Source organism: Hirundo rustica, chromosome 3, assembly GCF_015227805.2.
Source record: "Hirundo rustica isolate bHirRus1 chromosome 3, bHirRus1.pri.v3, whole genome shotgun sequence".
NCBI lineage: Eukaryota > Metazoa > Chordata > Aves > Passeriformes > Hirundinidae > Hirundo > Hirundo rustica.
The window spans coordinates 76,580,243-76,724,421 of record NC_053452.1 but is presented as its reverse complement, the minus strand read 5'-3'; the positions used below and the strand labels follow the sequence as shown (position 1 = coordinate 76,724,421).

The window sequence follows — 144,179 nt, the reverse complement described above, 5'->3', positions numbered from 1 at the left end:
TGGAAATAAACTCAGTGAATAACAGTCTACCTTTCTTCCCTGAAGTAATTGGTTTTGACTGGGTAAAGTCATTTGTACTTGAAAATTTCATAGCAGGCAGAGTCTTTCAAAAACATTACTTACAGTTGTATATGAAATGAAAATTTGCAGCAACAGAAATACATTCAAAGTGATTTTTCTGAGAGTCTATTTAAGGAACTAAAATCTGGGTTTAGCATGAGTTATTTGTACATGAATTATTCTGTGACTCCTGCTGTCCTTCCTTTCAGTATACATTCCATGCCCTTTTTCATTATGAACACTTTATGTTCATGTAGTAGTCAATATAACTTGGAAACCTTGACATATAACCATACTTATATGTCACACACACACCTAATTACCAAAACCATTGATGACTAATGCCATGCATCTCCCTCATTAACTGTTATCCTAGGATGTCTGACAGAAAAGTTGAATGGGAGAGCAGAAGCAATCACAAATTTCTCTTAATTCTTCTCCAGATATCCAGAAGTCACCTTCTGGCTAATCACATCATTTTGAAATAGAAATCTGAGATTTTGTTACTGAAAGTGTTTTGAAAGAAACTTGCTTCAAAATGAGAGAAAGAATTAGCCCTCTACCCACCTCAGGATGGAAAACCAAAAATCAAAGAGAATAATGGAAGGAAGTAACAGTTTTCCCTTATGCATTCTTTCCTTTTTCCATGCAACCTTCATAACCAGACCAAACATTTCACCCAGCTACCTTATTCATCATCTGACTCTATCACTCCATAATTTCACCCTTTCTTTTCACACTTTTATCTCACATTTAATCTGCCTTATCTATTAGAAATCTTACCATGCTAGCAATACTTTTTCAGAATGGAAAAAACCTCTTTGTGTTTATCCCATCAGAAATCACATTTAACCTGCTAAAAATCTGAGTCTCCTCTGGCTTAGAGAGAGAGAGAATTAGAACCACGTATCCTTCTTTTTATGGCTCTATTTTTCTACACATCCTTATAACAATGTTTTCCTCCTACTGAACACTTTAAAGTAACCTTCTACATTTGTTTGGGAGCACGGGCATGTGTAATTGTACAAAGGATGTTTTATTACCACCATGGTGTATTTTTCATTAACCTTTCACCTTTGAGAAAAGGCCTTTTTTCCACCTTAAAAACAGTTTAAGAGATACAGGTCATACACTCATAGGTGCAACAAATTATTACTAATTGTAGTTTTATTTTGAGAATATTGTATGAAGACAAAGAAATTAAAATCCACGCATGACACAGGCTCAGGTAGATGGTTTGTTGAACAAAAGTGAGCTGGCACACCCATCCCCTCTGCTGTATGTGTTTGTCATGCTATTTAAATTGGATAACCATGCTGTACAAAAGCTGCCAAATCAGCAGCAAATTTCCCCACCTAGCAAAACATGGAGGGAGAAAGTTTCTGCACGTAATGTGGTTCTGGTCAGTAGGAGACAGCTAAGTCCAGTGCTGTCAAAACTAAGGAAGATTTTATGCACATTCTCTATAGGCAGCCATTTGTGTGGGGTGTTTGGGGATTACAATATTCAGGTCTGGTATTCTGAGTTATAATTAGCTTGAGTTTGAACATCTAATACTTCTGTGTCTCTACTTCATCTCAACCAAGCTGTCAGGCTGTTCTAGCCTCCTCAGTGTGTTGATGTTGCCAGCAGTTTTTCTTACTTCTTCATAATTCTATTAACTGTCTGTAAAAATTGTGAGATTTGGAATATTATTTTATTTTTAAAAATCATCCTTTTTTCTCTGAGAGTAGGAGTTTACACCACAAAACAGCATTGAAGATGAAAGAGGAAGCAGAGTGTCTGGTTAGAAACAAGTAGTTTGCAGAGTTGCAATACTGTGCCTTGCCAAACTCCATTCCTAACACCAGAGGGAGCTGAGCAAAGGCATAAATTCTGAAAACCCCCTCCTTGAGAGAAGGCTGAATGGACCCCTGAGGCTAATTCTGCCATCCATACAGATACAAAACAAAACAAAACAAACAAAACAAACAAACAAACATTGGCATAAGGAGACAATCCACTTCCTCCTGTTTGAGGATAAATTAAAAAATAGCTTCACAATGTTTGCCCAAAAGTTTTCTTCCTTTCTGTTTTTTTACTGAGAACTTTATAAAAGTCTTTATTTTTTTGACATAGCGTCCATTTTTAAAAACTAAAGCTTTTATACATCTGCTTCTTGGGTGGTATTAGTAGTCTGCAATTTATATTAGTTTCTTACATAGTTATATTTTGCAAACTCAAACTACTGCATTGTCTTTAGTTTTGCTTTAATTCTTAAAGAAAAACAAAGGATCTGCTGATGTATCAAGCTTACATATACACAGTCTGTAATTATTTCAGTGCTTGTCATCAGCATAAATGATGTCATGGAGTATCTCTACCAGCAGATGGAAAACCTCAGTCCTTTCCAGGCACCTAACTGCAAAAAAGGTAGATACTCCCACTGTATTCAGAACAAGTTTAACAAGTAGTTTGAGCCAGTAGTTGGGTACTACCCTATATGAACTTTAACATCCAATAGTTCTGTTTGGCTTTTTAAATTATTTATTTATTCAAAACTCTCTTTTTTATTTTTCCATGTTTTCTATTCACTTAAGCACTCTGTCATTGCTCATTGTGGTAACCTGCTAGATGGAGAACTTCCCATTTTTGACTTCATTTGTGATTACTGTGCTGCAATAACTTTACTTAAACATTTACCTTTTATTTTCTACTCTGACATTTATATACATCACACCTCATTTGCTGCCCAGGAGTCCAATTAATTTTAAAAACTGCATTTTCCACTGCATTCATCTCTTGCTGATCATTTCTGTGCAATAAGTTCAGGTCTGTTTGAAACACTACCTACTTGATTTTAAGCAAGCTAAGCCTGCAGTAATAATTACTGATGTCTCTGTTGTGCTTCTGAATGTGAAAATGGTCATCATTCATTTGCATGTGCAATTTTCCATTCTGCATATGCCATCTGCAGGTGAAGGTTTCAGAGGCCACCGTGGTCATTTCACATGCAAATTAGATGTTGACGACACTTGCATGTTTTTCATGCAATTACTCACTTAAGACACCCAAAAATCAAGAGCTAAAATTGTTTTTTATAATAAAAGCAATTATCAAATTCATCAGCCTGACAAATTTCTAATAAATATGTAACAGTGTGAAATCTTGTGTCATATTTTCATTGTGTTTAACAGTTATGCCAAAGCTGCTGCTGGACAAGTGAATAATGCAAAACTTTGGAGCAAATCTGTGGATGGATTAGGGCATTTGAAGAAATAGTAGCTGATGAATGGACAGCTTTGATGCAAAGTTTGGCTTTGGGAAAGAAGTTGAGGTTCCATCATGAAAAATACAAAATGAGAAAGAACACATGTTCAGGTTTGGTTTTTTTTTGGGGGGGGGGGGGGGGGGGGGGGGGTGTGGGGGGGAAGGGGCGGGGCAGAAATGTAACTTGTTTCCAGTTCTAGAAGAACAAATCTTATGTTGTTAAATCCATTGCAGAAGATGTTGATCAGCTAGTCTTTAACATGTGGCTGTCAGGCCACTGAAATTTCACTGTTTAAGCTGCCCATATGTCAAGTTTAAGTTTCACACATATACCAATAACATTGATACTAAAATCCACCAGTGGGTGAGGTGAAATAAGGGGTTTTATCCTCACTCAGAAGAATTACTTAAATTTCTATTCAGAAAAGAATGTCTTCATCAGGACCTGCAAAAGCAGCAAGTGTGAAAAGAAAGGATAAATAGAAATGCCCTTGCACTTTGCTGAAGGAATGGGAATTTCTCTTAGATGAACCCAGTGAAGAACTAAACCTCTTTCATTAAAATCCAAGGCTAATTTGGAATTTGTTTGATTTCATTCATTTGAAACACCCTCATCAAACTTATTCCATTTGGGAGTGTGAGAATTCCTGTCTTACAGATAAGTCTTTTGTAAAGCATTTCATATTGAGCATTTTTATTTCAGTCAAATTATAATGCACATTTCAGCATCCTCTTTTCCATAATAATAGTCACTGACTTTCTGGAACTTCATGACTCTTCTTTTGTTGAGGGATAATATGGTGCATGTTTTTGCTAACGTCAAATTTATCCTTGTCAGAGTGTTTTAATTTTTTCTGTTTCAAAAGAAATTAATTTTTTTCTGTGGTCACGGATAGCCTCCAAGCTACCCAGTAAGGTTCACTAGCACAGACGTAACCTAAGCAGATGCGTCTCTAGAAAATTGAATTATGTTCCTAAGTTATTGAGTAGTAGTTCTTTAATAGCAGTCTAAGGTCAAGAGAGAGACAAGGTTCATAAGGAGAAGCAGTACTTTCGATCAAAACACTTAATGCATTTTTGTAAAAAATATATATATTTGGGGTTCAGAAGGCCCTAAAATAAGCATCTTTGAATGACTGGTTTTTAAAAAAGAAAAAAATAAAAACTATAAAAGTAATAACAATTATTAAGATTTTTTTTTAAGAAAGCTATAATAGTTTCTCTATTTATATTCTGTCCTTGTATATTCTCCTCTGTTACACAGTACTCATTTTTTGTGATATATTGGAACTTGTGTTTAGTTTGCCAAGAAATATGACTGCAAAATAGAGGCATGGAACTAGATCAGTCAAGGTCACCAGGTCCAATCATCATTTTGTCAGGTAAATCCTTTCTTAAATGTATTCTGCTCAAAACAGATTATGCTCCTTGTTTCCCCTTTTCCAATCACAAAAGTGTGGTTTAAAAACACCCTGCCCTAAACCTTAGAAACTTCCTCCTAAATTCTACCTCAAACTGATTGATTGGTCATTTGTCTTGCAGCAGCACAGCTGGAAAAGCTTTTAGCTTTCCCAGGTTTGTGGCTGACCTTCTTACGTACTTTTCCAGAGCAATCATATCTGGTAGGATTTTGCTCACCTAAATAATCCATATTTTCATGTTTGTCTTTTTGGAAAAAATAAATTAATTTCCCTGATTGTCTCACAGCCTGTGTTTGCTGTACTTTAACATAACCTTTTTTAAACATGGTGATTCAGAACTGGGTATGCTACTGCTGCCTCTATTGGCATATTACCTATCTGCCCTGAATTGCTATCTTTCAACTTTGGCTGTCTTTTATTTTCCTGACCATATCGCATCAATGACTCACAGTCATCTTGTGATTACTAACGCACTCAATGTATTATACATTTGTCATGTGTTGTTTGTTCATCCTGTTCATTCTCTGAGTCTTTTCCCAGAAAGAGAAGAATGTCCAGATATGTGTCATTCTTTAGTAGCACTTTTTTTTTTTTTTTTTTTTCCCCCACCCTTAGTTCTGTGGTATGTGTTGCTGCATATTTTTTATTTGCTGTCTTAATTTTTCCATTTGAATGAAAAGGTGAGGACATTGGTGGTGGTTGATAGTCCCTGAGCAGCTAAATCCAATGTCTAAGACCAACCACATGGATTTTTGTCCTTCACAAAGGTTGTCCCTAGAGCAAAGGGTCAAAGAAGTATACTTATTGAACATTATCTTATCCTAATATTCTGTGATGGCTGTTAAGGTAATTGGGCAACAAAAGAACTTGTCACCAAAATCTTGAAAATTAGACAGAGATCTAGTGTGGGAGAATGGATTGTAAGAGAATAGAGATGGCACTGCAGGCAGTCTTGCCCCTGATGAGTTGCAGCTGTACTAATTACAAAGAGTGGAAACAGCTTTGCCCTTAATAGGTCACAGCTATGTCCAATAAGGATGTGTGTTATAAAAGAGTGGGTTGGTCCTTTCCAAATTAGCAGGGTTTGGTGTTGGGTGGGGTTTCCTGTGGGAAGTTTGCAGGGAAAAGGTATGAAAGTTTTACTGTAGGATAATAAAGGGCTGATGCTTGCCACCATCTTTGGCATCAGTAATTTGGGCCTACTGTCCATCAGGGGAAAGGTGTGAGAGTTTTTAGGTAATAAGGGGCTGGCACTTGCCTCAGTTGTCTGCTGTCAATTGATGCCCTGTGTGAGGAGAGAGGACAGACAATCTAGCATGAAATAAATACTGTTACAGCCCCCGTGACAGCTATAAGCTGCTCACAAAAGCCTTTAACAATACAGAAAATAATTTTCAGTATTTCATACCACCCATGAAGACTTCATACCTTGTACCCCAATGCAGCTATACTGCCTTGGTACTGTCAAGAGGAGAGGAGTGCATAAAAAACTACAATCAAATAATTCTGAAACATTCTGAGAGCATCTTCAGTCTCTTCAGTGAGAGCTGATATAGTTGGTTGTACTCAGGGAGGTAGATCAATGATTTTTAGCATGAGTGAGGAATGCAGAAAGACAACCCTGTTATCCACATAGAAGAATGGCAGACAGAGGAGCCAAATTCTCTGAGCTTCTGGAAATTTAACTAAGGAAAAAAAAAATATATTAGTTTCCTATTTTTTATAATCTAAACATCTCTCTTCAAGGGACAAAAAAGCAAGTAAAATGTTCAGATTATTAACAATTCTGGGAACATGAACTTTGATATTGGTAATGAGGATATCTATGCATAGATTTCTTAATATATTTTTATCCAATGATTTTAAATTTGCTTATTGGAATAAAGAAGGGATTCACTCAGAACCTCAAAACAAGTTAAAATATACAAAAGAGTAAAAAAAAAAAAAAACCAATTATATGCAAACCTGAGATGAGATTATCTTAAAAATAATGGGGGGGGGGGTGGGGGGGTGGAGAGAGCACTTTAAAATGCCTTGATGGGTTTATTTAAAATATTGGGTGAATTATGCAGCCTGTTTTCTTGTTTTGTTAATGAAGCATCAGGACCTAAAATATATTTAGAGTTTCATGAATATGCAATGAATTACTAAATATTTGCAAAGAGGCTTGGCAGTGTGAACTTTCTTGAAAACTTACCAGCCTGAACACTTAAAAATACTTTGAATCAGCAAGAAGTCAAACATAGGAGAAGATCAGCTGCTCTCTTTCCTCGAAGAAATTTCTAGTGGCTTTTGGTTTCTGGTCAGAGAATGCAGAAGAGCAGCCACTATGGATGAAATCTTGACCTCATTCAGATAATGTCTTGATCAAATAACAGATGGAGCTGTTCAAAGGTTCCCCATGTAGGCTGATAGAACCAAATTGGAGTAATTATTATAAGACACAGTTGGTTGTTTTGCAGCTGTCACCCAAAACAGAGCCTTTAGTACACTTGGAGAGTTTGAAAACATTTTTCAGCTCTGTTAACCACCAATTTATTTATAAAAGACTAGTCATAAGTAGAACAAGACTAACTGCAAAACACTGTAAAATGGAAGCAATTTTGCCAGACTGAAAATAGGAAGAAAAACAAATCAGCTTGGAGCTCTCCCTTTACTTGGAATTACGATCATAGAATCAAAGAATGGCTTGAGTTGGATGGGACCTTAAAGATCACCTGGTTCCAACTCCACTGCTATGGGCAAGGAACCTTCTACAAGAACAGGCAGCTCAGAGCCCTATACAGCCTGGTTATAGCAGTGTCCTCTCACACCTCCAGGCGCGCAGGCTAGCTCAGTTCTGCACTGCTACTACGAGGATCGGTCAGGGTTACGGGCAGGGCGAGTAACCTCCTCCCGGTGGGCTCTTGGTTCCCCACACCAGCGAGTGGACCCGATGGAGTTGCTACTGCGGTGACGGAAAAAGGGTCGTCTCTCTTTAGGCAGGGTAGAAGGTAGTTTATTAAGGGGGGTCCGGCAAGGAGCTCCACCTCAGACCACTGCTGCCCAGAGAGAGCAGAGATCAAAGCTTGACAGCCACTTATAAATGGGGGAGGGCTGACAATAGGTCAGCCAACCAGGGAACACAGGGGTGGTAACAGAGGTGTCAACCTTTGAACCATTAACAAATCACAGAAGGGTAGGAGGGGATTCCCCGGGCACCAGCCTATCACTCGACACCTCTCCTGGATCTTTCCAGAATCCAGGGAAGGGTCTCGAAGTGACAGACAGGGCGACCACAAGGAGAGAGGGGGGATTGACAGCGACAGGTGCAGGGAAGGAATGACTGATAGAAAACGTCCGGTTAAACAACCAACTTATAAGGGGGGAAAACTATTATAAAACACAGGGGGGTACAGTGGACTAAACCATTACAAAAATAACTCAAAAATCTTACAAAAATAACTTAATAACTTAATAAAACAACTCTCACACCACTACACCTGGTCTTGAACATTTCCAGGAATGGAATATCCACAGCTTCGCTGGGCAAACACTTCCCACGCCTCACCACAGTAAAAGTAAAGAAACTGTTCTTACTATCTAATCTAAATCTACCCTATTTCTATTTAAAGTAATTACAACCTTGGCCTGTCACTAATTTCACCTGCAAAATGTCCCTCTACAGCTTCTCTGTGGGACCAAGTTTCAAATTCCATCAGTCGGTCTTCACAGGAAAGGTACTCCAGCCCTTGAAACTTCAGGTTCTCGAAACAAAGTCAACCAAAGATGCTTTTTGCCCCATCACTGGTGGAGCTCACGGCAGCACTGACGCCTGTGTTCCCCTTGGCATGCCTTTTATACCTGCAGTCTGCTTAGAGCTCTGGGCTTTGCAGTTTTCTGGACTGAAACCCGACACATAACACTGACCGTAACCACAGGCAGAGCAAGAAACCATTCTAGGGCTGATGTTGGTGTCAAGCAGAAATGTGTGGAGGGAGCCATGTTGTGGCTGACCTGTGTGCTCCTTGGCATGCCTTTCACAGCTGCAGAGACCCTGGAGCTCTGGGCTTCATGGTTTTCTGAACCCTAACCCTAAGTGTAAACCTAACCTTAGAAGGAACAGGAAAAATAGCCTTGGGATCTGAGGCTGGTGCCAAGAAGAAATGTGTTTTCTCACTTGCTTTCAAAAATGGTCAGAAATTTATCTGGCCTCACTGTCTCCCCTTAGTATAACTGTAATCAATGACTTTCAACAGTATGTATTTTTAAATCGTTGGAACTATATTTCAATTGTGCTGCTGTAGCAGAGTTTTAAATAGGTCTCTGAGTCATATCAGGGCTCTGTGTGGTTGCTCTCCTGGAAAGAAGCAGGAAAGCTGCATTGGGTACACTTCTGCTCCTGAAGTGTGCAAGCTGCCTTTTTATTCCATGCTCTTGACAGTAGCTGTTCATGCTGAAGTCATAGGCTGCAAATTGCAAGAGCTAAAAGGCAGGTATTCCTCCTACTTCATTGTGCTGTTGGAAGGGTGGCATCAGTCTTTTAGGAGAGCTGGAGCAGGGAACAAAAATCCTGTCATCAGTCCCAGCATAATTCCTCTGGGCAGTGCAGCAGGGCTGGAGATGTGATGCCACAGAGAACAGTGGGATTGCTTAAATGACTTGGTTACAATCAGAAAGCTGCCAAAATAAGCTGCTCAAATGGCTTCAGACTGCACTATAGATCCAAGACCAGTGTCCATTATTAGAGAAGAGGTAGCATATATGCCTTGTTTGTCTTGTGATGTCAAGTGCTTCATGATCTCAGGGTTTTTCCTCTTGTGGCCAAGGGAAAAAGAAAAAAAAAATTGCATGGCTTACTGCAAATTTCTAATTTAATTTTTCTTTTCAAATTTTAAGATTCTTTGGGTTAGCAAATGTGAAGATATTAGGAGTAAACAAAAAATTTGGAAGCAGCATGTCTAGGCCCAAATCTGTTAAAACATACTCTTGTCATTTCCACCATTCAAAATTAAAAAGGACATACAACTTAAGACAAGAAACCCAGCTGAAGTCACAGGTACCCACTCTATCACAAAACCTATGTTTTCAAGCACATATTAAAAGTACAGAGATGAATCCCTAGCAAGTTTAAGGGATTAATGCAAAACCTGCTGAGTGTCACTGTTCACACCTGAACTTGATCTTTGGTAGCCCACTGAGGTTTGTACTGTTAAATTAGAGCAGTTTTTGTAGAAAATAGCAAACATATGGTGAAAAAAATCAACATACAGTGACTGGTAATTAATTAAAACTTTATTTATTCTCAAGTGTGCTGTGCTGACTCTAGAGGTGTCAGTCAGGATTTTAGGGTACCTACTAAGCAGTTGCACAATCTATAATCAAAGGATATTCTTTTATGCATAGAGAAAATACACAGAACAATCTGACTGAAAAAGTTTAAAAATTATGAGGATGGTATTATAAGTTATGGTTGCAGTCTTTTGCAGGTTGTATTACACCTTATCAGACAAGCATAATTTCTAATAGCAAAAAATGTATTGCATGCAAATCCCCTTAGAAGATGATAGATGATAGATAGCTGGTTTCTCTTGCATTCAAAGAGGATTTCAGGTTGTTCTTATTTGAGTTACTACGAGTTAGGTTTCTTGACACACAGGAAATCCTGACAGAAGCCAATATTAGAGGCATTCACGTGAAACTTTTAGTGCTTTCTTCTTCTGAACAGCCAGGGCAAATGGTTCTTTTTGCATTTTCAGAGACATTTTAATTGTATTTAGAGCCAGCTCAGGTCTCCTGAATTCAGAAGATCCAGTGGAGGAGAAAATACCATACACTTTTAGACTGAATGAATTATCAGCATAGACCCTGATCCGTTAAAAGTTCAGTGACACTGATTCTTGTTTTAAATCACAGTGAGCTGTGATTGTTCAGTGTAATTGGCCCCAGGTGTCTGAGGCACAAGACTGCCCTTTAGTATGAAGCATTTCCATCTCGTTAGCACCAGAGCAATGCTAGAAAGCTGTGTAATTCTGTAACAGCTTGATTCTATGTACAATGGGACAAAGAGAATGCTAAATCTTAGAAACTTATAGACATTCAGGAATTGTGGTAGTGGCTTTTAAAAGGAATACATTTCAGATTGATAATATTTGCAGGAAGTACCTATTTTCAATCTTCTTTTCCTTAGGACAGTTTATCAGCATAAATTGCTGTGTCACAAGATTCATCCAGTTTACATGCTCATCATCTAGAGGAATCCAGGAAAGATTGTGCCTGCTGCCCCCAGAACCATGAACGAGAAGGAAATATTAGACCTCCGCTTTTAACAGCGTGAAACAAAATGTTTTTTCAAGTTCTGAAATGCCTAATGTAACTTTAAAATATTCTCCCGTATGAATCCATAAGCACTGTAAATATTTCAACTAGCATTCCAAGTACAACAAACCAGCATAATTTACTCAGGTTAAGTAAGGTTTATTTGCAACTCTGAGGGCCAGTTGCTGACAGACAGAACATCAAAGGATTTACTTGAAAAACAGCATTTGAATATATGCAGATTTCCCCTAATAATAGGAATAAATACAGTCGCTTTACCACAGGAGCACTCCCTTCTTGTTTTCAGCTATGTCATAAATCTTTCTATGGTACAGAAGCTCATTAATCAGAAAAAACCCAATAACCTCTATGAGCACAGCCACTCCCCCTTGAACAGCTAAGTTCAGATATGATCAACAGTAAAACGAATGGTCTTCCCCTAGAAACGGTGATGCACTAAAATAATCAATAGAACATCAGGGTGGTATGATGATGGCATGCTTGTAAGTTGTTGTTTGTACCAATCACACCTGAGATTTAATTGCATCAGTTTAAAGATAGGAGGAATCTCACTGTCACTAAGGATGAAAAACGTGGTAATCACTAGCTGACAGCAGATCCACACCAGATGTCTGCTGTCATAGCGCTGCTGCTCTCATTGAGGCATGTATTCATTTGGAAAATCTTACATTTGTTGTTCTAGCTCCCTGTTTCTGATTACCCTCTCCCTTAAAACATGCTTTGGGGTAAAGCAGGTATTACAAACAATACAGCTAGACTGTGTTCTCCTCGGGTAATCTGACCTGTGCCTTTAGGATTTCTGCCAGGGTCATGAGATCCAGTCTCTGAGGCAGCTTGGTTTGTGATCAACTGTCCAATGCACTGAGCTCCACTGTGCCAGCCTGGCAGAGCTCCCACCTGGGATGAGAAGCAATGCCTAGGAATAGTAATCTTGGAAACTCCATCTACACCAAAGTCAGATGTGGCTTCAGACTCTGAACAGCGTGATGAATTGCTGCACAGTTTTTCCCAGGTTCTGGGTGTTTCCTGGTGCCTTTCATCAACTTTCCCCTTGTCCTTTGACGACAGAGCCTGTATGTTTCGTTATAAGGTAAAGTAGCACTTCCATAAGGCAGCATCTACACAAGAAATTATTCCTCCTTGTGGTGTGGTATATTATAGTAGTCAATTACATTGTAGCATTTGGGGACCATTAGGAAAGACATATGTCCCTCTTATATCTAATTCAATGCTTTGATTTCCAAAAAGTGCCAAAATCCTGCTTCACCCAGGGAAATTAAAAGAACTATGACCTGCAGGGGGGGAAAAAAAAAAAAAAAAAAAAAAATTAGGGGAAACAGAAAACCAAAAACCCAAACTAAACGTGAAAAGGAAATTGTACATTAGGTTTTTACACACAGTTTAAGCAGGGCGAATATACATAATGGGTTACTTTCTTTCATTAGAGGCATCTTATAGGAATGTCATGTATCAAACAAATTAAGAAAAATACATGCAAATGTGGCTAAAAATTAAAGTGCTAGACGGAGTGAATCAGTGAGGAAAAATAATCCAGAATAATGGGCAAATATTGCACTTGAGTCTGAAGATAATATAGGGCATTTTGCCAAGCATAAAGAATGCATCTTAAAAATGTGCAGATTAGTAAGATTTCTGTCCAAACTGGAATAATTATCTGACAAGAGCAGGACAGGCCAGAGTGAAATATTTATAGCTATTTAATGTTATCAATCAACAAAACCAATAAAAATGACTGCTTCCCAGAAGGTGGCACTAAATCTAATGAGTTCTAATTCACCTCAGCATCCTTCTCCAGTCTTCATAAAAATTGGTAGATTTTCATCTACCAATGAGGAAATTGGAACGTTTCCTCATTCTCTTTTAGAAGGTCTCAACTGGAGATCCTAAAGAGTGAGAGAACAAAATAGGGGCCAACAGAAAAATTTCAAGTATCACAAAATGCTGCCATTGAAAACAGTCTGGGTAGAAAGAATGAGCCTTTTACTCTCATAAATATTGGGTAAGAAAATTGTACAACACTACAGAAACTTGGCTGTATCATCTTTGCTTTAGAAGCCATAGATCATGTTTTGCTGCCTGTACCTCTAGTTAGTCCCTTCAATCTACTTTCCTTGAAAAGCTTTGCAATTCAGACTAATATTCACCCTTTATATTTTAAAAATTGTAGGCAAAATACTAACATGGCAGCTGACAAAGCCCCATGAATGTGGTTAGTGTGAGATATATGGTGCAGCCCCGTGGAAGCACAGTGTGATAGATGGATGCTGTGCCGGCTTACCAGCCATCCTGATTTGTATGCAGCAATATTCTATCCTCATTCTGAGACTCACACATTATGCCAGGGATTATGATTGTTCTGAGACTCCTGATCCCTAGGAGAGGCATGCAGAAAAATATCTAAAAGTGCTACAGTGAGGCAAAGTTGTAAAGGGACAGCTGGAGGGACGAGACATTGACAACAAAACAGGGAAAAAGACAATCCCAAAGGCCTTGGAGAGATAATTGAATGACAACATATGTCCCTAGCATTCCTGATATTATGCTATTCTTTTTTCCTTGTCTATTATTATGTCACTGCAAATAATAACCCTGTCTTTAATAATATAGAAAAGATATGTACTATAACTATTTTAAAGTTTTATAAATCATTCTACCTTCATCATTTGTCTACTGCATCCTTGAAAGTCTGTTAAAGAGTGAAAAATCCTGTTAGCTGACATGATCTGTTGTAAAGAAATCTTGTTTTTTCCTTTTTGGTTGTTTAAATTTTAAAGTATTTGTTTCTAAAAAGCTATCTCTATGGCTGTCCCATTAATATGAAAATATTTAAATTTTAAAATCAATTTACAAATAACTCTTCTGTACTCTATGCATTAGTTCATTAATAATAGATTTCCATGTGATGCTTCCTTATTGCTTTTTTAATGGAAGAAATTTAGCAAGTTGCTCTCCTAATTGTGACTTGATTATGTTCCAGTTTTTACAATAGACTTTCCTAAGACGAACTGAAACACAATTAGCCCTCTTCAATTTCAGATCCCCTGAAAATGTATATCTAACTGGTACAGCAGGACTGCTGCTTGTGTATTCACACAAGAAGCTGAAAGCAGTCCAGCAGAGAAATTGTGAATTTGGAAGGCTATGTTTATTAGAAGTGAATGCAGTAGCATAGCCAAGCATACCTGCAAAGAGTAATATTTCAATCACAAAATAGGTAAGTGAAAAACATTTTTTCAAGTTACTTTGATAGAGAAACAAAAATCTCAAAAGAGAATAAGTTCAATTAGCAGAGGAGCCTGAAATTCATATCTTTGCAAAAATTAGATAAGGCTAATTTCAAGGAGAATACAGCTGCACAGATATACATAGATTCTGACCAAAATTGTTGCTAAAAGTATTAAAATTGTAAATCAGAATTTCTCAAAGGCCAGAAAATTATGGAAATAAGGTTTCTGATGGAAATAAGGTTTTCTGTGGAAACCAGTGTATATATTATTCAAAGTGTTTTCCTGAAGGAACCTGGTTCATGAACCTCCTCTCCTCTTCACAAGATCAAGGAGGGATTCAGATATACAGTGCAGTGCAATCTAATGCTTAAAAGGAAAGATTAGGCCATCCCTGCAGAAAATTGTACTCTACTGTATCGGCCAACATGCAGAGGGACAGAAACATGTAGCTGGCAGCTTGGCAGCAGTTTGTCATATGGCAAGGGAATGTCTAGCAGCGTGATCAAAGAACTGCTCAGCTTCTGAGAGAGAGTGGTTTTGAACTATTCTCAGCTCATCTCCTCTTTAGATTATCTTTACTCCCCTCTCGTGTTTCTTCTCTCTCTCCCTTTCCTCCCCTTGTCTAATCTCCTCCTTTCACTTTTTATTAATCTATCCTATCCCTTCCTATCTTCCCTGTGTCCAGTCAGTTAAAGCTATTTTCTAGAATTTTTCCTCATTAGTCAGAGATGATTGTAAACATGGGAACTCAGCTGCAGAGTCTGGACCCACAACACCCCAGAAAAGGCAGGAGTAACAACAGATGCAGGAATATTCTTGTCGTCAAGAATATCCTCCTAAACATCTGAATCCCCAGGATGGAGCATGCCTGGACATTTGGGGAGGCGGGGACAGGTTTATGGCTCAGGAGGCAACTAAGAAGCAGAAATAACAGTACCTTCAGAGGGCAGAAAAAATGAGTTTTATCAAGTCATACATAATCAAGTTAAAAATACTTCAAAAGCTTTATAGTTTATTTGAATTTAGAGAAATTTTCATAAAATCAACAAAAAAGAAAAAAATATCATCTTCTTTTTACCTCAGAAATCAACCGGACAAATGTTAAGTTCTTGCTCCATAGAACAGAGACTTAATGAGATACCTTTAGGAAGATTTTTAAAATGTCTAAAATAATATTAGTCCTGTCCTCTGAAAATTTCTGGATTATTTCAGCTAAAACTCTCCCAAATAAAGAAACATACAAACCAGCCCACATATAACATGAACACATATATTAAAAAATATTGATATTTTAAAATATATAAATATATTGATATATTTAAATATAAATATATTGATGTATATTAAAATTTTGATATTTAAAATATCATCAAATATTTTAAAATATTTGATGATCTTTTCAGACAATAGGAGTCATACAGTAGAAATTACTGGGAAACTTATCATTAACAGAAGTACTACTTTGTCAATAGTGTTGAAGAGGAAAATGACCCATTACTAAAACATGCAATAATTACAAAAACTCTGTCTGAAATATCTGCCTGTCTTGCAGGAAATTGTTTAACCTGTACAAGTAGCAAATAGCTTTTTTTTATTAGCTAAGCTGTTTTTAAATATTGATCAATAAAGACCTTTCTTCTGTTGATGATAAGTTGTTTATTACGCTGATGATTCTCAAGCTCTAGCACAAAAAAAAAAAAAAAAAAAGTTGCAATAGGGCTTTGTATGGTCCAAATAACAAAAAAATTGCAAAGAATAAAATATCAGTGTATCTTAAATGGTCTATTTGCCAATGATACTTCATTCTTTAATAAGTGTCAGGATGATAATTTTTATTTTATGCAGATTTTTTTTCATAGCAACAAAGGTATTAATGTAACTCACCACAAGAAAAATGCAGTTTGTTTCAACCAAACCACTGGAAGAGCCCAGCAGAGGTTGGTAACACATACTTTATGGGTTTGATTGGCTGTGGTTTCATAGCTCTGATCAATAAACTAATTGAGCTGTGTCAAATTGGTCTTCTGGGCTTTTACTCCTATTAGAAGTAATTCATACTCAGTGAATACAGGCACAATGATGAGGCTTCTGTGAACAGCCTAAATGTACTGCACATCTTCTCTCTCTTTTCCCCTCATAGCTCATTCTGTTAGGATAAATACAGTTTCCACATTTCTTAGGTCTTGACTTGATTGTAGTGAAACTCTCTTTTTAACCTCACAACAGCTTTAAAGATGCTGCTCTGCTCTACTAGTGTTCATCACTTACTTTTCTGATCTGAGCTAATCACTGCCTTTCTGCAGCAGTGCCACATTTTTAACTTTCATTTATCAGGCCTTGTAATATCTTAGTCTTGTGTTGCTTTCACTGTATGTTATTTTTCCATGCTACGCATGTGAAATCCAAATGTGAGGATCAATAATCTTTGTATCTTGATTAAAAGCTCGAGGGAAGGTAATCAGGTACATGACTTCTATTTATTTACTTATTTGTGTATTTTTCTGGTGACTTTCAATTGCACTAAGATGTCTCTGAATTGCATTTTGAATATTTTACAGGAGTCTCTTCTGCTCTAGGACTACTGGGACCTTTCAGCTTCACTACTGACTTAACAGTGTCTCCAGAGCCTTATTTCAAAACATATTCCAGCAGGCATACACAGACTGCCAACTTCCAGAAGAATTAAAAGTAAATCCAACAGTGTCAGAGAAGGAATTCCTACATTTAGTGCTGTACCTACAACAGTCCAGCATCTGTCTGGTCTAACAGGTCCTTTTTTTATCCCACCTACAGATGCTTCTCATATTGCCATTTATAAATGAACAGGTAAGTTTCTCCAGAGATTTGCAGTCCTGAGTGTAGTAGTGAGGAGCTTCCTTGAGAACCATATTTGCAGAGGGATCAGGACCTAGGTTTGTACCTCCCTTTCCTCTGGTCTTCTGCAGTTTTGCATTAGATGTACACGGAGATATTTTCATGCCAAAGAACCTTGTGCAGTAGTGCAACAAAGAGGTATGGGCAGATCCTCCTTAAGTAATGAAAATAACAGCAAGATGAAACTAGACTTTAAGAAAGTGTTCCACTAGCATTTACTCTCTTAACAGGAAAAGGTTTTGTCCTTCTCATCAGCTAAGTCTTTAAAATGTGTTATTAAAATTAACACTAAACTATTTATGCTGCCATAATTAAATGATCTGTATGTTCTACTGCTCCAAGTTGTGCAAACATTTATATAATATCATGACTCTTTCTTAGAGATACAGGTATTATGGAAAGAAACTTTGTGTTTGCAAAGTTCCCTTGGAGCTGGTGGTTGAAAAAGGTATGAGGTGTTGTGACTTTCTGGGCAGCAAGAACAGTTCTTCAAATTGTTTTCTTTGGATTTTGGGTTTTGTGAGGTTTTTTTGAGAAGGGTGACCATCTTTTGTACTTTGTATGCCTAAGATATAAAGTTTCTAAAAGTTTTTTTTAAAGTCAGAGGTAGGAGGTAAAATTACATTTGTTACTACTTTTTTTATTTCTCAACTACACTTTTTTTGGAGAGATAAATGTAACATTTAGCAAATTCACCCTGCGTTTTACTGCTCTGCCCACAGTTAGTGATTACTCCACTAAAAAGTTAACCAGAGATTTTGCCTGTCAGTACTACTACCTTTCCTGTCAACAAATAATAACCTTTAATCTGCTTTTAGAAGTGATTTAAACCTGCACTAACTGAAACACTGACTACCTAGGAAGGTTATGGTGGGAAGACCCCTGCGTTATGCTCTGGCAGATGCACATTTACCATGAACAGAGGATGTGGAGAAAACCCATCAGCTGTTATTACTTCTTTAGAAACATCCCATAATTCTTGCAAAGAACAGATAGGTTGTCCTGCAATTGACCTAGTTGATGGGAGAGAGTTCACAGGACATTTAACACAACAAACTTCTTACACTTGACCATCAAGGCATGTAAGCAGAAGCAAGGAGAATATGGGAACGAATTCCTGAGGAAAAGTTTGAACTTAGAGTAAACTAAACCCTGTGTGTGCCACTCACTGAGATTTCTCTACAGAGGAGACGGTCTTGTGGACTAGCTGGCTGTGCTACGCTTATTGGTGTGTCGTCTTAGTATTTGCCAACACTTAAGAGGATATCAGCACAACAAAGAGACCCAATGCATCTCTTCCTGTATGAGCTCAGGGGCCTATCTAATACTGTATTATCGTCCACCCTGTTTCTTCCCCTGGACTGGGAGAGATAGGATACTTGATGGGATAGCTAAGAATCAGCTGCAAATGTTTTGTTATCTATTAAAGACTCAAGTCAACTGATAATTAATGCATCAAAGAATTTTAAAGTAGTAAATTGCATATAAAATAATTCTTGGAAGAATAAAATTATGAGGCAAAAAATAGATCGTTACATATTTTGTATGTAAAAAATCATGTTTTGTTTCCCCAAAGAAAATGGTATTGCAGCATTCATTTACATGGCAATGTCTCCCATAAGTTTAGGATTAGGACCAGTCTCCACCCTCCAGCTCAATAAATCCATAATGAAAACCAACTTTATGCCCAAAATATTAGTAAAGTCATAATTCTTTCCCTTCTACATGTCTTCATTCTTTATTAATACACAAAACTTTTCCCCTAAAAATTGGTAGAAGACCAATAATGAATAAATCATTCAAATAAGCCTTTTAGCAGAGCTGTATGTTAATGTTAATCATCAAGGTCTGACATTCCCTCAGGAAGAAAGTCAGTATTTAAAGTTATTTGCTTTGGGAAGTGTTTGGGCAACAGGCATTCTTGTTGCTTCAAAACGACAGCAGGGAGTCTGAAGCATACTGTTAACACCCTCTTGAATAGATGTGACTACATTTTCAACCTATTGAAATTCCTACTGCGTTGCTTTGTGTTTAATCACACTCTTTATTGGCATTTATTCATTGTAACTGTACTTTATTCATTTATTCACTTAAGTGTTTATACAAAATTGAATATCTAAAACTGTGGCAACATCTTTTATGAGCAATAAATAAAAATTAATCCTGCTTGCATTGCATGTGCACGTCTATTCAACAGATGCCCTGTTATTGTTTGATAGATGCCTGTGCCAGAAAAAGAGCTAGAAGCATGTTCTGTTTAGTTTAGAAATAATTGGTTCTTAAAACATTTTCAGTTTTCTATTTATCAGATACATGAACATATGTTTATACATACACTCATTTTATAGTAAGACCGTCATTTGTACTTTGTGTAGTAAAAATTCTGATTATTTGCCACAGTCAGAATTTTGATTAAAAGGAAGCATGACAGATCAGAGTCTTCACTGTTAAAAGCCACTCTATTTTCATTTTCATAGATAAAGACTGGGGCCAGTACAGGCTGACTGAGAGTATTGCCAGTATTTCTCATAATTACATTAAAAAAAGAGTTAAGTCCTTAATATTAAATTACTTTTGTTTTCTTTGTAATATTTTTTCCCCATTTTTTGCCAGGAAATAAAATCAGAAACATTTCCAGCCTTTGACCACCACTGTGCAACCAAACCATAGCACTAAGTGCCACTTCCAGTTGTTTCTTGAACTGCAAAGATAGTAACTCTGTGCTGCCCATTCCAATGCTTTATAAAAAATTCTTCCTCATGTCCAGCCTGAATCTCCCCTGGTACAGCTTGTGGACATTTCCTCTTGTCCTGTTGCTTGTTGTCTTTGAGTAGAGGTTGACCCCCATAAGCAGTCAGAATTATATTTGCTCTCAGATGAGGGAGATTTGGTCCAGTACTAGCAGGACTAAATATTCCCAAAAGGCAAGTCTTGCAGCAGAAAGCCTTTTGTTCTGCAAGCCAATGTCTCAAACTGGGCATTGTAAAGAGAGAACATGTTACATCTTCAGTAACGAGACCCATGAATAATTTCTCTGCATGTAACTCCAGAGCTTTTTCTCTAATTTCATCTGGAAGGATGTGTCTGGGAAGTGTTTCTAGCCCAAATATTTCCTCTTTGTACCTGCAACACTCAGGGCCCTCATCAGAACTGAGCTGCTACAGGTACAGTGTTTATCTCACATTTTTAATGCTGATCCTAAAAGAATTTTTTGGGGAAAAACTAGATTCAAGAATCTAGAATAGGGGTTTTGGTCAAACAACTGCTTCTTCAGGCACCTAATTTTGAAATTCCCCACACGATAATCACATAAAGGCAATCCTTTTTGTCAACAAAACCCCTATGGCACTTAATTACTTGATTCTTGGCCACAAAACACAGTATGACTTACGAGTACCTTTACTCTTCCTTAGCTGTGGAATTCTGCTCCAGAGGACATGCTCTAACCACATGGCATAAACCCACAGGAGAAGACACTCCTGACCACTCAAAAGTTAATATATCCACTTTACACTGACCTTGAGCCAGAAAGACTACACTTAAATTAGTAGACAATAAAAATCTGAGCATTGGCTTGGAGTAAATATTTAACATACTTACAGAAAAAATGACACAATCACCAAAGATTAATATTATTTCACATCATACCCTGCAGCTTGATAGCAAAGATGGGATGGCAAATGGGGGTTGAAACTTCTGCCTGCTCTGTGGGTGGTTTAAACCTTTACACAAACTTCAGTATGTAAACCTGGGAAACAATCAATGAGTGCAGAGTGTCTATCCAGATTGGATTTAGGCATCTTTGTATCACAAAGAGGGCTTGAAGACAGGTTCTTTACTTCAGCAACTCCTCCGAAGTTTATCTTAGAAGTTTTGTACACCGAGTTTCATGAATCCTGTTTTGAACTACCTTTCTGGTCCTTGAAGTATCTCTCTATTGTGTGGAAATTGTACTTACCTAACTTGTGGCTGGGGATGCTGATAAGTAGAACTAAAGAGGCAGCTTGCCTCACTGCTGCACTAAACCAGAATTCCCTGTGTGAGTCCAAGCCCAAAAGATTGTCATTAAGCAGGAAAAAAAAAAAAATCCTCTTAAAAACAGTATTACATGCAATAGTTTCATACCGATGGAACTATGTCTGAGAATTATAAATTACTCAAAAATAATGATGATAACAAATTAAATGGCATCTAGAAGCATGTTTTAGGGCCAGTAGGAACCACTAAAGTGATCTGGTCAGACTTGCTGCCTAGTGCAGGCCAAATTTATCCAATAATTCCTGCAATGCACAAAAGTATTCTTTGCTATGGTGCAAGTTATTGTAGCTTTGGTTAGAAAGTTAGCTGAGCAAGAATGCAGCACTTAAGAAAACATCCAACGCCTAAATACTTCCAGCTTGAATAATTCTTTTTCCAATAATAATATATAGATATTAAAAAAAAATTAGTGTTCACATTCCTACTAATAGGGAAATAAAGAAACAACAACAATAGTTTTCTGAATTAATAAAAATTGTGTGTTGCACAAGAGGCTGTATGAGTCCTGTATCAGCCAAATACATATTTCTTTGGTTTTTTCTTTTATTCTTCTATACATCACTGAGAATTTAAAGTAGGTTAATTCTGGAGGTTGAAAGGGTTTTCCTAGTGATTCACAACAACATAACTTTGGACATATTCCAAAACCATGACGATTAATAGATATATTTCACTATTTTAGTCATACATTGAGCTAATTCAATGTCTAAAATATGCTCTAAAACACTGACACAAACAATGCACTATAAGGTGAACCTTTTATGATTAATATAACACTTGCTGATAACTAAGTAGTAAAAGTAAGTGACATCTTGAAATTCAATTTATATCCTATTAAAAAAGGAAGGAAAAACCTCCACCTTAGTACATGGCACATATCTTTGCCAAATGAAGTTTTATTCTGCTGACATTTATACTAAAACAAGTAAAGAAAATTATAATAAGATAATCAAATAGTGATAATAAAATGGATCAAAATCTTATTGAAAATATATACACAAAATACATACGTTAGCTGAATATGTAATAATAATGGAGTGAATTTTATCTTAGCACTTCAGTGTCTCTCAAAAGATCCAGCACACAGGTCTCTGTCACAAAGAGACAGTCCAGAGATTGTTTCAGATGAGAGTTTGGTCTATCACACTAATGTGATGTGAGGTTACATGTCCAAGGGAACAAAAATAACTGTCACAGAAAATTGCCGAGGTCATTTGACTCCCTCCTGGAATTTGTTTCAATAAGTTGAGAGTGAATGAAGTATCAAAAACTCAGAGATGACTTAAGAAAATCTAATTACATTCAAGAAACTGTTGACCCCTCTGTTACCAAAGTTTAATGATAGATTCCCATCTACCCTGTGCAAGCTTCCTCATCAGCATTCTGAGGTAGAAAAGAAGGAAGCTTCTATTGAACGACTCCTCTGTCACTCTTGCTTCAGTCCAGCACATATAATTTAATATAGAAGAAAAAATAACTGATGCTAGCCACAGAGCCACTTAGCTTTGATTACCCTACCCATGGAGAGGTTTAGAGTTTGAACTACAAATGTTTTGAGTCTCAATCTCTGGTCTCCCTGATCAGCAAAACTACCGCCCTCCTCCATCACCATCCTTGGCTTTTGACAGGTTATTATTAACAATGGTAGCTTCAAAGCTGTCATCGAGTGTATTTCTGGTAATTTCAAACAAAGCAAAAAGTCCTTTGTATCACTGTCTCCTGAGCAGAGGGATACCCAATCAGCTAGTCAAAAATGCAAAGGAAGGAATGTAAAGTTTTAGACAAACTTGAAAAAATTTAAACCTGATGATATTTTTGTATAGAAATTCCTCCTGATTTGGCTGTCAAGCAGAGTAGAGCAGAACTTAATTGTTTCCGTGTGAAGTAATGCAGTTCTAAGGTGAACCTTCATTTAGTGCATTATTCTCCTGTGATGATCTTCTGTCAAGTAAAGGGATTTGATTAGTAACAGAAAACAGTACAATGAGCAGAAAATCCAGGGGAGAGCTCACAAAGAACAGATAATGTTCACTGAATGTGGATAACAGCCTTCTTTCTTTGACCAAAACACCAGTTAGCATTTCTGAAATGTGCCAGAAAGCATTCTTCAACTATCGGCAGCCAGGAACCTAGGCTACTTTCATTAGCGCTTCATTTGTGATGTGAATGTTTTTTTGTTAAAATATGTTAAATGGGGAGAAACAAGAGTTATTTTCAATCCTCAAAACCCCCCAAGAAATTGCAAAACTATCCCTCCAGTCCCTCCTCTGAACAGATTTAAGAGATGCTTGCTGAATAACTGTCCTCAGACTTCCAAGTCTCCACTTAGATTGACAACCTCTTCATAGGGACTTAAAATACGTTTATTTCTCAATAATCACTGCCTCCTTTAAAACATGTGTTATTACTATCAAGCATACCAAAAGAATACCATTTTATACATTTATGTGAAATATGTAATTCTTAATGTTCTTGTGTGCCTTCTGCAATACTCATTCATTACACAAGAGCACCAAATGTTGCATATGATGTATATTCTTACAGTATAAGATGGTTTACAGTCAATGCCATCAGCTGGAAAATGTTTGATCCCTGCCCAAAGGTTTGCTAGGGATTATGCAATCCTCAGGAGTTTTACAGGCTTGCCAGATTTGAAATACAGAGACATTTTACACAGTGGTTTGTGGTGCCTGCTGAGTGGTTTTCTGCAGGTTGCACCAATTCGCCACACTAATCAACTGATGGCAATAAGCAAGAATCATTTAATTACTATTAAAGACCACTTTCTTCCTCTGGATATGAATGAGCAACTGCAACTTTAAAATGAAGTACTAACCTGAACCTAGGATCTAATTTTATGTAGTTTGGATTTACTCTATTGCCTAGTGGTTTCACAGCTAGTACAAGGACCTAGATCATGTTTTCAGGTGTCTCTTTATGGTTCCAGCTATACTGCTTTATCAAAACTCTCTATGAGCATCCTCATGGCCTTATCCCCCAAATGCAGATGTTTTCACTTACTGGAATACCCTCAGCATACTGGAAGGCCAATATCAGAATAGAAAACTACTACATTCCACATGTAGCCCAGACAAGGCTATGAGTGGGAAGATTGCTGCTGTTGCTGATCCTTCAAATCATGGTCTTCACAGGGGTAACACATCAGAACACTACACATGCTGCTCAGTTTTCCTCTTCTAAAATGTTGCCGTGCTAGTGGAGGTCACTATAAACTCTTAAACACTGTGGTTGAATTGAAAAGGTGGAGCCAGAGTCCGCCCATGCTGTGACAAACAGGAAACCACACAGATGTACCTGCATGGCTTACACTTCTCCCTGCAAGGGGCCCAGCAAAGATCCTCCTTCTCTTGGTCTCATGGTCCAACCTGCATTTAACTAATAATATATAGCAAAGCTTGGGCCAACAATTATCCAGTTAACTGAATCAGACCTTAGAGTCATGAATTTAGGCCAAATAAAATAAAATAAAATAAAATAAAATTATATATATATATGTGTGTGTGTGTGTATATATATATATATATATATAAAAATATATATATATATATATATAAAGAGCCAATCTACTTGGTGAGATGTAAATTCCACCTTGCAACTACTGTAGTGGGAGTTTCATTCTTGGAAATTCATAGGAAATTATTCAACATTAGAAATTAAAATATTGGAGAACTCATTCTACTTTTAAGATTACAAGCTATATTTGATTTCTTGACAGATAGAACCCCAAAGAGCTCTGAAACTGTATCTTTACCATGATTAGTACGTCAGGCTCAGGAACACACATTTTGTTCCTCACCATTGGTAGCAGCCATGTCCTAGCCTAGTTGTAGCCTGGTATCCAAAGACTAGATTCACCTAATCTGATTTTAAATTCTCAAATGTGATAAACAGTAGTCAAGTACATTCAGTATCCTCATGGCTAGTGACAGGCTATGAGTTTTTAGTAACTGCAAGGACTCAGAAGGAGGTTTTTCTGACTCTTCCTGTCTGCTCTTGCCTTTACCAGTGAAAAGCTTTATTCCAGTTTACACAGTTGAGACTGCAATTGCCTAATGACCAGGTGGACATCGCCTAATTTATTTTAGCCTTAACGTTGCATAATTTTGTGTTACAGCACCTATTGCTATTGATATAATGTTGATACATGTCGTGTAAATAATAGATATTGGTTAGAGGTAGCAATTTCTGGTAGGTTCCAGAAAAACCTGGTGCTGTAGGCAATACAAGTGCAGGAGTGGCCACAGAAATGTGATCCAAGCACAGAAGCTTCAGGGCTCTGCACAGCTTCCTTGTTAGCCACTTCTGAGCACTAAATGAAACTGCTGAAGCTCAACAAAACTGATTTCAGGAGTCACCAAGAGCACAAGTGGTGTCTGGCATATACATTATACACCATATTGAATTAAATTTAGAAGTAATTTGAAATTGCAACTAAAGAAGAAAGACCTAAGTGAAGGATTTCTGGGAAAGCCACAGTAGGCCCAAATTTACACTTGGCTGAGGAGGAAGAAACTATCAACATTCCTCTTGTCATGGCAAAAGACTTGAGTGTTCAAGTAACCTATTGAAATAAAGGGGAAAATGGCATACAGTGACTGGGGGGTGGGGGGGGGGGGGGAAAGTTAAAGAGTAAAACACAACTTAAAAGAAAGAATTTTTCTACTTGACCAATGTTGTGTATATACAAAGTTCTCTAGCAAATGTAAGTATTGGGACACTAATAATGCCTACAATGATGATATTTTAAAATATATTTAGGCAACAAAAATCATGCCTATAGGGATTTTCTCAGGAAATATGAAACCCATGAGTCAGGGTTAGCATATTGTTAATGATATCCTCAGTGAAATCCTCAAAATAATTTGCTTACCTGTTGGGGAGGATGAAGCCAGAAAGCCCTATAAATATGATTGCTTAGATTCTGAGAATGTGAAACCTGTAAGTGAGATAGAATTGAAAGTAAGTTTTGATGTTTGAGATGTATTAGATACTGGATGTCTGGGAAAACAGTTATGTGACCATCTGAAGGTCACCTGCAGCCAGACCCAGAGGTCAGATGGAATGTTCTGTCTCACCCCTCAATGTATGGTTCATCCCACACCTGTGACCCTCCCCTGAAGTATCAGGGATCTGTAACCCCATTGGGCCAAGTCCTGTTCCAGCCCACCTTGAAGACCCCTGATAAGGGGTCCCAAGGGGGCTGGACGCTCTCTTTGCCTGGCACCCTTCCCTGAGGACTTTCCTCTCTTGGAATTTCCTCTCCCTATCTCTCCCTTCCCCCACCTTCCCAGGCCTTGACATGAGCTGCAGCCTGGCAGCTCAGAGCAAGGCCTCACATCCCTTACAATAAACCTCATCTTCTAAAACCTAACTTCAGAGATCTCTCGTCTACATTCATCCACACTGTCCTGGAGTCCACAGCAGAGAAGTTATTTCTACACTTACCTACATTTTTAAGGATTCAAAAAAAAAAAATCTGTCTCCAAGTATGTGAAAGTTGGCAGCTTGAATTTATATTTTTGACAGGGCTGTCAGGAAGAAACATCAAACTAAAGGCTTTGAAGCATTCAGAAAAACAGTGGGAAAGCTATTGAAACATCTTATCATGACCGAAACACCTGATCATGAGTAGGTTCACCCCACACTAGAATGGATAGTGCAGAAAAAAACACTCAAGCTCAAGCTATAGTTAGTCAGGAAAATCAAGACTATGAAGAGAATTTTGAGGGACAGGATATATGTTCTTCTTTTATTTTCTTAAGAACCTGTAAGTACAACTAAAAAAAAATTATGAACAAATGCAGCAATATCCTTAAGAAACTCTTCCAAATGTCACAAAATTTTCTCAGCCAGGCTGACTTCAATACCTTGAGAGACTTATTGTCAGGTTTTCTGTCCTGATTCACCACCTACTTAGGTGTGTCAAACAGAAGTTTAAAAGGCAACTTGATCACAATTCATAAGAACCCAGAGGAAAAGATTCAGATATTCGAGACACTTTAATCTGACAGACAACATCATAAAAAGATTCAGTTTCTGGGTAAGTTGAAGACAAAAAAATGTAAAAATTAGGAAGAAGAGACAGATTTTTAGGAAGAGCAGCAATTAATCATTGTTGCAGCTTGCCAAGGCAAGTGGCAAATTTATCATAACTGAGTCTTTAATTCAAGATTGAATGATTTTCCAAAGGATGGGAGGCAAACCATAAAGTTTGGTGCTAGATAGCAAAAAGGAAAAGAACTTCCTGAGGGAGAATATTTTCTGTCCTGTGATATGCACACATCCAAGCTAGGTCCATGGCTTCTTTAGGCTGCCTTTCATGATGAACAAGAGATGGACACATACCACACAAAGCACAGCATCTATTCATTGAACTCAGCATGGAGCACTTATCTTATGGCCATGTGGTGTGCCTTCATTTTTTGTTTTGTTTTTCCCCCCAAAAAATAATTATGGGTAATTATTATGAATCCCTTTTTTAACATTATATATCTGTACTGTTCCTTAGTATGTATAAACTCAAATGCTTCCTAGATTTCTGTTCTATCATAAATTGAATAAAAAACTGATCAAAGGTTAAGGAAAAACTACTGTATAGTGTGAAAATTGTTTATATTCAAGAATATACAATGACATTCCTGTTTTTTTACTTCTGCCGACATTTGCTTGTATTTCCTTTCAATGTCATTATTTCCAAATATATGAAAGTTTAAATGTTGCAGAGACTACACTTGTTATCAAGGGTAATATAAATTACAAGAATAGATTTTATAATGGACTTTTTTCCCCCAGAATTAAATATAAATAAATATACACATATAGAAGTAAAAGAACGTGAGCCACTAGTTTTGAAATGTTTGTATTATTTCGTATCAACCAAAAATTTACATCTGAATTGTAAGTTCCTAAAATTCAGTGAAGCTTAGAAGATAATTAGGAAACCTTGACAGAGAACAAGTCACTCTATATTGAACACTCCCTCAGGGTTATTTTAGTCAATTACAAGTAGTCATAATTGAGATGGTAGCAACTGAAAAAAGGGGAAGAGGAGATGAGATGGGAGCACCACTTCTCTTCCAAATGTATCAGTTAGTTTTGCAAGAGAAATTTCCTTTCTCTACACACTTTGCCTCTCTTACATCCCTAGATTATCACAACTACAACAGTAATTCTAGAAATTAATACCTTTTTTTTTTCTTTTAATATTCTGACTCATCTTGTGGTTTGAGGTTTAGTAGTACTTCCTAAGTTTTTGGAACATTTTTCCTGAGGAGAGTGAATTAAGCTGGAATATTGACATCCAGTGTGACTGATCAGGTTCTGAACGCACAAATGGAGCTCTGGAGTTTTTCAATTATCAAAATACATTAACTACTGTATGGATTTTATTGAAGTTGATCTTGGTTGAAGAAAATTTAATCACTGTCCAACTTGTTCTTCAATCTCACACACTCAAAAAAAGTGAAAACTTTTCCAACTGTATGTCCTATAAGTTTCAATCTGTTATATGGAAGTAGATTTTGTCCCTATTGTTTGTCTAATGATACATAAAGTATACGAGTGATTCTATGTACTTAATTTGAACCAACATAAGCAATTCAAAATATTGTCCTATTGTCTCTGCAAATTTGCAAACAACGTTTAAACAATATTTTACCATTATCTGTCATGGAAACCTTTGTCCTTATGTCTACTCGAGGTGGAGGTTTCCTAAGCTCCAAGTGCTCTTTTTCACCACATCTCTTGCATCTCCTGAGGTCAACACAAAAGCAGCCTTTCAAATCCCTCTGTGGCCTACTAACTTTGGCTTTTCTACGTACACAAACTTTTCACGGTTGCTTCCCACTCTGTTGCATATTTTGCCAACATCAAAGGAACCTGAGCCTTTCCATATGTCCCAGCTGTCTACCTCACATAATTATAGGATTTGGAGCTGATGCATTGTTGTTATTACTAGCTCCTAGCTGGAACCATACTGGTGGACCATGATCCTATTGTCCTACATACTGTAAAATGTGAGAACAAATGATGGTTTGTGATTCAAAGCGCCTTACTGTCCTTCCAGGCAAGTGAGAGAAGCAAAGAATCCAAGAGAACAGTGCAAAAGAAAGAGTCAGTCCATAATTAATCTTTAACAGTTGCAACTGATACTGAAAACCACTCTTGAGAGAATAGAGGATTAACTCACACATGGGCACAAAGACTTTTAGAGTTTAATATGTCCCTTCAAGGACACTGTAAAATGAGTTACTATGGAGGTAAATGTTTGTACTTCTCTCAGTTAGTTTGTTCACATATATACAGTTCAGTCTGTTCTACTGGAAAATATCTCTCCCCAGCACAGGAAGGGTTGCAACTGATCTGTAAGGTCCCTCCCAGCCCAAACCATTATATTTCACTTTATGTTTCAAATAGCAAAAAATGTCCATTTTTCTAACTGTAGGCTCTGCCCAGCCAGACTGGGCTCTCACATAAAAAGGCTGTATTTCTATTCCCTTCAGTGCTAGAAGTAAAAATGGTCAGAGCAGCTGGGGCCTTATTTTCTTCCAGTAACGCACTCAATAACATTTTCTCTATTCTGCTGCCAGTTCAAACTTGAAATTCAGCTATGCCTACATTGCAGACTTCTGTGGGCATAGCCCTGTGATCCAGAAAATGTCTTAGAGAAGCTCCTGTTATATGCATATTCACATTTTAAAAAGAAAAGCCAAACAAAACAACACACAAAAAATTAGATCTTTTAGCTGTTAAATTTGGTCAGCTGCTTAGCTTGTTTAATTAAGAGGTAATCAAAGAAATATGCAATACATAACTTTTCAAAGAGAAGCTTCATCCTTGTTTAGGAAGAGTTACTGCTACGGCACACTACTGTAGGAATAACTTTAAATCATACTTAGTGTAGACATGCCCCTTAGTGAACAATACTGTTGATGATACACAGAACAGACAGAGTTTGCAGCATAATTGTATTGACTTGGTAGCACTGGGTGATTTTCAAATAAATTGGTAGAATCTTCCAAAGCCACCAGATTTAACACTGAACTAATATAGAAACAAATCTGTTGAAGTGTTTGTGCTCCCTTTTTCCTGGATTAAGCTTCCTTTTAATGTACCACTACTGAAATATATATATATATATATATATATATATATATATATATATATATATATATATGAAGTATCAACAATATAATACTAGTGCATAAGATAAGAATCAAGGCAGGAAAGAGGCAGGAGAAATCTATAATTAGATTTTTCTCAGTGCATCCATCTTCATTTATCCAAGAGGCCAAACTCATTATTATTTACTCAAGAATCTCCTTGGAGGGTAGAACCGTAAAGATTTACTGCATATTATGAGAAACTGTGAGTATATTGAAATTCCTTTGTTCAATTATTTGTCCTTTTTACACTTAATTAAAATGGGAAGAAAGTTATACCAGTGTCTATATGTTTGGTTTCTGATTATATCTTCCCTCTCCTAAGTTATTCCTGTAATAGAAAAGAGGTAACTTGTCATTGTTGACGTGGCCACAGCACTCAAGAGTGCTCCTTTAAAAACTTCAGAGGGCTCCAAGCATCAGGACCTTGTTACTTAAAAGTCTTTCATACCTTTTCTATGTTGCAATCCCATGAGTAGCTCCACACAACTCTGACTCTTTCTCTCTTTCTTCTACCTTCCTTCTTAATTTTCAGATCGCTGCTTCCTGTCCCCAGCACAGCCGCCTTACCCTGCCTGTCCCTCGCGTGACCTCCTGTCCCTTCCTCCTCACAGCACAGCTAGCAGACTCCAACTGACTTCTCTCCCAGCTAATTCACTCTTTTATCACCCCCATGGCTGTGAGGGCAAGGCTGTTCCCACCCTTTGATAATTAACACTGCTGCAATATATGCCTTCAGCACTGTCTCTCTGTCTTCCCACAGTAACTGTATTTCATTTCTTCTCTCACACTTTTTTCACCAGCTGATATAAGCTTTCCTGTAAAGTTCTTTGTGTTTGGTAAGATAAGATGACCAAATTTATTAAGAAATTCAGGACAGAAAGTCGTAACTAGAATAGTTGTACTTTTCATAGCCATTCTTTGAGCTCAGTGGAGTTTGAGGCTTAGATGCGACATGATCCCTTTAAAGACAGTGGTACCGGAGACCAGTCTGGATTCAAGAATTAGGTCCTTGCTTTGTCTTGGCCTGTTAGAGCAAAACACTTTCTCAGGATCAGTCCTATGAGTCATAGTGAAAAGGCATTTAATTTTAAATTTTAAATCTGATTATCCTGTATAATGTGAAACTGCTGTTTAGCAAACAGCTTTATTTAACAAAAATGATGCTATGCACATACACACAAAATAACACAAACCCAACCCAAAAGCACCCTATTTCACAACAGATTACTTATTCCTACTTGATCTTTGTTTATCCTTGATAAAACATATAGAGCAAACAAAATTTTCATTGAATTAAAGAAAGCTGTACTATGACCTATTATCTACATTTCCATATAGAAAATATTTGAATAAGTGATTTCTTTTATTCTCTCTAAAATAAGTACATTGACAGTATAAATATTCCTAAAAAGAGAGACTTAAACTACTCAGATGTCAGAGTGTATTCTGAGAGCATACAGTTCTTTCTCAGATTCAAATATTAACAATATTTTGTGTTATTTGTTTAACTTAATCAAACCCAAAGCCTCAGCCTCAGTTCAATTCTCACTGTACAACACAGTTCTTGTCCCAATTTGTAATCCTACTCCTTGTCCACTACTTTGGAAACTTCATCAAGTCCCTGTGCTCATCAAGGTCATTAAGGCTGATTGCATAGCTCCAGGTACTGGCATTAGGCAATCCAGCTGCAGAAACACGTCCAAGTCTAAGGCAAGCCCTAACTAATGAATGTCAAGAACAGCAAGCCAAAGGATGATAGATTTTTAAATGATGCACTTAACCCCCAAGCCAACAATCAATTACAAATAGTTAGATGCACATGGGAAAGCCATAAGCATGGGTTCTGGGTCCTTTAAAATAAATATATAAATAAATATAAATAACCTTTAAAATAAAAAGAGGAGTCCTATCCTTGAAAACACTGATTGGACTAACATTATGGAAACAACATCAATGGAAGAGCACATATTTAGGTATAGCATGTAAGAATTTCAGTAAGCGACTAAATATTCTTTCTTTAAAAAGCCTCACGTAAATATTCAGATCATGTTAGATAAAAAAATAAATCCTTTTTCTTTTTTTACACTATCTTGATACATATCTCCTTTTGCAGTTGGGGAACTGATTGAGAATGGAATTGTTTCTTTTGTTTTATTTTTGTAATATTGTTGTTTCTTTTGACCCTGACAGAATCATGCTTTTTTACTATTAAAGTATCTATTAATATCCACATTTTCCATTATGTGGATAAAACCTGTTACTGTGCTTTCAGAAAATATTTTAGAACCTTCAGATAGAAGGCAGCATAAGAGTATTTCCAGTCTAAGGTGGCAAGCTCAGCAGCCAGTGCTTGCAAAGACAATTTATATAGCAACAGTATAATCACAAAGGGCTTACATTTTATCTTCAATGAGAAAAAAATATTTACTACAATTACAAAGGTTTTATAGGAGAGATGAAACCTGATATCTAAAAACAAACCAGTTCACCACAATGACTTTGAAATGTAAAGGTTAATATTTGTATTCTTTGTAAGAAAATTCTGCTATAATTTAAAAACAGGTAAATCCTTGTACATAAACATTAATCCTTGCACAAATACATAAAGAGTGTGCAAGAATCTGAAGCAAGCCCTGTAGTTGCCTGAAGAACTGACCGATTTTTAACAAAATAATTTTGGTGCAAAAAAATTCTGTAGGCATACACGAGCTTGCTTTAATGCAAACTAGATTTGTAGTCAAAGATAGGAGAGCTAAAGCCATTCATCTGAGGAAAGACGGGACCTCAACGGTTCATTTCCTATTCTGAATCTCAGTGAAAATAATGTTTACACTCATTTCTTAGGAATGGCTCTAACTACCAGGTTACTATTACATTGTCTCTACCGAAGTCATTCATCAGCAAGTGAGAAACAACAAAAAAAATTAACTACGTTAAAAACTACATGTTTTGCATGGTACTACAACTATCCTATATTAACTATTTAGAAAATATAAACGAATTTCTTTGCCACTCATGCTAGATAAGATGATGTCATTATCTAGACAGAGCCCAAATCTTTCCCACTACCCAATTTCCTTCTTCTCTCTACCTCCATTTCTCTTAATCACCAAGACCCTGTGCTGGAGAAGGCAAAGAGGAGGGCTGGAGGGAAAAACACAGGCAAAATAGCAAAATCTGCAAGTTAGAGGGGTGCTTAGATCTAATCCCAGGACTGAGACCAAAGAAGAAAAAAGCACTGGAAGATTAATTTTTTGAGTTTCTTTGCAAGCAGTAATGGTTCAAAATGAAACATTAGGTTCTTCTCCTAATGACCTTAGTGACATCCAGAACTAGACCTGTAATTTCCCTCTCTTTTCTTTTTGTATTTGGTAGCTTGGTTGAGCCTACAGTGACACAAGACATCCTCTAGCCATGGGCTCTAAGCTGCCTTCCAATACACATTTTTTGCCAACAGCTGCAGGGAAACAGAGACAGGTCCCTGACCTTCTCTCAATAATCTTATGAAAAAGATGCATATTTTAGTACATTTTCTTGCTCCCTGGGAGTAATTTTTCTTGTTCCCAGGGCGTTCTCACTAGAATAGCTGCACTCAGAAATACCTTCATGCCAACAGCAAGCTCACAGTGGTTTGAGCCAATTCCCATCGTGGTTATAGAAATCTTTGCATTAAATTTTGGGTCAGGCTTCTCATTCTGAATAAACCTGCTAGAAGACTGGACCTACTCTCTAAGTGACTCAAGCCGTTACAGCAAATCAGCAGTTTGTGGAGCTACGTGGAAATCTACCCAGTCTCTCTCTTTCCTGGCTTCACAAGTGGGAGCTGTTGATACCTGCACAGCTCCTGGTACAAGGCAGAGCAGAAGAGCACAGTAAGTTAATCTGCAAGCCATCCAGAAGCGTCTAGGACAGAGACAGTGACACCAGGGAACCATATGTCTGCACTGAACATCCAGTAAATTGTTTACTTGGAGGGTTGATGAGAAACGTGCAAATGAACCTCTGAAGGAGCTACTTGTCAGGTAAGGATACTAATGTTCTCTAATAAAAAGCAGTATGTTCTCATCATTGCAGTATCTTTTCCCCAAATGTACTTGCAGCAGTTTATCAACATTATATAATGCAGGGAGAGTTCAGGGCAAGGATAAAGAGTTGATAGCTAGCTTTTGGTGTGCTTGTTTATTTGACTCACTTGATTCATAGAGTCTCCTCTTTACACAATGTACTTTGAGCTGTTTTTTCTTTTATTTTTCATGATCAGTATTACTCTTGATACTAAATAAACGTCCAAGAAATCCTTTAGGTTTCAGAAGCAGGCTTGAAAGACTGCTTTTAAGAGCTAATCAAGTGTATGGTTTGTTTCTCATACAGTCAATGATTATTGTATTCTGTGTTTTCCTCTTGTTTACCCCGTTTTTTCCCTACCGTTACCGTTTTTCCCCTCCTGCTGTGTGGGGAAAAAAAAGAAAAACACACACACACACAAAAGAAAAGAAAAAAAAAAAAAAAAAAAAAAGGGGGGGGGGGGGAAAGAAAGAAAGAAAGAAAGAAAGAAGCATGTTAGGAAAGCTCTAGCAGTGCGTTTTCTGCGGTTTTTTAGGTGTTGCGGGGGGGAGTGAGGGAGCGGGGCTGGGGACCTTCTGCCCTTCAGAGGAGCAGGTCGCCCTTCCCGGGGGCTGGTGGGGGGCGGGGAAGAGGGAAGAAGGGGGAATCGTGTGAATGCCCCGCGGGGGCAGCATCACGCCTGCCGTGGCCCCGGGAAGCTCCGGGGACACCCTGCGGCGGAGAGCGCGGGGAGGGGACCGCGGGGGAACGGCGGCTCCGCGGCCCGGGGAGCGGAGGGGCTGAGGAATGGCGGGATGAGGGGATGAAGGATAACGAGTAGAGGGATGGAGGGGTGAAGGACGGATGGATGGGAGGATGCGGGATGCAGGGATGAGGGATGGAGGGGTGGAGGGAGAAGGGGTAGAAGAATGAGAAAATAAAGGCTGAGGGACGAAGGGATGGAAGCGCCGAAGGACAGAGGGCTGCCAGAGCTAGCGCCCGAGCTTCCCAGCTGCTCCCCCTGCGCTGCGCGCCCCCGCGCCGCTCCCGGTCCCCCCTCCTCCCCTCTCCGCCGCTGCGCGTGCCCGCGCCCGGGGCTGACTCTCCCTCGCATCCTCCTCCGGCGGCGGCGACGGCGGCAGCGCCGGGGATGGGCAGCGAGAGCGCGCCCAGGAGCAGCCCGGGCCCCGCCGCTCGCCACTGCTCCCGCGCCCGCTGCTGCTCCTGCCCCGCAGCCCCCCGCGCACCGGGGGCAGCGCCGCCGCCGAGCCATCCGCAGCCCCCGCCTCGGACGGGTGAGTCACCGGGCCCGGCGCCCTCGCCCCGAAAAGCACCTGCCCTGCATCCCCCCCGTTCCCGCTCCCGCGCCTCCCATCCCGGAGCGGCCCCGGGGGCGAGCGCCGGGGGAGCGTGGGGCCCGCGGGGGGAGCTCGGCGCTCCCCCCCCCCTCCCGCCCCCGCCCCGGGGGACCCGCGGGTCCCGGCCCGCGCTCGCCCCGCTTCCGGAGGGTCCGCGGGGTAGCAGGGATGTCCCCGCGGCTCCGCCGGGATGCGAGGAAAGGGCTCCCGCCCTGCTGCCCCTCCCGGGCACCGCTGCCCGTTCCCACGGGGATCTCGCACGAGCGTACGCGGACACCCGGGCAGCGCCGCTCCCAGGGCACCCTGAGCCCGCACCCCCGGGCGCACGGGGCGGCTCGGGGAGGGGGCAGCGCCTTAACTTTTGCAAGGCACCTTTTGGAGATGGGGAGGGAGGACCCAGCTCAGCAGAATTGGCGGGTTCCCCGGAGTCGCCCCGGAGGCAGGTGGCGGAGGGTCCCGGTCCCCCCCGGAGCCGCCGGGTGACGCCAAGCGCGGCCCTTCCCGCGGGGCTCGGGGGGCGGCTTCGGGCAGGGCTCAGCGCTCAGATGGACTTTTCTAACACTCCTTCCACCAACATAATAAATAAATAAATAAAGTGACTGGGGGCGGGGGCTAGAAGTGTGCTTGCTCTGCTTTCGCTGTCCAGAGCCGCGAGTGCAAACGACGGGATGCTGTCTCTGAAAAGGGTTTTCTGGTTTTTCTGTGTCACGATGCGCACGGCTGGTGGCAGCTAGTATAGTAACTATCTGTATCCCAATAGTTCCCTGGCGAAGGGTTGTTATGGCAGCGGCGCTCCCCGCTTCTTTTATTTTTTAATCTCTGGCACAGGGTAATGTTAAAGACCTGGAAAGTGCCTTAATGGAAAAAAAAAAAAAAAAATATATATATATACACATATATATATGTGTATATATATATGTATATAAAAAGCAGCCTCTTGCCTCTTTGCCAAGTAGACAACAAGTACAAATATAAGATTCACACTAAATCTTCACTACCTTCTCCAGAAGCTGGTGCTGTGATAACGCTAATGACTGGAGGAGGCTGGGGGAAAATGTCTTTCCCCTCACACCTAATTCCTGCTTTTTGCTAAATTTTGTTGGAATTTTTCCTTGACTGTGGCTTGTGCTTTTTTTTGTGTGATTCAGTGGTACTTTTTCATAGTGTTGTTTCTTACTTCCAGAGGATTCCTTAGTCCTGCGTTGCACTGGGTAAAAGGATTCAAGTGGTCTTACATACAAGTAAAACACATCATTTGCAAAATCTGGTAATTCTGTAGATTTTACTTTTCTGTACCAGTGACAGGATGATAGTTTTCTTCTTGTAATGCAGAGAGGCATCTCTATGAGACTCATCTGAATGGTTTCAGCACATCTTACCTGCCACAGCTGGTGGCAGACTGAAACAATGAGATTTAAAGGTTATTATGAAAGTAAGTTTCTCTGTCACCTTTAATGGTCAGCCTATTCTCAGTCAAAACACATATAGCTCTATGGGAAACACTCTGATTCTGATTTCAGTTTAGTCAGCTTTTTGGACACAATGTTTAAACCCTGAAACCATTGAGGAGGATGGATGTTAAAAACACATAAAATTGGTAGCGGGCTATACTACTCTGACATTTTTACTCTACACTTTTGCAGACAACCCTTTGTTGTTTTTGACCAGAGTTTGCTTGGGTAGAGCTTGAGTAGTAAATGATAAGAACAGAGGATTTTGTCCTGGTAGCACCTGCATTTTTATTTCCGCCAGACTATTTGAAGACTGATATTGATATTGTAGAATGAAATGCTATTGAATTGTGATATCTTGTTTCCAATTGTACATTTTGAAATGTTTGGCTTATCAGTAGGAAAGCAACACAAATGTGTAAATGTTTATTTAAGGATGAAAAAATGCTGTCCCAGTGTGATTCCTGTGTAGAAACAGGTTAAATAACTGAATTAAATAATGTAGCGTAAGTGATCCGTAATTAATTTTCACTGCTTATAATGGAAACAGGCACTCTTATCTTCAAGTTGGAATTTAGGGATGCTGGAAGGGAGATGAAGAACAGCAAAATACATATATTTAATGGCAGACTAAACTCTTGATAAACGTCAGATATTTCTGAGGGATTGAAAGCACATTTCTTAGTATAACTTTGGTGATGATTCTGATCCCAGCTAAATCAGTATGAGGTTCTCCCCAGGCACTGCTGCGAGCAGAATCAAAGACAACCCTGCTATCCATTTTTGAGAATGGGGACATGAAAAGATCATTGTATTTTTCTCCATTATCATAGCAGGAAGGGTTTATTTTGTATCTCATATGGAATATTCCACACTTTACCCTCCTAAGCGGTAGTCAGGCCTACAGTTCTTACCTGCCCAGACAGTTCAGCTGAGATAATTCTTGTGAGAAAGAAAAATACGTATTTTGCCAGGGGCACCTGTATTATGACCAAATAATAGTCATGTTTACTGGAAAAATGTTTGACTTCAATATTTTCATATCTGATACCACTGAAATTTCATATTAGGGAGTGGGAATAAAACATTTCTTAAAATGGCATTATTTGCTTTCAGGTTCTGATACGAAAGGACTAGATTCATTTAATCAAGATGAAGGGTAAATGTTTCTATCTTTAGTGATTAAAAATATCTTCAGTGGTTTAAAAATAACCTTAAGTCATAATGAAGAAAAGACAAATTTGGACACTCTGAAAAGGGTTACAAATAAAGTTATTTGATACAAATGAACAAACAGATTGCACTTATTTAACGCCAGACATAGGTAAAATGGAGCAAAAAAATAAAGCTGGCCAAAACAAGTCATCATGGGAAAAGGCACAATATAAATCCTGAAAGACTTGCAAAAATTTCCCAAGGGACTCCAACATAACTGTTTGACTCCCTTATGGGAGTCAAATGGAAAAAGCTCCATTGCCTTCAGTAAACATGAATAGTGTGAGTGTATGCTAGCACAAGAGACAGGTAATTCAACTAAATACCACAAGAATTCAGAGTAATAGTTACTGAAATCAGGTTAGAAATGTATGGGCTTTCTTCAGTTAGAAATAAGTCCTGACTTCACTGAAAATGAGTTGGAGGCTTGCTATCTATTTCTCAGGGCCAAAGCGTCAACCTGAGAATAATATTTCAAGTGACTTTTGAAAAACATGGCACATTATAGTTAATCTGGTTTAAATTATGTGACAATCTATTAAAATTATGTTACCTTTGCCAAGCTCGAGTTACTGATTAATTATTAGTAACCATCTTCCCTTTCTTTTTTTAATTGTCAGTTTTTCATAAAGGGCAAGAAATACAAAACAGTCTTCCTGCAAGACTGCACTCATAAGCTGAATAATTCAAAGACTGTACTGTCATAGTACAATCAAATTTTTAATATGATGTTGTCAAAGTCATAAAAAAAGAAAATCAAATGTGACATCATAGAAGACAATATATATAGCTGAAATGACATCTGAATGTTTTAATTTCCCCACATTATATTTAGTGGTTAATGAAGATGGACTTTTCTTTCTTTCCTCTGAGGAAATTCCTAATACAACATATTTAATGTTCAGAAAAAAACCCTATTTTATTTTCATAAAAACATAAGCAAATTTTGTGAGGATAAGTTCTGAACATAAAGGAGATGCAATTGTTTAGGAGATAATGTAAAGCCTTCACTGTGAAAGAGAACTGAGAAAATTTGTGGCTGATGAGAAAAAATTTTTGTCAGACAAATTTTCTAGAATATGGTAGGTGTCATCTCAACAAAGGACATTTTATTAACTGTTCCTAACTATGGATGAACCTCTGTCTAAAAAAAAGAGACAGTCACCCTTGCCCTCAAAAAATATAGTAATTTCTTTCAGCAGAAATAAACATTTTTTTCTGCTATTTTTCTTCCTAAATTAAGTATATTCAATGCAAATGAAAAGTACAAAGTACCAGCTTAGCAGGAGTGGAAAATGAAACTGTTTTCACCCAGCCTTCGTGGAGCACAGGGAGCAACAGTGCGGTGTGGTGATCCCAGAATGATCTGCCATCTCAGCCTGGTTTGCCTAGCTTCTTGACATTGAAAAAATATTTGTCCACTGAGATCTTCCAGGTGGCTAAGGACCAATTTGCTCCAAGTGATCAGTGCACTGAGGAAATTTGTCTGGAACAGGATTTTACTTGAAAACCTCAGACTTTGTCTTCCTCAAAGACACCAGCCCCGGTTGTGACTCCATGAGGACCTGACTGGATCCTGCAAGGAGCTCAGCATCAGTGCTTTCAGAAGTTCCAAGTGCCTGCTTGGGATCCTCTAAGAAATGGAGTGAAATACCAGTTCATCTCACACAGGCCACAAACCAGCTTTCAAATCTCAATGATTTTCCGTCACTACTGCATGTTGGCTGTATTTGAACGAGTGAACTAGATGTGAAAGACTCCAAAAATGTGATTATCAGTCCTCTGAGTCATTTAGTTCTTCAATGATAGCTTACTGGAAATACTTATTTGTATTTCAGAAACTGGGGCAGAGAGAAATGAATTGACAACACACGAATATTTTTATTTTGTTCTAAAAAGTGTTTTCACAGATTTTGTTTTGTTTTGTTTTTTTTTATTTTTTAGAGAGACTGTAAATGCCAGATATTTTATTCTGGAATACATATGTAATCTGTGAGCAAAGTCTTACAGATTTGTATTCCTTTACCACATAATGCTACATTTTTGATCTGACAGTAAGAAATTATTTAACCATACATTCCCGTACCTGGCTAAATTGAAATATTCTAACCCTAATATTTGAAGTGCTGGGTTTTTCGCCCCATATCTGCCACTAGAAGATCAAATAAATCCATAAATATAAACCCAAGTGTAGATTAAATAAACATCTGTTATTTATCATGGATTTTTATGTAAGATGACTTATTTTGTCTAATCTAAGCCTAGTTCTCTTTTGGGAAAAAAAAAAAAAAAAAACAAAAACAACAGCTTAAAATAATTGTAATAATTTTATGATTCAGTCCAAACCTACTATGTAAATAATGCTACTGAATTAAGGAAAGCCATCAACACTGAAAATTAATATTTAATTAATAATCCATCTGTTCAAGTGTCTCTTGTCTTTTCTATAGATATCTTCTTCCTCTTAGTTTATCCAGGACAGCTACTACAGGAATTTCAAGCTGAGAAAGTGTGTTAAGGCTGAAACTGCAGGAAAGCCTGTTTGCCCATTCCAGTGTTAGAATAGAAGTGAGAGGCAGGGATCCATAAGGTCTAAACTTTAAAGGTCATGATGATGTCAAACATATGCTTTCTTCAAAATTATTTTTCTCATTGAGGCAATGAGTACGGGCATTTAAAATATGGAATATGGGGGGGGGGGGAGGGGGGGTGGCAATTTGTATTTGTCAAGAGCTTTTATTTTTAAAACTAAGCAGCATTAACTCCCTGAATATTCAAAGACTTTCTTCAAATGAGTCACCACTTTTTGTGAAGTCAGGTACCAACAGCAGTACCCAGGGCAGATTACTAACCAAGGACAGATGGACGCAGGTGGCAAGGAGAGCATGCCAGACACCACGGGGTGAAGCAGGCTCACAAAGCAACAAAACCAGTTTTCTCTGTTTATCAGCACGACATTTCAAATTTCACATATCTCCTTTTGAAATAAAAGACAGATTTAGAAGTCCTCAAAAAACAGTTTCTTCACCAAAACGTTTTGGATAGAATAAAAGGTATTGTATGTATATTGTAATACACATACCAGAATATCAGAAGTATTTTTCTTTTTTGAGGTTTTTCTTTCAAACTAAACCCAACAAAATTATTTCAGTTTTGGGAATCAAAATGAGTGGAACTCATATTCTTACAGGATAGGATTTCAGTAAAGTTTCTACAATGGCTTAAACTAAAGAAACACCTTCCTTGAAACTAAGGTTGTGGTGAATGAAGGCATCAATTCTAAAATTATTTGTGTAGTTGCAAGCACGAGGAATGTGTGCATTTCAACTGATTGTGTACATCAAGTTACTCATGGCAAGTACTTTAAATTTATCAGAATCGAGTCTTTGCTGTTTGTCAAAGCAGTGAAAGTCTTGTCTTACAGAGAGAGGGTAGGACTTTTGGTAGAATTTGATCTGGAATCCTCCATCAAGTTTGTTTTTCAATGGAAATAGTTCTTGCTTTGAAATTAGAATTGGCATTAGTGTGGGTCAGTAAAAGAAGACCACAGATTTAACTTGAAAAACAGAAAAACATAAAGCTTTGCAATTCAGAATTTGTAACGGGAAATATTTTACAGCCACTACTGCTGAGTATTGCATTTAAATGGAATGAGAGGACACCCAACTACACTTAGAAAGCAATCAAATTATTGCCTGTATGTTTTATTTGGAATAAAATTTATCAGCAAAGGCTATCAACCTAGGCTATACTGATTTTATGATTTATTTAAGCTGACAATAGAAGATTTTCACAAACTAGATGCTTAAGACTGTTATTCAGCAGTTCTAAATACCCGTAGTTTAAAGGCCAGTGTTTAAGCATAATGAAATAAGATTGCTCTGACACAAATGCTAATTAGTTTCTTGCAACTACCAGACTTTAAAAAAGAGTTTTTAAGCAACCTCATTTAGATGAATGGAGAAAGAATATGCAGTCGTATCCAACAAATGGCTTTTGGGAACATAACAAGCTTGCTAATTCTAGAACTTGCAATAGTTAGGAGGCTTTCCAGTGAGAACACAAACAACATTCACCTCAACCAGCTACACTGAGATGTAGTGATGTCCTACATTCAGTATTAGGACTGGCATTAGAGTTGGAAGGTAGGAGTTTAGGGAAGGGATTGAACTTCACTGCCTGGACGGTCTCCATGGCTTCCCTACAGATGCTTACCAGCCACCCTTTCTGGGCAGCATGCCTGGTGAGCAAAGGAACGACCAGCTGCCTCCCCACCAGAGCTTCCTGGGGAACACAGACAAAATTTCCAATTATTTCACCTCACTGAGCCTCAATACTGTGTACATAGCTTCCTGACCTGCTGAACTTCCAGCACAGGCCTGCATGCCCACCTGCAGCAAGCAGACAGTATTTGCAAACTAAAGAATATTTAGGATGAAAGAGATGAGAAATGTTAAAATTACATTTAAAATATTTTGGCAGTTAAAATGCATATAGCTAGAAGTGAGTTTCCACAAGGCCCCCTTGAAGTGAAACGTCTTCTTTCCACAGACATCCTAGGGAAAGCAAGTGCAAATAGATGGGAACATCTGTATTTTTAAAGCAATCATAAGAACAACAAGAACAAAATTAACAACCATAATTACATCTGGTTTATAGATCTTTCCAGTCAATAGGCGTTTAAGCCTTGCATGGCAAGTGGTGCCAATATTCAATGGAAGGGAACCCCAAACTGCTTGCACTGGAGTGAAACACAGCAGCGCTGCTATGAAACTCAAGGCTGAGAATTTTTATACAGTTGATAAAATCCAGCATGAGCTTGAAAATAATTTAATTTCATGCAATCAATGAAATAAATAGAAAGATGGCTGTTATTTGTGTGTACATGCAAACTACAGTATGAATGAATCAACTCAATACAAAGACAGAAGTAGAGTCTGTTATGTTATTAATGAAGCACTCAGCCATTTGAAAACCTCATTTCGTTTATGGAAATTTTACAGTTTAACCAGTTCTTCAAAAGAACAAAAACATAAATTGAATGTTTAAGAAGTGGACCTTTTTTCAGTCAGTAATTCTACTTTAGGTCAACTTAGCGGTAGATAAATTTAAAAGATTGATTATGATAAAACCAAACTAATTTCTAACTTCTTTATAATGGAAAAGACACTGCAATGGAAAGGTATTTCAGAGGAGAAACCTTATGACTATACCTCTTTCAAAACATTTTTTCTTGCAATTTTCACAATTCTAAGTTTTTTGAGGGTTTTTATGGTGTAAAAATACCAGATTGTCTTTCATTCCTCCCCCCCCAAAAAAATTCATGCATCTATAGAGAAACAGGAATTAGATCATGGCCTACTAGAAGTTACTGGGAAAACCTTCAACTTTGTGCATTAAGTAATTTAATCTGATGAACAGAATCACTGTCTTAACCATATAATTAGTCTGTATATATATGTGTGTGCATGTGCTATATGCATATATATAATTCTTGCATTTATATATATACACACACACTTATAAAGGAATATGCATATATATAAAGTATATATATGCTCATACACACAGTTATATACTTCTGTTCTTCCTGGTCTGCAATAGCAGCTAATCTCCACAGGCATCTTAACTGACTAAAATCTTCCTCCCTGAAACTCAGCAGTTTTGGTGGTTTTTTTTCCCAGTAGAGAAATTTGCTCTGGTGGATTTATGAAGTGACTTTTTTTCCTTGAACCCTTTTGGATTGGCCTAATTTGTAATTCTTTTTGCTCACATTACTATGCAGATATTTGTTCCTTTCACTGGGTTGTTATGGAATAAGTAATTTTGATGATTGTGCCCTGTTTTTGTCAGTGCTTAATGCCATGTAATGGTTATGGATTCTCTATGGTTTTCAGGTAAGAAGAAAAAAATAACTCCAGAATTATCCCTCCCTGGAGGTCAGAGAAGCGCAGGTACAAATGGGAGCCAAGGCTCTAAGTTCCCAATCCCCAGCACCAGGCATACCTCCTCATATAGTACAAAATTAGTTTAGAACAGATTTTCCCCAAAATATGTGCAATAATTTTGATGCTGTGAAGGGGAGATAATGTGAGATAACAGACTATTTTACCAGCAATGAGTAAATGCTACTATAGACTTATGAAGATAGTCTCTGATCAGTCTAGGTAGCTATCTACTGGTACGTATACATTTGAATGTATACAAAATTATCTGTATATATATGGTATGTATATGTTTTAAAGCTTTCTATAAACTATTGCTTCAAAATAATGTTTTCCTCCTGATTCATTACCACCTGTTTTCCTTTCTACTTTGTTCCCACTTAGTCATTACTTAACATTTCCTTAACTTCTGTTAAACTTTCTCTGTGCATTTTGTTCCTCATATTTATTTCACTTCTTAATTTCCATCTTGTCCTTTGTATAATTTCTCCAATTATTCCTTCTCACTTAATTATTGAAAAGTTATTTTATTTGCCCTAAAGAGAAAAAGAAATGGGGGAAATTTGAAGCTTTCAGTAGCAATGATCTGTGATGAACAAGAGCAAAATCCACACAGAGACTTACAGCTCTGTAAAGGTTTTTAGGCAGCAGAAAATGTGACTTGGATGCTTTTGTCTGTATTAGCAACCAATTCAGCACAATAGAGCAGAGCAGTAGATCAAAGCATCTGGTGTGGAGGTTCTCATATTTAAGCATGATCAATATATTTTACCACAGACTAGATCCAGTTTGTTGTCTCAGACAAAATACTTTTACCCTGAAAGTTAGTTTGAGGCTATTCAAAGGACTAATTAGTTCAGATTCTTTTGTCCCCACCACAGGTTACACTGCATTTGGTACAGACTGTAAGCAGAGCTTCCAGTTTACTTTGCTTCAAGAAAAATCTAATCCATGCATGCCAAGGCTGCTTCCAAACCTGACCAATGTATGGCAATTGGGATTGACTGCAAACCAACACGGTGTCTCCCAGTCAAATGGCAGTCTCCTAGGTTCCCAGCAGCAAACTCCACCAGCTGGTCCTGAAATTGCACATTCCTAACAGTTCTTAGCCTTAAAATTTTTATTTGCTTCTGTCCCCAGAAGAACCTTAAGTCTTCTGAAGAGTGAACAAGTCTGAGAACTGTAAATATGTTATTGTCTGGCCCATGGGCCAAGTACTGTAATCAGTTACTCATTCCTTGGGCAGCTGTGTGAGGCTAAAGAGTCATTCACCACTACTGTGTGGGCAAATAAATACTTATTTCTCTCATTCTGATCATGGTTACTGCAGGTGTGGCCAATGTTTTATCTCAGTACAGTCTCTAGAAGTAGTAGGTTGCAGTGTCACAACTACAGCAGGGAATCAGCAGAATTGAACTCAGACTGTCAGTATTTTGGCTAGCAAATCAAATCACAATATCATTAGGAAAACACCAGCGTGCCTCTTTTCCTTTTATTTTAAAAGAAAGCTTGATTCCATTTCTTTTTCTCCTCCCTCCAGTTTCTAAATATAAGTTTACTTTTCTAACAAAATCTCAAGCCTGAACAGATAGATGCATCTCTTTTTAATCTTGTATATGGTGCTTAACTTCTGGCTGGGTAAAATTTAAAACAGACTTTGTGATTAACACTCTCCTGTGTATCAAAGTTCCTTTTCAGTGCCATGACATTACATAGTTCTCTGAGTTTCCCACTGCCCAGTCTGTACCACTTACCTCCTTGAAGGATGGCCATACACCTCATAAACACTAAAATATGGATGCTTCATCCAACAGGGGGACAAGACACCAAAAGTGATGTAGTGAATTGTTCTGCTTTTAGAACCATAACACTTTTGATGCAACCATCAAGCATTGCAATGCCTAACTGAGAGGTACTTTGTTTATGAAGACTTTCTCTACCCTGAGTTAGGCTTCCTGCACAAACCACAGGAGACAGATGGCTAAGAGGGGCAACCAGAGAAATCATCAAGCAGAAGGAAAAATAGCTTCAAGAAAATATGGTGGGATAGTAATATATGTAAGACCTACACTCTCCTTTCAGCACTGGGGAGGTCTCTACTGTCCCCTGAAAATAAACATATAAGACCAACCTGCCTTTTTCCCCAAAATTATTAGAACATGCTGTTAATTGATGCCCAAATATCCAGTAATTAAAGCACTTACCACTGAGGTGGATAACCTTTTAAACACATTAACACACTCCTGAGTTGAGAAAAAATTTCACTCACAGGCACTTTCGGGTCAGAAATGTGCCCTAGCTACTCACTGAATGGTTATTGTGGGATGAAGTTAGTGACTTTCTTCCCTTGAAACCTTGCCAATTTGGATAATTGATTAAATAGCTAATGGAGCAGGAACTTAAAGCTGACCCCCTTTCTTCACAGAACAGCAGACTAACATTGGTCCATGGAGTGAATTGCTTGCTATTTGGCTGAATAAATATTTAAAAGCAAACTGAATAGTTCCAAGAGAGGAAAATTAAAAAGTTGTCTTGTCAAATAACAAATACTTTCTGGTTAATGGGAACCTCTTGGGACAATTTTATATTCTCTGTAGATCAGATGAAGTGTGCTTGTCAGTTTCCTGAGAGGGAATTTAATTTTTCTGCTGTTTCAGAAAGTCTTGCTTCTATTTGATTTTGGGTTTTGGGTGGTTTTTTTTTTTTCCTCCCATGCATATGGCATCAGCTCTGGCATGCATGTTCTCAGAAAACATAGTGGTTCTCTCTGTGGGGTGACACTGCTACCTCTTAAAATCAAGTTTGGGGTACGAGAACCTTGGCAAGGTCAGGGCTTGAGGGAGCTGGTGCATGAGCACCACGAGCTTGGACTGAGCTGAGCTGTCTGGAGGCTGGAAAGTGTCGGTGGGATCTGAATGCTTAACTTGGTATTGTGCAAAGTGGCTACTGAATCCCGTGATAGAGTTGGCAGTCCATTTTAGGGCATTAAAATCAACACTTAGAAATACAGGAAGGTACTAATAATGGAAACATTTTATAAATTTAACATTTTAGAGCAAGATCTTGGTTTGGGAAACTAAAGATCTCTCACATAGGAGATACAGTGTAGTGAGTGAGAATATAGCTTTCCATCGCTTCATATTTCACCACTTTGTCTCCATTTATTGTCAGAAGGTATTCAAGTGGCAAAAGCATAAAATAATTTAATGTTCAAAGGAGTAAAATAATGTTTTAGTTCAGGAAATTAGGCTTCAGATGAAAGTTAATATCACTTTCCATAAATAGTCAGTTTTGACAGACTATTTACTCAAAAAGATCTTTAATTTGCCAGTCTTTTACCAGTTGTTATTCCTGTTGAAGACTTTTAAGTCTTCATGGGTCCTGTATCCTTGAAAGCAACTCTGGATTAACTCGATAACTCAACTTTATCTAGTATATCTTTTACATTTTATTTTACATAGGTTTCTGTAACAATAAAACTGATTGGCTGATATCCTTTAAAATTTAATTTATTCAAGTTCAGCTAGGCATTCATACTTCCAAATGCTCCTTGAGCAATTTCCAAATTACAGATACAATTCCAGAGAAAACTCTCTTTGTGGTAAGTCTTCTGTGATATGGAAAATGGAAGAAAACTAACACTTGACATTTATTATTCCCTGTTCAAAATGAAACCTTTCTGCAGGATTAAGTTGACAAGAGCACTAGAATTTCCCAAATATTTATTTTGTCATTGTCTGCAAAAATATCTGCAATCTGTTGATGGTAGGCAGGCAGGAAGCTGCTTCACTTTTTAACCTTTTACAACTTCCTCTAACCCAAAGCAATGTATTTTCACATACACAAAAAAAAAATCTAAGTCTTCACAGGTTGGAAAATATTTTTCTGATTATAATGTATAGCTTCATTGTAACATGTGTAGTTCCTTTTGGATGAGTACTTTGCAATTCTCAGATAGACCAATTTTGCCTTGCATTCTTCCTGGACTTACAGTCCAGTGACTGTAATATATCTACTCCACAATACATTAATCTTTCAAATTATTCTTGGGTTTATGTCTCTGTGAGTTCTGCAAAGTCTATCTCTTCTTTCTGAAGCACAGATATGCCAGAATGGTATGACCCTGCTAGAGTCAAATCCTCAGCTGTGGATTGGGTGCACATGTGTGGGAAAGCCAACTTTAAATATTTGCATTTTGAAATCCCAAAGTTTTCTTTAAAGTCATCGAGTTAAGATAGAGGTGTGCCTCTGACAGTTAAGTATTTAAATAATTTTAAATGCAGCCTAACCTTCCATGTGAAGACACCTGAATTTTAGGTTTAAGTATTTTAATCCCCCTTTTTTTTCCCTCCTTTTTCTTACAAGTAATCTGCACCTTTCTTTCTCATCTTCTGTACCTGTCCATCTTTTCTAACAGTATTTTATCACTCAGGGTCATGATCTTAGTTGTAATATTATATATAATTGACCCAAAGCTGTGAGCCTGGAGAGATTCAAAATGCACTCATGAGTGTTTTTTTTCCCTCAGATTACTTTAGCCACCAAGAAGTCAGCTAACTTTCAAGAGTTTTTCTGTAGTTAAGAAAGAGAAACCCATTCCAAGAGGGCAATTCACTGCACATTCTGGACCTGTCTCTTAGAATCTCTTCCTCTATAAAGGAGAGAGTCTATAGAACACTACAGAGGGGCTTCTGTGAGTACCGTGGAGAATATGTGCCATGAAGACTTCTTTTTAAAATATGACTGCATTATTTAAGACTATAAATTATAATTTTACAGTTTTCAATGTGGTGGATGAGGGTTATGTGTAGAGAGCAGGAAAGGATCCAGATGAGCTTGCTGTGTTACCCCTGCAGTTGGGAAAGCAGAGGACTGTGGCACACAGATATTTGAGCTGCCAGCACAGAAGCCATTGTGCAGCAGCACAGCTGTGTTCATGCAGCACTGCACACTGAGTAAAGAAACACTGCTGAAACCAGCCTAATTCACTGGCAGAATACAAAAATTCATACAATTTTTTTTAATAGCAAACAGACTAGAAAAGTCCACATATTTAGCAAGTTTCTTCCAGATTACCACGTTTTTTCCATTTCTAACTTGGTTTTGGACAGACCGTCACAATCTTAGAGATATCTCATACAAGCCATTTGCTGCTACTGAGTGCATGCTCTCCTGAGAAGCATTGCAATCATTCCTTCACCCTCCAATTCCTGCATGTATGCACATCAGTATTAAAGAACATGTTAAGCAGGAAAAAAAGTGAGATCATGATATTCAGTTCTGGAGTAGTAATTCAATTTAACTAAATTATGGAAAAGTCCTTCCGTTATTTTTTGTCCATGAATTCAAGCTGCATGCTAGTAGACAAGCATATGTCATTAATTACTCCTAAACCAAAAGGATACACAACTTAAATTTTGCAATAAATGCTCACAATGCCCTTCCAAATAAGATTTTCTGAAGCTTTTCATGATATATCAATACTTCTTTTAGAACTGCAAGACTATGGAGGACAAAACTGTGATTTTTCTGAAAGCCTGAAAAGCAAGTCTGGCTTTCTGTACAGTTATTCTCATTTTACCAGCTGAATAGATGTCATTTAAGTTAGACCCTGTAATATCAGTGCTACATAGGGTTTTGCAAGAGAAGGTATTTTGATGTATAGAATCAAATTTGTGTTTGCCTAGAAAAATGTCATTTTATTTTGGTTTACTACTCTTTGTCACAAGTATAACTGTGTTGTTTCACCTAAAAGTACTTCTAGGTTGGGAAATGACAATGTGTGTGTAAGGAAATCCTAAACCAATAAACACAGGGCTCAGCAAATTTTATGACTGTCATTCTCAGCAGAGGTGGGCTGGGAGCTGACCTGCTCTGAGGGAATTTCTAGTGCCCCTCTCTGAGAATTGTTAAGACAGCATGAGCATTTGTACTTCTTCTACTTCCTTAAGCTGCCTCTGTACCTAGAGAAAAGCATGGAAACAGCAGGTTTGAGATCCAGCTCTGCCTTCTTGGAGCAGAAAGCTGAATTAATTTCTTTCACATACACATTGGTTTCTTATTGGACTTTTAAAAGTAACAAGGCACACAAAATAAGGGAATGAAAACTGCTTTTATAGCAGCAATATCTTTACATTTACTACTAAAAATTCACGGCATAGTTTTCCTACCACTCAGGGGCACATGAGAGGGCTAGTGATGCCTAATCTCATTATTCTGTGATATATGCTATGATATTTTTTCTCTTAATTCCCCAACTTAGAAAATTATAGCATTGCATGAGAATCTCAAATGTCATTAGACAAGGGGAAAAAAAAAAAAAAAAAAAAAGACAGAGAGAGAGAAAGCTAGAAATATACACACAGTAATAGTACACTATTTATGCAAAATCCTTTCCAGCTCTTAAGCGTATTATTGTCTTCTCAGTTCTGTTAGCAAACAGATACTATTCAAAGTATTTAGGTTTCACTAGATGTTTTAGCCTGAAACAAATTATGGGCATGTACTAATGTGAGAAATTGAACTTCTGGATCAGAGAAATTATAACTTCCAGGTGACAGGATGAGGGCAGGTAGAAGTTAATCAAGATAATCATGTCTGTAACCAGAGGATGATGAAGGATGATGTGTTTACAAACCCTTACTTTCTAGATATTACCTTCAAAAGGTGTCCCATTAAAAAAAATAAGTAAAAATAAATAAAAAAGAAGCAAAACAAAAAATTAAAATCCATTAAAAAATTAAAATCTTTTTTCAAAGCATTCCATGTGTCTTTCTTTTTGATCTGCATAATTTTTGAGCACACCTCATAGTCTCATCTTGAGCTACCATTTTTGAGCTCTTTTTTCAGTTCTACAAAAACAATCTAAACTGCTGGGGTAATTCAGGTGGAGCCTGGAGAGTGAAAATAAGTTTGAGTAAGTCCACTGAAGTTGGATAAAATTATGCTTCAAAAATGAGATAGAATTTTTTTCTACTTTACACATACTCTTTATGTAATTTGACAGTTTTTTTAATAATTTTATTTTTCTTGACCCTTTTCAGAACTATGAAGTTGTGCAGAAAAAAAGGCATTTTTTTGGCTTATAGAAGTTTTACTTGTAATAAAAAGAAGGAGCAGTAGGAATAAAATCAGTCCACTTCTACACAGAATAGTTTTCATAGGCAACACATTAGGAAAATATATTTTTTATATATAATTTAAACTATCTAAACCTTGGTGAATCCTAATCTAAATTTATTTCCCATACTTGGATGATCATATACTTAGCAGGTAGTACTATTGACATCAGTGTGCCTACTCACCAGTAGGAATTTAAATCAGGGTGAGTAATCAGCATGGATATATCTAATGTTATGATTTTAATCTTTCACAAAGAAGTAGTCCCCTTGACTGTTTGTCTTGCTTCATAACTGAAGACAAGCCTTTTCCTTGAACCTTTGGTTAGTCTGTGTGTTTTTTGGTTATGGGGTAGGGCGTGGGGAACTGGTGATGATGACTCATGATTTGATGCCATGAGCTGCAGCTTTCCCAGAACAGCTGCTTTTTCTGATAAACGTAATTCTCTACACTAGGCCTTTGATTTTCTGCACATTTTACTTGCTCATTAGGTCTTGCTCTTTAGATATTACTGCTTCACTCATCTCCCCTATTCTACTGTATGTTCCAAGATGGTCAAATATTTTCATCTGTGTTTTCTATTTTTCTCTAGCAGAAATTGCTGACGGTTTTATAAACATGAGTGAATGCAGGTTTAGATTATACCTTAAGAAAACAGTGGGAGAAAGGTGTGACTGTAACAGAAATAGCTGGGTAGGGAGTAGCATACTAGAGGTGTGTCCTTTTCTACTGCAGTTTTGAGAGCTAAATTAGTAGTACAAAGAGTTAAAGGTCTGCTGCACCATGAGCACATGCCACTTCTTGGAAACTGTTCCTCTGACTATCACTTTCCCTTAGAAAATACTCAGGTTCTTGGCTGTGTCTGCCAACATTCATTCTGAGCCCTCCATATGGACAGAGAAGGCATTGTTTAATATCATCTGCATCTGATGCTTATCCACTTTCACGGGAGAGGTTCTTGTCCAAATTTGAGAAAGAAAAAAGGTAGTAGTAATTCTATCACTTATGCCTCATGTTTACTAAGTAATTTCTTTTATCATTAATCACAAAAGATTGTATCTGCATTTTAGCTTTGTGTGTTTTTTATGTTTTAGGAACTGGTAACTACATAAGCATCTGTATTTCTTCATGTGTTATCAACATGATTCTGTAACAGATTAAATATATTTTCCTCTTTATAACTTTAGAAATTAATGCATTTTCCTATTTTCCTTGATAATACTCAAAAAATAATAATTTTCATTTTGCATTTTAATCCCAGACTGCATTCTAAACCATAGTATTCTAAATTATGACATCAGTAATTTAATGGATATGTAAAATATGGCATTTTGTTTCTAAAATTTTCAGAAAAACTTTTGGTTTGCCTTAGGTCCTTGAATTTTAGGTCACACTGTGTTTCATTTTGGTTTGGGTTTTTCTTCTTACAGTCTTATTAAAAAAAGGGGTCTAGTTCACAGACTTTTTTTTTTTTTTTTTTTTTTTTTTTTTTTAATGGATTTTGGAAATGGAAACCCTCAATTCAATTTTTTTAATTGATACATAACTACTATGTAGTGATACATAACTACTTTGTAGATCAACAATGTATCCTCTACATGACTTAGGGATTATCGTCCCCTTGTCCTATGCAGATAAATATTGATTTCTAGATAGATTTCACTCTTTTACTTTTGGTACGAGACTGAGAAAGTCCTTGAAGAATTTTGAGCATTGGGTTACCACCCTTAAGAGGTAGCTCTTATGTGACTGAATGAGATTGAGAAGAATAATACTGGAGCACAGGCTTCAGAGAATATTTAATTTGGATATGTATTTTGTAAAGTTTATCATCTGGATTGCTAGTTGAGGTTTGCTGTTAACATAGTTTTACATGCTCTAGACCCTGGAATGTAGTATTAAAGGAAACGTTATTTTGCTTCGTAGTCTTCCTGTTGTTTCAGATTAGTAGTCTTCCATTTAGGGAGCCTCACAAACACCTAGAACAAGTATCAGGCCTCCAGGAACACCTTCACAGCATCACTCCCACTGCTCTGTATGACCCATTTGCCTTGTGCAAGGTCAGAACATCACAGATGCATTGGAGCATCCAGAGAAATAAACAGTCCGGGGTGTTCTAAGGGTTTGCTCCTCCCTGCTGCTGTGAAGCTGGAAATGCTGGGCTGCAGCAGGCAGCACAGCTCCCTGGGTACCCTCCAGGCTTGTCTGCAAACTCTCATCAGCTGGGGAGCTGTCACAGGGAACTTACCACAAGGATAAAGGGAAACGTTTTAACCTCACAGTCCTTCACTGATACTATGGAAGGCTTCTAAAATAGTCTTGGAAAATCTGGAAAAACAGATCTCCTTCACAGAGACCACAGAGTAAACCCTGCTTTCAAAGGAAATCAAAGGAGTTCTGTAACACCTGTCCTCTGAGAAATCCTGCACACCTGCTGAACAAAATTGCTTTCAAAACTATTTTCTAGTTAAGGAAGAGTACTATTTTCCCCCAAGTAAAAGAAACCTCATTCCAAAATATTCCACCATTGGCATACTTGTTTAAAAGGATGTTTAAAAGACCTCAAGTATTGCATGCAATGTAATTTGATTTCTGTCTGTTATGGCCACAGTAGTGTTATCAGTCCATTCTCCAGAACTTGCCAGTTCTTGGTAAAAGCAATAACATTCAGTCCTTGGAATTGAACTTTATTTTTATGTCTGTGTCAAGATGAGTAAATTGGACTAAAATATAGGTTTTCTTTATTTAGATTTGTAGTGATGCTAAATGAAACTGAATTATGCTGATTATACATATATTTATTTTAATAATGTGAAACTGCATGCATATTATTAGATCTTTAATGTTAATTTTAGAAAATTGCTTCAGTATGGTCAGCATGATCTATATTTTTATCAACAGTTCAAATTTAATCTGATTTTGATTATTACTATCTCTTTACAGCAACAATCTTTTTTTATTTATTTAAGAAAATAATTAAACACAGTTCAGCATATCTTTTTGGAGGCAGTATAAAAAGCTCTTGCTGTGATACTAAATGTGAGACATCTTTTTTCTGGGTGAAATTATTGCACTAATGATTAAAAATCTATTTTTTTATTCCACATTTAGAATTTTATTATCTATACAAATAGCATCATAAAAAAAAAAAAAACAAAAAAACACCCCAGTTTCTTAACAAGTTCCTCTGGAGTGAAGAAAACTTATTCTGCTGTTCACACAGGCTGTTTTCCTAAAGACATTTAAACTCCATTGATTGATACAGAAGAAGAGTAAATAGAATTTTAATGTTTAAAAGAATGAATATTTTCTTACTCTTTATCTGAGATTTGGGGGAGTAAATATGTGTTAGCTTGGCTTTTTTCAAGACACAGAATTTGTAGTGAATAAAAACAGGTTTAAGATGAAGCTTTTAATATCTCTGTAATTAACACTGGACTCCTCAAATTTTACTGTAGTTGAATTATTTTGAACACGCCTTCATTGCCATCTCCTCAAGGAGGGAGCATTTCTTTGTGAACCCAGCCTCATTAAGTTTTGGGTTGGTTTGTGTGTTTTTTAACAAGATTGAGAGAAACTTTGTTAATGAATGATAATTTATGTCCAAGAGGATTTGCCTTTTTATGATTAAAGATTTTTATCTTTAGAAAGAAATTATAGTAACCTATCATTCAGAGTGGGTGATTTAATGGTCTTCTGAAGTTGTGCTAAGATGTAGGGAATAAAGCTTTCTTTTAAAGACTAGAAATAACAGCAGCATGTGCTAAACTGAAAGTGTTCATCCAGAGAAGGGTCTTAAAGTAAATAAAGACAGAAAATTTAATAAAATTCTTTTATACTAAGTAAAGACAGACAAGGACAAAGAAATGTTGAAGACTGCAACAGCCGCTGCAGATAAATTGTTGAAAACAAAATGGCTGCATTACAAAAACTTTTTCTCAGTGTGTTTCCAGTTAGGGAAATAGAAATTACCTTTAAAATTAGCAAAAAAAGGAAGCATATCTGTAAAAAGTAAAGATTTTAGTATAAATTTTAAGGGACTGACGATTCACTAAGGCAGGTGCAAAACACATGGTTTATGTGGCCTGATTTTCAATTACTGAGGTGCAAATTTCCCCCAAATTCAATTCAAAGCCTCCTCATGAAGGTAGTCACATATTAAGTACTTGAAAAGACTGAGCTGAACTTTGCTAAAAATAAAAAATAAACTGGTATGACTTGCAGCAAAAGTGGTTTAAATCCATGACATTTATGGCAGTATGGCTGCCTCATTCTACAAGGAAAATCACTTTACCTTTCCCCTTCCCACTTCTGTGAACAGGATGATAATCCTATTTTTCCCCCCAGACATGAATGCGATGACACTTACTTCAAATATTAAAAAATGAATACAAAACTACCTTGCTTTGTATGTATTCCTTATTTTTCTTTCTCAAAGGGAAAAGTTGAATTAGTTTTACACTAAAAATGGGTTGTTCATCTTCAAGAAAACATGGAAGTGCTCACTGTCAGGCAATAGGACTACATACATTTCCCACTTAGATACCCCTCTTTCATGTCTTCAGATATGGACTACTGCCAGTTAAAAATGATCTCTTGGCATGCACAGAGTTTGATTAGCTAATTAGTTACTCCACATCAAACCTGTGGGGACCTGCAGTGTATGGAGTCCAGCCATGGACCTCAAAGGACCTTCCAAATTCAAGAATCCAAAAAAATTTTCATTGCTCCAGAAAATTTAATAAACATTGTCTCTTCAAATATATTCAAAGATATCTGTTTATGCTCTAGTTTAGGTATTATCATCTTCAGGCATCAGGTATACTGAAAGTTGTAATTCTTGTGTCCTGCTCATGAGCATGAAGAAAATGTTAGAATGGCTGAAGAAAGAAGAGCCAGAGGGAAATGTCCAAACAAGGGATTGTATTTGACCCCATGAGTTTTTATCCTTGAGGTCCTTGCAGCAGCACATAATTCTATATGACTAAACGTGTCCAAAATTCATGAATGATAAAAACAATTTCCACTAGCTCTATTTAAAGGCAAATATGACGGATGAAGAATTGTTTCTTTTAAATCCTAAATGAGCAACCAAACTAGCTAGAGGTGGTGGCTGTATTTGGGTACTGAATTAAGCAAATTGTGATTTCTAACTTTTAAATTACTAGCAAAGGCACAAATTTTTTCATGATTTTCATTTGAGTCATGCTAGTCTTCTTATTATCAGAACTGTCTGCATAATGTCTCTTCTGCAGTTAAGACATTTTCAGTCTTCCTTTTTCTGTATCTTTTTTAATAGCATAATCTCAAAAACAGAGGAAATATCACATCATGTCTCTGGACCCACCTTCTTCTATAGTTTGATATTCAGCTTCATTATCTCCTACCTTCAAAGGGTCAATGCTGCAGCCTGTAACCAGTCTTTCAGCTTGGGAAATCTGAGGTGCTGTTACAGCGTTCAGTTTTGTTCTGTTTTGTTGCCCTCAGTTGTCACTAGGTAAAGCTTTTCCCATTCCTGAGAAGCACAGAGCCTCCTGTGAATAGTTCCCTTACAAAAGCGCCCTTTGTCTAAGGTCTTCTCACTCAGCAGAACCAGCAGTATAATAAAAATGTCAGTTTAAGTTTTAGTAGGAAATGCTTGACTTTTTTAACAAGAGAGGAGCACTCAGTGTTGAAGTAGTCAAGAAAGAAAATGTCTTTTCATGAGCACTGGAATTAGAGGGCATGGACACTGAGGGAGAGAGCAAAGGGTGGGAAACTGGTTTTCTTCCAAAATGAGAAAAAGCTACATTTGAGGATACAATTGAATGATTTGGCATTACTTTGAAGAAGTAATACGCCATATCCTTTTTAAATGGATAAAACCTAAGTGTATAATAATCCTATGTGAAAATGCGTAAATGTTTGAACTATCAATGGATGAATTTACAAATATTTTAAATGGAGAAAACAAGCGACAACACAATTGCCATCTGAGTTTAAAACTACAAGGCAAATTATTTTCAATGAAGTAGCATCAGAAAAAAGAAATGAGGAAACTTTTAAAAAATTAACATCTTGTCAGCACAGTGACTTCACTCCCTGCTTAATAGAAAAGCCTGCTATCAGTTTTATTTCCTTTGAGGATAGCAAAGAAGCTATTACAGGGTAAAATCCCTCGTGCCTATGAGAAAAGAGCTGAAAATAGATTGAAAAATGTGGGGGGAAAGCAGGTATAATCAAAACCAGTTACTCTGCAAGAATATTTCATTTTTTTTATATCCCAGCAAATGATACATTTTGCACATTTTTCTGTTTACCTAAATAAGATGCTTATAGTATTTTATGTAAACACAGAAAGGAAAGAAACTGGATTATGGGTGGTTTGAAGAGAACACCAATAATTGCTGTGTAAGGCATACTTAAGCAAAGACATCCAAACCCAATAAAAAGGGGCATTCTGATAAATACTAGTAATGTCTAATTAACAGAGAATCATAGTTGAATCTGTGACATACCGCAAAGGCTAAATATTGTTTTGTGTGCCTAGAAACGTGTGTGGGAGGCAAGAAAAATAAGAGCTGCTGATCACAGAGGCACAGTGAAACTTGTCAATAACAACCTCACAAAGGGCACAACTTTCATCATCTTTGTATCCAATGGTTGCATAATGTAGGATGATTAATGTAAGGCACGTCTTCTGGGTATGGGGGTTTGTGCTTACGATAGGTAGAAGTGGCTGTCAAGTGACTGCTAATATTTATCTTGTTCTAAGACATGATTTTTCTTTCCCTTTTCATGAGCAAGTCTGTCATAGCTGTGCACTCCCAAATATTGAAAACCTGTGTGATGGCTAGATTTGAGAACAAGATCAAAACACATCTCAAGGGGTGGTCAGCACCAAAAGGGAACTTGGGTCTGTGTTGCCTGGGAGGCAGAGATGTCTGTCTCAGCTACTGATTAGGGCTTTTTACAGCAAGAATAAGACCAGAGTGTTGAAGGGTTATTTAGCAGGGAATGATAAGGGGAAGGATTTGGGATGTCATGGAAAGGCACATATTTCGAGAATGCCAAACACATTGTTCCCAACTAAGCTTTCTCACTTCTTCCTCCAGGGCTTTCTACGTGAGGAAGTCAAATATAACAGCTGACTTAATATTGATTTTTTGTATTATTACCTTGGCTGCTTCCTTTGGCTGCTTTCTCCATCTCTTGCATTTTCACTGCAAAGTTCACAATGCAGCAGGAAACAAAGCATAGAGGAATGTATGGAACAAAAATTGATTGAAGAAATATTGGCAATGAAAAATGGAACAAGTCAAACTAGCATAAATACAAGAATAAGAAGGGAAAATTAGCCAGACAGCTGAAGTCTTATCACCTGCTATTGAGTAAAAAACTTACTTTGATTGGAAGTGGCCAAGAAACCACCACAATCCCTCAGAGATGGTCACTCCTTTCCAAAGAAGAAAGTATGAAAATACCACGAATTATTTCCACTTTTTAACTTTTACTAATTCTTTGCAAGTGCTCCTAAGTTTCAAGTTAACACATGGTGGCGTTCTGCTTTAGTCTGTTATAGCAGTAAGGCAGCACACTCTTTTGGTTAACAAGTACAGTGTGATCTGAATACATCATCTTTGACCCAAATTACAATTGCACAATTTCTCTGAGCAAATGGAAACACTGCTGTATGTAATAGAATCATAGAATTGTGTAGGCTGGAAGACCTCTAGGATCAAGTCTAGCCATGAACCCATCGCTTCCAAGTGCAACACTAAATCATGGCCCTAAATGTCAACATTTGCATGTCTTTGAAATGCCTTCAGAAACTGACTCTACCACTTCCCCAGGAAGCCTGTTCCAATGCATAACAACCCTTTCCATGAAGAAATTTTCATGATACCTAATCTAAGTTTCCCCTGGCACAACATGCTTGTTGAACCTGATCTCCTGGTTGTCCCCCAAATGCCACGTGATGGCACTGAATATCATCTTTGTGTGAAGAGAAGCCCCTCAAATAAGCCAGCAAAAATACACAGTTTAAAAGATGTGAACAGCCCAAAATAACTCTTTAACAACAAACACCTACTCCAAAACACCCTGAAATTTTCTTTTTCCATACTTTATAGAAGTCATCCCCAATTCTCTTGAAATGGAAGCAATCACATTGTATACAGAATATTATAAGAGATATTCCCATTCATAAATATCTCTATACTACATTGTGAAACTTTTGGTGATTAGCACATATTTTTATGTTAATAAAATATTTTTTTTTTCCTATAGCATAAAGATAAACAAAAACTAACCCAAAAATAGGATTTTTATGACTTAGTTTCCAGTGTCTTCTCTAGCAGAATGATTCCAAAGATCCGGTTTTGCCACCACAAGGACAGGGAGCAAGCGTGGTAGCTTCCATGTATTTTAACAGCTTAAGATTTCAGTTTTAGAAGAACTTGAATTCCATGTTAGATATGTGACAAAAGGAAGAATATGTACTCTTCAAAACCTGGAGAAGCTATTGTTTGAGATAGAGTGAAAAAAAACTAACACTTGCCAACAATCTTTTTCTCCTTCCTGTTGCAAGGTGAATTTTCTGACAGATTCATCTGCACTGCTTGCCTAATAATAGCAATTTTCTGTGTAATTTGGAGCATAAAAAGAGGTGGGTAAGCCTTTGAGGAAAGACAGCTAAGCATGCAAATACTGCTTGTAATTGGTACATAAATTTAAATGGTCTAGTTGCATATGTATTTCCTACTTAATGGCAATATGTAGAAACTTGATATTTGTTCTGCTTCCCAACTTTCTAGGCCCTTATCAGTGATCCTTCAATGTGCTTGATTTTACATAGGTTTTACAAGACCCTACACCCAGAACTGGTTGTTAGAAATTAGACATATTTCATCCATCTGTCTTTTGCACAAAAAATAATAACTAAAAAGCAGGAGCAATATGTATGTATGGAATGATACTTGGCAGATAATTCACAGTTTTCTCTTGCGTTGTTTCAAATTTATGTTTGAGCTGCTCAGACTGAGCTTTGTCTGAGCTGTCTTCTGCACAAAGTTGTTTTGAAGATATAGATGACATCTTCTTCTTCTTCTTCAAAATACAAGTTCAAGGTTACTTTCTTCCATAATTTTCCTTCACCCCTAGCATAAAACAAGCCTAACTGGTTCACATACTCAGATTTCAAGTTTCTTCAGAGTTCTATTTTCATCAATAAAATATATTTCATTAGTCTCCATTGAACTCATCAGCATCTTCCAAAACAAGCTAATCTTTTTTTTGATGCTAGCTTCACTTTGTTCTTACTTTCTGGAATCCCATATCCTTCCATTCCATCCTTCCATTTAATTAATTGATTAATTCTTCTCTGTCCTTTTTGTCTGTCTCTTCCCTGCTCTTTCATATTTCTTCTAATTCTCAGATCATCTTCATATTTACTTCTTAATTCTGTCAATACTATTTCCAGTTTATCCAGATCACTGAACTCTGGTAAGTCCCAAATCAGAAATGATAGTGAATCCTAGAACACTGATGACTAGTTACATCCTGACAAGGTAAAAGTTGGTAGCACTATTTCTGAGGCAGAGACTCGCAGGTTCCAGCTCCATTTCTGGGCTACACAGGTAAAGCACTTTCTGTAGAATTTTGCAAGGAAAAGCAATGCTTTGGTGAAGCTGAACCCCAAAAAAGATATACCTGTCTGTTAGCCAGATCTGCAGAAAAAGTACTAAATCAGGATGCCGTAAATATGTACGGTGGCAGTGCTGATGACCACCTTTATTACTATTTTTTACAGGTAGCAGCAGTTACATATTTAGTCCCCATTGTTATAATTCTCGACCGTGATTGTCCCACTCAGCTTGCGTGCAGGTTTTAAGTTGAGACATTATCAGTTGATAAGTACATGTTCCACTAACATCCCAGTATTATCCACTGCCTCCACATGCAATCATGAATATAATTGTATGCATGAATACTGGCAATGACATTAAATTGTGTAAAAACTGGATAGCTTAGAAAGATAACAGACTGCCTGTTGTTTTATTTTACTGCTTTTCACAGCTATTGTCATTCTAGGAGTTTGGGCTCTGCTAGTGTTCACAGTTCTTTTGTAGCATACTGTGGCTGAACCATTCCATGTGGTTTCCACTTGATTTAAAAAATACCTCCATGTATTAATTGTGGCATAGATTTTAGTTTTCTGAACAAATAGTATAATGTCTCTTAGAAAGACAGAATCTCATTTTAATATTGAGAAATGTGTAGGAGAAACGAAGAAGATACATATACAGGACTAATAAGACAACTCTTTATTCATAAACTTAATAACAAAACACAAAATATGTTTTACTATTATATATTTGTAAAAATTCACTGCAAGCCCTTTTATTCTCATCTTTATTAGGCCTCTTAACTTTTCCTAAAAAAGAAATAACCTCCTTCAGATCATCATATTAAGGGTTTTTACATAATTTTTCTGATTGAATAAATTTTACCTAAATGGGAGGAATGAAAATTTCTGTTTATGAAAACTTACCAGGCAGAATTTTATTTCTTGAGATAGAAATATTTTCTGATAGAAATGGGGGAAAAAAATTGTTAATTGCTTTTTAAAGTGGGAGAAATATGATAGCAAATTTCCTGATGGAATAATCTAACCCAAAGATGATAGACAAATAAACATGTGAGATTATTAAGATGGTGTCAGATGTTATATAGACATTACAAAAGATGCTATCACAGGAAGATTTTGAAGGTGTATGTTATAAAACATACCGTGGTGCAGATAGATTTTTCTGGGATTTGTCCTCTGAGACTCATGTTGTTAAAACTGTTATAAATCAGCTGAGAAACAGGAGAAAATTGAAACAAACTTGTTTTCTTTCATTCAACTGAGAATGCAGTTAAGTATAAAGGAAGATCAGAGAAGACGAAAGCCACGTAAGGAGAAGAACAGCAGTATATTTCCAATTTTTTTTTTCTTTTTTTGTTTTAAGGTAGAATAGTTTTGACTTTTCCTGTTACATATTTTCTCAATTAGCCATTTTTGCGTTTGCTCTTTGGCAGTGAATTCTGCAGCACTGAGAAGTTTTCAACATCTTTGTTCAATCTTAGTGCCCGCAGCAACATTATTTAATTAAACCATGGGACCCATCTGCTATACTGTAGAAAATGATAGGTCCTTCACTGTCATCATTTGATTTACCTGTAACTTAGTGATGAAATGAGGAAAAACTTCAGTCTTAGAGGAAAACATCTGCCTACACAAAATGTATTTCACAGTACAAGAAGGTGTGCAAAGGAGCCTTAATTTGCCTTTATACATCTCATTGATATATTTTTTTAAACACAGGACATAAAAAGAGAATACTTTTTTCCTGTAGTATACTATAACACACAAAGGTTTATTTTTATATCCTTTCAGAAGAGCAGGTATTTCAGATACAGTTTTGACATACTATAATAAATATCTATTAAAATATAAAGGGAAAGCGAAGAAGAAAAAAATGTTAATCTCTTAGGGTAGTCATAACATTTTTCATGAAAAATAGTTGTAAAAACCTGATTGATCCATTATCCTCTCCTTTGTGCTTTAAAGATAATTGTAAGTTGCAACGAAAAAACCAAAACAAAGTCCCATGAGAAGCTGTTTGCCATCTGAAAAAGAAGACAAATGAGAGCAATATGTATTAATGAACACTGATCCACTCATCGCTGCATGTAGGTCTTTTCTCTGAATTTGCTAACATCTGCTGAAACCTTTCATTTTCAGTTTCACTAATATGCAAATATTGAGCCTTATGGCCATTCCAGATGTTTTAGCCTGGGCGCATGGTTGTGATTGCTGTAAAGCGCATCTCCAGATACTTTCAAGACTCTTTACGATACTGACTACCAGGAAAGACATTGTTATTGCTATGAGAAACATTATATGCTCTGAAATATAAAATACATAGTAATGGCAGTAATACAACTTAAGTATAAAAATGCCATAAAGCATGAAGTAAGAATTTTATGATGAAATTTTACAATTTATAGAGTACAAATAAAATAAAGTTAAAACAGGAATCAATATCTCCTTTATATTCCCTTTTTCAGATTTGCTTGCAGCTCACTACAGATATCATTAACTACTGAACAATTCTACATTGTATTGGAAACTTAGCAAAGGTATTTCTTTTAATAATTTTCTGTAATATATTAAAATAAACCAGACAACAAATCCTTTATTTTCCTTTCCACCTATTGGGTTTTTTTCACCAGCAATCTGATTTTCCTGTTGGGGCCTGTGTGCTGCCAGTCCTTGTATTTTCCTATTCAGAAGCTTCCTGTACAAGCAAGTATTACTCCCGAAACACAGGCCATCAGAAACCCCTTTTGCTAAAAGTCAATCCTGGTCACACTTGCAGATCACAGCAACAGTATGTGGCAAGAGAAACAATCTCTGTGGTAGTAGCCTAGTGAGCTGTGGGGGATTTCAACCTCTTCCAGCTGACAAACAACTGGTGCAGTTTACAGAGGGTTATTTCCAGTCTCACCAGCTACTGAATTGGATTCTAAGTTGCACTGCATTTTTTTGTGACAAAGACCTGGGGTATCTAAACTGAAGACCCAGAATGAAAAGAGTGATTGATGATTTTGTTCTACTGGCAAAGGAAGACCTTTCCAAGGACAGTAAATCTTGTTAAATAGCAAACAGTGGTTTTGCTAGGGCCAGTCTGAGATTGAGAAATTGACTCGTCCAGGAAGCAAGGTCCAAAACAAGTTGAGTGCCATCCTGCTTTTCAAGTGTGAATTAGATTTTCTTAACCTTTCCTTCTGCAACATAAACATTTAGACAAACAGTCAGACAAGCATTATATGTTGTAAAACAAAACATTACACAGTAGACAAATCTTCCCCTGGGGAGAGGAATGAAACAATAAACATGTAACAAGCATTAGTCACATTGCTTAATACACTACTGGAAAGAACTCAAATATTCATTGCGAGTACACTATAAAGAGACATATGAAGTGTAATAAGTGTGTGATATAACTTGTCAGATAATTTATTGCACTCTGGATCAGCCTGAGTTGGAATAAATTTCAAGAGTTGTTCCACGTACAGTTGAGAAAAGCAAAGCACCAAAATCTTGTCAAAAAATAATTTTTCATTTGTCTTCCTAAATGCAGGTATGAAAAACATTCCTGATTTTTTTTTTTTTAATGTAATTCTTTAGTAGCTCCTAAAATTGGTGAATTGTCAAAGGCCATCTAGATTGACAAACTGTAGAGAAATATCCTGAATAAGAGGATACTGTCCTCCTCATCACCATCATCTGACTGTTTCCTAGCAACCTTTCAGTATCATCTCAGTTTATTTCCATTTCCACAGGGACTGAGACAGCAGCAGTTGACAACTGCAGCATGTAGATACAGACTAGGAACAGAGAGCAGCCAGTGGAAGTTGAACAGAAGGAAATTGAAGTTACTGCTGTGCTCAGCAGAAAGTTTTTGGAAATACTTGGAGGTCCCCTCAAATTTAGAATATTCCATGATTCTATTATTCTATACATAGGTTAAACTTCTGCCTCTGGTTGAAAGTTCATATTTACAGTCATTCACTTACAGTCTATAGTTTATAAGCACTATTTTTTAGAACAGAATAGACATTTCAGTTGGAAACACAGATTAGTTCTTCATGCATATGAAGTGGAGAGAGAAAAAGAAAAAAACAAAACAAAACAAAAAACAAACAAACAAAAAACCCACCCCTATCCTGAATTGTCCACATCAAGAAAATAGATGGTCTCAGATATGGAATATGCAAGACAAGCATATTGAAAATTCATCAGCAGTCAGAGATGCACTCTGGGGTCTATAACTGTGCTCTGCTGCAAGAATTCAATTTTCTGACATAGCCATAATTTGTGATGAAAATAGCAGGTTTGCAGTAGGTTCTAAATAGAAACAGTTTTCTAAATGTCATGATTTTGGTGAGGGGAGTTGTTATTCATTTGTTTGTCTATTTATTTTGCTTGCATGGAATATTTCTCTGTTTGTCATGATATCTTACCCCCTGGCATGGGATTTTCAAACTGCATTAGATGGAAGTCAGCTCTATCACAATTTCTTCTTTAGACCAGTCAGTGGTGAAAGGTGAAGCAAACCACATCTTACCAAGAGTGAATCCAAACTGTCCTAGTTTTCTACTTTTCCTGTCACTTACTCGTATGTTGCCCTCTTGAATAGAACTTAACTTCTATTATGGGTTCTGCAGTTACTGCAGTTACTGCAAGTTGTTCAGTATCTTATTGTCATATTGTGTAGGAATAACTGAGACCATGACCTGTGGCCAGAACCAGACAGCAGTTCCATGTGGACTCTTCCAAAGCGTGCAGCTGAGCCTGCTTCTCTGAGCATTTCTGCACACTGTGCAGCACGCAGGGAATACAGACCTACTCTTTCTACTGCAGAGTAAAGGGGCAGCCCTCTGTTTCCTAGGTCAGAATTGCAGAATTGTACATGGGGACTCCAATGCCCATTTGATTCAGCTCATTAGTCTTTATTGAGTGGTTAAGGAGACCTGGCAGAGTTGCCATTGCTGAGGAAGAATCTGGATGTATCATGCAGCTGCAGTGCTTCTTTTCACTTCTGAGTTCCATAAGCTGTATTCAGTTAATTACTCAATATTGTGGTGCTGATGGTGCTATGGTGGTGACACAAGAGTTTGTACAGGCTAGGCCTAAACTTTTCGGAGGCTATGGAAAAGAAAGGTCGGCAAATACACTGTCTGCCAGGTAAGATGCACACACTAATAAGACAACTTGAAAGTGGAGGGGTATGGGAGGAATCAACTCATTAAAACGTTTGGAGATGCATTATAGGAATTTCAACAGATACATGTAATGATTCTTACAGAGTAAATTATTTACTCTCTTATATAGAGTAAATTATGCAAACTTCTGCCAGACAGTGTCTAACCTTACACAGACTTCAGTGGTTCCAGGATATAATCAAGTCATCTCAAGCGCCACAAAATTAATGCTTCTCTTTGAAAAGTAGCAAATCAAGCTTTGAGTAGGTAAAATGTTACACCTCTCACTTGTAATGCATGAATTGAGGCACAGATTTTAGACTTAAGTTTCTTTCCATTAGAGTTAAATCACTATTTATCTGTATATGTTATTTATATCAAAAGTGCAATTCTGAGAATGAGGTTTTTTATAAAACTGTAGGCTAAAGTAAACAACCTTCAACTTCTCTTGCAACCCAGTCAATTCTGGTTTTATTTCTCTCTTTGGCTTTGCAGAAAACTTTGAACAGCCTTTTGTACAGAATCACTGAATCCTTTAGATGGAAAGGGGCCTCTTGGAAACACACAATTCCCTTGCTCAAATTCACTTCCCTTTACTACAGCTGTTGTCACTTTCTGCCCTCTGCTCCAAGCACTGCAAGATCATCATCCATAGCCATCTCTTCTTAGCATTCTTCTGTTGTAAAGGTCTGTGACTCAGCCACAGGCAGCCATTGACCCCATATCCAATTTAGAGCCTTTCCTGAGAGCCAGGAGGGAATGGTGCTGGAACAGGCTGATGCCTGCTGTCCCCTGGGTAAAGGCAGGCAGTATTAACTGCATTGGATGGACAAACCACTGTACCATTTCTCAGTGGCTGTGGAAGGGTTGGAGGCGGAGCGGGGCAAGGGAAGCTCTGGGTGCAGCGCTGGAGTCTGGGGGCCAGCAGAGGCAAAGGGAACTTCTGTCTTCTTGGTGCCCAGCTCAGAGCCCAAAAGGTCTGAGCTGACTGACAGGATGATGTGCAGACCAGCAGCCTTCTCAGGGCCAGGGTGCTGGGGGCCATGGTGCAGGGGTTCAGTGCCCACAGGGATGGGGGCAGCCCCACAGCACCCAGGACAGCCAAGACAAGCAGGGTGGTGATGGCAACAGGCCCTGATGACAGACTGATGAACACCAAAAACTGAGTAACAACTCAGGGCCAGGGACAATCCAGGAAATCAAAATAATTGGTCAAGAACAGGGTTGGAGACCCTGCAGCACCTCTGGAGGGTGCTTAACTGGGATTCTGGGCTGTGGGTAGGTTTAGGGTAGCTAGGCAAGGACAGTCAGGTCCACAATGCCTTCCCGGCCCTGGAAAGGTCTCTTTTCAGTACCCAGTCTACTTTAGGATGTGTTGTGAATAAGAAAACATAAATGATTACTGCAAAGTAAAAAAACATTCACTCAAGCTGAAAATAATTGAGCAATACCATTTCATTTTTTGATAACTAAAATAAATAGCTGAGAAAACATAAACTTTCATAACACAACATAAAAACCATATGAAAATGGTTTGTTCTGGCAAAGTAAGTGATGTCACTGAAACTGCAAGGTGATCTCATTAGCAGCATGATATTTTACACGCTTTGCACAATAATTGCTTAAACACTCCCAATTTTATTTTGAAAGCTCAAACATATCTCACTTAAAGTCCACTGGATTTTGTTCTGATACTGTATTCCCTAGGAAGCGAAATTATTTGTTTATTTATTAAGGCGAACAATGATCTATCTGAATGTAAGAACTGAAGTGTATGTAGTTGAGGTTCAAGTGGGGGGACATTAGTCCACTCACTAAATTTTAGTACAGACACTTGAATTGCTCCAAAGATAAAAATTAACTTTTTTTTTTCAGTTGGAAACTGCCAGAAACTACATTTTAAGAATGAAAAAAAAAAAAAAGTTGATTTTTTTGTTTTAATATCTCATTTTAAAACATCGATAAAATTACTCTTAAAATGACCCACTACTTGCTTACTTAAGATTATAATCTGAGACTGCATTTTAAGTACTGCTATAGATATTATGATTCATTGTTGCAGCTTTTTCACCATGTCACCTTAGAGAATAAGCTCCAAAGGAGTAAAAGGATGAAAAAATTTCAAGGCGAGAGAAAAAAAGTGAATCAGTATGTTTTTTGGTCTGAGCATTGGGAGAGTTCAGCACATCCTGACTTTCAGCTACAGTCAAGAAAAGAAATTTATTGTAAATGATATGCCATTAACCTTTGAAAATAACTTTTCCTTTATAGGAGTTGTATTCTACCAGTAGCTTATTATACTATCAGTTCCTCTGAATAACAGAGATTGTGTAACTGTCTCTTAAAAATTAATTTCTTTTGCTCATAATGAGAGCATCCCTGGTCTCCAAAAGGATACACTGTACTTGAATGAATTCAGCCCGGAAGTATTGCCTTCTTCCAGTGCTGTTTTTAGTGAGTAAATAATAAAAAAAGTATTTGAGCTTTTAAAAATTAAAGTGTTCTCATCTGTTTGACTTCTGCAAGATATAATTAACTGAATTCCTAGATTGAGCAATTTCCTTTCTTCATTTCTTCGCTGTTTGCAGGTTGGTATCCCTGTAAATTTCTTGTGAGCCCCATAATGATGTACTCCACAATAATCATTAATTGTGGGCTTAAGTAAGCTATGCTGTACGTATCATTCGTCTCTGTATTTTCATCTTCAACTCCATAGGTTATATTTTTAAATATCCTAAGAGGAAAAAGAAATAAAAAATGTGAGCTCATGGTACGGTGTTAACACAACTTGCCTGTTTCCAACACAAATTCATTAGCCTTCCATCACCCTCTCTTTTCTGTTTCCATTTTCAAATCTACTTCATACTTTGTGGTCTTATGTGTCCTTTTCTTCCTTTTCTCTTCATACCTTGTTTTCTCTCTTCTTGGCTTACTTTCTTTGTCTCTCTCCAGGGTATCTAGTGGGAATATTTATTAGCAGTAGAATTTGGACTTCCTCAGCTAATTTTGCTGTAAGCTTGACAGACATAAATGGAAATGCCCTTGTACATGATCACACGAGTAGTCAAACTTCATTGTAGCAGTTCTAGCCGGTGTTTTAATGTATCAATCTCCAGTTTATTTGAGGAAAACCGAATGACAGTTAAATAGAAACTTGGGATTCTGACAGTTCAGGCCTAATTTAAAATACTCCTGTATGTTAACAGAGATTTGAGTTTTTCTTCCATTTATTGTGGATTGATTGCATCTTGTAGGTCCTTTTCTTATCTTTAGTTAAGGATAAAACAACTGTATACTCCACAGGTTACAACTGTGTTTGACCTGTCAAAAAATCCCATGTTCTCAAATGTGGCTATAATACTCCCATGAGAAGATTTCTTGTGGATGTCAAGACAGGCATTAAACCAAGATATTATGCAGACTTTTAAGAAAGGTATTTTTTAAAATTATATAGGAAAAAAATCAAAACAATATATTAGTCAATTATTTAATTTGTAGATATCTAGATATGGGATATTTGCTTTATTTTGCTTCATTTTTGACTCTTTGACACACTCTTCCCAACATGAATTTTAAACACATGGATTACAAAGCCAGTGTTGGATACTGACAGTCTTAATTTTAAAAGCCAGTGGTTAAAGGGTAATTAAATCAAAAATGTTGTCACCTTGATGTCCGGTATACAGTACAGTATTTTCAATTTTGAGTGAGAATGGAATTCAGCCACAGGAACTGTCCTGGAATAACTTACTATCTGCAATACTTTGACCTTAGAAATATTTAAGCCTGTCTTAAAGGTGATATGAGAGCCTGGAACCTGAACTACAATCATTTTTCCTTCAAACACTACATTGTGTTAGTTGATGTGATCACCTTTCATAAAGTGAGCCCAGTTTTATTCTCCTTGATTCTTTACTCAGTTTCTGCAGTTTCACACAATAACAGAAAAAAAAAAAAAAGAAGATAAAAAAGCCCAAGGCAGTAATGACACTTCTATAGAGTAGCCCACTAATGCCACCATTTACATTTTAGTGTGGGTAATAGGGGACATTGGGATTGCTGCCCTAAAGAAAAATATTTTGAAGATAAGAACACAAACTGCAAAGCATGTAAGCAAAGAATTTTTTTGTCATTTTTTCTTTACTTTTATGTTGCTTATCAAGATTATAAATTCCAACACCCATGGCAGGGAAATAGGATTCAACAATAAGAATTATAATTTATTGAGAATACATTAAAAAACCCATGACAGTCTGCAAAGGTATGAAGAGCTTCCCCCAAACTACAGACCAGCTCTAATGAAAATACATCTTCTTTCCAGCTTAGTTTGCAAGCTGCTAGAGATTCCTTGTCATTCTCTAGTCTAAGAACCACTCCTAAAAAATTACTTATTCTGGCTAAACCTATGGAAAATGGTATAGTATGAGAAGGAAAAATTCAAATGGAAGTGATTAGTGAGGTCTCCTGATTTCTGGTGACATATTTTAAGAAATGGTCATCCTTTTTTATTTGCTCCAGAATTTTTCTGCATTAGTAGCAGAAGTGAATGCATATTATCTTCTTGGTCATGGCACCCTGTGGCTCAGCATATCAATCGAAACTGAAATGTGTGGTTTCTCTGTGAGTGTCATAGATTGTGAGCAGTGCCTGCTCCGAGGGCAATGCCCTTTCACTTTAGTTATCAACAAGCAGTAGGCCAATACTTATAGGAAGAGAGTAACATCTTAAAAAAACACTGTTGGCCAGTTAGAGCCTTGACTCCATACTGGTAAAATGAAATTAAAATAAGGCTCACCCACCTGTTGCAATGGCTCATTATTAATACAGAGAAGTCAGTGTAGCATCACAACAGTAAAAGACCCTTCCCATGAATGATAAGCAGAAGATATTGGGCATTTAAGACCAAAATTACCCAGAAAAGGAGAAGTGGTGTGCGTCTCACTTGCACAAAACCATAAAACAGACAATTTGAGTAGTAAGCCTAACAGAGGAATGTGAAGAAACAAGCAGCTTTCAGACAGACATCCTTTGTCACCAGTGGGTTTCCTGTATCCTTGAGCATCTCAGATGAACTGCTATTTTAGAGGGTACTGCTGCCAACTGCTTTCATAAGCTATCATATCACATATGTATATTAATTGCCAAAGGTGTTAAATAAATCTTTCTGCGTCTTGGCTTTGTTACATGACAGCCTACGCAGAATGTGTTTTTGCTTTGTTATAGCCTGCTATACTTCAAGTGAAATAATATACTGGATTTGTGCCATTGAGTTACACCCTGTGCATCCTTCTTACGCCAGCAGATTTTTGCATTGCTGACAGTAGGGACAGACCATAATCATATATTTCCCCTTTCCATTTTAGTAGAGAAAAATTAATATATCTGATTAAAATATCTTCACAGACTGACAGGGACAGCAGTAACAGTACAAGGAAGATTCTCATTGTGCTTGAAAATTACCTGAGGGGTTTCAGATAGTCTTTTAATTAATTTATAATAACTTCTGAGTATAAATGACAATACAAAATCAAATTATTGAAACAAAATGCCTGAATTACATTTGAATTTTATTCGGTAATTCCACAGGCCTACTAAATTGGGATTGCCTCGTCATATGGTAAAGATTCAAGAAATTTCCAACATAGAATAAATGACTGGGGTGGCACTTTGCACATTAGAGTACTCAAGGCATTTATCTATTGTAACATATGTATTACTACAGGCCTAATTCTAAAGAATGTGTTCTTGCCCTTGTTTCATCATCACTTATACATTTGAAAGATACCCAAATTACCATCTTGAATGCATTTGCTCTCAGATCTTTACATCCATTTTGGACACACTGAAGGTGTTTTTATAGTGGTACCAGTATAATTATACACTTAAAGCAAATAGCGAAAATGTTACATGTGCAAATTTATTTTAAAATTAGATTTCTGGCAAGTACATGAGAAAGGATTCAGAGTATGTTAAAATATCTGAAAATAATTGCAACTAAGTTTAATCAGTTATGTGAAATGTGAAGTCAACCCAAGGTCACCTTAAAAAGGAAAAGAACTATTTCAGCAGCCATTGCAGAGAACCAGATGGCATGACTGGGAGGTTAAAAACAAGAAAGACAGAATTCTTCAAAGCTGTGTAAATTTGTTAATGCATGAAACCAGAATCAAATGAAAGATTCACTGATTATTTACAAATTAAATTCTCTAATTTTGTCATTGATGAAGATTTGAATGGAGATAAGGAGCTCAAAACACATACAATATTTTCCTATTCATACGAATAAAAGGTCCATATATTTTCTTTAAATATTTTTATATTGTTCAAAGACATTTCCTTTTCTTCAGGCTCCCCCTACTCATTTCAGAGTGTAGAGAAGATCAGGCAGGCTACATGTCTGCTCCTGCCAGCCTCTCTACAGAGATCTTCAAGGTTATTTCTATTTTATGTCCCTTTAGCCTACATTTTAATAGAGATGAGAAAATATTCATCTAATAATTAGGCATGTATAATTTATACTAGTCTATCAAGTTTATCCTTCAGACTATCAGTTCCCCTTGTGTTCATCCCATCATCTCACATATGTACTCCAGATGATAACTTTACATATCTTTAAACTATTACTGATTTTGCTGTTGTTTAAGTCACTTGTCTTTCATGGTACTGTGGTACCATTGCATCTGTAATTTAGCTACTATTTTATTAATGAAAAGTCATAATCACAAGCATCTAAAAGTCAAATGCTTGTGAGTGGCATCTAACAGAGTACTGGACCTGAGGCCAAGTATTGCTTTGGAAGCAAGCATAGCCATACTAGATAAATAGGCACTGCTTGAGAAAAGCATGGCCAACAGAAGCAAGGTTCTTAACTATTTCATCTGATTATAATCAGATGTAGGAGGACAATTTTCAAGGACTCTATGATAAACATGGAGCATAAACAGGGACATAGAGTAACCTTCTTCTCTTTGAGATAAGTAAAATTGGCATAAATAAAAGCTCAGAAATTAGTTGGAATGTGGCTGCATGTGTGTGAACGTGTGGGTGAAAGAGAAAAATACCTGTGATAGGAATTTACAGAAAATGGCTTCTCCAGGGAAAAATATTTGGATCACTTCTACAGGGGTGAGATTAAAATAATGGCTTATCATTTAAGAGTCCTGTGCTATGAGTAGCATTATGACTCCATTAATTAGAAACATTTACATTCTCTGATAGGATTATATTCCTTTTGAACACTGGAACCTTAAAAACCAGGTATCTTAACCCAAGAAAGGCTCCTTCCATAGCAGTTTAGGTACCCTGTGGGGCAATTAGCTATTATGAAGAGTTAAAATCACAGGATCAAGGATAGAAGAGTCCTCAGAACCTTTCTCGCCCAACCCACTGTTTCCCAGGGCTTTACCCAGCTGGACCTGGGGAACCTCCAAGGATGGAGACAGCACAATCTCCCCACAAAACCTATTCCTCTGTTTATATTTAGTCTGAACATTTTGTGTTTCAAGCTGTGCCCACTGTCTCTCACACTTCCATTGTTAGCAGCTGTGAGGGCCAACTCCAGTTTCTCAATGACCACGAGTAGCTAATAGTGGGCTGCTGTTCTGTCTCCCCAAAGCTGCCTCTTTTCCTGTGGAACTCACTCAACCTCTCCTCAGAGGACAAGTGCTCTATCTCACTGAACATTTTAGTTGCCCTTGCTGTGCTCTCTCCAAGTTATTGATGCCTTTCCTGGACTTCAGGGGTCGAGGATGAGAATTTTCTCCACCAGGACACAGACAAAAGTGCTGAGGAGAAGGGGTCCCCATTTAGACACTTAGACCCTGTGATGATCACTAGCCTTCATGTAGAGTATGACAGATTAAATGCCAGCCCCTCAGTCTAACCCTCCCACCATCATTCTATCCTTAAATTTTCTGCTCAGTCATAATGCGTTACTTGCATACAGAAACATTGTGAGGGATAGTCAAAAGCCCTGCTAAAACCCATGCTAATGACATCCACTGCTTTATCCTTGTCCACAGTTCCTTTCACTTTACTATAGAAGGCAATAAAGTCAGTCACATGGTTTACTCCCTACCTCCATGGACCAGAAGTTAACATGCACTACTGCCCAGATTAGATGATTTTATACTATAAAAATAAGATTTAAAAAATCCTTAAGTCTTTCATATCTCTAGGAATTTTTATTTATGATATCCATTGTAAACACAGAATTGTTTCCATCACCAACCGTTTGAACACTGTCTATGAGTCCTTACAGCAAATTAAAGAGGTTTCACGTGACAAAATCATGGCATTGCTGTCAAAAAAAGATGGCTTCTGACAGACAGGATGATAATTACAATATCAGATATCCTGCTGTTTTAGGTTGGCTCCTCAGTACAGCTCAACTTGGCAGAGTTAACATTAACACAAAAGCTGATTAGTTATGGTTAGATATTTTTTGTCGAGTTTACCATTTAATCTCCCACTAGAAAAATTGATAAATCTTCAGTTGCCTTATATGGAAAATGGGTTATAACATGAGAACAATCTAGAAAATCCAGCTTGTCTCATTTGGTTTTGAGATGCTGGAGAAGAGCAGCTTATACTGGGAATTGGGTTGTTCTGAAAGAAGAGAGAAAATTTCGCTTAGAAAAATAATGTTCAGAATTTAGAAACTAATTTCCAGACCTAGAATACTTCATTGGCCCTAGCCAAATAGGACTTCTACAATACAATACAATAAAAGGGCAGAAAATGAGCCAGGGCATTTATCTGAGGAGTTCCTAATAGTTCAAACTCAGACCTAATTTGTAGCACTTATTAACAAAAAAAACCAATAACCCCAAAAATGTTAACTAACTAACAAACAAATCTCACTTTTAAATTTAAAAGTGTCTCCTAAATAACTTGCAATAAATTACGTTTCTAACAATGCTGCATACAGATAATGCCAGTGCAGTAGGTATTATCGTCAAGAAAACATTATGTATTTTGGCATTCTCTTTCCTCCTGGGAACCTCTCTTTCTGCAGCCTGTTAGATACTTCAAACTGGCAAGGAAGCCCCTTCAGACTATACAACTTTAACATAGCTTATTTTCTTCATATCCAGCCACTTATAAGTGCTGACGCATTTGCCAATCTTCAGGGGCTGTTTCCATATTAAGGCTTGCATCTAGTTAAAAGATCCACCATCTTCTTCATAAGATCATTTTATATTCTTTTAAATCATTTTTACATATACAGCCAAGTGGTTAATAAGACTCAAAACCTTGTATTGTCTCTATGCATGAATGGCTTCTAGTTCCCAGTTTCAAGTAGTAGTCTGAAAACCCAAATTCTAGCTGTTACTCAGAATGAATCATGGGACTCAAAGCCCCCCCCTCACAAGCAAATACTCAAGAAGGCAATATATCCATTGGGAGGAAGTAAAGAGACTGACCTATAACGTAATAATAAGCCAGGAGTATGCAGTAGGAGAGGACTAATGGATGCCATGTTATTTATAGCTACAGCAAAACTCACTGCCTACGTTTTACAGATGGACACATTCAAAGTGGAAATTGGAGACGTTTCTACCAGTGAGAGAAAATAGCCACTGGATCACTTTATGAAGGAAAGTAGTAGATTTTCTGTCCATCATACAACATTTTAAAATCAATAATGGGTTTCTTTCCAGATATGTACTGTATTAAACCATAAAATATTGAATTTCATGTGGATGTCATTGGGTGGGGTGTTACTGCCTATGTCACATTACAGGTCAGACTAAATGAACGCAGTGTTCTCCTCTGGCCTTAAAAGCTTGAAGTGATCAATGGCTGTTTCAGGGCTACATCCATGGAAAAAAAAGGAAATATTACTTATGGCTGAAAGGAAAAGGAGACGTCATGTGACCTGATAGGCCTAGTCAGTCAATACCAACCTATGGAGACTCCTGATACTCCTAAGGCAAAAAAGTAATCAAATATATCTGAGCTGTGCCTTTTAAAAATTCAGTAATTTATCATTTTTGCTCTCCTGCCTAGAATGTAATGAGTTCTGTTAAGATGTCATTTAATTTCATGGAAAGATGCAAGTACTCAAATGAGAGTGGCATTCTAATGTATATAAACAATGCGTGTCCTTCCTTACATTTTCATCACTACTCTATTTTATCCCTTTTCTGACCTGAATACCTCCTTTCCATCTGAATACTATTTCTCATGTTCTCTCCCTGCTTCCCCTGTCCTGCTTTGGACTAATGAATCATTTACACCTTTGCATTTATTTGTGCTTAAGGAAAAGATATCTGAAAAAATGGAAGAAAAGACTGATGATTGAATGATATAACTCAGCAGGAATAAAAGTACATTAGAAATTCATTATTCTTTTTTTTTAAATAAAGATTTTGTATATATTGTGACACAGATAAGTACTTTTTTTTTAAAGAACAAAATTAAGAACAAGGACCTTGTTCAGACAGAAAAATTCTGGAAAGACCACAGTCTGAGCTTGTATATTAACAGAGAGTCACAGAATTGCAGAATGGTTCGGGCTGGAAAGCACTTCTAAAGATCATCTGGTCCAACCCACGTGCTAAAGTAGGTTGCACAGGATCATGTCCAGGCAGGTTTTGAATAATTCCAGAGAAGGGAACTCTACAGCTTCTCTTGGCAACTCTGTCAACCTCGAAATAAAGGAGTTTTTTGTCATATTCAGATGGAAGTTCCTGTGTCTCAATTTGTGCCCATTGTCTCTTGTCTTGTCACTGTCGTGAAAATGTGCTGTCTTAATTCTTTTGTGCTATTCATTATGTGCTATCTTAATTAACTTAGCTCTAAATTAACCTTCAGAATTCCTGTGCAGTCTGTCTAGAAGGTCACTAGAATAATAACAAACTCTCTTGTCTTCTTTGGCTCTTCTATGTACACTAGGCTGTGCAGTGAGAAATGGCTGAACTGTCTTTGAGACATTCACTGCAAAACAATTGTCAGAAATATGTATTACATGGGGTTCAAGGAAAGTACGTGTTTTAAAAATATGAATAAATTCTGGATACTACTTACGAGGAACCTTCATTTTGTTTTCATGATGAAAATCAATTTCACCTATTGAGTGCAGAGCACTGTGACAAGATGCTATTGGATGATGGATTATGTATAGATAGATACAGATAGATAGATATCGATATATAAATGGTTTCATGATCCTGAGAGAAAAGGAGACAGGGGGATGGAAGGAATATCTCATAGCTGTCTGTGACATCATGTTGTTGGATGGGGAAGACTCTTCCTGTCCCAATCTCATTCAAATATTTTGTTTCAAAAATTGACTGTCTGAGCTACACCTTTAAGTGGTTGCCTTTTCATGTTTTGTACCTAACAAAAAATTTTCTCTAACAGCTGAGTAAAAGTATCTTGTACATGCATGGTAATTATGTGAAAGGGATTCGTTTCTTATCATGATATACAGTTATAACAATACCACCAAAATCATATCCATCTTAAAAGAACTGTCAATCCAACCATGATTTATAGAAATGCAGGTAAAATACTACAGCCTTATTCTGTGTCATTATATCAGCGATGTGTAGATTAAATGATTCTTAATAATATGCTTTCCTGTCGTACAGGATGACAGCTTTTCTTCTAAGGATTACAAAGCATTGTATCACTCTGAGCTGTTACCCTCTACGTAGAGTGATATGCCTTTAAACTGCCAGAGTAAGATGTAGCTCATCTTTTGTACACCAAAAGAATTGGTGAAACTCCATGAAAAGTTGAACATTTAATTGTAAATTCCAAAATATGTACTTAAAAAAAAAAAAAAAAAAGCTACATAAAAATGTTTGTTCTGGTTGATTATGAACCCATATAGTTAAAATTCTGAAGGACTAAATTAAAAAAATAAACTTGGGAATATTACCTGATCAATTATTCTGAGTTTCCTCTAAGTTTCATAGGCAATTGTAATGTTACTTAGCATCTGTAATAAGGATTTGGGAAGAAAAATAGAATCAAAGAGATATCTTCTGAGAGCTGTTGTTATCAAGTGTATAGAGAAATTTAAAACCTGAAATTTGTGCAACTTGCTGAATGTGTAAAAAAGATCAAAACAAATTCCTCTTGGAAGAAAAAAAAATTGAAGAAAACATCTTCAGAGATAAGAATACTTAGTAGTAAGGATATATTTAAAATGTTTTGCAACCAAAATGAACAATAGTTGTTCAATTATTTGAATATATTTTGATGCCCAGTTTTAAAAAGCACCTTCAGATGTGGTCATATTTCTAGAAGTAGTACCTAAAGCCTAATTAGAAAACATTGTCTCACTAGGAACAAGAGCACTAACATCAACAGTAGCATCAGCTTAAACCTTATAATTTACTATATTTAAAAAGTTTATTACATTTAAAAGCTTAATAAAATATAGTTATATAATTTTATAGAGGTATAAAAGCTTAAAACTTGAAACTCAAGCATCATTTATAAATCTTAAAAGCCTTATAAGCTTGAAACTTAAAGTGCTTTCAGTCCTGAGTGCTTGTTTATGAAGACCCTGGTACTCAAAGGCAAAAACAGCATATGCATCCTAGCGCGGTAGGGTGGCCATCTGTAGAGGTTCCCTGCTCCAACAAGCAAGCTCTGGGATGGGAAGCATTAGAGAGACAGCATCCATGTTAGCCAAGTGCCTGAGTAACCATCACTGTAAATCAGGAAAGGAAAACCACCTTGGGGTATTCTCTGCTATTTAAAGCATCATAGTTAGACCACTAAATAAAGGAGAGAGGTGAGTCACATAGATGTTTGATGACTTGCCACAGATTCCTCTATAATTTCTGTCAAAAACTAAGCTCAAGCCTTTCTCAGTACTGACCTTACTTTGTCAAAATGAACATAACAAAATTCTTCTCATCTGCTTCAGATGCTTTGTTGCCATTGCCTTTGTACTCAGGGATTCAGAGCGATTGTACTGAAAGGTTGAGCTGAACTTTTCATGCCCTTTTCTATTGAGTGGAAATATTAACATTTTGCTGAACTTCTGAAATTATAGCCCTGAAAATGAAGGACTAGAATGTAGGACACTAAGGCTACATCAGCATTAGCAAAACAAGCAAGTCATTATCATAATCTTACACTGGTTAGTTTTTAGGATGTTCCGTGCCTTAATTTTCTCAGGAGTTAAGAAGCATTGAAACATAATTTGGAGTCTGGCAAAACACACAGAGTCAATTCAGCCAGCACTATTGATAAATCTGCCCCACTTCAGGAGAAATAAATTTGTCCATGGCCATGTGGCATAAGTCATCTCAGGCTCTGGCTTGGGTTTTGATCTATAAGCATGACCTTAAATTCGTTGCCATTAGCCATCTTTCTTTAATCAAATACTTGAACTGGGCCTTCAGTATCTGACCTTAGCTCTCTTCAATCCTGGGTTAAAGTTCATTTACACAGATTTACACAGGAGGAATCTGGCCATGTTCATGGCTTTGACCAGAAGCTTCATCACAGATTTCAGAGCACTTCTTGGGGGTAAAAAAAAAATCATTGAATGTGTTGCTTCACCAATTTTCCTTCTGAAAATGTGTAATTTTCTTATGGAAAAAATACTAAATCTAAATCTGCTCCAAAGAGCTTCCTGTTTTGTTTCAAGAGCAAAATGTTTTTTACCTCTGAATTATAGTTTTTTTCTTCTCTCTTTACATATTTACACCAGTTTTATTATGAACAGGAAGTAAAAATTTATTTTGCATGGTTTAGATTTTTCAGACATGGATTACAAAATTCTAAACATCACTGATCAGTCATGGCTCATAACTTTGAAAAATGATACAAAATACATAAAGTCTTGACTAATGTTATTGTAGGACTTAGCATTTATACACACCCAACAGTCAGAAGCTGGCTTTCAAAGTTGTTGCAACACTGCCATATCCTAACATAAGACTTTGGTGAAGCCATAGATGTATGCCTACATATGCACTGCCAGATATTATTGTAACATAAGAAATACTAGTCCAGTCCATCAGCTGATTTCATTAATCTGCTCTACTAAATTTAAAGCTCATTCCTGTAGACATCCCTGGTGCTGAGACAGTATGTAAGGACAGCATGTTTATCTCCCAGTACTAGCAACAGACAGCATCCAAAACAAAGTAGTGCATTCAGCATAGCTCAGCATAGCAGAGAACAGCACAGAAACAAGACCCTTATGAACTTTCATATCTTCATGACTTTTAGCTCTGACACTTCCCAATCCAAATATTGTGGAATTTATACAGGGCTAAAGACCTCAGAAAATACCAAAAAATGGAGAATTATGGACACATTATGCTATCTCACATTCAAACTCAAATTGTGTCTTCACATTAAAATAGTACTTACCTGCTTTGGTTTCATATTCACGCCTTTTATTAGTACACACATTTAGAAAGAGTCTATCTCAAGCATAAAAGAGATAAGTTCAGAAATTGAAGTTCTTAAACATATTTATTATTTTAACACTGCTAGAAATTTACCATGTCTTCTGAAGCAAATGAAGATTTGCTTTAGAGTATCCTAAAAGTAATTCTGTAGGCTGTGTCAATTAGTAATTGGGGGAAAATGAGGAGAATTCAACTTACACATCAGAACAAGCCAAAGATTTCAATGAGACTGAGATGAAATAATAAATAATTCATCAGTCATGGCAGTAACTTAATTCACATCATATTCATACAACTAGAGCAGTCCACAGCCTCAGAAGTATTGAGCTCAAAGTTTTACAGATGCAGAGCTTATATTATACTTATTTAGAACTTAAATTCTGTTTATTTCTCAGGCAGCTAATTCATTTGAAATTTACTGGTAATATTGCAATAGAAAGTTGTGGCTGATAATTATATGCTGAAATGGATTATTTTAATAAAAATTTATTTGTCAAAATAAATTATACAAAACACTGTATAAATTAATCCAGATCAGTTACTCTTACAGCTGTTGGCTCTGAACTGAAAAAGAACTTCAATAACAATAAAAAGAACAGCACTGACTATAGAATACACAGCACACACACTGCGATTTAATTTTAAAGGATGAGTGGTTTCTCTCTCTGTTGGTTACCCTTTGGCATATTCAACTAATGCACTTCCCTCTCTGCCTGACCCTTTCACTGTTCAAGCTTTTTCTCCTCATGCAGAATAAAAACTGCAAGGCTTTCTGAATAGTTAAGTGAGCCTGTTTGAAAAGAAGTCAAAAATAATTCCCAAAAATACACATTATAAAGGAGCTGTATTTATTTTAAATTAGAAACACATATTTTGTATTCTAAGCCAAATGGAATTAATTTCTGATATTTCATCCAATACACAGAATTTAGTAGGCATTTCACCTAAAGAACTCCAATTTTGGTCCCAAATGAAGCTGTCTAAAGGAGAGGTCTTCTTCACCCCTCACCTTTAGTACCAGGTGTTTACCAATATAAAGGAAAAAAAAAAAAAAAAAAAAAAAAAAAAAAAAAAAAAAAAAAAAAAAAAAAAGACATAAACCAGCATGGCTCTGATGTTTTTATATCAACTAAGCAGACTTTTGAGTGGTTACATGAGATATAATATAGTGAGAACAGTCCTGAGATTATCAGACAAGCATTATATATTGTGTCATACAATAAAAAGGGAATAAAAAACAAGACTTGCCTTAATTATTACCATTGCTACTTAGAAACATTATAAAAAGTCTTGAGACTTCATGTTTTCATGTTGTGAGGCTCAAACAAGCCTCTGTGAGATCTGGAGAAAACACCTAATTGAGAAAATCACATATATTATTTCAAATATATATATATATAGCTTTTAAAATCTTTCTCTAAGCCCTATAGCACTGTTAAAGAGGCAAGAGATCACCGAGTAGAGTTCCTAGAAATCTGCTATAGAACATTAATTCCTCATTCATCTGAAAGTGCTTTAAATTACAAAGGCTATTTTTGCAAACTTACTCTTATGAATGAATAGCCTGAATAAGTAAAGGACATAAACGTGAATAATATAAAAATACAAATGTGAATCTAAGATGAAGGTTTGGCCCCTTATTTAATAAGCATTAAGTTAAATGAAGCCACAAAAAGGAAAAGAAGATCATTTGGGAGTCAAAATGCAGCAACAGATTGATGACACGTGGCAGCAAAATAGAGATGTTAAAAGGTGAAAAAGGAAGCCTATCTTTTCCACTTGAGTTGCAAAAGCAATATAGACAGGAATTAACCACATGCAAATTGACCAAGAGACCGATATCAAATTCGTACAACTCAGATTAAATTGAACCTCTTTCTGGATATACCTTTACTTGATTTTACTAAACTCATTATGGAGGCACTTGGGAAAATTTACACTCGATAATTAAGTGCTCAGTAAATTGCTCTGTCCCTGTGACATGTTATGGTCAAGAATTTGACTTAAAGAGGAAACATAATTTTGGAACTTTCAAAAAAATGAAACTTGCTCATGAGTTATTTAACAGTGTTATTTCAATTAATAGGTCTTACTTGCTGGAACCAAAATTTGGGGGCAGGTACATAGAAGGGCTGGTTCAGAGACCAAGCACTCACTCCGCACTTGGGATTCACTGAGCAGGTGAATAAATTCATCCTCATTATAGCAGCAAAGCAGAGTTGATTGCAGAGTCCAGATGGGTATGAAAATGTTTGTTTGCCTTCACAAGCTCAGGCTTTTGACCTGAAAGAGCACAGGACTGTGACCCTTATTCTTTTAGGAAATAGGACTGCCCTAGATAAAGTCCTTTCTATGTGTACTTTTTTAGGTTACTGTCCTGTAAAAAATAAAATTAAGCTAAATTATTTGAAATTAAATATTAGAGTTGTAAAAATTCTATACACTGAAAACTACTCATACTACATAACTACAATAACTTAAAATAACTACATTGTAAGATCTGTGTATTCTTGTAATGCTTTGCTTTTAAACAAGAATGCTTAAGTCAAACATTATTTCAGGCACTATTTCATCTTCATCCTATAGGCAGTCACTTGTGCCTGTTCTTAGGGGACAATTTTATTGCATTCCCAGCAAACGATTTCTGTGAAAAACCTCAATAATCAGTCTGACAATGAAGCACAGCTCCAAGTCACCACACAGAGCTGTCCAGAGTATCTGTATGACAGCACACTTTAACTACAGGAAGAAATATGCTTGGAAATAAATTGTATCTGCTCCAGGAGCAATTTTCTTTGACACACCTTTCTTCTTAAAACATGAAAATTAAATAATGCTGTGTCTTTACACCTTTTCTTTGTTTCTGTTTTTGTCATACAAATTAAAAATCTACAAGTGCTTGTCACTATTTATTGTCACTCCTTCAGTTCTAGCTCCCCTTTGCCCTTCCCAAGGTTTGTGCTCTTTCTCACTGCCATTAAGATTATGGATATATATGTACATGTCCATTTTACTAGCCAATCCTTCGGGTGCAGATTGTACTGGTATTTCTGTTGGCACACTCTGCAGGCACGTCAACTGCTTCAAGGTGGGTACTTTACCCTCAAGTTCTTCTCATTTCTCCCATGACCCTCTCTTGCCTTGATAATCTCCTTTTACATGGCTCTAAAACACCTACAGGGCTTCTACTCTTTCCTTTAAATCCCTTTTGGTCAGCCTATTTTTCTGTGATGTCTGCAAGAATCTCATCAGTCATTTATCTACTTAGGTACGTTGTATCTATGTAGATAGCATAATAAATAATCCTGACTTGGATCTATTCTTCCAAACATTAGCATAGTTGTGATAAAATATGATCCTGTTATGCAGGGAACTACTCTACTTTTACTGTACTGTCCTTCTGCCTTCATTCCTCAGTCTTATATTCATTATGTTACATGTAGCATAATTTGGTAGATTTTCTTTGGGTAAGGATCTTTCTGGCACAGTACAAATATTTGATCATTATTGAGAATCAAGTTACAATATTAATTATGTTTTTGCAATCGGAAATACAAACATTTATTTTTAACTTACGAGGGCAAAAACACATTTTCACATTCACTTCATTTTGAATTCCTTTAATTATAAATATCATGCTAAGGATGTATTTCAAAATACTTTTCACTCATTAAATAGTTTAATAATATTTGTTGAGTATTTGGAGAAAGTAACATCTAATATTTTCAGTCTAGAGAATAGATCGCAAATAAAAAAAGCAAGTGTATTCAGGCTTTGAACTATACAAAAAAGAATTATCAAATACTCTATTAATAGGTTTAAAATCAGGTAGGGATTTACTCCTAAAGATAAATATTTTCTGCTAATCGTGTAATAAATGTACACACTGACAATCACTGAAACACACGCATGAGAACAAAAGCATGCATAAAAGCATGCATAAAAGCATGATCAATATAAATCACAAAAAATGTGATTCAAATATCAAATGTACTTCGCATAATGAAAAAAGGTACCATCCTAAAAGTGGGAAAAAAGGGAACTAAGAAAAAAAAATGACATAATTACAAGGTCATCTAGCAGAGTTGCTGGTATAGTAGCATTTTATCTGGGAAATGGCATATGATCTTACAAACGAAGACACAAATTATGGCACTTCAGAGGCCACAGTGAGAATGTTAGCATCTAATTCCAAGAAAACCATTCAAAATCTAAAAGCACTTTTGAAGTACTGCTTCATCTCATGGAGAAATTTCCCTTTTGGGATCACAAAATTAAAATGTCTGTGCCTGCACATATTCCAAAATGTGTTAGGAATAAAATTTTAAGGAGTAATTTTCATTTTCGTAAAGTATGTGTTTGGTCACACAATAAATGTGTCTTTCCTTACTCTTTGCCTACCTTTTATTAGCCTGGATTATCACTGGAGCGTCTCTATGAATATCTCTGTTTCAGAAGGACAGGACCTGCCCCCTCCTCCCCTGCATCGCCATGTTATCCCCAATGACTTTGAGGGAAGAAATGTGGGAAGAAAGGGACTGAGATATTTTGGACCATCATGTCAGCAGCAGCCCCTGTCAAAATATCAGAACCCCATGCACAAACTGAAAGTGAGGAAGCTATGTAGAGTCTGAGATAATTTGTGTATGACAGTACACACTGATGTCTCATCTTCCTCTTTACTTTAAAGATATTCATAGAAGGAAAAGATGACTGTTAGAGATCTTAAAAACAAGAGTTGAACAGCATATATAATTAAAGTCTTCTGTATAGGGCAGTTGTTTGCAAATGTTTCTCTGAAGCTGTATTGTGTTTCTCCATTCTGAGCTGGAACTTTCTGAAAACCTTATGTTTAAAAAGCCTTCTGTTCATGTTATATTATTCCACACCCTCTCATGTTGTTCTTTTTTTAAAACCAAACTATATTGTTGTTGTGATATTCCAGTATCATGTGGCCTAAACAGTGTACCTGTATTGGACAGTACTTCTTTCTTTCAGATTTGTGCCTGTCACTTTACTTTTGTGAAGCATGATCCCAAATTCTCCTGGGCAGCTGGGCTAATACAAAACCATCAGACATAAGGGTTTATGTTACACCGATGGCAGTGAGACATGGCCATCTATTCTAGCAAACTGACACAAAAATGCAAATCTTTTTGCCTGAACATCAGACTTGGAAGAAGACATATCATGTTTTAAAATTACAGCAGGTCAGTATTTTAGAAACCACCACTCAGAGAAAAATCTCATATGGTGACTTACACAGACCAATAAAATCTGTGTTTCTTTATCTTGGTTTGTTTCAATGCTTTCAACAGAAACATACAGTATTTCTGTAATATTTTGTATGTGACATATAAGTACTTTAAGCCCTCATAAAAAGCATGTTTTTCTTTACACAGCTTAGAAAAAAAATCAGTTCTTCGTATGATGACTAAATCTTAATAATTTTTTTAATATATTTTGCTGTCAAAATATCTTCATTATTTCTAACATTTATGCACATTATCCTTAATTGCTTCATGGATTTTTTTTTTAATCCCAATGTATATAATTGGGAAAATTTTCAACTTAAAAAAATATATGTCACCACCTTTAACTCTTTAATGTGATACAAAATTAATTTCAGTCTCATAGAAGTGATACCTTTTGTCATTTTACAATTGATTACACTTCTATAATTTATATATATATATATATATATATATATGTAAAATCCATTAATTCCATATATATAAAATTTCTGATAAAACATATATAGTCTTGTATTTGAATATAATTCCAGAATCACAGTTTTAGTGTGACTTCTGAAGATAGTTTAATATCTGGCTTTTTGTGTAACTTGCGAAGAATTGCAGTCTCACTCGTAGAATGAAACTAAGCAGTGCTCTGATTTGTGTATTTTATGATTTCATATTCCAAGGGGATGCATTCCCCAATTAGAAATTTTTAACATCTTCCACAGCCAATTTAATTTGCACGTTTCTCATTACTTTAGGATAGTCACAGTAGTTTCTTAATTATGCAGACTGTGGTGAAAGCATGTAGTTGTTAATGGAGACTGTTTAAAAATAGATCAATTCTGATATCAAAATACATTGAAAAGAATAATGGAGATTTTCCAGTTCTGAAAGCAGAAACACAAAGAAGGGAAATTTAACAGCAATGTTAATGCATGTATACGTGTATATATGTAACTTTTTTTGTTATGATATGACATGGCCTTTCTCCTTCTTGTCTTGAACATGGCCACCACAACAGCTGCTCTTTGCTGATGATGTTTAATTGCACAGCTCTTTGAGCTGTTACTCTTAGACTCCTGATATCTAAGGGACAGTGAGGACTGCCACACTCCCATACCAATTTTTTTCCATTCCACTTTGAATAGGTTGTGTGCTTCTGCCCCATGCTATCATGTCTCATGAGATTCCATGAGGACCTCTTTTAAGAGTAACAAATGTCAAGTCATGGATTGGAATAAAAAGGGAGACAAATGTGTAACAAGGAAGGGGAAGGAAGCAGGGAGTTAGAGAATAATTAGAAAATAATTATGTGGTTTGAACACAGAGACAGATTGGAGAACTTCCAAAGGGTAGAAGGAGGAAGGAAGACAGAGAGGAAATATTCACAAGGTAAAAGAAAAATTAGATTTTTGACTAAAAAGATAATTTAAAAATGTTTATTAGTGGTATGGGGACTCATGACCCAGCACAACAAACATAAATGGAAACATGCATCCACTCCAAGTTAAAACAGTTCATAAAAGCTTTATAAGCTTTGTTTTAATAAGAATATATATTAATACACATAGTGTGTACAGATTTTAAAAGTAGATTTTCCATGGTGTACCGTAAGTGCCTTTCATTTCAAATATAATATTTTTTTTTCAGCAGAGAATATAACCAGGAAAAAAAAAATCAGTTGGCTAGGTATAAAACTGGTCCCATTGACAAAGGTAATTATAGGACCAAATTGAGGTCTTTTTATATTAAATAATTTTTGAATGGAAAATCAAGTAAAATAAAAGTTAACATTTATAGTTTCTGTAATATGTTTCTTTACTTCCAAATCTTTACTTAAACTGGAAAAGACTACCTTGTTTGCTGCTTGGCTGGGCTTTTTGGATTAAATAAATTAGATTAAAAATTAAGTCTAAGGATAGTGCTGCTGTATTGTCAGTCACTTGAGCATTATTAACTTGCTTTTTAAAATGTTTTAGTAGCATATCCAGAACTCTGTATTCCTTGATCAAATAATAAATTGAATTAATGGAATTAATCTTGTTCTGGGATTCAATCCATTAAAAAGCTTTTGGTGTTTTTTTTTGGTTTTTTTTTCCTTTCTGCTAAGACTTTTCGTTTGAGGATTTTTATAGAATTTATAAATTATACAGGTAAACAAGAAGAGAGCTATATTAATACTGTGTGCAGTTCATTTTCCCTTGGTTGAGTGCTGAATCATTATATTTTATTTGTTAGTGTTATGGGACATCAGTGAATGTACTCATCTTTGCACACGAAAAAAATATGAAAAAACAAACAATTTAAGTCACTAACTGTGAGCAGAAACTGACTCACTCTTTTTTTTTTTTTTTTTATTATTATTTTTTTTTCCCCTTTAAGTAGGTGATACTAAAGTATTTGCAAAGTCTGTGACACATTTGAACATTTGGGTATTAAACACAGTGCTCCAGAAAATTTGTCTGCTACAGTCCTCTCTGATTTCAGTTCAATGTACTACTCTGTCCTGGTTTAGGGACAAATTTGGGAGAAAACCCCTGAATGGGATCCCTCCGGGAAGCAAACCCAAGTGGCCCCTCCCTCCAACCGGTCCGGTAAAAAACTTCTTCAGAGAAAAGCGGAAAAAACTACTTTACTTAACAAACAAAGTGACCAGAAGTATAAAGAATGAATAACATGAAACAATAAAACCTCTCATTCTGGAGTGAGATGGCAAATTGAGAAAGTCCTTGCTGTGGGCGTAGCTCGGCTCTCTCTCAGTGTCTCCTCAGTCCCAGTCTCTCCGGCACTGCTGGAAAATGCCGAGGTCCAGGCCCCGGTGGGCCGCAGGTGCAGCCCCCAGTGCTCCCCTGGGTTTTCAGTCCAGAGCAGGTTTAAACAGTTCTAAGGAAAAGGAAAAAAAAACAGTCCAGGTAACTTCTCTGCCCTAGCTAGCTGAAACTAACTAAAAGAAGAAAAAATTTCTGTCCTGCAGTCTCTCCAAGCCTCCGCCGAACACCCGGTCTGCAGAAGAATGTGGAGGAGTCAGGCAGTTTTCTCAAAACAAACTCCGCGCTTCTCCTTGCTCTTAGAACCAGCCTTAAAGGCACAGAACTCAGTATACAGCACAAACAGAACAGATGACAGGGGATACAAGCATCATAGAGTCACTCTAGGACGTACTCTCACTTAAAGCCTTCCGTAGATTACAGTTGCCTAGACCATGCAAGATCACCCCACTAAACTGGCAGTGTCATTCAGTAAGAATCTGAGTAATTGAGGTAGTAATGGACCTTGCAACATTTCTAGTCCGATATCCAGCTCAAAGTAGTCTCGGATTTGAGGTCAGACCAGGTGGTCAGGTTTGTGTCCAGCTGAGTCTTGTAAACCTCCAAGGACAGAGACTTCTTGACATCTCTGAGCAGCTTGACTGTCTTCAAAATGAAAATTTTTCTTTATTTCTTTATGTCCATCATGTCTTGTTCTCTCTCCACTAGAGAGGATCATGGCTTAGTTTTCTCAAGGACCACCTTGTAGGTTTGAAGAGCATATAAGTGTCCCCAAAGCCACCTCTTCTCCAGGCTCAAAAGAACCAGTCCCTCAGCTTCTCCTCACAGGGCATGCTCCAGGCCCCCAAGCATCTTGGTGATCCTTGACTGAATTGACTCCATTTATCAGCCTTGTACTGGGGGACCCAGTACCTTGCCACAGGGTCTAGGTGTCACCTGAGCACTGAATAGTGGGGTTAGTAATTTCCCCTGATCTACTGGCTGGACCCCCAGATGCTGCTGACCTTTCCTGCCAGGGCACAGTGATGGCTTACATTCAGCTTCCTGTCTGCCAAGATCTTCATTCAGTTCCTTTTCAGCAGACCTGTTCCCCAGTCATGACAAGGGGTCTTCTTCCCAGGTGCAGGACTTGGCATTTGTTGTTGAATTTTGCAACCTTTCTTCTGGCCCACTCCTCCAGCCCGTTTAAATCACTCTGAATCATAGCCCTGGCCATTAGCCATTACCTACTTAGTTGGTCACCAAGGCAAAAAAAATTGTCACCAAGAAACATCTTAGTTATCTAAAGACAAAAGCCTATGCTACATGGTCATGCACAAGCCAGCCTAGCAGACAGAACTGGGGACCTCATGAAAGCTAAGCTGTTCTTAGTCCAAATGAACATTTTAATCCAAATTTTTATTGAAATGGTAATTTTTGTTGCCCTAATGTGACCCTCACTGCTCATTTAGTGCAACTTTGGCATTTTCTTTGCTTCTGAATAGGACTTCTTTAAAAGAACATATGATCTAAACCACCTGTGTTGAAAGCAGTACCAAGTTTGTTTGAATTTTCAAATAATACCCTTTTCACTCTTTCCTGATACACTAAATCCCACTCATAGTCTTTTTTTAAGTGCCAGAAATCCCAGAGCCAGGATTATCTTTAGCAGACAGGTACATTCATAGACATGCTGTGCTTTTTCTCTTCACTGTAGTATACAGGAATTTTTGTATAATCAAAAAGAGAAAAAAGTAAACACATCCCTCCTGGCATTCTTCCCCTCCAGATGTAGCAGCCAAACTCCATAATTCATATGGCAAACTCAGGAGTGCCCTTTTGGCGGTTGGTACTAAGACCTTTCCACCAATTCACACACCAGATAATTTCTTCAGTATTTCATTTATATATTAATATATAAAGATGGACACATTTCATTTCAGGTCAACAAAAGGGTTTCTTTCCAATTGGATGGCAGTGTGTCAGTGGTCACTAGGGTGAGAGGTCGTTAATCTGTCCTCACACAATGGCTGATGAGTCAGTCACAACTAAGAGTGAGCAAGGTTCAATACTTTCCACAGCCTCATGCACTGAATTTAGGCTGAATTAATACCTTGTATATATCCTGACCCAAAAGCTACTTAGCATTATTGGAATGCATGATCCTTACATTTTCCCTGCCCAGCGTGATAGAGACAACTGTGGAAAAAGAGAAAAGGGATGTAGGCTGGGGACAGTCACTACAGCAGTCAGCACAGCCAACACTTTCTCCCAGCTCTGGTTTAACATTAATATGCTACTGAATTTGAAATTTAAAATCTAGTTGTGTTGTCTCTATCACCTGTATTCAATTATTGCCTTTTCTATTTTTATTGTTTTTGAATGTTAGTCAGCCTACTGAACTTTTACCAGATCATCTTGGAATGAGATCACTGGGCTACTGATCCCCAAACCCCTCTATTATTCCAGTAACATTTCCCTGCATGACTATAAATCATGGCCACATCCATGGCTGGTTTTCATCCTCAGTCACTGAATAGCTATAGATTTCTTGTACCTTTTTGATCTTTCTCATAAATCAATGACTTCAGGACTCTCTATCACTTTGTTTCCATTTCATGGTCTTGCTCAGTCTTCATCAATATCCCCTGAAGCCTTCCTGTCTAAGAAGTGTTCTTCCACAAATGCTACAGAGAGGCATTGTATTTTATTTTTTTTCTATCTGATGATGCCTTTACAGAAAAGTCCGTGTTATCTTATTTAAGTTTATTTATTGCTATCTTAGTATGAAAAGAGAAAATTCTAAATACTGAATTGGAACATGTTTCCTTAGTCCTCTAGAAATCCTGGTAGATTGTGTTCTCTTCACTGTGGATCACAGCTTTGTTCTCTTTTCAAAGTAAACACTTTATCTTCTTTGTTTGTTGGCTGGTCAAACGTTAATAGCAATAGGGGCACATTGCCACAGTAAGCAAAGTTATCCAGATTGAGAGCTGAGATAGCAGAATTGATTTTGCCATGAACATTCTAGCCTGAATCTTCCAATAGCTCTACAGCAGATCCTAGAGGCCCAAGAAAAACATCTAATGCTACCTCACAAAACTCAAAGAAACATCAGATTTTTTTTCCATTTGAATTTGGAGTGGCTGGAATTTTCCATTTTTTCTTTTCATTTCATATATTTACATTTTTTTTTTATTAATTGAACTAAAAAAAATAAATTAAAGCTCAAGTGAAAAATTTCAAGTGTGTCTATCATCTTTAGAGGATCCAGCTTCATATAAATCTTCTCTGTGATTAAAAAAGAAGACCGTGTCAAGATTCTGAATAGAAATCAGAACAACTAGTTCTCTATTTTGTTCAAAACACCATTCCTCTTAATATGAATCTCCTGGTCATAGCAATGTTTTTTCTAAATCTTCTTGCATTTTGTTAATTTTGGTTTTTTATGTTTAGAAGACATTGTATAGGAAATTCTAAGACTGTTCCTGCTGCAACTTTGAGCAGATGACAGAAAGTGCACCTCATTAGTTCATAGTGACAACAGGACAATCTCAGGCACTCAAACACAGTAAAGCTAAATTTTATGCAGTGAAAATTTTATGCGCAAAATTAAATAGAAATGCAATGTGTTAAGTTGTTGTCATTCTTCTACCAAATGTAATGATTTTACAATAATTTCTTCCTCGTTTAAAGTGTCATCCTTGTACTCCTCTTTTAAAGCTGTTTGCTGCTATCCATTTTATATATGTCATGAGTATCTTTTCACCTTTGTCACAAGCTCCGTGCCTCACAGTCACCTGAGTTCCTCTCAAGCAGAACAGTTTCTCATAAAATCACAAGGGACCTCTATGCAGTTGATGAGAAGTTCAACAGCGCTTTTAAGTGTTTGAAATAACAGCCTTAATATTGCTCATTTTTATGCTTAAAATTGATAAATTTTAGTGAAAATTTTAAAAAATCAAATATCCTTTATATCTGTTAATGTCTTTTTCCTTATGTTTGGTGCTGTATTTTTATCTTCTTTGTGTTTCCTCACTGCTTCATGTTTTGTAGCATATCAGACACAAGAATGGTCATATGCCTGATACCTGACTATTTTTATGCTCAAATTTGCAAGAATATTTACTGGAAACTTTCCAAAATCACAAGGGCAACAAATAATCTTCATAAAACAGAACAGATTGCACCTTTGTCTTCATTATGTCATTGTTTCTTTAGAAATTTACAGGTTCAGATGCTAAGAAAAAGATGGAGCTTTTTTCACTGAGACCAATATCTGCTGCTTGTTTCCCACCTTGTTAAAATTATCATAAATATGTCGTCTTTTTATGACCCAGTACTTTGGGTTTATATGCGCAAATATTTTATTGCCTGTGGGTCTTTGTTTTCCTACTTCGTTTTAATAAGGAAATTGCAGGCTCAAATGTAATTCCAGAATTGTAGCAATCAAAAAATTCTATTAATTCTGTTCTTAGCTGATGAACTTGTATTGAGCTCATATCCATCAAGCTGGGCTAAGTAGTGAGAACTGAACAAGAGTTCTCACCATTCAGCCCTTGAGGTCTCAGCTCTCTCAAGGCAGGATAGACACAATGGTGGAACTGAAAAAGAAATGTAAGATTGTCATCTCATGCCTGATGATAAGGCACATTGCAGAGGCACGACACAACCCCCAGAGTCCTAGAGTCCTGAGTGGTTGCTGCTGGTCAGTGTAAAAAGGAGGGAAGTGGGCTTCACATGCAGTCTGAGATTCCTTTATTCACGTCACATAACTCAAATACAGTGCAGAGGTGAAGACCAGGAACAAAGGCAAGACCGTGGGTTTTAAGGGACAGAATCAGGGTGGAGTTTGTGGTCCATGGGCCAATAGGGAGAAGACCAAGGAGGGACACAAGGGCAAGTTTACAAAACATAAATCCAATGGGAAGGCTAATGTGATGAGATTTATATAAGCAGGCCAATGGGTCCTCAAGGAATAGGGGATTCCGCAAGGGGCAGTCCAGACGGGCTGGCATCAGGAAGGATTGTCAGGGAGCATTGGGGAACAGGGGTGGGTATCAGAGAAGACAGACAACCCAGGTTAAACCACTACCCCCAGGGGAGAATAAGAATAAATCATAGGGTATTAAAACACAAAATTACACACAGCAACATAAGATTATATGATTCCAAGGATCTAGTTTCCACAGATATTTTTAGGAGCGTATTTTTTACTTCAGAAAAGTTGCACCAGTCTCTTTTCTATAAAAAAATAGTGTAGCCAAGTAAAAGCATATCAGAGTCCCTCCAAAGCTGCTATTGCCCTGTTTTTAAACTCCAGTGTTCCAACTTGGAAATCCAATACAGTCTCTTTCCTTTACCTGCAGACTGAAGATACAGATAGCTATAGATAAACCTACCTGGGAGGAAGAAAAATAATTACATGCTATGATAAAGAGCAGAAGAGTTGCCTCAGAGGCACAAAAAGATATAGAGTAACATGATGATGTCAAGTCAATGCTTTCTGAAAGCAAAGTAAGAAAAAGTTACTCAGTCTACTTGGGGCACAATGAATTCACCTTTTTTGGAAAGTTGTGCAACACTTGAATTTACTTCAGACTATTTCTTTCTTGATTTTAATCACACTTCCTACAAATGTTAATTCACATAAAAAAAGCAGTTATTCACCCACCAAAAAAAAAAAAAAAAAAAAAAAAAAGGATTGAGGAATGTTACTTGGATTGGAAAGCCAAAACACAGAGCTGGGAAGTGTCAGTCAAGGTTTGTCACTATCTATGTCACCCTCTTGTGAATGTGTGTGCTATATCTTTAATTGCACCATCCCATACTGATTTTCCAAAAGCACCTTGCCTCACTGATCACAAAAGATTGAAAATTCTCAGTGAATGAAAACAAACAAACAAACAAACAAAGAACACCAAACACTCAGCTATTCAAAAGGCACTTATACTGAGGGAGAGATAAAGACTTTTTGGCCAATAGAACAATACTGATAAAAAAGTAAGTTATTTTCACTATAGACATGAAGCAGGGGAACTTAAAGGTTGACATCAAAATGTATAAATACTGGTAAGTTTTTGACATGGAAGTTGATTGGAAGAACCCTATTTTCTTAAGCAATTTTTAGAATATTTAAGTATTTAAATGCCAACAAACTTTAAAAGGATAAAGCTGTTTGACTTCTACTTACTTTATTAGGAGCTGCCCAGCTGAATTCTTCATCAACAGCACAAGTTTTCCTCCATATTGCATTTTATAATAGAGATTATAATGCACAGTTTGAAACAAATGATAATGCAGCCCAGTTCTACCAGATAAACTATAAAGTAAGTAAATGTCCTTAGTTGTATTTGATTACCGGTCAGTAGAGCTACTGGAGGGAAAAAAAAGTTGTGCTAATTGTAGTGCCAGGAAGATAGCAATAGAAGGATAAGAATATTGTGGATGGTCAGGTAGTTCTAGCATGTGGAGCATAGCTGGAAGATCATTAGGAACAGGAAACCACATTGCTCCTGCTCAGCCTCGGTCTGCAGGGTTTTTCTCTGATTACAATTCATTGTCTTTCCTTATGATTATTCACCATCTGGAAGAGTCTTTAGTTGACCAAAACCAGGAGACAAGAGGCAAGACCTGAGGAGGAATGTCAAGTACATAGCTCACATATTCCAGAAGTTAGATAAATCAAAAGCAGTCAGTACCATCACTCAGGATTTTTAACCATGTTCTGAGAACAAAAAGGAGAAGTAAAGCATTGGCCTAAAAGTCAACTTCCAAATACTCAAGGCCATGTAATTTATGATAGCCAGAGTAAAAAGCACAAAGACCGTCTCTCTTGTGCATAGTATTTTCTACTAAAATAATCAAGTTGAAGGCTGATTAGAATAAACAAAGACAAGATGAATCCACTTTCTATTGTTATAGCCATTCCATAAACTGGTGATTTCTAAGTTATTAGATGCTATGTCATCCAATAAAGCTCAGTTCTATCTGTAACTAATTAGCAGCTTAAGCTCCACAATAGACAGGTCTGGTCAAATAAATTAATGAGTGCCTCTCATAAAATCTGACTACTTTGCCTCTTATTTACAGAGCAAAACTCCAAAAACAGAAAGTCCATTGAAGGCATTTACATTACTTTTCCACCTAGCAAACCAGTATGGTATGTTTCACAAAGTAGATCTAAATGAAAGAAAGAAGAATCTTCAGAGGAAAGACAGTCATGTGGTGAGATTAATGCAAATAATTTGAAGTATAAAGTGCATAAATCTCATTGGGTTGTCTGCACTTTAAAACTCTTTCAGAGAAACACAGAAACTTTTTCCCTGCGTGTCACTCCATTGTTTATGTCCAGTAATTTCAGCTTTTTAAGGCTTTGACAAATAGCTATTTTATACTTTAAATTGAAATATATGGGTAATCTTTTTTGTGCAATTCATAGGCAACTAATCTGCAAGAAAACAATTTTATTTCTGCCTTTCCTATCTCATTCTAAGATTTCTTATGTGTGCGTGTCTAAAATAACTCTCGGTTTTTATTAATTTCTACTTGACCAGTTGGTTTGACTTTATTTTTCCTGAAAAAAGTTTTACCTGCTTTATTTATTCTGTGGGTTTGTTTGGTTTTTCTGTCAAGCAGCATAGCTTGTTCAGCTTTATTTTGATAAATTGCTAAATAAGTATAGATTTGAACTACAAATCTAATTACAGAAGAAGGATAAAGAACAGACCACTTAACAAAAACAATTACAGAAACAGATTATTAAAATGGAAAGAAAAATTGACCTAGGTATGTCATGATTTTACTGAAGCTTGACGTTCAAAGCAGCTAAGCTTTGATCCAGCAAAGGCATGCTCAGAGGCTTTGTTAACTCACTAAAATCAAGGGGGCTCTTTGCAATGCAAAAGAGCAAGCAGGTGCATCCATCTTTAGCATAAATGTGCCAATAATCAAAAGCGTGCACGAAAGCCCACAGTCTGTTTAACAGTTTTTAGAGAAAGCAATGGAAATTACGTTAATCTGAATTCCATATTGTTCTTGACTTATATTGTATTTGTTAAATAAAAAAAAAAAAAAGAAAAGACTGAGTCTGAAATAAAAAAAATATGGAACTAAAGAGAAGGGGTATGATATTGAAGAGAGAATCACCTTCACATTGTGCTTCCACGCAAGAATTGCTCAACACAATATGGCTTTTGATTTTTTTCTTTTTTTCAACCATTGTCATTACACAGAAATTCATGCAAAGCTAATTTAAGTCAGGCAAAACATTTATTCTTGCAAGCTTTAAATCACTGAGAGAAAATAACGGATCCAGTTCCAAGAGAAAGAGCCTTTTATATTATTAAGAACTTTGGTGAAAATAGGACAACAGTTGTCACAGGGTTGATTCTGACCATGCTTAGTCTCTTCAGTGATTTTTTTTTTTTTTTTTTTTCCTCATCTATCAGTTCTCAGTAGCATAATGGTACTAGGTAGTTTAGTAGATAAGACAAAAGATTTTCTCACTCAAGTCTGTGGGAAAATACACACTGATGCTAGTGAAATTAGGCTTTGTTTTGGTTTTTAACTTTCTCTTAACATCTGGCCCAAGTGTAAAGGGATCTTGGTTTAGTTAATGAGACTTGAGTGGTGGGACTACAAAGAGTTCCAAACCAGCATTTCATGCATCTGCCGAATACTTTAGATGGTTAATTTGCAGCTTAAGAGTATACCATGAATACTGGTGAGTTTAAATCTATGAAGAGATTATCCATAATCTAACTAACTATAAACTAACAGATTAAGTATAAACAACAGAAGAGATTTTTCTATCACAAGCTTACTACATTTTTTTTAAACATATTTCATGATTTTATTTAAAATCAAACATTCTGTCTCTGATAGAGCTGGTAGACACAGAGAAGTGCTATTTATCGGTGGAATTGCAAACCTGAATCATAGAGATGTTTACTGCTAGTTCTTTTAACTGATGTCTTCATTATTTTGCAATTTTAAAAGTGAAGTGAGTTGATGATTTTGTAAAGTATTTTAACTTAAATGTAAAGTGTTTTTTATATTTATTTGATTTCTTTCACTATTCCTTTTCCCATCTTCTCTCACCAGATGAATATTAAATATCAATCAAGTTCATTGCCCAAAAGATTTTGGGCAAAGAACCCTTTGGTGTGGGTGTGGGGTTTTTGGGGTTTTTTTTTTGTTTCTTTTTAATGGTTTGTTTTTTGTTTTAATGGTGGATAATCTCCCTTACACATTCTATTCCTGTATTTGAATTTGGATTAGTCTATAAGGCAATAGTGCCTTCCTTGGTAGTACAGTGTCAGTAGGACAACAGTACAGGTTCTTTTTCAATTTTCATAGTGGTTGGATATTCTAATTCCTGTGTAAAGGGTAAAAAAAAAAAAACATTTTTCAATGCAACTGTTTTGATTAGGTAAATGTTCCATTCTGCACTCAGCTGTAACACTCTTTTGGTGACATAAATCACTCCTATGTGAAGGACACACCAACTAAAGGACAAAAATGAGCTGGTTAGAACTGCCCATTTGCAACGTTAAGGACATTTCACTTCAGAGAAAAATTCTATACAAATGGATTTAAATATTTTATAATTCTCTGGAAGATGAGTCTTCCGCATATAAAATCTATGCTACATCACTTAATCTTCTTAAGTGGATGAGGGGGAAATGCAGCAAAAAGTCACTTATCTTGTGCTAGTTCTAAAATTGCCAACTCATGTGTGTCAGTTTCTGGAATAGTAAGTGGAAAGAGTGAGCAGGGAATAGCTCCAAGGTATATAGTTTGCCTAATACATACAGATGGAAATTCTAGGGCCAGCACAGGTCAGGCTTGTACTATCTAACACTGCAGAAATACAGTAAAAAAATAAAGTTGCTATATATTCCCAAGACAAGAGTTCTCAAATTTAAAATATTTTTTTACCCTAAATCTCAGCTTGTCTTCACTCTTTGTCTGTTTTTTCCCCCTAAGGACCTGTAACCTTGGATACTTGTCAGCCTGCTAGTAAAAATCCTGATCATGTAATCCTTATTCAAACAAACCTGTTGTTGATTTTTATTAAGTCTGTTCTGCTCCCTCATATTTACCTACACATAGCTACAGTGTCTCCAAAGGACACAGGATACAGACTTATATTCTGGGGAAAATACAACTCTTGATTTGGGAATGGATTTGGGAATGGATTCGGGAAGTTTTCAATCAAGCAGAACTTCCAGAAGAAAATCTATATTTTTTATTTTAATCTATTGGCCAAGCTACAATGTTATCACTCCACATTAAACCGCCAAAGGTAATGTTCATTGTTTTTAGATTGAGGTACCAAAAATTTTGTACTCATATGTAGGTGTGAGGAATCATGTGAATGTGTCTTAGTCTTGCCTTTTTCAAACCAAATATGGAGCACTTGACTCCAAATTGCATCAGTACAATATTCTCTAAATAACTATCCAAAGATGATCATTATCTTAAATCCTGTGAAATGCTTTTGCATGTGCTTACCCCTCTACATGTGAATAACAGTTCAGTAGAATTATCAACACACATTAATGTAAATTACTTTTATACCTCCTTTAGAAAGTTAGTACAAAAAGGAATACCAACATTGTTAAAATATTTTGAATTTTGGAGAAACAGAGTGATTCTAGTTTAATACAAAATGTTTGGATTATATTGCAAATTATATTAAAATCTATTTTGTGTCTTGAAACAGGTCAATTAAGAAAGTATAAAATGCCCTTTTCATGAGTGGAATAGTTTTATATCATAGCTAATTAGATAAGAACATAAGAAATAGTTCAAGAAAATTATATTGTCAACTAGAAACTAGCAAAAAATCACTTCTAGGAAAAAAAAATGTCACCAGGATGAGATTAAATTGGGTCAATGAAAAAGAGGCAGAAAAACTGACAAAAACAAAAAACAAAACAAAACAAAACAACCCAAGCAAACAAAAAAAATTAAAATTAAGATAACCCATGAGTAACAAGCACCAAAAAAAAAAAAAAAAACAAAACAAAAAAACACCAACAACCTGAGATACAGTCAATGCCATTTCATCTAGAAAGATAAAGGAAGTTATCTGATGTTTTAAAAGTAACAGAGAAAAACTTGTGGTGAAAATGGCTTTCTCAACTCTTTTGATAAACAAAGTGGATTGAATGTCAAACAACTTAACAATGCAGGAAGAGAAACTACTTGAGGCTGAAGCAGCAGATTTGTATAATAAAAAGACTAGACATTCGCTATCATAATTTTTTAATTAATTTTATATATGAGCTGAACTTACAGTAAGCAAAAGGAAAAAAATTAAATAGTTGTGAAACATTTTAGTTCATAATAAAGACAATTATGTAGTATTTCATACCTTTTTGTATTAGAACACCAGTAAATCTTAATCCATTTATCAATTACATTTAGATACTTACTGGCATTTTTGTTCACATGTGAACCAAGAAAGAAATGATCAGCAAGCAGCACTTTAATGTAGGAACACTTTGAGGTTTCGAGAGACTAGTTCTGTTCAAGAAAATATCATGCTGCCTGATTCCCATGAGGATGACTTACCTAGTGTAAACATCAATAACAAATAGGCTTTCTTGGATGAAGCTGGAGAATGTTTAAAAAGGCTTGTAAGATTTGCAAAGTTCTTTCCCAAAGAGAAGAGAGCTTTGCCATCAGATCAGAAGCAGCTGGGGACCTTGTAATATGGAACCAAAGTAGCCATGTTGGTTGTATATATGAGTTGTCAGAGAAGGGAGACAACCAAGACAGGAACTCTGGAAAATCCCATTTTCATTATTAAGGATCGCATATATCTTAGTGTCCATGACCATCCAAATACTTTGTCTGTGTTCAATTATAGGGTCATGAGTAATTCTGCTTAGTATAAATGTGAACATTCTGGAGATTCAAATGGAAAAAATAATAATATCTGAATCTAAATTCAAGGTAGCATCCAAGCTTCACAGGTGAAGCTTCTATATTGAAGATGAGTGTTTTAAGGCAACTATAATTATTCTGGCTTTATGCCTCCTCAACACAGGAGGAATTTACTTCTTATCTTTTCAATTATCTTCAGGTCAAACATGATATTTACTGACTACCTACAACTGAGCATATTGGCAGGATTCCTCTAGAACACTCCTTCTTAGGTGAGTGTTGTAACAAAAAAGCTATGCACTGATAAGATGTGGAAAAAACACAAGCCTTTTGGCCTCCATCTCCGTCATATTCTTGGCTGACAAAACATAGAAGGGGGAAAAAAAGAAGTTGTTTCAGCAGGGGAGAAAACAAGAAATTGTTTCAGCAATATCTTTCCGCAGTGAGTTTGTTAGTTTGTTGGCTAGGTCACTATCCTGGAAAATACCTGCTCCTACTTGGATTTGATGTCCTCAAAGGTCTTTTCCAACCTTACCAATTCTGAGTGCTGTACTCTACAGTCATGTATTCTTCACATCCTAGGAAAGAGAGGTCACTTAACACATTATTTGGTAGCCAAGGTCACGCGCTGGGCTTCAGGACCCATATCCCAGTTTAAGAGATATCACATCTACCATCTGAAGATTTCTATTTGTAAGCAAGATGGAACTGTAGGTTGACCCTGCACTGGACTTTCATAAGCATCAAATTGTTTCAGCTGCTGCTAAGTGCAAATCCCTTTTGTACACATCTAGATATCCCATTCATTCGAGGGAACAGGGGCACCCGATTTTATATTGCAAATCCAGCTCCAAGTGCTCCCCTTCCCAGTAGCACAGTCCACTCCTCAGCGCAAACAGGATGCACTTGGCTCCAAGTGTGGAAGTCTAAAGGCATTGCAGCATTAAACTGTATCTGCCTGAACCCTTTTCTAATTCTTAAGACAAGTGAGCACTGTATTCTCCCATTTTTAAATTTCTTTTCACTAGGAAAGAATTAAAACATTTCCACAAGATTTGGATTATAAGAAGAGGCAGAAAAGCCAGAAAAAAGTGGCTACTCTTATGCCTGCATAAATTACTAGAAGATGCATATGAGTTCAGAGCAGAGGAAATTACTCCTAACACTTGTGCAGGAAGTATTTCAAAGTGTGTTTAAGATGATTTCACCTTGGAGATGAATGTTAAAAGTGAAATGAGTGGTTGCAGGATGGAAAGACAATTTTTGAGTGTTATCTGGGATGGAATCTTTCAGTTCAGGAAAGAATTGTTGTATGCCAGGGCAATCTTAGGGCTATTTTCACTCATACATCATACTTGTAATTTGATGGAGAAAAGATGATAGAATAATGGATAAGGAAATTATTTAACTCACATGCAATTCAATTATTGAGACATAATTCATACAAACAACATCCCTGTTATTGGCTATACATGCCTTTTGGCTTCTACTTGTGAAGTATAAATGCATTTTATAAACCCCTCCCCCCCCCCACCTGTGTTTTAAGCAGATATATCCTATAGAAAAGGTCTCTTCTTTTAAAGTATTAAGGTGACAGCATCTTCATTGTGATAGTCACACTGCAAAAGGAGAAAGAGATGACAATGCTGGCCTCAGTGGCAACCAAGACAGCATCCACTTGAGTTCTAACACCTAAGAGGATAAGTGCAAAGTTAGTTGTCTACTCAAAAAGATAATAAGTAATGTAATTAGATTTAAAGATTTCAGATTATTCATTCAGAGTATCCAGCAAGCACCAAGCAAACAGAAATCAGCCAGAGAGATTGAAGACCATGCTGGAAAATATTTGCTATATAGAACAGCGGTAATGTACGCTGCAAAGAAAGGGAATAAAATTAGGATCAGCAATAAAAACATTGACTTGTTTGTGGACACAGGAATACTCTGTGTTTTTCTTATGCAAATGTTCCATCCCTTCCCACCATTAGACTGGATTGCCATGAGGCAGTGCTTGCAGATTGTTCAGGTAATCCAAACATTAAAAAACCAGTGATGCCTTAACTTACAAGAGAAAATTTTCAGTTCCTCCTTTTCCATTGCTTTTATTGCCAGGATAAAGACATGTGGTTCCTTCAGATGAGTTTACACTGCTTCAGATGAGCTTCTTTTAATGCTGCTAAAGCCCTCATCTGCCCTCTTCGGTTTTTAACTAGGCTGCTTGCCACACTTCTCTGCTCATACAAAATACAGCTGCCAAAATAGCCATGTCAGTGGATATGACAGGCTTGCTTCTGTTCTGAAGCTCTATCTCCTTCTCCTGTTTCCTACTACATCAGAGTCAGCCTTTGTGTTTTTGCCATTGTACTCACCTTGGAACATGTCCACCTTTACTCATTTAGCTGCTGTGGCAGCAAACACCTTTCAAGCTCCCTCTAGGTTGCCCTTTAGAGCTACAATAGGCTCCCCAAGTTGATCTTGCCATTAACAACTGAGGAAAGAAGAGTTTAAAAATAATAAAAAAAAGAAAGAGAGCACTCTGGTATGAATTCACTAGCAAATAGGATGACACATATAGATCAGATACTTTAAGCTTTCTAAAGTAGCACTGAGATCTGCATACTTAAGTGCATGATCTTCCTTCCTCTATTTTTGTCTTATCTTTCTTCTCCTCTTTTGCTGCCATCATTTACTGTATCTTGGCTCAGGCAAAATATTTCTTGTGGCAAGTTTTCCACCAACAAGGGAATGTTCCTAATGCAAACTCAATGAAATTTTTGTTTTGATGGAGACCTCCAGGAACTTGACAGAAAATATGTTATTACTGTAATATTTTGGAAACTACGAGTGTTACATTGACCATTTAAATTACATCTTTATAAAGAAGTGGTCTTTGTGGCCATATAGTTTTGCAAAATATTTAAAAAGTTTGAGCTACCTGATGACCCAAATCAACTCAGTTCAAGATAGGCTCTGTCCATCATCTGTTAAGCAAGACATCACTCCTGACAGAAAAATGCATGTCGAATTCCACTGAATAATAAAAAGTATTCTATATTTAAAAAGTGCTTCAAATTTTCAATTTGAGCAAAAATGACAAATTTTCTTGTGATATATATCATAGTTTAGAGCCATCAGGATATAACAACTTCCATCTGCAGTCTTAACTTTACTATTTTCCACACATGTTTTATAGTACAGCTGTCATTTACATGTATTTAAATATTTCTCAGATAATGCATTACACTCTAACAGGTTTTTTTCTATTCATAGTAGCTAAAATTTAAAAATAAGTCTTTAAAACAACAGCAAAAATATTTTAAAGCTGAAAACCCAGTTTTGCAGATGCAAGACCCTTACATCTAATTATTCCATATATGATCTCTAAGAGCATTGAGCCTGCTCACTCAGTCCCCAAGCTCACATTTGCAGGAGGAAATTCAAAAACTGTTGAACAAATGCATATGTTAAGCAACCTGACCTTGACTCTGTACTCTGTACATTATGCTAGTGATGTCTTTTTAAACTGTTGTTTCAGCTGAGTTAATGAGTACAATGCCTAGACAAGATCAGACTGAGAGCTCAGGAGAATGCAGGTGACTCAGAGCTAATGCGATATCAGAGGGAGAAAAAAAATAAATAAATAAAGAACAAAGACACACACTCACTTTTGATTTCCCTGAGGGGGTAAAGAGAAACACTGAAAAAAAGTCTACTAGAAGAGAGGTAGTGGGAAAAAAATGCCTTTAGTAAGTGAAGGGAGTTAAGAGGTTTTGTGCTGCAATTCATTTTCAATATTTTGTGTAAAAAACTGCTCAGAGCATCCAGGAGAGCCTCTCACTGGGAAATTTCACTGTAGCAAGTAGCTGCTAATTCCATCTTAAATTAGTACGTGTTCCTGAAGTACATCTTTGGCCTTTTAAGAACACATCTATTGAATGCTTTAAGCCAAGTGTTCTTCAGCTGCTTGAAGGTAAGGGTGTGCAAAATGGTGGTTATCCCCTGGAGCTGTATTCCAAGGCCTGCTGTGTGTTTGGCACAGGCCTACTTGTATCCTTAGCACAACCAGACTGTTTTAAGGCAAGCTAAAACACTCAGCTGAAATCCTTACCCTACACATCAGCAAGTTGAGAATATCGAAAAGGCTGTGACCCAGCTTTGCAGGAGAATTTGGTGTACTACAGAGAAAACCAGAGGCTAATTAAGAGACATTTTACTTGGAAAGTCTTGGAATGATAGCAAACTAAGAGAAATCTTCTAGTGTATGAACCAGATAAAAATCAATTTTTTCACATTTTTTACCTTTAAAAAGCAAGAATCTCTTCTATTTAGGTCTGAAAATATCCAAACTACAACTGAAATATTTAATGGATTTGAAATAGCTAGGAAAGGCAGGGAAAGGCTATGAGTACAAAATAAGAAACCTCTTGTTTTGAGTGTTTGGTTGCTTATCCTGAAGGTCAGACATGAGAGGTAAGACAAACATGTCGGAAAGTTGGACAGAAGGAATGCAAAATAGAATAAACATATTGTGCCTTTTTGATATCCAATTGCATTTCTTCCTCCTGCTTCTTCAAATCACATCTGACACTTATACAGTTAGATTAATCTGATAGATTGAAAATGTATTCCAGAGTTGTAAATGTATTTGGCACATTAAATATATAATCATATTGGTCAAAAATATCTGCATCTTGTCCTTCTAGCGACATTCAAACTTTTTTTATCAGTAAGTCATAAATAAAGGGGGGTGTTTTGTTTGCACTCTTACTTTGCTCAAAATGTTATTTAACATAGTTGCTACATGGTTTAGATCTGTCATTTTTCAGTTGTCATGCCCAGTGGCTGTGATGTCCATAGCATTCAATAATATGAAATTTTACTTTTTGCATCCCTGTGTTATTTTCTGTGAATTTAAGACCAGTGATACTGACAAATGTTTCAATTCTCTTCAAGCCTGATAGAAGAGATTATGATTCTGTCCTGTTTTTCTTCATCACAGTAAAACTTCTTTATATTTTTGCAGGTTACTAACACCCTTTTAAATTACAAAGATTAAATTATAATTTCAAATAATAAATATGATAAATAAATAAATAAATAAATAAACAGCAATCTTTATTCCATATTTTCTAATTATTTTATTGTGTTATTTTCTTTACCACAACACTTTCATAAACCATTTTTGGATCTGTGCTTATTGTGGACAGATTTTATTTTCTCTTAGGGTTTTTTTTTGGTTTTTTTAATTCATTTCATCTTTTTAATGGCATGATGGAATTGATATTCTGAGCTGGTGCTTGCAGTTTTCAAATAAAAAGCTCTTCACAGTCTGCAACATCCTAGGTAGTGACACTGCCCTTTAGATTTTTATTTTGAAAGAAGGTAGAGAAGACATGTACAGACAAGAGTTCCATATTCACTGGTTTGTGTTCTGTTTATAACACTTCAAGATCTATAGTTCAACTCAGTCTATAGTCAAGGTACAGTAGGTTTCTGATGTCACTGCATTTTATACTACTGTTCATGAGAATATATCTTATGTAAAATCCATAGAGCAGGATTAAATGTAGGTAGGAAAGCGTAATAATCCCCTGGTTTTGTTGTCTTGTTACATATTTTATGTGAAAGCACTAGAATTTTCTCCATGCAAAATAAAATATTTTTTTTATAACCAGAAAGGATACATGCACCCTCTCCTAGTTTATGCTGACAAATTAATCAGGTGGGAAGTTCCACTTGCTTAGCTGCCTCAGATATTCAAAGTTGAAGACCTTTGTCAGCACAACCCAAGCCAAAGTAACAATATGAGAAGTAAGGCCAATAATCATAAGAAAGTGTCTTCATTAAAAAGACCATTATCCTCTTTCTGTTGAACTATGTAGGAATTTTTGGAAGATTATTATTGGCAATTACTTGTTGATTCAAAATAACAGTACTTGTTCATCACAGGTATAACTCTGTAATTTCTCTGAACAATTCATCAGCACCAGTTACAATGCAATTGGTAGCTATGTAGCCTTTTTCTTATAACTACTGCCTGGAAGGGTTTCCTTAATATTCTGTCTGGTATACTGAGATCTAGCTGTGTGGGTCAGACCTGCGCTTCAGGAACTCATCACCTGCGAAACAAATCATGTCTGCTGCCCATGAGTCTATTCACTAGCTCAGTCAGAAGCAGAAAGTTGTGAGGTTTTTTCCATTCTCCAGAATCTGCATGTTAAGCCTGAAGACAATGAGCTCTGTGCTGATTTGGGGGGTTTAAAACCATTAAATTGTGGTAAATATATTTTACCTGGAAGACACTCTACTTAATTTTCTGTGGAACTGGCAGGTACAAGCAATGGAAGCAGACCTGGACATCATTGTTGTCTACTGCTTTTGAGAGTAATTTGGGCATTAATTACATTTAAAAGACCAGAGGAGGACTTTAGATTTGTTGCTCAATACATTTCCGTCAGGGTAGTTATTGGATACAGGGCTATAAAAAGTAAAGATTTTTGTATGATAAAATAGCTGGGCAAAAATATCATAGCTTAGTAATAGCAAAAGAATGCTAATCATTCATCACACTCTGCAATCCTATCTGAATTCTCTCAGAAGATATAAATACTAAATAATTAAGGCTCACAACCTCTCAACAAGTTGACTCTCATTATTTCCATTTTATAGGAAAACTGCAGGGCACAAAAATTAAATACTTTGTTTAAGGTCACAGAGTAAGTCTTCTGAAGATGTGCAAATAGATTCAAATTCTGCTGATCCCCGTTTTCGTTTTTTAACCGGATAACAGGTTTTTTTCTGCAACATTTCTCTCACTCATTAAACATCTCTTGCATAGTTTAAATTAGGAGCATCATTAAGAAGTGCAGTTAATTACTTTCTCTCCTTTTTAAAACTATTTGCTGATTTCTACATTGAATAGAGTCAAGCAGGTCTTCTCATGTGTTTATAATGGTAAAATATATAAACACAAATATGAAAATAATCACACTGCTTCTCCATGTTTCCATGGTATAAACAGCCAATAACACCCACAGCAACTTTATTAAGACAAAGATAAGCAAATAATTGGGGTTTAATTGGATTCTGTTTTCAAACATATCACAGCCCTAAAAGACTAGTATTTACACTCTCTTTTATTTCTTCTTTATAGGCAAGCCTGATGTTATGAAAATTAAGTCAGTGTTTGAACCAACAAAACTTCTGCATTTTTCTAGTGAAATGGGAGGGTAGTTTTTCACAGTATGTTGTAAAATAATTTCTAAAATCTCATTTTCAAAAACAAGTACAAGGCATGGAGAGGGCAGAATTCAAAGGTAGGAATGCTAATTGCTTAATATAATACCCAGAATCTTTAGTAAATTCCCCCTGGTGTATTATTTGAATTTTTAAGTCCTGACATAAAAGTTAAACATTTGATCAACAGGCACTTATGGAAATATTTCATAATAGAGCTTAGACTCAAAGTGTCATTGAAGAAGACTTAGGCAACAGCTTCATGTTCTTAAGTTCAAATGTTTGGACATCTGTGGGACATTCTACCATCTCAGCTGCTGTGTAGGCTTTCTGTCTTTGGAGACCTTTTCATCCAAGTCATCAGTGAGGTCTCCAGCATAAAAATCCACACATTGGATCCTTGGCTCTGAGGAAACCAGAGACTTTTCTACTGTGATTGAGCTACCAAAAGCCTGGGGACATCTCATTACCTTCCTAGGATTCTCAAATCAAAACCTGTTCTCCCTACAGTAGTCTCACCCCTTCATGATTTTTGGAGCATGACTGAACTTCACATAAATCAGCAGGGAAAGAGAGAGAGGAAGGATACCTAATTGACATGTAGCTGAAAGTACTGACTTATGGTGCCACAAGATGTCCTTAAAATGTCTTTTGTTTCATTTTAAAACAGATATTTGCCCATTCTGCAATCTGTAACATGAAGCTGATGTATTCTAGGATGCATCACAGATGGAAGATTTTGTCTCCACAGCCACAATGTTCTGGTGAGAATCACATTCTTTTACAGGAGTCAAGTATTTAAGTCTCACCTGTGATACACAAAGTCCTTAATTATGAATTCCTCCTTAGCTGTTAGGTTTCTTTCCTGGAAGATTAGAAACCAAATCAAACACAAAAGGTATTTGGATTTGATTCTCCTGTTTTCTAGAACAGCATTTAAGAGATGGTCCTTACCTTCCCCACCTGCCAATCCAGAAAGAACTGACCCTACTTCATCCCTGTGACTCCAAAAGAGGATTAATAACTCTACATCCCTAGAGTAAATAAGAAATAAGCATCTAGTCTCCCTAAAAGACAGCTACTTACTGAGTAGCCCCTCTCTTTTAATATGAAAATAGATCATACAACCAAATTAGAAAATATGCCTAACTTTTATAATATTGAAGTCCCTATTAAAATGTCTAGGTTATTTTTTAAAACACTGATGGATTTTTAACACATATGGATATCAGATGATTTTTAAAAGTGTGACTTTATTCCTTCCACAAATTGGATGCTAGTGCATTTCACCAAGCTTACTGTTTTGACTCGGGATTTTGTAGAATTCTGCAACACACAGCTCAAGCTTAAATTACACTTGTTCTCAAAACCATTAGTATGTACTAAATGAGGAATTTAATGTGGCCATTATCATTAGACTCACATAGCAAAAGTTAACAATATTTTTCTGTGTAAAAGAGTGAATTTCATTAAGATTCTTTATACTTATTAAATTGATAGTCCAAAATTAAGTGATTTATTTATATTCCATGTAAAACAGTTATAAAATATTCTGTAAGATGTTTTAATAAGTTAAATTTATATATAATTCCTTGAAGAGAAATGGAAACATTGATGGTTAATATTTCATTTTCTCATTGTCAGAACACCTTTTTTTTGCTCTTTATTTTTTAGTTCCCATGCAGAAGGGATTCTGAAAGAAAATAGAGATATGAGTCTTCATTCATCCATATTATTCTTATAACTAAGTTTATAAAAAAATATTGTGAGCTTACTAAGAGCATAATAAAGTTATAATACAGAAAAAATTAATTATCTGTGATCACTGCTGTAATTCATTAAAAAGATAGCTCTGAATGGGAGATCATGTTTTGGTGAAATAATCTGGGAGAAGAAAACTGAAGAAAGAATTTGGGGTAACTTTTGCCTCAGAGAGAATGGGGTCCACCACAACAGAAATTTTTTAAACTTTTAAATCTTCTCAAAAATAACTTTTGTTAGTGAATTTTAATAGCAACTTGCTACAATGGCATAACTATACAGTTATGTATACTATACAGACAATGCAGTAAGAAAGAAGTTAACATGCCATACAGAACTCCATAAATACTTTTTTTGATTTTTTTCTAATGTGTAACAGCTGTAGTCTAATTCTTCTTATTGATTTCTTTGGGTTTAGATCAATGCCAGCTAAAAAAGCATTTGAAGTATGTCTGAAAGTAATGAAAAGATGAACAGAAACTTCTAATTGTACTCTACTACCAAGTCTCTAAACATATGGTATACAAAGGGAGAGAAAACATAATAATAATAATAGCTGTACACCATATCAGCTTGGGGTATATTTGCTTAGTCTGCTTTTCCTCTGTGCCCATCAGTTTTATCTTTCTTCATACCAGCTTCAGACTAAAAACTGCTTTTTCCAGGCTTTGAAGTCATACCAGAATAGAAACTGTATTTTCTCAACTTGAAATACTTGGTGTCAGTAAAAAAAAAGTGCATGACAACCTTTCAAACAGGAAATCCTTTACACACAAGACCCACGCAGTGTATTACTATTACCTGTACCTGTGCCTCCTGTGAGCAAAGCTCTGACCCCATTGCCCTTTTGTGTAAAGCAGCAGCGGTGCTAACAAATTGTGATTCATAAGCACTGGCACAATGTCTGTGCTGTGTAAGATCTTTGCTGCATAGTGGATCTGACCATACTCAAGAAGTGAGCCAGCTCCGCTCCGCTTGCTTTTCAGGGCATCAGCGCAGTCAGCCTCCCCAAAGCCAAGCTGAAAGGTTGGATACATCAGCTCAGGTAAATTACAGCTGGTGCTCCCATATCTGAACTAAAATGATTTATTTTGGTCTTATTTGGAAAGCAAACACATTGCGGCTATGTTCTCACGATCTGTACCTACCACAGATGCAAGTCAGAGTTTCTTCTGCAATTACTACCACCTGCTTTGTGCACTTGACATGACACTGAGATTAGGAAGTAATCTGAGAGATCACTTTTTGATTTTTGCTTTTCCAGTCTGCTGAATCTCATCTGCGCTGATTTGCAAGCCCAAAGCTGTCACAGATCCAAATTATTCACTTAACAGAGGATTCAGTCAGTACAAGAGAAACAGTTACATGATATTAGTTACACGATAATTTCTGTACCTACTTTCAGAATGCTGTACAAAGAAGGTGAGTCTCTTTAATTCCATTTTTTGTTTGAGGAAACTAAATCAAGGAATAAGATCAGATTTGCCAGTATCCCCATCAGCTCTTTCAACATTCAAGAAGACCAGGTAAAATGTCATCAACACTCAGACTTACAATAGGTTGCTCTCATTTCTAATTTCTGTCAGAAGTGCCATCACAGCTTCTGTTTTATGGTAGTCTAAAGTACAGTTGTATATTAAAAGAATTAAATTATATTTTTAAAGTGTAAAGAAGTTTACAGTGAAATAAACCTCTTCTTTTTGATGTAGAGGGAGACTATTTTTTGTAACAGAAATCTTTCATTTATAGCAAAATTTAATAACAGAGCAGTCTTTCATGCTTTCCACAGTTTCTTTAAAAAACAGGTTTGTTTACAGGTAACATATCTGGCTATGCCAGGATTTCCAAACCCAGGCAATTGCAGTAACAGTCAGCAATCCTTTGAGAGCAATGCTAATACTGACATCTTGATTAAGGAGTAAGACTGACAATCTGAGGGAAAAAGAAGGGACTAGAATGTGAGTGGGAACTCCACATGGGAAGACTTGGGAAGATCAATGTCCTATTCAGAACAGACAGCTTTGATGGTTCAGGATGTTGTTTTTACTCAAGAACAGAATCTAGATCTGAGAGCTCTGTAAGGATCTTTTTTTTTTTTTTTTTTTTTTTTTCCTTCTTTAACAGAATAAGAAAAGAGACACTTTTAGCTACTTATAGCATAAGTAGCTCTGAAATCTTTTTTTAGATTCCAGTATCTTTCCCCAGCAGAATAAAAGTTTCATGCATTTCTTGCACAAAATAAATGTATTCTTCATATTTTTTTTACATTTTAGGAGCGAGGACAGTGCTGGCAGACCACAGTCATTGCTTTCTTCATCAAATATGCAGACAGCAATGTGTATACCATTCTTGAGGAGAGGGAGGAAGTTTTCATCTCCCTATTGTTCTGACTGGTAGAGAAGTCAACAGAGGATAGGAGTGTAAAATTCATGGATCATTTTAGGAGAAAAACAAAAAGAATTAAACACGATGTGCAGAAAATACTTTTCACTGCACATGCAAACTAACATAGCCCTGACATGCAGTAAAAAAGACAGGAGCATCTAATCAGTGACAAATTTCTCCAAATTAGAGCAGTTACTATACAGTAATAGAGCTAGAGTTGTTCAGACCATATTTATTCTACACCTCTGCTGAGTTCCAAATCACAGAGTATCACTCAAACATTTTTCTTCGCTGGGTCTATTCAATTGCTAAACCAGTTCCTAATGAAGCATTGCAGCCAAGTGTACCCAGCACAATTTTTGCTCCTGACAAAATAGTCTGCAGTCATGGTTCAGACCCATGTGGCATCAAAAGAAGAAAAAAATTAGGAAAGGTAAAAAAGAGCATTTGTTCAAGACTGTTTCAAACCTTCCATGTTAAGAGCTCTCTTCCTTTAGAGAGCAAGCAGTGAGTTCTTTATACTCTGTTGGGAATAGTAAAACTCAGGAGCTGCTTTCCTACAGTCTCCTAATAGGATTTTTTGCAATCAGTACCATATTTTTTTCATTTTAGTTTTTGGGGTAGATCACATTACTTTTTCAATTTGCAGTACAGCTGTGATTTCTAGAAATGTATTTCCTTGGGAAAATGGAAGTTGTGTGTATTCCAATTGCTGCAGAACCCAGGAACCTCAGGCTTCCTAGATTTAGGTTTACCATGAAATTGAATCAAAAACAATGGTGAAAATATTTTTTATAGTTTTATGGTCTGGGATTTTTTGTGTGTGTGTATGAATTCATATGCACATATGCAAGCATACAGGAAAGATACTAAAAGGCAGAAATTATACTGAGTCTGCTCTTTCTTTATCATCCTTCAGTGTTGTAAGGTCCCAGGAGTGAGGTGCACTGAAGTCTAGAAATTTTCATCCATGTTTAACTGCTCCTCAGCAGCTGTCTAAGCCAGAGCATCTCACAACATAGGTGTAATTTCCTGCCATGTTTAGCTGTTCAGATCTATGTTCTATAATGTGTCTGGGAAGTTGAACAAGCTAGGATTATTTAGAGATGTTGTTCAGCTGTCTGATTGCAATAATGCTACTTCCCTCATCACAGACATTTTGATTGGAAATCTGCAGTGAGAACCACAAAGGACAATGTTGGTGTAATTAGGATGCTAAAATGACAGTGGCAGAATGTTAGTTGAGCTGTGGGAATGACATTCAAATCGTGGGTTTCATACTCTGTATTTACCACCGAAGTACACCTTCAGACTTATGATGCACAATAGCAAATATCTGCCACCCTTATTACAGAGAAAGTGGGGCTTATTATTCAGGGAGTAACAGCTTTCAAAGGAAAAGGCAAAGCACTGATCAGTGAAGATCAGGAAAGACCCTATTTGTGCTTCCCCTATCTTTTTGCTCTTAGAAAAAAGTCTGTTACCCTATCCCAAACAGCTGTTTAGAATTATTCTCCTTAGGAGACTTTTCCATTAAAGTTAAAGGGAGAGGGCTATGAAATGCCTTCACTGAAATGTTTATTTATTAAGCTGCCCTTGTTCTGCTTTATCTAAGTGATTTTCTTCCCTGGCAGCTAAAGAAGGAATTACTTTTGTGTTGTGCTCAGTTTGATAGTAGTTATACTCTATATCATTCTGTGGTTTTGTTTATTATGCTACTTTTTGTTGTGCCATCACAATCTGACCCGTTTGGAGTGTAGCTATCTCGATAGCTTAGTGGTCATATTTATACTGTGGCCAATCAAAAGAGAAGGTTTGAGAACAGTGATTCCCAATCACATACACATACCGAAAGCTTACAAATATATATATAAACATATTAAAAGTGAGGTCCAGTATGGAACCTCACTAAAGATCGGAACAAGATTAAGTAGATGCTGGGCCAGATGCAGGCTCTGGATCAGGCATGTTGAGGAACATGGGAAAAAGCAGCTTGATTCAGAGCGTCATCACTGGTCACAGTGCTGTCGCCTGCAGCCAGTCTTCCAGAAGATCTGAGAAGCAAGACAGTGAGGAAACTGGGTTTGGCGGCAGACAGAGCTGAACACAGAGAGAAGAACACAATGCCTCTTATTTCAGTTGAGGTATTTGCATGGCAATCTACACAAAGCCTGCAATCACAGGTATAGAAAGTGTGTGCAAAATAAAGGGTTATAACCAAATTCATGAGATTTTTAATTCATATTCATTAACTGGGTAACGATTACACCTGAAAGTGTCAGTGATTAGATCCTGCATTTTTAATTTGGAGTGTCTGCTGCTGGGGTAACGAGGTCTAACTCTAGTAATGAATGAGTAGAGTGAGGCTGGTATGAAATGCATGTAAGATTAAGAGCCTACACAAAATGTCAGGGATGTAATGCACCCTTCACCATGACAGTAACTGTAGCATCTTTAGTGGAAACACTCGTATGCATGGAAATTAATACTGCATAATAAATAACATAGGAAAAACACAATTCTTCAATTTTGATTCAATAATACAGAATAAATAGCACAGTAGCACATACATATATTATATCTTGGGAACAAAAAAATAGCTATCAAGAAACTGCCTCTGTTCTGCCACCTTTACTCTGGATGAGTTTGGAGATCCTGTCTCTCCTGCATACTCTTGAAGTCTTAAGGCTTCCAGTTCTTTAATATTCCTTGTCTGACCACTGATAATCTTTCCCCTTTCTCAGAGGAACTGTGTACAAAGGAAAAAAAAAAAAAATGCAATGCTTCCAAGTCCTTTTCTCCCAGACTTCTCATAAATCTTTATTCCACTAATTTCCATGTATGAAGTAATTATTGTTGGAGTAAAATGCTGGGCCTTATTAAGAACACTCAAAGTTCTGCTAATGTGTCTTAAAATATGTAAATGCACAGTAAATTAAAAAAAAAAACCAAACCAACAAACAAACAAAAAACCTCTAAATGATGACAAAGGATAGGAAAAGTGTTATTTGGAAACTTCAGTGAAGTGGTTTATACAATTGCTGGAGCTGACAGATTTCCCTAGTTGTTTCTAATTCTGAGAAATTGAAAGGTCGTGACATTGCTCCAAAAAGAAAAGGAGTAAAGATGAAACCAGGGTCAGAAGAATTATGAAAAGGGAACAGTAGAAGGGAAAAAATAATAGAGAGGCGGTTAAGAGAGAGGGTCAATCCATGAGTAGGACCATGATATCTGAGGTTACAGCAATAGGGAGACTCAGAAGCATTGTACATGTGCATTTTCAGGCACAAGCTCTTTAAGGTAGGTCCTCTGAGGTGCCCTTACCTGAAATCTTAGCGGACACTGGTACTCCTGTGAGCGCTTGTTGCTAGAGCAACAGTTGCTGGATTGTCTCCTGATGGAAACTACTAATTACTCAGGCTGTGTCTATATCAAGGTGAGATACATTTCTTCCCCTCTTACTTTCTTTTAGAAGCTAATTCAGTCTTACAGCTCATGAGCAGGATGTGATGCTGTTGTCACATCCCATCCTAACAACTTGTGAGCGCGTGTATCTCTCCGCCAAACTTGACAGCAGAAGAAATCTTCCAGCCATTAAGAGAACCTTAATGATAGCTGGGATGATTTTTTTGTCCTCTGCAAGTTTTTGTGATATCGAAATCTTCCCCTTTTGTTCAGAGCAAAATTGAAATCTTTCAAACTAATCTCCCCCTAATGAGGTACACTGACATTAAAGCATCTTTGGGCTTCCCTGAAAATCTGTTTCAAATATGACAAAAAACATCCCTGAGAAAATGTTAGCAAACTCAACTTTCCCGAGGTAGATTTTTGTGTTGACAAATAGAAAACCGGAAAAAAAATTAAACATTTTGCGGTTGAGTCTCTTTGAACTTTCATAAATCAAAACATAGTTATATGCACAATGCATTAAAAAATCATTTGAGAAGCACTTTATGAAGAGAGAATAGCAAACAAAGGACGCAATTCATCTTGTCCAATAAAAATAAGAAAATCATTTCTACCATAATTTATAGTTTCTGTCCAGTAAATCTGAGTTTGTCCTCCACTGGGAGAGAATAGGTTATACACTGTAGGATTTTGGAAAATAATTTTTAAAGATTTTACTCTTCAGTTCAAATAACTATAGCAGTGGAAAGGTTTCTATTGTTCTTAAACTTTGTAAATCAATCTATTCCAAAGCTAAATTCTGATCCATATTTTCCTGCATGCTGCTATCTCATTTTCTTTATATGCAGCACGTAAATAGAACATTGATGTAAAATCCAAAAGGGAAAATAAATCTAGCTAGAGTAATCATATTATCAACACATCAGCTCTGCAAAATTCTGTTGTGCTTGCTTGCATAAAATGACAATTTAAAGTATCTTTCCAGAAGTGCCATGGAGATTATTGGATTTTATTCTCTATTTAGGATTAAAAAAATCTTAGACAACGTATTTGAAGTCTCCTAGTGAAATACTTACAGTTCAGTTCAGCATTATATGTCCCGTTTCAGAGAGGTTGAAGTGTAATTTATTTCATTTTACTTTCATCAGCAAGTCAAGTTCATCCACCCAAAACCAGCTTTTCTGGATGCACACATTTCATTTGTTATCATTTTAAATAGCATGGAGTGCAGTCAAATTCCAATATCTGTCTATCGCACACAAGTACTTTTAAGCAATCTTTTACTTTCTATTTAAATGCTTACACCATAAACATTGAATAAATGCTTGCTTGGCATTCAAACAAACAGCTTAAAGTAGAAAAACTGCTTTTAAACTGTAGGGAATTTTATAACTATTTGATGGGTATCTGAAAACTCTATTTTTTCAGGTAATATTAAATTATTTGGAATCTATAAAAAACTATTCTGCTCATGTAGTTACACCTCTAAAAATCCAAAGTAATCCAATTTAAAAAAAATACTCCTCTGATCTTCATAGTCTTTCTCTACATTTGTTGTACCAAATTCTATATTTTAGTCTTCCCTTTTGGCATTGCAGAGCACAATTTCCAAACAGTAAATAACAAAACCAGATGCTAAGCTGTTGAACATGACATAGGATCTTGAATAACAAAAAATAAGGAGATGATATGTAGAAAAAGCCTTTAAAATACTTTATTCTAACATGTTCTTAGAATTTTTTATTATTTTTTTAAACATGCTCATAAATCTTAGACATCTGTATTGGCAACTAATAATAATCTACTAGAAATAGCCGGTTGAAAACAATTATGTTTGTCTTATTAATAATCTAAACCTTAAAGAACAGAAGTCTTGAAAGAAACTGGCTGTTAATAAAAAGGAAGTTGATAATTGCTAATCCTGAAAATGCAAAAAGGGACAGAATACAAATTAAACTTAAATTGGAATTTAAGAATCATTTATCTTTAAAGCTTTCTGCGCATCTCAGCTGTATCAATAAACATGCTTGTTTGTTTAATGGGGAGTAAATTCACCCGATTCCCACATGACATGTTTCATTAGAAATCTAGTCTGAGCAACTGCTTTCTGTTTCTTGATAGATTTTTTTCCAGAAATCTAAAGGCAGATTTCCCATCTCCAGGAATTTATACAGATGTTTCCTGCATCTCATGCCGTAAATAACCTTCAGGACTGCAGGATTCAGCCTGCTGCTGTGGTTCCTGCTGAAATAATTGTTTCAGAGCAATACGTTCTTTCCTGTCCTCTCTGACAAAAGAGTTAAGGCACATAAGTAAGAAAGAGATTTTTTTTCCCCTATCATAAGATAGGAGATTTTTTTTCCCCTATCATTTCCCAGACATAATATGTCTCTGCTTTCTGCCTCCTTTTCCCATCCAGCTGTCCCCGGCTCAGTACCCCAGTGAATTCAGTGCTCTGCTTCCCTCCTTTCTATTTGCCAGGATGGCAGTAGTGGTGGCTCCATTGCCTTCTGCACCCACCAGCTGTCACATTGCAGCACATCTCATAAGGACAAGACAACAGTGCAGCACTTCTCGTTGGGACACAGCCTCCATCCAGGGCCAGCAGATCAGGCACTGGTGTCTAAACATTCGTAAGTTCATCCTCTGTGTGTGTGTAGAGAGGTAAGGGTATGGATACAAAGAAATATAAAGGGTAATTTATAAATCACATTTCAGAGAACCCAAGGAATTAAGTGTGCTACAAATACCACATAAATAGCATGTGTATATATACATATATATATATATATACACACATATATATATATGTGCATAGGAGTAGGTATTTATGAAATGTTGCACATGTGAAAGCTGAGAAACACTTCAAAAAGGTGATTAAATCATTCCTGAAATTGCAGACTGTGTGTGGCTATATGTGTGTGTATAAGGGAGGGTGTTTGTTATTTGCATGTTGTTCCAATTTTTAGGTTACTTGTGCTCTGACTTACATCTCTCTTGCTGTCTCCTGAGTTGCCTTAGGATTTTTATTTCTAAGTTGACTTTAAGGAACACAAAGGAATAGCTTTTGAGCTCTCTTTTTTTCTCTCCTTACATGTTGCTGCAATCCACTGAAAGAACAAAATCCTAAACCATACTGAAATTAATAGGTTTTCCAGTGTTTCTGTGAGCAAGATTTCATCTCTTTTTGTTTCTCAGCAAATCCAGCTTTGCTGGTAGAATTTCAGCTACAGTTCTGCAAAAGGGTTGCAGTTTTTCTTATTTTAAAGATCAAGGGGTCATTGACTTTATTCTGATTAAAGCTTCCATTTTTCTGTACTAATTCACCTCAATCAAGAAGATTTGGATATGTTTTCAGAGTTGAAACAAAGATACACTAAAAATATATCTGATCTGAATAAATGTGATACGACTACCTTCTGGTGAAGTTTGTTTGAAGTAAAATATTCTACCAACAGATTCAACTGTTTCGATGCAAATTTAAGAAATAGTTGTCAAATACTTGTTCAAATTTTCATGATATTGTGAAAATTGCTTATCTTTCCCGTACTTGATTTCTATCCCTCTTTTACTCCACATAAAGAAGTTTCAGTAATAATTTTCTGACTATGCTGGGAATAAAATTTTATGCTTGCTAAAGTCCCAAGATTCTTTAGAGAGAGGCATTTCCAAAGTGAATGCATTGTTATTACTAGAGCAGCATTTCTTTTGCTTCTATGGTACTCTTAATTGGTAGATTTGAAAGTATTTTATCAAAGGAAAGTAGTCTCACACTACAGGTATCTATGAGACAGAAAATGTTTAGTGCCTAAGTCAAATTAAATTCTACTCAACTAAACTCAGGTTAGGCTGATAAAAGAGCCAGGAAGTTCTCTACCTCTTTGTTCTATGTCCTGTGTATGAGATTTGTCAGGGCATCAGCAGGCTCTAATTGCCCTGGTAAAACAGTGCTGTCCAGCAGACCAATGTGCTTGTCAGTGAAATAAAGATTTCCTAGCATTATTATTATTGCTTTTGATTAAACTTTCTTTAGGAGGACTTTAGGAGGACAATAGACATATATTCTAGCAGAAATCCATTTAATTTGGCTGGGAAGAGTCTTTGTTGTACTCTAACATTTGTTTTGTGTGTAACATTTGACCACAACTGACCACAGAGATCAAAGGCTGCCCACCCTCAACAACCACAACATGCTGACCATTAGAAGGTCTGGCTGTTAGCCCAAAGGCTTTGTTACAGTTCCTGGAGCACCTACCTAATGCAGAAAATCTGTTGGCCACCTACAAATGCAACACACCACAAACAGTGAAAGAGGCTGCCCAGGACAGGACTGGGATGTGTCTTCTTCCCTTCACCAAGATGCATCTAGTGCTCTAAAGGACTGTATCCTTCTTGGGATTCAGAGTTGGGAATCTGCCCTTGACAGCAGGGATCTAGCCTCTTCCTTTTATGAATAAATTAGGAAATTAAACCTTTTGAAACAGAGCCAGAACATTATTCACCCAGAATAAAGACCAGTTTTTGTGGTCTTGCCAACAATGGAGATTTAAATCCCCCCCTTCCACCTTCTCTTTACACTGAGGTAAACTGCATGGGAAAGAAAGCTGACTCTATCTTCTACTGCTGCAGATGTGCCCCTGGGTGTAAATCATTAGGGAGTCAATAGGCAGGAGACAGAAAGGGGTCAAAAGAAAATAGTATTTTCTTGATTAGCAAATAGGCCTCCAATGAGGAGAAAAGGATTGCTGACCTCTACTCCTAAAGCTCTTCACACACTGTAAAATTGACAGACATTGTTGTCTAGGAGCTAGAAGACCTTTAAGGAAATTGAAATATCGAGGTCTGAATCACTTTAGGCTGAGGAAAGATTCATATCTAATAGCTCATAGCTTCAATTTCTGCGCAAAGGGACTTCATACTATGCCTGTTTCCTTTAAATTCAAACAAAAAGCAGCTGTTACCAGTGCATGTAAGATGGAGTCTGCTCCTGTAGGCACATCTATATCCTTAGGGCTGAGAGCTGGGGTAATAGCTAGTTTATCGATTTTGAGTGGCCCTTCCTCATGAAGAATGAGCCCCTCCTGGGGATGTGCTGGCCCCAGGCAGCTAAGAGTGCAGGAGTCTGAAAGGCAGAGGGTCAGAGAGAGTTTAAGTATGACCAGCACTAAAAGACAAATGAAGAGGTTTGCAGGGTTGCAGCATGTCCCCTGATCCCTTCTGGTTTGGGGCTTCTTTGGACTTGACGTAGGCTAATCAACCAGAGATTTAGGTTCCTCTTAACATTTTTGTCATCAAATTAGTCCTACCCACATTTGCGAAACTGAATTAACTCCATAGATTCTCAGTCTGTTTGAAAAGGCAACTGCTTGCCTTTTTTTTTTTTTTTCTCATCAATGTCCTTAAAGTAAAGGAATACAGAATTAAGTGCTGTTGACCTCATATCTAGACCTTTTTTTAATCTTATTTTGTTTATTTCCCTTGCTCCTTTTCTTTCTCCTTGTGTTTCCTCCTACCTATCTCTGCAGACTTTCTTTAGAAAGTTACTTGCTGAGTAATATTGCAGTATAATATCTTCCTTGCATTGTAGGAACAAGGAAATCTCTTTCTTTCCACTTTTTAAATGCCTAGATTTAATAGGCAGTAAAGTTGTACAAGAGAAAGACTGTGGGCTGCAGACCTTAAGATGGGAAAAAGACTACTTGGAAAATTGTATTTCTAAGTAAATAATTTCACATTGAATTGTTACTGTAGTGGCAAAACATTCATTAATTCACTATGGAATTTCTTCTCTATTAAGAGTACAATAATGTATTACACTAAAATCCAGTAATTGAACATTAGAATCAAGTGCAAATTGAATATTAGAATTAAACTTAGACTGCAAACATTTAACTTCTCTTCTTAAGATGCTTAAAAGGAAGACAATAAGCTAAGAAATAGCAAATAGCTTCAGCTTTTCAAAAGAAATATGATCTTTGGACTAAATTCTGGTCTGCTTTGTACAATGTTTTGCAGCCTGTGCAGAATGTAATTCATTGCTGTGTTCTAACCTTGAGTTGCTTTTAGAGGCATCAATGTCTATGTTAACCTGGACAGCAAGTAGCAAAAAGAAAACATCATCTTAGAACATGCTGGTGTTTGCAGCTACTGGAGGATTTTTTCAGACAATTTTTCCTTCAACCCATTCCTCTTGTGCATTTGCTTTTTCTTCACTGAAGGACTTCAGGTTTTTTTCTTTTCTACAGAAAAAGTCTCTTCAGTGACTTTGCTAAGCTTTATATTTCTGTTTGTTACACTTGTAGTATGCTGCCTGCTCTTCCTTTTGTTACGCGCACAAAGAGACACTCCAAGAAATTAACCACTGCTTTCTCTCAACTGCAATTTTGTTTTCTCAGAAGAGCGTGCCGTTTAAGAGGCTGAGGGATTGTCAGTTTTACTGGTTTTATAGTATTCACTATCTATAATACAGATTGTTTTTAAAATATGCTTGTATTCTTGTTTTATCATGCTTTAGGTTTTGGGTGATTAAGTTTTTGTTTCAGTTTCTCTGCATGCCTATGTTTAAACTTCTTATTCAGAATTTTTCTGAATTTACTTTTTGTTATCTTGCTCTTTCTCCCTGTGTTTGAGTAAAAAGGCACTTGTATCAGATCTCAAAAGTCTTCTTCTCTTGTTTTCAGTGTCCAAACTTTATAGTATAGTATAATATTTATAAGGAATTGCTATTCTTGCTCCAGCAAGCCAAGTATTTCATACAATAATCTTGTTCTATAATCACCTTCTATCCCACACTTAACAGCTTACTCTTTTGAAATATTTAGTACTACCAGCACAAGTAATCTTGAAAACATAGCTGTTAGTGTTGGTGTCCTGACACACACAAGTTCTCTACAATCCATCGCTTATTTGAATTGCACTTTTCCCAGATGGAAAATAAGCAGCCATTGGTTTTGGCACTCAGTATATTACAAGATGAAGGATTTGTCTTCTTTGTGCACAGAATCAAACCTGAAGCCTTGAGTGACTGATGGGCTTTTAAAAAAGCTGGATCAGTGAGGAGTTCTGCTTAGACAACTAACGGAACCTGGATGAGGACTCTTGGCTATCCTGAATCCTCTTGACCAACACTTACTTACTTCTTAGCTCAGAATAGTCAAGAAATCCAATTCTGTTGATTGTATTTGTAAAGCAAATGCCAATCTTTCCATTCTGTGAGGGGGAAAAAAGTCGCATTTGCAAAGAATATGGACACATTTTAAAAAAAATAAGCCTATTAAATTATCACCTCTCTTCTCTATTAATGTAGTAGTAAATGGCATTCTCCGGTTCAGCCACAGAGTAGATTGCAACTGATTTGAGCACTGCAGTAGCTTTCTTTTCTCTCTAGGGCAGTTGTTGTCTCACTGGCAACTAGTATCCATAGCACAGAAGATTTTTTTAAATTAAAGCAAGAACATTGACCTGCATCCTAAAAACCCAGTTATGTCAGTACAGATCCCAAACCTAGAGGTATAACAAGTCTCTTAAGGAAAAAGTGCTAGACAAGCAGAGAAGTGAAATGCTAAGCAGAGATCAGATTATGGGGAATTTATGGTATATCTTAAGGGCCTCTCAGACTTTCTTTCCTGTCTACAGAGCTATCTCACAGGTTGTGTTGCCACTGGCAAAATCCTCAGATCTATGAAATTGTATCTGCAAAAAAAGGCAGCATTAAATCTCATTTAAAATTTTTGAGCTTGCTTATGCAGCAAGATACAACAGTGTAACTACTGCATCTAGCTTCTAATGATATCTACATAAACAGCTGGTGCTCAGAGCTCCAAAACCCTTGCTTTGCCACAGAACTAATATACCCTAGAGTAAGTGTTCAATATTATAGGTAGGCATCCTCTGCTTTTTCCTGATTCTGATTTATCTTCTTCACAGGAGGAGGTGTTTTTCCACTATACAAGGGAACTACATGTTAGGAAATCAGTCAGAAGCAACTGTGATTTTTTGATGGGGAGTTTAACTTATGTGCACAGGAATGCCTATGGTTCTTCTCCTGCCACTTCATGCTCCCTCTCTATTTGGCTTCGCTCACATCATTTTCACAGGCACTGAGAGTTAATCAGGGCTTTCTGGCGGGTGGGTGGCTCTCACAAATACATAGCTTGTGCAGGTATGTTTTTCATATTTCAGCTGGCCTGGTGCAGTTCTGAGAGCCAGTCACAAAGCTGCTGAAGAGCTCTTTCTGCAATTCTGGCAGAATCAGAGAGAACAGCAGTTTGCTGTCCCCAAAGCACATGGAAAGAAGGGAGGAAGAGACCACTTGCTTTTGGAGCACTTTTCTTTGATCGGCTTCATTTTGTGCAGAGCCTTTTCAGGGCTTTTGAAAGAGCATGGACTGGCTTTTGCTGCATAACTAGGATGAGCTTTATATTCAGGAAGATAAAAAGCTCTTTCCTGACAAGGCAGATAAAATTTGCTACTAAGCTACAGTGGTGAAGAACTCCCTTTTCTATACCTTGCACAGTATGGAAAGCCACCACCCTTTTCACAGATTGCTGTTGGTCATAAACTAGCTGTGATGTGGACAAGCAAACGTGGAAGTTAAGGTAAAAAAGGTTCTGTCTGCGTGTTACCATGGCTGGCAATGTGCTGAGGTTGTGATCACTTTGTATGCCATTTATTTTCCAGTTGTGCCAAGGGAAGGAAAGGGTACCTTCTGTGCCCTCTGAGACAAACTTGAAAGCTCATGATTAGAAAGCAATTCTGCTGCCATGTGCAGTGTCCCAACACTAACTCCAGATTGTCTGGAAAAGTTTTGTGCTGACAGGACTGTATTTTTTTTTTTTTTTTTTAATATGTGGCAGTACTGGTAGATATAGTCACTCCAGTATAGACAGCAGTGCTTTAGCCATTTCCCCCTGCTGTTCTGAGAGACTCTGTGTCCCTGGCTAATGTCTTCTGCTGTATAGTTGGATCACAGTAAGAAACCACTGAGTTGTTGCATAAGCAGCTGGAGAGTGACAGTGTGTGACTGCCATGGAGAGAAGGAGAGGATAGATGTTTCTACAATCAGGGGGAAGGCTAGGGGCTGCTGAGCCATAGCAGGATGCTGTGAACTGCACAGCAATTTGGAGAAGGAAGCTGAGAACAGGGTTTTCTTCAGCAAGGGGTCAAGATTCAGATATTCACCAAAAAAGCAGCAGCACCCCATCTAGCAATTGACAGAAAGATTTAGGTTTGGCCGTTGAAAATAGGGACTGTATAGTTGCTTTTGATTATGCAGTTGTCCACATAATTTTTTACTTTCCTTCACATTTTCACTCTGTACTGTGTGGCTATTTCATAGTTTGCAAGACAACTTTGAGGATGGGGGATGTTATTACTCATTTATTCTGCAATCCCTTGCTGCTTTAGACTGCCAGTTTGTGTTCTTATTAGGCACATTTTATAAGAATCTGTGTTTAATGTTATGAGTACAAGGCTGGAAGGAATCAAGTGGGGTCATTCTAGCCCAGCCCTAGGACCTGGGGGCACAATCTGATCTCTCACTGCTTAGTGGTGCTTGGCTAACCTTGTTCTTACCAGTCTCCAGTGATAGATTGCTTAGGGATGGTGCAGAACCTATCTTAATGGCTACCTGTCCTCGGGGTGCTTTTAGGTTGTTTTTCTAAAACTGTTCAAAGTGAAATTTACCACCACTGAATAAAATGATTCTATACTGTTCTCAGAGTGCAAATACACAAAACTGGAACCTGTGGAATTAACAAAAATCTCAAAAACAAAGGAGGTGGAGAGGGGAAGAAAAAGAATGTTGTAAACAGTAGAATAAAAATATGCAGTCTGAGATCAGCAGCTCATTCAGTATTCAGCCTTTTAACTCTGTGCAGCTCTGTTGAGCCTTTTCATTCTGCGCTGTTTTCAGAAATCTGTGGACAGGCATGGAAATGTGTGGAAGCAAGCATGTGTTTGAATGCTGGGGGGGAAAAATCCACTATTCTGGTTGCAACAGAGGAAGCTTAACCAGGAACAGTGAGAGTTAATTCCAATAAAAAGGAGGGAGCTTCAGTTTCAGAGAGCTAAAGCAGAAGCACTTGGATGCATGTCCATACAGCAGTGACTTGGAGATAAGAGGTTACACTCTGGCTATCCTGAGGAAATCAGGGGTTTTTTTAATACTGCAGGTGAAAAAGCTCCAGCTAATTGGAAGTGTGTTTTAAGAAAATCCAGCTGTTAGCATAAATGCAGATATGCCATAGCCAAGGCTGGTAAAACATGCCAGAGAACAGGGAGAGTAATCTCAAATGAGCCTTCTTTCTGTTAACAATTTTTTGCTTGTTATTCTTATCATTTCCCACTGCATTCAACTGTCCTATAGCCCCAAAGTATCTACCTAGATTGTCTGCTTCTAGAGGTACCTACCTCTGGCACCTCTGCTAACCTCAAAGTCCTTCTGCCCTTCACCCATTCTGATCCCAGGAGTGATCCTCAGAGACTATCTTGAGGTTAAATATTTCTACCTGAGGAATCCTGAGACCAACTGGTGGTGAAGACAAGAGTAAGCCCCAAATGCTTAAGAATTCTAAGATGTGAAAAGTAACATGGTTTTTTTTGTTCACTATTCAGTGAACTATTCACAGCTTTTAAGAATCTTTGCTTATTTTTTTAATTTTAAAATGCTCTCCCTTTCCTTTTTAAAATCTCAGTACTACACTAGTAATGAAAATTATACCTCTGCAAGTAATGATAAATTTTGGGCTACTGGCAAAACCTTGAGAAACTGGAGAAATTGGTTCAAAAAATGCCAGAGAAATAGGCATCAATATTATTGACAAGAAAGGTTATTTTTTTTCCCCGCTGCAGTATTGCATAATCAGGAAAAAAAAACCCACAACAAACCAAAACATATCTGTCCCTTCTGGAATGACTGAGAAGTCCCAATTGCAATGAAAATATGATAAAACTGTATCCCTAAAATTCAATTTTATTTCTTAATAAACATAATGCATTCAAAAAACAGACCTATTTTAGCAAGCCTTGCCTGGTTAACTTGGGGTTAATAGGGCTGACACCCCATTACTATATCCCTGTTTGTGTTGCTGCTAAATGCAGTTGCTTGTTGATAGAATGCCAAGAATTGCACTTAAAAAGAAGCCTTGCTAAGTTTTGTACCCAGAAAAACAATCTTGTACTGATGAAATACTATACTTTCAACTTGGGAAAAAAAGGACCTAGAAAATACTTGCTACACCACAACACTCTGAAGTGTACTTTATAACAAAACTATCAAAAGCACAGCATTCTTCCAGCTGGCAGAAATCTCAGTAAACACATCTCTTTGACGAAGTTTTCCTTTCAGACTCGGACATGCATGGGGGAGGGAATCCACAGAAAGGAAATTTGTGATTCTGTGGTGGAAGGAAATCCATGAAAAAGGAAGGGTGAACTAAGGTGACTTGCCTGGATGGCTTGTAACAAGCATCTCCTTAGTGTCACCTTTATAGTGAGAATTGCAGTGAGATGTTAATGGTTATCTTGGGCACAAAAAAGGACGTAAATAAATATGGAAAAGACTCTCCATTTTGGAGATTATTATGGAAAAAAAACCTATGAATTCTAGCACACCATAACTTTTATTCCTAGGGGTACACACAAACCACTTCTCAAAAAAAAATCCCTTCCAACCCAAACCATTTTATGGTTGCAATATTGCAACTATGCAATATTATTCAAATAATATTTGTCAACAACTACTTAACACATGTGTCATGGTTTTGAAAGACAGTTGTCTGCCAGGGAAAGCTAGAGCTTCCCTTGAAACAGAGAACATAAACTCCCTTCCCTCCAGATTATTATAATTTTGCAATTAAAGGCTTTCAGGCAAAGATATGGCAATAGGAGTAACAGATCTTTACAAGGAATATTTAAAAAAGGAAAGTACAAATGTAGTAGCACAAAAAAAAAATTTAAAAAAAAAAAAAAAAAAAAAAAAAAAAAAAAAAAACCACACAAGCAAGGAAGCAAACAAAAACCCTGGAAAAACCCTGACAGAGATACAATCTGACACCATGGTGGTCATGATGTTGGAAGCAGTCCAAAATAAATCCTCCTGGAGTAACAGATGTGGCTCTGTGGGGTAGAGATGGTCCTGTAGAAAAATCCAGTGGTAGTGAGATAGGTCTGGTATTCCACCAGGCATTGAGTGGAAAAGCCAGACACCTTTGGTCCTCAGTCCCGGTTTTTATCTAGCTAAGAACAGCTGGCTCCTCCCCCACTGGGTGGAGCATCTCACAATGGGATGATGGAATGTGTCATGTCGTTGGTGGGCCCTAATGGCCCATTATCAGAAGATGTCCCCCTGGAGGATGGAGGGGTGGTGAAAGAGATAAGAAACACTGCCCCACCTGGATTTAATGGCTGGGCCATTATCAGAAGGCATCCTCCCCTCCCCCCCCTGAAGTAACAGAAGGCATCCTCCCCTCCCCCCCTGAAGTAACAGAAGGCATCCTCCCCTCCCCCCCTGAAGTAACAAGAGATAAGGAAAAAACATCTCCCCAGAAGATGAACTAGAATACACATATTTCTTTGGTTACATAACTCAAGACAACATGCCTTCACGATACTTACTGCTGGCTGATTGTGCACAGGTCTCAGTCCCAAAAGCCATGAAAGCAGAGTTTTCTGGTCCATTTCATAGGTTTCTCAGTCTGCCTTGTGAAGCAGAGAAATTATTGATTCTGTTAGCACTTCATCATGAGAAATTGCTGCTAGTCCCAGTACACATCTTAATAGTTATTACTGTATTCCACAAAGTGGAATACAAAAATAGAACTTCATGAAAAAATCCTGTCCAGGTCCTCAGGGTATAGTTAAGTGGTATTTTTAGGAGTCTGCTCAGGTCCTCTGCTTCTTTACAAGACTCTCATTCAATTTTTTTAATGGGTCCTGCTATTAGAACCCTTTTCCACCATCCCATTAGCAGTAGTTTCAGAGCAAAGCATGCCAGTGATGCCAATACCTCTAATGGATCAGTGAGTCTGCATAATGAATGGTTAGTTCTCTGAATCCAGAGGATGCAGGACTGTAAAGGACTATATGGCCTGGATGAGGGTTAGTGTTTTGCTAAAAGGCAAAAGCTAAGAACCATGATCCCAGATCAGGAAGTGGGATGTGCATTCACAGGGCAGCAAAGACAGGAGAGGAAATTAACCCAGAAGAGACAAAAACAGCTTCACTTGTCTGATGTTAACGTGGTCAGATGTTAATACTGGTACACAAACCGCAAGTGATTATCCTCACATTGGTTCTACACTTCAAAAACTTCCTACACAAATGCAACAGTTTGGACAAACTAGAATTTCAAGCTGAGAACAGAATACATAATATCTGCTCATTTCCTATGTAGTGAGAGTTGTCATGTCATGGTGCAGGGGTTTGTTATTAGTTAGCAGAAGAGCTTAGTGTAAAATAATCCCTGTCAGAGACTTGAGTCAAAAGGCTTTTATCTGGAGTGTGACTATGTTACAAGGCACAATGTTAAAATCCTTTTCTGATTTTTCATCATCCTTTTCAATCCCTAGAAAATTATCAGCTCCTGTGCATAAATGTGTTTCCCAATCTATTGTCCAAACTCAGCTCACACTATCTGTTCAGTGATGAGTTATACCTATTCTGTGTATCATTTTCAGTAGCACAGAAACAAAGAACAGCTTTACATGAATATCAGGTCAGCCTCTTATTTTTCCCTGGAGCTACATCTCCTAGAGCTGTTCAACTTAAATCCCTTGTTCCTCAGAGGTTCCATTCTCATTTTCCCCACAGTAAGGCAAGGAAGCAGTCTTAGGCTCTCATAGGTCATAACCTTCCTTCTAGACATATTGTCCAGCAACAATCAACATAGGCTAAAAAAGCCAATATTATATTGCTGTAAAGCCTTGTTTTTCTTTCAGAAGGATTTAAACTGGTGAGGATAAGTGGAAAAGCCATGGACACGCAGTTCCCCTCCTTTACTCCCCTCAGAATCATTATGCTGAAAGCAGAGAGTGCCTGCAAAACTATGTCCTTCATAAAAAGGGCCCAGACAAAAGCACCAGACTCAGCACAGCATATATTTTATATAATTGTAGGAGGTGTTTGTGCCAGACAGCCTCTCCAAAGAGTGGCCAGGGCCACCCCATGCCAATTCCAGCATATTCCAACACATCCACCAAAGGGCATGGCTAAGCCCTGCAGCCAAGATGATGGCACCTCTGGGAAAGTATATTTAAGAAAGGCACAAGGAGTGGAGAATGAGGGGGAAAACACGAGAAACAACCTTGTGAGTACCTAGGTGAGAGAGGAAGGATAGGAGGATGTGCTCCAGGCACTAGAGCAAAGATTCCCCTGCAGCCCATGGTAACCTGGGGAGGACCCCAGGTCAGAGCAGGAACATGTGTCCTGAAGGAGCAGTGTCCCATGGACAGCCCACTCAGTAGCTAAGTTGTTGGGTTTTTTTCCCCTGAAGGAACTATCCCATAGGAAGGACTCATTTTGGAGGAAGGGAAATGTATGAGGAGGAAAGAGCAGCCAAGAGGAATAGCTGTGGACTCATCACAAACCTCCTTTCCCTATCCCCCTGCACTGCTCAGGGGCAGGTAGGAGGTATAGGAGTTGGGAATGAAGCAGGAAGCTGAGCCTGTGAAGAAGATGAGGAGGAAAATTTATTTTAATATTTGTCATTGTTTCTTACTACATAAATCTATTAATTTTAAATGGCAATAAAAATTAGCCTGTTTAGCCTGCAAAAGTAACTGGTAAGTGACCTTTCTGTTCTTTACTTCAACCCATGAGACTTTCATCTTATTTTCTTCCCATATTTTGTAGAGCAGAGATAGTAAGAGAGTGGCTGGGTGGGTCTGACAGCCAGACAAGGTTAACCCACCACTATAATTAAAACCAGAATTAAAACCATCCATCTCCCCAAAACCAGGGGAAATATTGTGGCAAATTACCTTTTTTCAAGATACAGTGCTAGAGTAAAGCTAAGCATGATGTTCTCTCCTTTTTCCTTTCATCAACAATGGATGTGAAAACATTCTGTTGTAACTGTAGTGCTACACTCACACATCAGTTTTTATGCTCACAAAGGCAGCAAAGTTGTGCTATCAGTGAACCTCTGAATCACATTCCACCATGTCTTCATTTTTAATTTAGCCACTTATTTCATAGATAGGAAGAGATGAGCTATGAAAGTGCTTTAAAAGGCCTAAAATCTGCTTTCAATTTATATATATATATATATAATATAATATAATATTATATTATATTATATTATATTATATTATATTATATTATATTATATTATATTATATTATATTATATTATATTATATTATATTATATTATATTTATTATATTATATTATATTTATTATACTTTATATATTATATTATATTATATTATATTATATTATATTATATTATATTATATTATATTTTTTCTATGTATGGGGGTGAAGTCATTAGGTTATTATAAAAAATTTGTGGTGCTCTCTAGCCAAGATAACAAAACACAAATAATTGAAAAATATGCAGCAAAAGAAAGTCAGACAAAAATTACAGTAATTGCAACCTCACTGTAGAATCTATAGTGTGCCAGTATATTCAGAACACTTTTTTTCTACTAGCTGACTTCTCTTCCTTTTCCCTTGTGTGTTATGGTGCTGCATGGTTAACTTTTTTAGGTTTAGAACATCTGTGATTTCTAGGGCTACATCCAGGATCAAACGTTAGCAATTAACAACTCCTAACTTTGTTAGGTTTTGCAAGAACCACATGGAAGAATAGTTCTGGAAAGAGATGGATCATTTCTCTCAGGAGGAAACAACCAGAGCAAGGACAATGGAAGCACTATGAACTCCTCAGCCCTATCTCCCCATAGAAAAAAAAGGATACCACACAATGCAGCATATTTCTACTTTTTCTAATTTGCAACACATGAAAACATAATGAAATACACAGGAACATCTTTTTATTGATTCCTCTTTATTTTTCTTTATGTGGGAAATACATGAGATATGTGGCTGGATAGGGAAACCCTTTCTTTGTGCTTCCTACTCTAGGTATTTTAGGAGTCCCCTGGGGAAGGCACGAATGTTCATCTCTATGTAGCCACCAGACATGAACTAGTTTTCTAATAAGAGTCTTATTTGTTACACAGTTAAAGTTCTAGTCCCTTCCTTTTTTCAATTCTCTAATCCTATGTCCTCCATATTCACACAAATAAAAATGCAACAAATCAGCAGCATGTTATCCTTTATGCAGACACAAGGATAGAATTAAAGGGTAATTTTGTCTGTCTTCTGTGTTCCAAATGCTTGGCCTACATTCTAAGCAAAAAAACTTCTTAATATATACTGATTCACCAAGTATGAGACATATTAAAATCCTGCTTTTAATTTGCCAGTGAGCTTTTAATGTGAAGAAGATAAATATTACCACTTTGCCATAGTGTGCAAGAACCCATGCCCTCTCCATTCAAAGTTTCTGAGGTTGCAGTTCACTGATATTGAAGTTCTATCTATTGTGGTGTCTGTTTTAACAGGATATATATACATAATTTAACACCTGATATTATTTTCTCTCTTTCTCTTCCTCTTTTTTTCTCAGAGCAAATTATGACATCGACATCTAAGGGAATTTTCCGGCCATTTTTTATTATCTTCATTATCCTTGGTTGTTTCATGGCATTTATATTAATTTATATCAAGCCAACAAATAGCTGGATTTCTGGTCCCATAGAATCAGCCAGTTCAGTGTTGAAAATGAAGAACTTCTTTTCTTCCAAAGCTGATAATCTCAATGAAACTACTGTTTTGATCTGGGTTTGGCCATTTGGTCAGACATTCGATCTAACCTCCTGCCAAACGATGTTCAATATTCCTGGGTGCCATCTGACTATTGACCGCTCGCTATATAACAGATCCCATGCTGTTCTCATTCATCACAGAGACATTAGCTGGGATCTGGCTAATTTACCTCAGCAAGCCAGGCCACCATTCCAGAAGTGGATTTGGATGAACTTGGAGTCTCCAACCCATACTCCACAAAAGAGTGGCATTGAACACCTTTTCAACCTGACCCTGACTTATCGGCGTGATTCAGATATCCAGGTGCCTTATGGCTTCATGATGGTTGGTACGAGTTCCTTCACATTTGAAGTACCAAGTAAGGAAAACTTGGTCTGTTGGGTTGTAAGTAACTGGAACCCTGAGCACGCTCGAGTCAAGTATTACAACGAGCTTAGCAAATACATTGAAATCCACACCTATGGACAAGCCTTCGGAGACTACGTCAATGATAAAAACTTGATCCCAACTATCTCCACGTGCAAATTCTACCTTTCCTTTGAAAATTCAATCCACAAAGATTACATTACTGAGAAACTTTACAATGCTCTTCTGGCTGGATCAGTACCAGTTGTACTGGGCCCTTCCAGAGAAAATTATGAGAATTACATTCCAGCAGACTCTTTCATACATGTGGAAGATTTTCTCTCCCCTAGAGAGCTGGCAGAATATCTTCTGATGCTTGACAAAAATAACAAGATGTATCTTAGTTATTTCAACTGGAAGAAGGATTTTTCAGTGCATCTTCCTAGGTTCTGGGAATCACATGCATGTCTTGCTTGTGATCACGTGAAAAGACACCAGGAATACAAGTCCATTGGAAATTTAGAGAAATGGTTTTGGAATTAATTGGGGGGGGGGGGGGGGGGGAGGGGGGCGGGGTGTGCGTACACTTTTTTGAAGAAGCCAGAAAGGACTTCAGTCCAAGTGGAGAGGAAAGGAAAAGAGAAAAAAAGGAAGGAAAAGAGAATCTCATGTCATGGTTTATCGGCTATTCTCTCTTGGCTATCCTATTTATATTTTGTAAGAGATTTTAAAAGATCAGCAGCAGCAGTCATCAGCACTGAGTTTCAAATTATAAGATATCCTAATTATGTGCACTGAAGAGTATTTGATTGCTTATTAAAATTTAAAACAATATTTTCCACATTTTCTGTGAAACAGGTCCCAGTCTTACACTTGAAGTAGTAATTTCTAACAATTGGGGGTTTTTATTTTTAACATTATCCTTGTTGTTTAACCTATTTGGAAAATAAGGAAACAATTTTATAATGTCAGAGAAAATTTTAAGAACATGATTTGCTGTTCCAGCCAGAAATGTGTGTAATACTTCAAAAGACAGCAAAGTTTCATATGTTCATCTTGCATTTTAAGAGCACAATAGAATAAAATACCTAACATTATGGAAGTGTGATTAATTGCCCCCTTTTAAGGGTAGTTATAGTTTTTGAAATGTATTAGAATAATGGACAGTCTTTGTTTCTAAAAATGTTTCCTAACAAATGGTCCCATTATGTTGCTTTAGAAATATATCTCTTCTTACCCGCTGAAGAAAAAATAAGTCAGATTTAGAGAAAATGACCAATCCTAGTTACCAAAGCCCAGATTAATCCAATTTTTGAGTGTATTCAAATGCAGCACACCCCTGACCCTCAATATCTCTCAAGTATTTTTAACCTGAACCAGGACTTTAAGTAGTGATACACTGAGAGAAACAGATTTTAACAAAGGTGTTCGATTACATCAGCCTCATGCACTGAATTCAGCTGGTAATAATGGATTTTTAGAAGCAGTTTGCTGAGAAATTTTAGAAAGTTGTCTCATATAATTTCTTGAATAATAGTGAATTTTCCCCCAATTCTATAAAGATCTGTTGAATTTTAACATTAGCTGGACAACTTGATGTTATGACATATAAATGTGGGGAAAAAGATTACTAAGCAGTCAATTTTCTGAAAGAAATATGCTGAAATTCAGTAAACAAGCTATCAGGCTGACACATAACCTTTCAACTTATTAAGCTAATGAATTTGGGGTTTTGAAAATATTTTATATGAGAGGTATTAAGAATGCACTCTTCAGAGCAACAACTGCTATCAATATTTGATAATATAAGTAGGTTTTTAAGTATTAAATTTGCTCTATTAGCAAATGTAAAATTGTGATGGTTGTCATAACTGTTTAAAATGTCTGCTCTAAACATGTGCCATTTGATTTTACTACTTTTTTCTTTCAGCTAAGACAGATTTCTGATTACCATATATATTCATATGTACAAGGTTGGTATAATGACATAAATGTATGGGTATGTTTTGGTATCACATGAAAGCAAATCAGCTTGGATTTTCAGGTCCAAGTACTGCAAATCACACCTGCTACTGGAAAAAAAAAGTTAAACTGGAAAGACATCTGCTAATGAGATGTATAAGACCCTGATCAAGCAAATTAATCAATCAAGTAATATTAAATTTGCAGACAAAAATGTTGCTGCATTAAGGAAATAAGAGATAAATATTTAGCAAAAGACAATGCGACTTGTCAGATTTCCGCCCCCCCCCCCCCCCCCCCCCCCAGGCTGCAATAGAAACACAGTAGGCTATAAGAGTAATTAGTTAAATTTCTAGAACTCAAAACCCCATGGAAAAGTTATAGAATCACTTCTGCTCTCACTATGCTCTCAAAAGCTGTATTTCAATCCAGCTGGCTTTCAATATACTGTGAATCACCTAAACTCACCAGCATTCTAGTATGCAGCATGAGCTTACCTTGAAAATTAATGCAATACAAGGAAACTGAGTCTTCTAAAAACAAACTTCTGACATGCATGTAATATGAGTAGTATTTTATCATTTTGAAGGCAAGTGGCTATAGGTTATAGTCTGTCCTGCAGGACATCATAACATTTTGTTTTCAGAAGGACTGTGAAATTCTCAGTGACTGAACATACCACTGGTTTGGCTTGATAACCTGACTCCCTCAGTGCTGGGATGTGGAAGTCCTTTACATTGACCTCAGTGAAAGGTGGATGTGTACAATCCTTTATTTAATTCTTTGCTTCAGATCATGAGAATTGTTCTGTGTGTTAGAAGGCCTTGGGTTGAATCAGACTCGTTTCTTGGCAGCAAGTTCAGTTAAGTCCTTGTAGTAATAAGCAAGCATATGTAAGATATATTTGTTACTACGAATATTGGTCAGTGTATACTAAAAGTTACACTGAAAGTTTTGAAATATGAACTGAATTTTAATCCTGTAATTAATGTCTTTTCCTCTGTAAGCATGGGATCCAGTCAGCATGGCTAACCATAGGTTGAATTTTAAGAAATGTGAAAATCTTTTGATGGAACTGGAAAGAGTGTTGTTCTCTTCACAAGAAGAGAAGCTCCACAGAAGGCTTGTATACATTCCTTTCAGGAAACATTGCTAAAATTGCTTCAAAGATTAATAAAGCAGGAGAGAAATCTAATCCAGAATTATGCATAATAATCATTACCAAATCCTAAAAAATATACCTGACCCTAATGTTTCTCTGGCATTCTTGAAGAGTAAGGGCTAGAACAAAATTGAACCAATTTTTTATGAGATTTTAAGGTGATCTGCAGGTATCAGGCCTTAAGTAGTTCTGGGTATAAAGATCTTTGTTCACAGAAGATGAAGCTATTTTGGGCATGTTCAGCCTATGTAGAAGCAATAGATATAAAACATCTATGCTCCATGCGTTCATAAACACTGCCTACCTAGACCTAGACACTTGGCTCACCTAAGGTTGCTTCCAGTCTGTATACAACATTCAGCTTTGTGAGGTCTGTGCTTCTTTTGTGATCTACTCTACATGAACAGCAAGCATAAACAGGCTCAAATTAAAAAATCACTATGGAAGAGAATGAGCAAACTCAGCCAACTGTGGAAGGGTAAATTACATGGGACTAGGCTAAATAGGTATTGGGCCTTGGTATCACTGGCAAAAGAAGATAATTGTACCAGAAAAGAGAACTAGAAGTTGGGAAATCACACCAGTTCTAACGATTTTCTCAACAAATTTCTTTCAGACATTCAGTTTATTTTGTTTGCCAGCCCACAACAGTTTTGAGTTGCACTTGTCACAAGCTAACTAAGCAGTCAGTGAACACAGGGAGTAACCACCGTTCTTTCTTTTACAATGGCTTACTTTAGATGCTTTTAGGCTCTCTGTTGTGCACTGAGTTGTCAACATATACTGCCTTTCTCAGTGTGGAAAATAAGACCCAAGCCAGATAAAATACTAACTGCACATGCATTGCTAGCCCACTGAATGTGAACAGGTATCAGAAAAAAAACTGGCAGCAGATTCTTCTAAAACAGTTTTCCTTTCATTTCATAGACAATGTCCACAGCAGATCTTGCTTAGTATGAAACCCCCATTCCTCAGTGAATCCTGCTGCCAATTTCTTTGAATGCCTCTTTCCATATATCTATACCCACAGGGAGCAAGCAGCCTGAGTGAAGCCCACATAAAGCGTGAAACATCCAGCAATATATTTGTCTTTTAAGAAATAGATCAAATAAAATGAAAGATGGACTGATAGAGCATGAATGTGGGGATTTGTAGAGTTCATGCAGGCTGAGCAAAATATGGAGAATGGACACCACTGAACACAATAAAGAACTACTTGCTCTCTCTGGATACTCATGTTTGTCTCTCAAAATAGGCTTAAAAAAATAATAATTTTCTCACAACTTTAAACAAGCAGTTAAATAACCAATAACTGTTCCTGTTTATTCAATAATGGAAATCCTGTTGGCCTTGTATTATCTTTTTTATGAGATGCAGATAACATTCAGGAGAAGAGAGAAGTCTGTCTATAAGATAATTATACTTCTTATCTAGATTCAAGGATCTTAATTCTAATTTTCTTTTTTGATTTATGAGTCCTCATGCAGCAACACTTTCTGGACATGATTCAAAAAGACCTTAAGAGTATGCAGATGACCATGACACTTAAGCATATACTTAATTCAAGAGCATCTTTAATGCTTTAATGCACTGGGGCACCAGAGAATATGTTTTCATTGCCTTTAAGAATTGTGACAAAGAGTGCAATCTGTAGACATCAGAGACCAATTAGTGTGGCCTCTTTTGCATCATGTACGTAGTGAGTAAAGACTGGCTGAATACTAAGTGAGTAGTCCACATTGAAAACCCAGGATTCATTTTGATTTGGTGTCCAACAATAAATCTTGGCCAAATCTTCTGCTTCAGCGTAATATATAGTCTCCATCAGCTCAGGCCATCCCCTCAACAGCACCTCAGCTTACAGCTTGCCTGTGCTATGCAGGGTCACTGAGCTTCCATGTGACATAAAGAAGCCAGAGAGGCCGAGGATGCTGAGATAGTATTTCGAGGACTGTCTGAAGATGAAAGCATAAAACCTGGTCATGTCCTAAAATCTAGACCCAGTGTGCCCTACAGAGAGTTAGTCTCAGCCATGGCTGATTTTCCTCTGAGGAAAGTATTAGGTTCATCCTAGGTGAGACTGTGACTAATCACTGTGTTTGCAAAGTGGGAATAAGAGGTGTCTCTGTGTAGGCTGACAAGGAAGCTTCTGACCTATTTAAACTTAGCAGTGAAAATTAAACAAATGCTCAAGTGTTTCCTTGGTCAAAACTAGTATGTTATTGAGAAGAGAGTCCAGGGGAAGTATTTGTAATCCTACCTACCAGCTGGTGGGCTTCTTCATTTTTAGCTGACAGCTCTGTTTTGGCTCTTTTTTTTGTCTTTGATAAACGTGATTTTAAAATGTTAGAAATCAATCAATATGTTTCATACAAGATAGCTATTTCACCTTTATCTTTTACTTCCTGCTTGGACAAATCTTCCGCCACAGCTGGCAGGTGATTTGGGAGATTCCTATGCTAGCAACAAAGGATTGAGCCAAGGGTGAAATGGCTTGGGTAAAAAAACCTGTCTTATTTATGGATATTTCTTTTCCAATATTTGGCTGCTAGTCAGTGCTATTGCCAATTCTACATTGAGAGAATCAATGTAAAAAGCATACTGGTTAGATATGCTCATAAAAGGTACAGAAATACCAATAAATTGATTAAATAAACCATGCAGCAGTAATTTTAATTCATGGCACTATTGCTACAGAGTGATACAAATGATAAAAACATCAACTCATGAGAAAGAACTTGGCCTAGAGACATCTTCCAGCAGTTTTTGTGACTGGAGGAAGTCGCTTCATTACTCCATTGCAAAAGTAATTAATTGGCAGTCTTTTGTGTCACCATATTCTCTACACAATTGACTGAAAACAACAGTCTCTGTGCAGTGAATAGTTCAGAGATTCGCTCGTGTGGCAGAGAGCCTCTCACCCCCAGGTTAACAGCCTGAATTATGAGTTGGTTGGTACAGATCACTGTTTGGCAGCCTCTAGTAGACGATTCTGTGGTCTCAGGTTTTTCATTGCTGCTTTCAGCTAAGGAAGGCAAAGAACTGAGCTGCGACTCATCTGACACTCTCTGTGCGTTTCATGGCGCACTCACAGGGTGGCTTAAGACACTCTCTCTCCTGTAGCCTATACCCTGCCTGTCGATGAGAATGCAGGGGACTTTGCTACTCCAAGTAATAAGAGAATTAGCATCTTTTTGAGGTATGATGCCAGTCTGTACAAATGAATTATTTATACTTGGGGGAACTCTTCATTAACATTTTTAAGTAAATAATTCACAGGAAAATCATTTAATCATTACAAATTGGCAGCAAAAGCACATGTTTATTATTCTTTATTACAAATTAGTCCAGTGGAAAAGAGGATTTGATGAAACTTTTTCCCTGGCTTAAAATAGATTGGATATGGATATAAAAATGTGTTTGATAGCAAAATTTGAAAGATATATGGTAAACCAACTCATACATATATAAATTTGGGGCAAATTTCCTATACAGCCTTGAAACTGTAAATAAGCACTTAATCAGTCACCAGATGGAAAATGTTCCCATCAATCCATTTCTTTATGATATCATATGAAAAGCCATCCTGATATATGCTGTTTGGCAAATAAATGAATTACAAAACCTGCATTTTCTTTGCCGCTTTGTAACATACGTAAGAGCTGAGGTTAAAAAGTTTGGAAAGTTAACTCCCTTGGTGTAATTTAATGTTTTAAAGAATCCATGGATACACTGAAGAGAAGCAAGTGAGATGCTTTTCCATCTATATAAAATCCTAATGTGCCAAACTGTTCCCAGTGAATGAACAAAATAGTTGAGTACACTGACTTTTTATTAGGATTTGCAAAATCTTCTATTAACGCACTGTAATTTTGCACTATTTTATAAGAAAATGTTTAAAAAGAGGGGAAAAAAAAAAAGGAACTGAAAAAGAAACAGAAAAAAATCTAAAAATAGATGCCAAATGTATAGTTTGTAAAATACTATTTTTCTGATATAAGGTGTCATTACATTGTGAATCTAACTGTGTTATTGTAAACTGTGAAAAATGTGATGTTTTCTTGTGACACAGCCCATGAAGGGCTATTTCTAACACCAGATTATTCACCTGGACTTGTTTATATGAAACATATTCATAAATCTGAGATCACTTTTATACTTATTTTTTGTAGACTATTTTTCCACATTTGCAACACAACTGTTATTTTATATCAAACATTACTTTTGCTTTAAAACGTTATTTGAATAGGTGGGTGAGTGTCTTATATGTGCCAGAGTTTCAAATCTGTAACAGGGTTAATTCAGAAACTATTCTTTGCCAAACTGTAATGCTACTAAAAATCAATGTTGTTTTGTTGAAAAATAGGCACACTGTCAATAAACATAAGTTTCTAGTCCAATAATGATGACAATGTCACATTTTCTAGGATAAATGCCTGGTAGTTAGGAGCTGCATTTCCCTGCTGTCTTTGTGTATGTTGAGGAAACAAAACTGTGTGCCATAACTGAATGTCATAGATATTCAGTCACTTAAATAATGTGCCAGGGATTTGACCTCTGAGGTACATTAATGAGGATTAGGAGAAAAAAAGCTGTTTGTCCTGATTCAAACTCAGTTTCTGTGAAGGGTCACAGGAAAATAGGGTGGTTGTCAAGGCAGGACTGGGACAATCTCAGCAGGGAGAGTAAGTTCTGTACATAGAAACGTGGGGACAACATTTATTGTGTTAGTGCAAGATGCAGACCAAGGTCCCTTTTTTGTACATTTGAACTTACACACATACGACTGAGGGAGATCTGACAGGAACCCTTTCTTCATGTTCCCAGTTAATGATATTCCTTGTAGTGACAACTTTTATGTGTTTTATATAGTATATATGTAATGAATAAATTCAAGTGTCAGAAAGAGCAACCATGGCAAATCGAATCTTAATAAAAATAATAGAAACCAGTCTTACTTGTAGGCACATTTTAAGATGCCATGTTGAAAGATCTTGTATAAAGCTGTATTTTTTATTTATTAGTGATTGTATATTTTGCCCCATGATCTAGACATTTTATATCAGGGAGTCTACCCAAAACTGGTTTTTTGTTCCCTTTGAACACTACCATCACCCTGAGATGCATCTGGAAAATGTAGAGGTCAACCACTGATGTTTTGTGGTTTTGTTGTTTTGTTTTTTTTAATATGATGTTGTTGTTGAACTTTCTTCTGATTACCTATAGCTATGTTCAGAGTTTTCAACAAAAATTAACGGCAGACTGAAGGTATCTACTGAATGAAACTACAGGTAACCATAATTATTTCAAAGACTTTCATCATTTATGTGAAATTAATATTTCACAACACTGATTCCAAGATTGATAATGAGCAGCTCATTGACTCTTATTTATTGAGCACTGGAATTCTCCCTAAAGGATAAACACTGAATCATGTAAATAATAGTGCTCTATATAAGCCTAATAAAATATTGTAATAGGTATATTTAAAATAAAAAAGAGAACATTCCAAGTGTACTGTAATCTTTGATCATTATTTTATAGGTTTGATGTGACCCTTTTTCTTCTTGTGATACTTCTCATCAAGAGCCTGATCTGAAGATTGTTGCTACTCATAACCACAATTTCTGGCAGAGATCTCACACAGAGAATTTTGGTTCTTTTTAAGCTGTTGCACATTAAATTCCTGCAAGTGCTCAGGGTCAGATTGAATTCATACAGACTGCCATATGAGTTTACTATGTACAGCAACCAGAACAGATGAATTAATATGATACTATAATTGAGGTTACTTTGCCCTGTTTTTAACAATGATCTTTAAAATTTTTACAAGGAGTAGAATAGTAATTTATTGTCATATTTCATTGCCTTATCTACTGTGCAAATAACCTACATTATTTGCACAGATATTATCTAAAATAACAAATGGTTAACACAATGGTGACAGTTTTATTTCTAAATATATATACAAACAGTGGAAATAGCTGGCACTGAAATAAATGTAATAAATAATGCTGTATTTCCAGTAGAACAGATCGTCTGGTCACAGAAATTGCAGTTCATGCAAGACATAATATTACGTCTGACTTCTGTGCAGCTTGAAGAACAGGTTAGGAATCTTCAAAAATCATTTTCCTTTCTATCAGACAGGCAAATTTACTTCACTCTTGAGCTAACAAACCTTTGTTAATTTGGATGCATTCTTTAAAAGTTTATTTAACTCTTGCCATTTACTTAAAGCAAACTTATCATTATCTTGAACTCATCCTTGACATGTACAGAGACACACTGACTTCAATAGCACGTGAGACAGAAGTCCCTGCCATATTTCACACACACACACACACACACAACCCTTTCACATTCTTACATTCAAATTCCACTTCGATAATTCAATCTAGGGCAGAACATACAGTTTTCTACCTTTAAAACAGGATTTTTTTCTTAAATTATCCATTTCTACTTCTCTCGCAAACTTCCCCTGGATATGCCAACAAAGCCTTGTGTGTTTGGAGAGCCAAGTCTCTGCCCTGAAGGTCAGAAGCAGTCAGCTTAATGATATGCTTCTGAAAGCACAGGACTGAAGTGAAAGCTGGAAGAGAAAACCGTCAGGCACAGAAGGTGCGCAGGTTTCTAACCCTGCCAGCAATAGCGTGCTATTACAGATGCTGAAACTACATCTCTGGGTGACAAGGCTGCTGTTGGCACAACTTCATGCAGTGAAACAGGCAATAAGCTCTTCATAAGCTCTACATAGGCTGATGCTCCAGCGCAAAACACTTCACTGAAACAAGCGTGCTGCCAGTAAGCTTGAGAGTAGGCTAGCACCACTCAAAATACAAAACTCCCTGTCAATTCTCGCACAGGTTAAACAGAAACCTCCTTTCAAGAAATATATCATCTCAATATATATTTTAGTTCTGATAAACCCTTTGGATAGAATAACAAGTCTTTAGACAAAAGACCTGGTGGTAATTTAAGATACCCCAGAACAGGTTTCTACAGGTAGGTGTACTGAGGAGCGCCAAGTTCCTGAATTTCCATTATATACAAGGTAGTCACAAATTTAAAGAGGTATATGGAGTCTGAGAGTAATTCAACTCACCTCTTCAGAGTGTTTTTATCTTTAATCCTATCTAAGATCACATTAAAAAGTAACTTAATGGCTTGCAGTTCACTAACAATTATTATTACAATTGATTTTGATGTACAATGAATCAGAAGAAGAAAATAAAACTGCTTGTGTTGAAATGTGAAAAACTAGCAGGTTTCATTTTCAAATCAAAATTTGTTGTTTTCTAATTGGTGGTTTTATGAAAGATGAAAGTTACTCTCAAAATTCCTGTCTTTAATCAAAACCTTAAAATTTCAATAATAGTTAAATAAAATTAAGTTGAAAAAATTTCATACTAATTTTAACACTTTTTTTTTTTTTCTGAAATGGTTCTTTTTCCTAAAGGAGTTTGTTTTTCTATGATGAGATTCTTGATTGATGAAAATATCATCAACTGTATTTTTATTCTTCCCTTGGCTTCTGTCATCTGAATTCTCTCTTGTGTGAAGAACACGTACTAAGTGGGATATGGCTAATCAATATGGAAGAGTTGCAAAGGGTTTCAAAATAATTTCTATGTAGTTTCAGACTGTTGCCGTACTACAATTATGTTATTCCTACAACAGGAGCAATAATTTTATGGCTGATTTCCAGCTTTCAGATATACACACTGTCAAGTCATGAACTTCACCCTGCTTTCTAAGCTGCCTAGTCCTGTTACCACAGTTTCTGATATTTTTTGACATTCTGTTCATCTTATATCCATGTGGTTTCCTCAGACGTATCATGCCCTCTCCTACACCAACTATATATCTTTACATTCTCTGTCTGGATTTTGTCATTTAAAAAAAAAAATCTGTTTCCAACTACAAATACAAGGCTCTGTAACCTTGAAATGGTGAGCCCTAAACCCTCATGCCACTGCCCCTTCCTTGTCACTGTAATTATGTTTAATTCACATTAATGCACTAAAATGAAATGTAACAAGGTACATGGGCAATCAGGTGATTTTGTTCTGCTTGTCGAAAAAATATATTGGACTGCAATCAGCTGGATGTAAAAATTACATCAGGAATGGTGGTTTTACCCTTGAAACCTTTTGTTCGACTGTAGATCCAAGATGTCATGTGGTTATACCATACCAGTCCCAGTCCTGAGCTCAAAGGCAGCAAGCGATGCTGAAGGGACAGAATAGAAAAGGATAATCATTAGGCAGTTATCCAATACTCCTTGATTAATAGGAGATAATACAACCAAAATACATCTAGACATATAATATCATTTACTACAGTGATATCTGCCTGCACAGGCTCAGTTTGTATACAGCAGAGTTTATCAGCTCTGTCTCAGAGCAGCCCTTGAGCCTCAGTCTAGGATCTGTCTGGCACTTCTGGCTTCTTTGAATGCATGGAACTCTCCAGCACCCTGGACAAGCTTCCC

The 144,179-nt window shown here is 36.8% G+C and overlaps 1 protein-coding gene across 6 annotated transcripts; it reads left to right on the top strand.

Annotated features, from left to right (window-relative positions):
* Positions 1-34,224: 34,224 nt before the first annotated feature.
* On the top strand, positions 34,225-133,104 carry FUT9 (fucosyltransferase 9). Of its 6 annotated transcripts, none has more exons than XM_040058426.2 (4): positions 100,837-100,865; positions 108,500-108,593; positions 117,865-118,016; positions 132,017-133,104. In XM_040058426.2, the coding sequence occupies exons 2-4, from the start codon at positions 108,559-108,561 to the stop codon at positions 133,102-133,104; spliced, it is 1,275 nt and encodes a 424-aa protein (XP_039914360.1). In that variant the 5' UTR covers positions 100,837-100,865; positions 108,500-108,558. The 6 variants fall into 6 exon arrangements, with proteins under 6 accessions (XP_039914361.1, XP_039914364.1, XP_039914365.1 ...); XM_040058429.2 differs by lacking the exon at positions 117,865-118,016 and adding an exon at positions 110,855-111,012 and having other exon boundaries at positions 100,849-100,865; XM_040058427.1 differs by lacking the exons at positions 100,837-100,865; positions 117,865-118,016 and adding an exon at positions 34,225-34,415.
* Positions 133,105-144,179: the final 11,075 nt, after the last annotated feature.

What these genes read in the sequence shown, in the direction of transcription:
- FUT9 (XM_040058426.2), top strand. Translation starts at nt 108,559, where the DNA reads ATGGAAGATTTTGTCTCCACAGCCACAATGTTCTG. An exon ending in TCCACAGCCACAATGTTCTG is followed by an intron (nt 108,594 to 117,864) that starts GTGAGAATCACA and finishes TCTATTTGCCAG; the next exon opens with GATGGCAGTAGTGGTGGCTC. An exon ending in GCACTGGTGTCTAAACATTC is followed by an intron (nt 118,017 to 132,016) that starts GTAAGTTCATCC and finishes TTTTTTTCTCAG; the next exon opens with AGCAAATTATGACATCGACA.